The sequence below is a fragment of the Mytilus trossulus genome, chromosome 1 (genome assembly GCF_036588685.1).
Source record: "Mytilus trossulus isolate FHL-02 chromosome 1, PNRI_Mtr1.1.1.hap1, whole genome shotgun sequence".
Taxonomy (NCBI): Eukaryota; Metazoa; Mollusca; class Bivalvia; order Mytilida; family Mytilidae; genus Mytilus; species Mytilus trossulus.
In genome coordinates this window covers 55225778-55369956 of record NC_086373.1, presented here as the reverse complement: position 1 = coordinate 55369956, position 144179 = coordinate 55225778, and the positions used below count along the sequence as shown (strand labels likewise).

Here is a 144179-nt window from a genome sequence, read left to right as displayed (position 1 = left end):
TCTCGAACTATGAACAACAAATTTATTTATTTTAGTAAAAACATATTTCCGTAATCCATGTTCTGTTTTCAACAAAATTATTATATTTACCTGTGAACTTTTTGTTTTTATTAATTATAGTTAATTAATAATAATAAGACGCGCGTTTCGTCTACATAACGCATCAGTGACGCTCAAATCAAAAATATTTATAAACCCAAACAAGTACAAAGCTGACGTCATGTTGACGTCATGTTGACCAAGGTAATTATAGTTGTCTTTCTAATACTGTTTTATATTCCCCTTTGTTTTTCTTTTATTAATATTGTTTTTATCGTGTCATAGATAAAATTTATTTGTTCAGTGTATGTTAACTCGTTTTTGGTTATGTGTCTTTTGATTGAGTTGAAACATTTCAGTTGATATTTAATAGTCCGTCTTTCTATGTTACGATGTAACATTAAGGTTAGAGTAATGTTGGCGCCTGATAAAACGTGTTGACCCGCTGCATTTCCTTGCACCTGTCCTTTGTCAGGAACATATTTTTCAGTGCTTTTGGTTTATTGGTGTGGCTCACGTGCTTCTCGTTTCTCGATTTTTATATAGATTATACCTGTTTGAAGGGTTTTAAACTAGTCATGTGGGGGCTCTTTATAGCTTGCTGCTCTATGTGAGCAAGGGCACCGTGTTAAAAGCAATACTTTGATCTAAAATAGTTTACTTTTTTACAACATGTGACTTGAATCAAAAGTTGTCTCATTGGCACTCATACCAAGTAAATAAGCAACGTATGCCTGTGCCAAGTAAGGAAAATGACAGTTGTTGTCCATTCGTTTGATTTGTTTTGTAATTTGATTTAGACATGTGACTAGGGACTTTCTATTGAATAGTCCTCAGAGTTCAGCATTTTTGTGATTTTACTTTTAATTGTCACATGGTCGTTAATTTGTTATATTTCTCATAAAAATAATAATTGATTCAAAACGAATTAAATATAAATCAGCTTCTAATTTTATTATGTTTACTTCTGAAAATAAAGTATCACTTATAAGTATGTGCTAATACCTTATTTATTACCTATGGATCTATGAGGCAAGGTGACCTGTCCACGAGGATGGTCGGTAGCTTATCGATGACTGCCAAAGAACTTCTTCGTACCTTATATTTTGTAGGTCAAATGCGAAACACTTTTTGAAAATTTTACCGCTTGTTGTACGACTGCATTTTTGTTTTGTCCAAATATATATAACTAGACAAGTATTTAGGCATAACCATGATAACGGTGTCGTAATCATTGAAGACCTGTTGGTGACCTTCTGCTGTTGTTTTTTTTATTTGGTCGGATTGATGTCTCTTTGACACATCCCCCATGTCCATTCTTAATTTTATAACCATGATAACGGTGTCGTAATCATATGATTTTTTTATTTGTACCAGTTCGTGTAATAAAACATCTAGGATGAACTGTTACGACCTCAGTGTTTTGATAAATGTTTGATACGGATTTCAAAGAAAATACTTAATTCTGTTCATCAGTTACATCACGAATAGTTACAATGAAATTATGATTTCAGCTTTGTACTGGTGACCTGTCTATATTTGCTATGGTATTATCATGTTTATTTTTTTACTTACGAATATGGATTGTCACTTTGGTATCTTCTTTTTTGCCACAAGATATGCTCGAAACAAAATGATTGGGAATTCAATTGATTCAAAATTAGAGATAGGGGCATAAAAACTAAACAACACAACTATGACAATCCTACATAAGTATCTTATAACTAGGGAACCTGCAATCGACAATTAACTTAAGGTCTTCAATCAAATATATAGAATGTTTTTAATAATTTGTAAGAGTGTAATTTTATTATGTTTTTTCAAAATATAATAAAAAGTATTGGTCAGCAGACTGTTTTAATGCTACAGAATGTGCAATAGTTTGTATAGATTACGCATGGAAAATTCAATGGTTTTTTTTGTAAAAAGAAAACTACGTCATAGACTTTAAAGATAAAATGTAAGAATATAGCTCATATAACATGTCTTCAGATGGAAAAAAAAATTGGTCACCGTATTTGTTTTCTTGATTAAGATTAAGGTTGTTAATTTTCCCACAATATATTATAATAAATACTTTATTCGTGTTATTTCCCCTACTATCTGAGTTATATCCCCGTATGTGGCAGAGTTTAAAAAAATATGTTTTTTATAGAAAATACAGCCGTAAATATGACAACACAAAATTTTCTATACTACATTGTAACACGAAAAGTCTTACACACGAATTACACCCTACTTTCAAAATTTGCACATTTCATTAAAGATCTAAACCTATTGTTATATTATATGCTACTCCAAAATTCAAGATGGAGGTAGACACCCCAGTTACATTGAAGAACTTAATGCCATTTTTGTGCAAGAGATATTACCTATTACCATGGTTAATTTAATAACTTACCACCAAGTACATCAACTTTAATTTCCTTTATGATTTTATATCTAGCAGTACTGCAAGTATAAATTTATTTATTTTTATATAATATAAAAAAGAAAATGTGGTATGATTGCCAATGAGACATCTATCCATAAAAGACCAAAATGACAGACATTAACAACTATAGGTCACCGTACGGCCTTCAACAATGAGCAAAGCCAAATTTATGTTTACAAACGATCATATAAAAATGTATTTCAAACCGTCACTAAGAGCAAATCACAAAGGTCTTCAAGTATATGAACACATCTTTTCAATCGAATCTCACATATATAATGCATCTCTTAATTATATTTAGCAATAAAAGAACAAGAAATGTGTGGTATAAAAAAAACTAGTTTAGATTGTACAGATTATTTTTGCATTTGCATAATTCATATATATGCACAAAGATTCTTCCTCTTAATTTGGAAATGCAAATGCATTCGTTAAGTCCCTTTGTATGTCAAGTTATATCAATGATAACATTTTTTTGAAATTCAACAACTTCACATGACGTCACACATATTGAAATGCAAAAACATTCTTGCTTTGAAATCTGTTATGTGAGACCATGAACAATTAAAAAAGTCATAATATTTTATGCTTCTGAGACTAAAATAGCAATCATAAAGAGTTCTTGACTAATTTGAGAAAGACTATGCAATGCCACATTATGAATGTTGGCAGGTTTATATGTATAGGACCATACATTTTCTTCTCAGTATAGAAAAAAATATTCTACGGAGGCAGAATGCGGTCATGAAAGAAAAGAATATGTTAGCCTCTCAAGATACTATGGCGTTCCTCATGATTCTATGTTGTTCCCAAAAGAAAGTTATCTCGTTCCCGCAAGATGCTATGCCGTTCCTTCAAGCAGAACAAATAAAATAGAAGCAATGTCAGCTACTTTTTAAAGCCGATTGCATCGAGTGTGTAGCTTAAGTTTAATATCTTTGGTTATCTTGCTTGGTAGCTGAACTATGAAGTCATTATTAGGTTAGTTAAACTACCCTCCTTTCGAAGTATCCTAGTCCTACAGCACATAGAATGGTTATCTGTCGAACAAGTATACTCTTAGAGGAGGATAGTTTACCTAATCTAATAATGACTTCATGGTTCAGGTAGAAAACAAGCTAACCAAAGATATTACATTAAGTTACACACTCAATGCATTCGGCAGAAATTCATTTTTTAATATCATGGTTGGCTAACTTCCTCCTTGTCTCTTTAAATATATGGAATATCTTAAAGAAGTTCTTACATAATTACTGAGGTTAACTTTTGAAATCTTGACTATAAGTTTCATAATCTAAACTGAAATTGTTTTTCTCTTCAAATAGAAGCTATCGCTGCTCTATAACTGTATTGTCGTATCACTCTATTGCTGGTTCCTCTTCAAGTGCCAATTGTGAAATATTTCCTCAAATGCAGAAATTTCTTGACTATAAAAATGAATTACCTTAAGAACTGCTGCTGTGCATTTGTAAATGTAGGTACCGTCATATCTCCAGTCACGGAATACCAGTCTGAACAATCAAACCCGGTTGCATTTGGTAATAAACAAAACCATCGCATTCCATAATTTAATGATGTAAAGTCACAGATGCTGTTAGTTATGTTTGTTAGTGTGTGTATCCCACATGAACCTTTACCAATTTCTCCACGTGCATTCTTAAAAATCCCTTTAACAGCCCTCAACATTCCATTTCTATGTATGTAGTTTACATACAGTCCAATAGATTCTTTTGAAAATGACAATGAAATTTTGATGTGCGGAGATCCTCTCCATAATGCTTTTATCACTCCGATATACGTACCATTACCATGATCTACTATATACCCCGCTGAACCTGCGCCTTTCCCTTTCTCAGACATCCAAACTTTTAGAAAGTCACCACTTTCAGTTACAACGTCACCATTTTTATTATGGAGGATTATTCTAAGTGTTATAATATCACCAGTAGTAAACGTAGCTGATTTATTGTTGATTATTTCCACTGTAGATTTCGGCAAATAAGCAAGAGATTTTCCAAAATCTAGGCCTTTATACTTTATGTATTTTTCATAATACTTGAAATCAGTAGCAGTAAACGTTTCGACCTCATTTGTGTATCCAGGGCACAAAATCTGCCATCTACAATAATCAAACGATATATGAATATATACAAAGAGAGTAATAAATACATGTACTTATTTCAAACATCAAAGTTTTCTTTTGTCCAACCTCTTCTCTCACTTTTGAATTAATCAGCAAATCTTGCCAGATTCCGCTAGGCTACCCTTTATTTATCCAGAATTTGAAGCAATACGTAGTCCATCTGACAATAAACCCATGATAAAAGGATCGACGGTTTGGCTTTGGATATTCGTGAGCCATGTCCGATTGCAATATGAAAAAACATGTTCATTTCGATGACTTACATTGTTGAACGTTAGGTGAAAAATAACAGTTATGAACCGGTGTTCAAAATCGTTCGATTGAGAGAATAAAGGGCTAGCTAAACCTCCTGCTTTAAGACAATGTTAAATTAAAAAGTATCGTTTAAATGACAAGAATACGTGACACGTTCTCTTTGGATTAAAATGCGACAAAACTTATTGACAGATATGTACGGGACTAGTTGCGTGTAATATTTGACCCTTATCAAACACACACGGTTTTCCAGTGGTTGTCAGAATCCCTTTGTCCAAATGACTTAGCAAAAGCTAGCTACTGCATTTAATATTACTTCGTGTGTGTTCTCAATGTCCTGGAAATAGTTTCTCCTAGTCAACGAAACTGTGTGAATGTGTGAGGAAAAATAAGGACAAAATCCGCTCCGTTTTTATTTGTATTATAAAAAATTTGGAGAAGTAGAGGTATGACTGCCATGAGACAACTATCCACAAAGTTCAATAGAAATTTGGTGTAAGTAATTATACATATCGGGAAAAGGTGCATTTGTCGGCTGTTTATTATTATTTAGACTGGTTTAGATTGAAAACGAGTTCATGAACCACTCTTTTTTTAAATGACGCTAGGCCTGAATACACATGAAGATTATTTGCATCAATTTTTACGAAAAGCCAATGATTATTTTGTTTTAATTAGATATGTACACAGCAACAAATATCTTTTTTATTTCTTAAATCATGAAATTTGATAAAAAAATAATTATTTGAAAAGAAATGATATTGAAATTTGTGTATATCCTTTGAAACAAAACAAAAGTTATATGTCTTCTCGAAGAACAAAATGTCAAAAAACTCGGAATTGTCAGCATATTTAATGTCTGATATGATCCCATTTATCTTTAACGTTTAGCACCGGAAGGTATCTCTCCTTTACATATTTGAATTGACTAGGTAAACTAAAAGCTTGTGTGCAAATTTTGTTAAAAAAAAAACAACCATGAGATCAAAATTGTATTGTATGCCATTTCAAAATAGTCAAAGTAACAAATGACCTTGTACAATGCCAAAATACAGACATTGCCAAATTATAGTGAATAAATATATAGCAAATTGAATGCTAATCAGTATGGTTCATGTGGTATTACTTAACTGATACCAAAATCATAATACTGATCATAAAGTAAGGCAACAGTTGGGTTGGATGCAATATTAATGACGAAAATGTTTTTGGGGAAGATTTTGAAAAATACATGTATTAGTATTTGGATATATATATAAACGAGTCTAAATTGAAAACTACGTTCAAACCTATGATTGCGTTGGATAAAAACCGCAATTTATATACGTGTGAATGTAAAACAAATTTCATTGTAGAAGGGTCTAAAAACAGCACAAACAACATTTTCCAAAAGACCTAAAAAGTGAAAAAGTAAATTTAAACAAAACGCATTTGACTAACAGGTCGAACAACTGATGTTCTTTAACCATGCTGACTGCCATTGGCGATTGCCAAATAAAATTGATCACAAGATGTAACAAAATGGATCTTAATATAAATTTAATGCTAAACAGAAAACAGTTTTTAACCTGTGGCTACGATGTTATGTCACAAACATACGGTGTCAATACTTCTTAGTACACCAGATCCGGATTTCGACAATAAATGTCTCTACAGTGATGTTAGGGTTTGACACGGTATTTGGAAGGCCATATAAAAAGTACCCTCATTTTTTAAAAAAATACCCTCATTTTTAGATAATCTCTTGAATTTAAAGAGTCAATATAGGATGAACGGATCATATAAACCGGAGGGAAAATATGATACAAGCCCAAACGAAAAAATATAAACGAGTCTAAATTGAAAACTACGTTCAAACCTATGATTGCGTTGGATAAAAACCGAAATTTTTATACGTGTTAATGTAAAACAAATTTCGTTGTAGATATATAACATTGTACATGAAGCTACATGTATTCCTATGATAAAACTTGACTAGTAGTCGCAAATTAGCACCAAAGGGGCACATGACGGGAAGAATTCATAAGTTTAGAGTTCAACAATTATTATACGTACCCGAACAATTTTGTCGATGTAAGGTAAAATATTGTGACAGCAAAAATCAATGACCAAAACACAAGTTTCTTATTTGATTTAAATGTCGTACTGAACCTGAAAAATATTGTTTTCATCTTCATTAATTTTATCTGATCAGAGACGATTTGAAATAGAAAATGACAGTTTCGACTCAAAATTATGTTCTTTAGAACACACCCGCGAAATTGCGGACATAAAGAGCGTGGTTGAGAGTACAACGTATATAAACTGTTGTAGGATGAATGTTTGTAATAGATTTTATGGCTTGTTAATATATGGAAAGGTATAAAAGTGAATCGGTACTTGGTGATAGAACATTTTTTTTAGCCCTCTTCCTTTTTTTCAAAGTTCGTTATTTTCTGATTTCTGTTTTTCTGTATACTATGAAAATACAGATTCTATAAGAAGTGTATTTGCTATTCACTATCTCTTCCAAGTTAATCCTAGGTAATATAGTAGTTATATCAGTGACAACCGCGAATATTGATGGTAAATGTAAAATAGCAAATACACCTTGCTCATAGTATATTACAAAAAAGCGAAAATAATTGGATTGTATCAAAGTACTAATGAAAATAATTTGTAGTTTTTTAAACAGTCCTAAACCGAAGTCTTGTCCTTAATTCAAAGTCCTTCCGATGATGGAAACAATATTCGGACGACATTATTTTCGTTTATCTCTCAAATTAACTCAAATTGAATAATCATAAACTAGAATGACAAATGCGACTATGGATGGTAACTATAGGACACAGTGGCATGATTATTAATTTATTGTGGAAGGACGATAAACGACAAACAAAGTTAGGTCTTCTAATTCAAAAGTAAAGTTTTTTGCAGATCTACAACTTTTAAACAACGATACTAATTGAGCTGAAAAATGTATTAGATACACATTTGCATTCAATGGTGTTTTATGGCTGAAAATGCATGTGTTTTTCTTCGGTAAAAACATCAATACGAGACCATGGAGACGTACATCTAGAGTGACATCCTGTATTGAGTCTTAGAAATCAACTTTCATTTTTTTAATTATATAAACTAAACGAATTATTTAACATTAAATATTAAATAATTTACCGGCTTTATTTCCAATTTCAGATGTTTTTGCAAAAGGGAAACAACAACTCGAGTAAAGACGACCTGTCAGACCTATCAGATCAATAGTAAAGCATGAAGCCTTGTGAAGGATTAGTCTGACAATTATTTTTACTTCGTATGTGCATCACGCAAAAAAAATAAGACATCTTACGAAGGGAAAAGTATGCTTCTTGCATACGATATGCAATAAGAGGAACACAACCTCTTACAAATTACAAAGTGTACTCTCAGCATACAGTATGTCTTGGCAGGGAAACAGTCACTTACGAACGATAGAGCGGGATCCCTGCATACAGTATGGATTGACAGAGAAACAATCTCTTACAACGACAAAGTGAGATCCCTGCATACAGTATGGATTGACAGAGAAACAGCCTCTTACAAACTACAAAGTGGAATCCCTGCATACGGTTTGCATTGGCAGAGAAACAGTCTCTTACAAACGACAAAGTGGGATGTCAGTATACAGTATGCCTTGGCAGGGAAACAGTCTCTTACGAACGATAGAGCGGGATCCCTGCATACAGTATGGATTGACAGAGAAACAGCCTCTTACAAACGACAAAGTGAGATGTCTGTATACAGTATGCATTGACAGAGAAACAATCTCTTACAAACGACAAAGTGAGATGTCTGTATACAGTATGCATTGACAGAGAAACAATCTCTTACAAACGACAAAGTGAGATGTCTGTATACAGTATGGATTGACAGAGAAACAGCCTCTTACAAACGACAAAGTGGGATGTCAGTATACAGTATGCATTGACAGAGAAACAATCTCTTACAAACGACAAAGTGAGATGTCAGTATACAGTATGCATTGACAGAGAAACAGCCTCTTACAAACAAAAAAGTGGGATGTCAGTATACAGTATGCATTGACAGAGAAACAATCTCTTACAAACGACAAAGTGAGATCCCTGCATACAGTATGCATTGACAGAGAAACAGTCTCATAAAAACAACAAAATGAGATGTCTGTATACAGTATGCATTGGCAGAGAAACAGTATTAACTGTTCAAAATTTTAGTGATTTGAACAAAGAAAACTATCGGAAAATGGAGGTAAAAAAAGATATTTGTTTTTATTCTAAATTTTTGAGAGCGAAAAAAGGGTTCGATCGAACACTAAGAAAAACAAACGTTTTATATTTAATAATTGTGTGAAGAAGGTACATTTACAAATATCTTCCTCTGGTGGTACTTTCTTATTAAAACGTCCAACGATTGATCCGACGGAATGTTACTTCTGAGGAATGGTAAGTTGAGAATTGTATAGTTGTTATCGTCACGTGTGTCAGAAATCCGTATGCTAGTTTGACGTAGTCCATCTATGTCTGTATTAAGATAAAGATCCAGATATGAAGCAAGCCTTCTTGTTTTGTTGATTATCTAAATGTTTACTTTTAGCTACCTATAAAACCATTTTTATTCCACCCATTTCTTTGGAACGCCTGTACAAAGTGATGATTATGACTATTGTTTCGTTCTACAGCTGGTTGATATAATAGAGTGTTGGATTCGATCAGGTTTTATGGATTTTTCTCTTTTTTTCAATTTGGAGTTTGGTATGTCTGTTAATTCTTTTTGTTTTTAAAGTTTGGTATTACTATAAATTATCACTTCTGTTATCGTACTATGAACGACAAATGTATTTTCATTTACCTTTACATTACTCTATTTGGCGGTATTTTGTTCAAGGTTATGGCTGTTGCATCTAACCCCAATAAATGACTGCAATTGTTTTGTATTTGCATTATGTCATATATCAATTGTTTTCGTTCAGTGTACGTTCCCTTGTGTTAATATGTCTTTTGATTGATAATCTATACTGTGACTTTCTCTGTTTGGATGTTACGCTATTATTTTGGATAAGGGTGAAGATTGGTACCTATTTCACCTCAGATTCAAATGGTTGTCCGCTTACATATCATGAATTTGATTTTATTTAAAGATATGATAAACATATCATGCATCGAAAAATCCTTATCGCATGCTGTATGACATGTATTAATCTGTTTGTCATATATTTGTAAAAAAAAATCACATTATATGTAAAAAGTAAAATCACAAAAATACTGGACTTCAAGGAAAATTCAAAAAGGAAAGTTCACAATCAAATGGCGAAATCAAAAGTTAAAACACATCAAACGAATGGATAACAACTGTTATATTCCTGACTTGGTACATGCATTTTCTTATGTAGAACATGGTGGACATTTATTTAAGAATTGAATGCTTCTTTTTGTAACTTCATTGGGGTATAAAAACGTTGACCGAAGTAAATTGTGTATGAAGCTCTTCATTCTGAAAATGTTCGCACGGTCAACGCTTTTACACCCATATGACGTTACAAATACAAGCATTCAATGCCTATAATTACATTTTTGTTTAGCTAGGATTATGGAAACACGATCAAGTTTTAATTTCATTTACCTGTGCACTTTATTGTGGGACGACGTGTCATCATGAATGATAAATTTTATTGTGTAATGTAATTGCTTGAGGAATAAGAATGCATTGTAGCCAATCAGAATAACGTACTAGTATTATAATGAAACATACTTCTAATGTAATTATTTGATTCTAAGGTGAGGTCTGGGAGATTTTATAAATAAATATTATGGCCCCCATTTAGATTAAAATGAATAATCTTATAATAGAGTTATCCCACAAGAAAAATAAATAATCTGGACCAATATACATTTTTTTGTAATCATTTACAAACGTTAAGGTACATGTATTGATAATAATAAGAAAATCCGGAAAATAAGTATTGTCAGTTGCTGTTTTGTGGGATATAATATGCAGTGAACGTTCCTTTCTCTTTTTTTCGCACATAGATAATAGTTGCGCCGAAGAGAAAACCTCTATAAATAATGCTCTTCGTGTGTAGGAATAGTTTGGTTCTAAAGATAGAATAAACTAAAAAATACACAATTATCCTTTCTATTTGCATACATAATAGTAACTGTTTCAAAAAAAAGAATTCAGCTTATAATTTTGAACTATTCTAAAATTGGCTACATAAACAAATACTTATGATTAATTTCATTAAATGTCGTCCCATAAGCATTTCGACTGTAGCAAAAAAACTAATATAATTTTTTTATATAGCACCCCGGAATGAACATCCAGAGGGTGAAGAATCAAGAATATTATCTTTCGGGACAAATAGTGGGAGCGGAGATGGAAATGGGATTATTTTAACAACATTTTGTCTCATATTAAACAGTAGTTACATTGACAATCCATGTCAGTTTCTATATCCTTTAGAATGATTTACTCCGTTTTAGTTTGTTACCAGTTCTTATTTTTTGCTTAATCGATTAATAGCAATTGAACAGCGGTATACAACTGTTACTAACATTTAATCAACAAATAAGGTACTGCAAGCACAGAACTCTATTTCACCATTATCTTACCTTTCGTATAAAACAGGCATTTGGGTTAACGATGATACATTTCCTTTTTTAGAGAACGCAACGCGTTTTTCTTTTTATTAAGTAGTGCAGTGAATTTATGACACGTTCTGTATTAATTGCTGTCTAATCAGCATGTATCCTACACAGTAAACGAATATAAACAATTTGACGTATATACATCAAATAAAACTGTTTTATTATAATAAGTTATATAATAGCATATAGGATGATAGTCTGTTAGTTAAAAATATTAACAAATATATGACAGCACTTCATTTATCATTGGTTTTCTTAAATCGTAAGACGGAGCATATCTCATTATCTGCAAAAAACAATAACCCGGCCAAAGAGCAGAAAACAGCTAAATCCATCAACGGGTTGTCAACACAGCGGTTAAATACCGCGCACGAAGGCGTGCTTCAGTTGACGCTTACGCAAAAGTGTTAAAGTCAAGTAAGAGCATATAGCGTCTGAAAAATGGTAGATTGACTATGATAGATCCAAAATTGTAACGTTTGTCAGAGATCTTTAGTTTATTTGACGTCTTCCAAAGTTTAAAACATTTCATTTCCTAAACATGTAAAATTGATGACTTACAAGTGATCCAACTTGTGTTTAGAGGTAATTAACTAAATATGAAGAGTACATAATACAGAACTCACTTTAGTTCATAATGAAAATAAAATATCAATATTATTTAAGGAAATTTTGTTATCTTACGTCATGTTGTTCTTTTGAGTCTGCTTTCAAACTGAAAAAAGTTAAATATACTCATCATAAATACAAGGATTGAAATTTTGTCTTTCCGCTAGAAAAGCGTTTTGTCTGCAAAAGAATACCTTTGGGAATAAAAACTCCTCAAGCACTGGTATCAACCTAGTGGTTTTAAATAACTTCATCATAGATACAAGGGTTGACAATTTATTTTTGCGCCAGCCAAGCGTTTCATCTGCAAAAGAATACCTTTGGGGAATAAAAACTCCACATGCAGTGGCATCAACCTAGTGGTTGTGATTAACTTCATCATAGATACCAGGATTGACATTTTTTTATTTTCGCCAGATGCGTATTGTAAACAGTAGATTTTTAATTATGACCATATCAATGATAATTCATACTAATATACCCTAAACGAATAAATGACAAGCAGATACACTGAAATTGAAATCATTAGAAAATATCACAATAATGTAAACTATCTTAAATAGAAAATAAATAACGAAGTAAGAAATGTTGAACTTACAAATACACAAGTTAATTATTCGTATTAAAATATCAAAGTTGTTTTATGAATAGATAAAAATCGATTCGAAAATTATTTGGGAGCAGGAATTTCAAATGTTGAGAAATGTACATCGAATATTGATAAAGCAAAAGATTTTCGTTACCGTGTAAGGTCAAAATCGATCATACCCGCTTGGTTAGTACCTATATCCAGTGTACTGATGATACACGGTAATGTATAACTTGATCCTTGGTTATGTGTACCGCTCCTCTTTTTTTGCCACTTGAAAAAAATCTAGAATATCTGACCACCGTTTCTAAGAAAAAAAACTTTCATGATAGCATTTAATTGTGATTGTTCGTGCAATAAATCAAAAAGCTACGGATAAAAACATTCGATATGTAAAAGTAAAATTTGTATTAATAGCCAATCTGTATCTTCTGTTCCCGTGGAGGTAGGCATTTTGAAATTACGACTGGTTCGATAATTTGTCAACGAAGTATTGAACTTCAAAATTTATTTTACTACAAAACGATATTTAATTATAAATGACATTATGATAATGCTGTATAAAAATTAAATCAAACATTTATCATATTAAGGAGGTAGACCTAGGTTAAGGGAAATAACTCTTAAAATCATCATTACGTTTGTGTCAACCATTTTCAAAAATATATTATAAGCTTCTAGGTTACATAGATTATTTTCAATCTGTTTCAGGTAAATGCTTAAAATACATTGATGAACTCGACTTTTACAAACGCATAACTGATTTAAAGAGTTATCTCCCTGAACCAAGGTCTACCCCCTTAAATGCACATCTCATACCAATAGTGTACAAACTGTTACATAAGTTTGAAACATACTTATTGGATCTATTTATTTATTATCAGAATAGAATCGTATTTCTTTAATAAAAGAAGTAGTCATGCTTTCAGTTTGTTTATTTATTTTGGTGAGTTTTGGTATTTGAACCCTTTTTATGTCGATGGTCAGTTGAGGTCACTTTGGTCATTTTCATTGGGTCATTATAATCACTCGTATGCCTGAGAAGGGAACTCTCTTCGTTCTTTAAACATATTCTTTTCGAATGTATTCAACATGAACATGAATACATTATACAGACATTTTAAGTTATTCACAATCTATCATATATATTCTGATATCCATTTGAAGCTTTATACTCATATACTGAGATAGTCCAGATGTACCATCTGATATGGGTTTTTTTCTTTCGATTTTGACTTTTTTATGCCATTTTGACAGGAAGGCTTCAAAGCCAAAAAAAAACATAAAATAGCCATACTGGACATCATACTTCTACTGCGACTAATTGATAAAACAGCAACCTGAATAGTTTTTCTCTCATTAAACTAGAATGATATTAATCAGAAGGAGGATTTCATGTACATTCTTTGTACATTCTGTGTATTTGTGTGTTTGGTGGGTTTTTTTTTTGGCATTTTGGAGGCACAATAAATATAATGTGATAAATTAGGTTAAATTTTTAACCTACATATTATATTGCTAATTGTGTCTTTTTATCAAGTCAATTATATGGTTGTTGATTGAATGTCTTCACTTTAGTCACTGGTTGTGTTTATTGTGTATTTCACTCAATAGGTCCGAGACCACAATTGTCGTCCCTTGATTTTCGTTGTTCGTCCCTTGATTTTTTTTCGTTGGGAGAATTTTACAAGAAAGTAGTGATTTGGTCCAGCTGAAAAAGGTTAAAAATTAGCACTTCGGAAGCTGTCAAAAGATTTCAAGACACCCTAAACACAAAAATGTCCATATTTTGAGTTAGAGGCGATGAAGGTTTCTATAATTTTGATATAATTTGTCCCAAAAGTGGTACAACACACTGTAAAGATTTCATGGAGAAAGCGCAGGTGGGATTTTTTAAATTTTCATTGATGTTCTAAAAGAAATGCACTACGAATTAATTGTGTTCTCGGACCAATAGCAATCAATATGAGACACTTTTTAAAATAAAATAAATGTATTATTTATAGTAATTATATTTATTAATAATCCTTACTTTATATTCAGGTTTAATGATTAATGTTAACTTTGATTCCATCCCATGAAGAGATTAAATTGTTTTGACCTTCGCCTCCCATTGTGAGGTAAGCTTGAATACTATAAGGTTTTAAATGTTTTGCTATTAATGCATATTTAAGTATTGTTTTTTCTAAATTGCTTTGCTTTTGCTTAACATATGTAATTAGGGCCCCGCCTAAAAGGCAGTTCGCCCTATATTGATCAGTCTGTCCGTCCGTCCGTAACACTTTAACTTTGTGTCCGCTCCATATCTAGAGAACCATTATGATTTCATACTTTATACTTTACATGTTTATTAACCACCACCAGAAGCGGTGTCATGATGTATGTACAACTTCCTAGGTCAAGGTAAAAAAAACTTTGGTTTCAGTTGACAACCCTGTGTCCTGTGGTGAAGATCGTGTCCGCTCTATATCTTGAGAACCGTTATGATTTCAAAGTTTATACTTGACATCCATTTTAACCAACACCAAAGGGTGTGTCATGATGTATGTACAACTTCCTGGGTCAAAGGTCAAGGTAAAAAAACTTTGGTTTCAGTTGACAACCCAGTGTCCTGTGGCGAAGATCGTGTCCGCTCTATATCTTGAGAACCGTTATGATTTCAAAGTTTATACTTGACATCCATTTTAACCAACACCAGAGGGTGTGTCATGATGTATGTACAACTTCCTGGGTCAAAGGTCAAGGTCAAAAACTTTGGTTTCAGTTGACAACCCTATGTCCTGTGATGAAGATCGTGTCCGCTCCATATCTAGATAACCGTTATGAATTTATACTTAAAACTTAACATTTTTGTTAACCAACACCAGAGGGTGTGTCATGATGTATGTACGACTTCCTAGGTCAAAGGTCTGTCTCTCTGTTGGTCTGTCTATCGCTAACAAATTTGATCCACACTATATTTTGAGAGGACAGCTGTTATTATTTCATACTTTATACCTGACAAACATTTTCAACTTAACATATATATTAACCAACATCAGAGAATGTGTCATAATGTATGCATCCTAGGTCAAAGGTCAGTCCATCGTTCTGTCCATCCGTTCGTTGTTCTTGACAAATTGTGTTGGCTCTACTTCTCGAGAACCGTTAATATTTCATACTTTATACTTGACCGTCAGAAGTCACCTTAGAGTAGTCAACAATGAGTTCACATCATGCAGTCATATCACTAATATACTATGAAAGTAAGTTGAGAATATTCATTAGTTTTAACTTAAAATCTTAGAATTAAATCACACATGAGACTATGTAATAACTTCAAATAATGCTTCATATCAGATTATCCAAACAACTTATTTTCCCCACGTTATTGACAGTGGGGCCCACAGAGATGGCTCCCATCTCAACGGTATCTAGTTTATTTTATTTCGAATATAATCTTGTTTGTACCAACTATATTAATCCTTGTTTGTACATTATTATATCTTCAAGACATATTTTAAATAAATGACAAGTGTGGACACAAATCAGTGTGGGCAGACGGACCAAATACTTGTCCATGTAAAAGTTATCTCCCCAAACACTGTTTTTTTTTTGTTATTTCTAATACTTTGCAACCTTTTAAGAAACCGACAAATTTATTTTACCAAAGACGGACGGTCCCCAGTGTTGGCAGAATGTTTGAATGATTGACGATTTACGATTTTTTTTCCAATTTATTAAAAAAAAATAAGGAGCATATAAACGTGTAACATGTGGTCAAATAAATAATACTATACTACAACACCCCCGTAGTATCGCGTGTCTGTGACTGAATTAAAGAATATAACTATGCGTATACCTTATGTTGGTATTGGTATTATCATCTGATAAAGTCATGCCGATTATAAGATGCACAGTTTTCTACGCTTTCAACATGTTTTTGTTTGAACCCGTCGACCTGGAACTTATCAATTATTGGTACTATCAATTTTATTTGGAAAACAAAAGGGCCTGGAAAGGAGTATTTTTTAATCAACAGCATTGTCCTTTATGAGTTATAAATAAAGTTGAATTCTTTGATTCGCTGTTTTATGTCATTCTGGCTAATAAATTGAAAACTGTACATGCTGTACCGATACGCCTTATTGTAAGTCCAGATTTTTATTATTCGTATACACCTTATCGCTAATCCCGGCTGACCCGGCCGCTTAAACTTTTGACGCACACAACAATCACTTTTCCATTGTGGCGTCAGATATTTAGCCTTAAGACGTCAAAATTTTACGGGAACTTGTGTAATTTCCATTAATGGCGGACAAATAGCGATAAGATGCATTGTCATCTTAGAAAGTCATACTGATTAAAATACTAAAATCCGGAGCAATGTGACAATGATAAAATTTAGTAGTGTCAACCTTGTGTGTCAACCCTGTGATTACGACCCGAGTATATAGCAAAATCCTAAATACAGCGTTTGGTGGTGCGCCTGTCAGATGCGGAACGTACTGATAAGGTAATAGGTAACAGGTGAATATACTATTGGTATCGGTATCGGATTCGACCCGGAACTTCTTAATTATTGGCAATATTAATTATGTGGAAAACAAAAGGGTATGTAGAGGTATAATTTTTAATCAACAACATTGTACTTTAATAGTTATATATAAAGTTGAATTCTTTGATTCATCGTGTTTACGTGATGACGGTTGACAAATTGGACCTCGTTATTTTAGTAATTTAGACTAGAATAGACTAGAACTTTTCTGATAAGTGTTTTGTGACATTTTGCCTTAAAGTGAATTTATTTTCGATTTTCTTTATGACTCGTTTTATGATGACCTGCCCATGCATTTTTAAGTGTTGTTCTACTCGTTTCATATGTATATGTTCTTTTGTTCATTTTTTGGTTTTTACATTGCAATCTGATGTCAGCTTTAATAGAATGATTTTCGAGTGATAAGTAGCTATGTAAAGAAAGATTGTTAATTTGTTGTGGGTGAATATTTAGTAACTACTGCAGCATTTATAACAAAAGAGCGTAAACACGTGTAGCTCAGATGCAGTTTGAAAAAATCATTCGGTAGTCTCGAGCAATTAGTTAACGAAAACGATACAGAAAGTACATGCAAGTGTTTGCTGTCAGTATTTAATTTAAAACGACCATCAATAGCTATGATTAATAGGTTTTGGACTATTAACCGGTCTTTGTACGAGAAAATGTTTGTCTCAAAAAAAAAAATACATATCAATTTAAAGGTTTTTTTAACTTTTAACATGAGAGTAGTATTTTTCAACTTATTCCGTGTAATTAATAAATTTATTCGTATATATTGCTTTTAAAGAAAAAAACATACTGAGGCAAAATAAATTTAATTTTTTAAATAACGCAAAAAACAGTTGTAAATATTTTATTTTAATGATATCAATTGAAGAATAAATTTTATTTGTTGGTTAGTTTGTAAAGAAAAATATTTTTGTCAAAAACCTTTCACATAATGAAATTATACACGCTTACCATTACGCGTCATTTAATTTGGTGGCTGGAGCTGGGATCCAAATTATTCCTGTAAAAGTTTTTATCCACATTGATCATCTCAAGACTAATATCTAAATTGTCTCAAAGTGACAATTTATTTGCCCATTGGCGAATTGTTTGATTTTGATCAAATCGTAATTGTAAAATTTAAGGAACGATTTCAAACAACCAGCGAATCCCTTACGGAATCAGGTCATCGTCAAACTCGACATACAATATGGCCGCGTTGGACATAGGTGAATAGGTTCGAAAGGACGAGGTTATTTCGACAGATTATTAGAGATCGCAAGTCAGATAGAAAAGAAAACATTAATTATGATGAGCTTAAAACGAAAGAGATTTCATTATGGATGCAAAAATTGATGAAACTGAAAATATTTGTCTTTTAAGATCTGAGGTCATAAAATTACAAACTATTGGGAAAAAGGTTAAGGTTTCTTCTTTAAGCTTATCAATTGGATTCTAAACAAATGCAGCATTTTGATTCCGAAATTGCTGATCTGAAACAAACAATCGGAATAATATCGGAAATTATGGTTTGGAAGTAATCGATAAACTTAAGCTTGTTCTAAGTAGCTCTGTAAAAATTATATATTAAAATGTTAACTTTTGGGAACAGTAATAATACTTAAGTGTTACGTTTTCCCTGATTGAAACCGTCATCGAGTCTGGGGACCTCGGTCGCTGAATGGCCTAAGTAGTTACTACTTTAACTACTAGCCAGTCAACACTAAAGTTTTGAGTTTGAATCCCGCTCGTGCGGGTGTACTTGACTCCAATCTTAATTGACTGAAATTGTCAGTTTTACTATCAAAGGTCCAGCTTCTTCCACCAATAAAACCTGGCCGTCACGAAATAGCCGAAAAAGCAATGCTTAAAAGTGGCGTTAAAACACCAAAAATCAAAATCGAATCATTGAGTCTAAAAACGTTAACATAGATAGTTTATGCTTTCAGCATAGTAATTTATACGTAATAATTTCTCTTAAAATAATCAGCTGTTTTAAATAAAAATGCTTGTTAATATAATGACTTAAGTGAGTGAAATATATCGACTGGATTATTCGGGTTATGAAGCACCTATGCCTTGTATATTGGACAAAATGACACAAAATGTCTCACCAAAGTCATTTGATGTCTTACCTAAATGTAAATGAATGGTGTTAAAATATATTTTTATCTGACTGTTGTATAGTTTTTCTTGACATTTTTTCTCTTGAATTGAAGTATGTAAGTACATATTCCCATGTGCAAAAAAAAATATTGATCCCCTACTCTGCTTTTATAAAAATTATTGAACCCCTCCTTTTTCACATACAGAAAAAAAGATTGGTCCCTCCTGTATTCTGACAAGGCTCTCCCTCTTTCCATGATAAAACAAATGATTAATCCCCTATTTCATTGGTATCGATTTTTTTAATTAAGTTAATTTGTAAGTTAATTTGTAAAGAGTATATAATAAAATCAAAGCCACTTACCATTACATGTAATATATCATTTGGTGGCTAGCGCTAGGATCCTTGCGTTGAGGAAGTTTGTGTCTACTTGATCATCTAATGAAAACATATGCAAACTGTCTGAAAGTGACAATTTATCTGCCTATTGGCAAATTATTTAATTTTACCCTAATAGGTATGTAAATATCAAATCAAACCTGTCGAGTCCACATTTAGAAATAAATAAGTTTGAGGCAAAAAGTATTTACATTAGCAGAAGAGATCAACGATCGATAGATATCACATGTAATACCTTGCTTGATTGAAATTTATAATATTGTCCATGCATGTATAAGCCAAATAATTAACGCCATTATGCCTTTCGACGATGAAACAAAAACAAATATGCAAGGTATTGAAGGGATAATGTGCAGACAAAACTAAGTCGTGTGAACTTAATTATAACAAGAACTTATGAAACAGTCATTATTTATCAGCTGAGGTGTCGGTGTATTTTATTGGGGAGGGGAGGGGGGTCATTACCACTAATATCACACAGCCGCGGGGTGACATCAAAAACTTTATTTTACTGGGGGAGGGGGTCATAAAATGAAAGTTTGTATGTCTGTCAAGTATATGAATTATAAAATGTAAACTTTTTGAAACAGTAAAAATACATTATTTTCTAGGAAGGATCTATTGTATGTCCCTCTCTTTAATGCTGCGAAAACTTAAGTGTTACGTTTTCCCTTATTGACACCGTCATTGAGTCTGGGGACCTCGGTCACTGAGTGGTCTAAGTAGTTACTACTTTTACTACTAGCCAGTCAACACTGAAGATTTGAGTTCGAATCCCGCTCGTGCTGGTGTACTTGACTCCAATCTTGATTGACTAGTATTGTAAGTTTAACTATCAAAGGTCTAGCTTCTTCCACCAATAAAGCCTGGCCGTCACGAAATAGCCGAAAAGCGATGCTTAAAAGTGGCGTTAAAACACCAAAAATCAAGATCAAATCATTGAGTCTATAATCGTTAACATAGATAGTTTATGCTTTCAGCATAGTAATTTTTACTTAATAATTGCTCTTAAAATAATCAGCTGTTTTAAATAAAAATGCTTGTTAATATAGTGACTGAAGTGAGTGAAATATATCGACTGGATTATTCGGGTTATGAAATACCCATGCCTTGTATATTCGACAAAATGACACAAAATGGCTGCATCCTATATCACCAAAGTCATTTTATGTCTTACTTAAATGTATATGAATGGTGGTAAAATATATTTTTATTTGACTGTTTTATAGTTTTTCTTGACATTTTTTATCTTGAATTGAAGTATGTAAGTACATATTCCAATATGCAAAAAAAAATATTGAACCCCTCCTTTTTCATATACAGAAAGAAAGATTGATCCCTCCTGTATTTTGACCAGCCTCTCCTCCTTTCATGATAAAAAAAATGATTAGTCCCATATTTCATTGGTATCGATTTTTAGAATTAAGATAATTTGTTAGATAATTTGTAAAGAGTATATAATAAAATCAAAGCCACTTACCATTACATGTAATATATAATTTGGTGGATAGCGCTATGATCCTTCATTGAGGAAGTCTGTGTCTACTTGATCACCTTCAAAGTATATTCAAAGTGTCTCAACATGACAATCTATCTGCCTATTGGCAAATTGTTTAATTTTACCGTAATGGATCAAACCTGTCGTGTCCACATTTAGAAATAAATAAGTTTTGGGCAAAAAGTATTAACATTAGCAGAAGAAATCAACGGTCTTTCGACGATGAAACAAAAACAAAAATGCAAGGTATTTAAGGAATAATGTGCAGACAAAACTAAGTCGTGTGAACTTAATTATAACAAGAACTTATTAAACAGTCATTATTCATCAGCTGAGGTGTCGGTGTATTTTATTGGGGATGGGAGGGGGGTCATTACCACTAATATCACACAGCCGCGGGGTGACATCAAAAACTTTATTTTACTGGGGGAGGGGGGTCATAAAATGAAAGTTTGTATGTCTGTCAAGTATGTGAATTGTTTACGATATTGAAGAAAGCGTGCAATTTCTGTCACTTTTTAACCTTTGGTAATGCAGCACCAGCTGGATGCCCAATCTCACAAGGATAGTGAATCTGATCACTCATCTCTTATGGTTCATTATCTATGGGATGTGAAAATTTACAACCCAACTTAAAGTGATAAAATCATGATATTTCTGGGGATAGATGTAGGACTATATAAGCTGTGTATATTCCAAAATCATTTGTAAATAGCTAAAATTCATTTATTAAATTAATACAAAGATATATAGAAAAATAATATTTAATGTTTCAATTAAGGGTCTTCAATTTTGCTGGGCAGCATGGCATTCGCACACACAAAACCATACATGGAAGTTTTAATAACAAAAAAATGGTTATGAAACTCAACCCTAGACTTCCCTATGTGATATGTAACTTTGTGATACAATTTCAAAGATATCCATACACTTACACATAGGTTATTTTCCGGAAACTACAAAATGCTTCTTTTTGACCCCTTTTTAACAACTAATTCTTTAACTGATGGTATCATGACCCCAAAAATTAGTCTTTGTTAGATCTTTTAATATATATTTCTGAAATATTTCTCAAAAATGTGTGCAACAGGTCAAGTTCAAGTTTTCTACAAAAAAAAATACACATCCTCAAATTTCTTATCATTCCAAAATTTGCTAGTCCAACTTAAACACAATATCGTGGTCTTAAAACACAAACATAGAAGTTGTAATAATATAGAATGGTATTGAGATCAACATATTAATGATATGGTACGTGTTATTATCGTATACATGCATATTTCATGTTTCTTCCCATTCGATTTTTATAATCTTTAAAGTGAAAAAAATCATTGTTATGCCCCACCTACGATAGTAGAGGGGCATATGTGTTCTGGTATGTGCGTCCGTTCGTCCGTTTGTTCGTCCGTCCGTCCGTTCGTTCGTCCGTCTGTCCCGCTTCAGGTTAAAGTTTTTGGTCAAATTGTTTTTGATGAAACTGAAGTCTAATCAACTTGAAACTTAGTACATATGTTCCTTATGGTATGATCTTTCTAATTTTAAAGACAAATTAAACTTTTGATCCCAATTTCACGGTCCACTGAACATAGAAAATGAAAGTGCGAGTTTCAGGTTAAAGTTTTTGGTCAAGGTAGTTTTCGATGAAGTTGAAGTCCAATCAACTTGAAACTTCGTACTAATATTCCCTATGATATGATCTTTATAATTTTTTACAAAACCATACATGGAAGTTTTAATAACAAAAAAATGGTTATAAAACTCAACCCTAGACTTCCCTATGTGATATGTAACTTTGTGATACAATTTCAAAGATATCCATACACTTACACATAGGGGCATATGTGTTCTGGTCTGTGCGTCCGTTCCTCCGTTTGTTCGTCCGTCCGTCCGTTCGTTCGTCCGTCTGTCCCGCTTCAGGTTAAAGTTTTTGGTCAAATTGTTTTTGATGAAACTGAAGTCTAATCAACTTGAAACTTAGTACATATGTTCCTTATGATATGATCTTTCTAATTTTAAAAACAAATTAAACTTTTGACCCCAATTTCTCGGTCCACTGAACATAGAAAATGAAAGTGCGAGTTTCAGGTTAAAGTTTTTGGTCAAGGTAGTTTTCGGTGAAGTTGAAGTCCAATCAACTTGAAACTTCGTACTAATGTTCCCTATGATATGATCTTTATAATTTTAATGCCTAGTTATATTTTTTACCCATTTTCACGGTCCATTGAACTTAATTTTTTTTTTATCTTTTTTGTGTTTTGACGTTTTATATTTATAATTGTCCAGGACCTGTTTACAAAACTTTGAATTTTTCGAAAAACTAAGGATGTTCTTGTCCCAGAAATAGATTACCTTAGCCGTATTTGACACAACTCTTTGGAATTTTGGATCCTTAATGCTCTTCAACTTTGTACTTGTTTGGCTTTAAAACTATTTTGATATGAGCCTCACTGATGAGTCTTATATAGACGAAATGCGAGTCTGGTGTACTATAAAGCACCGCATTTAGGCTTTTTAGTGGTGGTAAGTTTTTATTGGTGGAGGATGCCGGAGTACACGGAGAAAACAACCGACCTCCGATAGGAAACTGACAATCCTAGTCAACTAAGATTGCAGTCGAGTGCACCCGCACGAGCGGTGTTCGAACTCACAACCTCAGTGTTGACTGGCTTATTACTGTAGTAACAATTTAGACCACTCGACCACCGAGGCTCAAAGTCCCTTGAAATAAAGTACAGATGTTTCACACGATTTTTTTCACGCTGGTGAATGCTGTTTTCTAAAAGTCCCTTCTATTTTTATAAAAACAAAATGTCTGTCTACTGCTTCAAGTTAGTACTTAAAAGTTTAAGAACATGTTGGTTTTTTTTAGGCATGTGCTTATAACATAAACATGATAAATGCAAAGATGTTATTTTCTTACTTGTATTTGTACCCATTTAGATAAAAAAAAATATTGGTCAACTTGTTTGTAAATAAATGTCTTGAGTGTGACGTGTGCTCATGTAAAAATGATATATACCTACCTTTAGAGTGAGTGTATTAAATAACATTTCTAGGACAATGCCGTGTTCGTTGCTGTTTTTCAAGTATAACTAGATTTACAGTATCCTTCTAGCCGGTTGAATATGTTGTACTGTAAAATACTTGTGATTGTTCCAGTAATGGTTTTTTTTTATTTCCCTAATTCGTTGACAATTTACCTATCTGCACTCATTGTATAGACAAATTAAATTAACATATGGTAGTCGTCGATCTCAGAATATGTTTGGATGAATTTCAGGGTCATAACCTTTATCAGCTAACCGAATTAATCAAATATGATAATGGGTGTTACTGAAAAAAAAAAGTAAAATCACAAAAATACTGAACTCAGAGGAAAATCAATTTGGAAAGTCCATAATCACATGGCAAAATCAAAAAACAAAACGCATCAAAAACGAATGGACAAGAACTGTCATATTCCTGACTTGGTACAGGCATTTTCAAATGTAGAAAATGGTGGATTAAACCTGGTTCTATAGCGCTAACCCTCTCACTTTAATAACAGTCTCATCAAATTCCGTTACATTTACATGATGCGTTAAATAAACAGTCACAATCAATAAAATAGTCAAAATATGGGAACTGAAATTGACAACTTTGTGAAATATTGAAGGCACTGGAAGGGGATTTTCGTTAAATTAACTTTTATTTTTTAATTTATAAGAGAAACAGATTCTTGCATAGTTACTCGTGGATTATCGGATTTATTCAAATCGATAGTTAAAATATAAATTTCAAAAACAAAATGATATCTCGATTGAAAAATTAGATAATCCATTGGTATAAGTGTAAGAATCTACATTTATTAAACGTTAAACTGTGGATTCATTTACTTTCGTTGGTACAAATTTTCGTGGGTTACGAGTTCGTGGATATCTAATTTCGTGGTTTTGTCGAAGTCGGCATATAAGCCTATAGAACATTTGTTATTCGTTGAACATGTAATTTCGTGGTTCATATGTACCCACAAAAGCTACGAAAATTGGTATCCAACGAATAATAATGAATCCACAATAGCTTGTTTGTTAAATGTTGACGATTTATAAAAAGAAATGAAAAACAAAGCAGCCTTTCAATCATCAATATCCTACCGAAAAAGAAAAGAATAATCCTACAGTTGTTCCCTTGATGTACTGTTTTAAGATTTATCTGCTCAAGAAACAAATATCATTATGTTTATTAGTTTAACATTTAAATGGAATTGACTTTATTTAAAAAACAGTATTCCTTGATATATCATTGTTTACCACCTTATATTTCAGGTATCGCGGCCGTATTGTATTATATTGTATGTATTATATTATTGTTTAAGGGAAATATTGATGGGACAGGGTTCGTTCTCACTGGTTGACCAGTGGGGGGGGGGTACTTTGAAATGATTCCATCTTTAGTTTGACCTGTGTATCGCTTGTCCCTTTTGCTCACCTGTTTTATTCGATCACCTTACGGGTCTATATTGTAACCAGGGTACGTTCCCACTAAGGGTTATTCTTGATAAGCCCATATCTCCCCTTTTCCCTCGACAGTTGAAATATGACATTTTTCATCCATTCGTTTGATGTGTTTGAGCTTTTGATTTTGCCAGTTAATTAGGGGCTTTCCGTTTTGAACATATCTCGGAATTCAGTATTTATTGTGCTTTTCCTTCTGAGCAACAAATCAAAACTAACAATTGTTCAGTATTAGTTTCAAGATGATGTGTGCATCCACTGAAACTGACATTTTCTCGCCACGATGAAACAACACACAATGATGTATAAAAACCTGAATAAGTAAGTCCTAGTTTATTGCCAAAATGGACATAAAAAGAATACTTTGTATAACTTTGATTTGTTTTAAATCCGAATATTTTGAATTAGCATGTCTTTAGGTGCAATGTATGTTACAAAACGTGTACAATTGGCAATATTTGGTATACATTGCAATGTTTCTGCCAGGGTAACATTTTTATTTTATTAATTAGATACAATTGTTTAATTTCATATAGCATATTGGAGATTAGTTTATCAGTTAACAAATATAGGAAAACAGTTCATGTACCATTTGAAAGACTATATCCTTGGTTGGATGCATTTCATCATTTTCAGAAGCAACTGTGATATCCCATTGATTTAAATAAACAACTTTATGTTTGATATCGTCAAAAATCTGGAATAACAATTTATCATGCAAATATCTGACCAAATCATATGGAACAACTTCATCATTCTTAATTTTGTGTGGACCTTTAATGAATATCTTAGCGCTAGGCACACGATCCAATAGTTCAATAATGGCATCTTTAGCGTTCCTTACATGATCTTCATAAACTGATACTGGAACAAAGCCCATATGTATATACCAGTGCAGAACAACGATCGGGTTTTTAGAACGTATGACCTTGAGGTGAAATCTTGCAGGTTTAAATACTTCTATTGTCATATTAGGTGAATAAGTGAAAAATGGGAACTCATGCGGAGCCCATTTTACAGTAATGTTGTCCCTCTTATTCGTACTGAAAGCGTTGATTGTTCGATGATAACCTCGTAGATTACGTATAGTCGGTTTGACAGAGTATGAAAGATTTAAAATCTCAGTTAGTTCCACAAACCATTGTCGCTGTGTAGAATCTCCAACCATATAAATCTCTCTGTTTTTAAGACAAGATATACACTTATTACTGTGTTCAACTTTGTTTAGGCATAAAAGATTATGCCATGTTCTATTATAAAAGTATCCCATCGGGGACGAACTGTTCCATGTGACTGAAGGGTTTACTTCTCTGCATAAAAACTTTGGCGGACATATGGTTTTATCTACAATAAACAAAAACGCGAATCTATATTCAGAAAGCGTAGATATTATATATATAAGCCAATATAACTAAAGGCAACAGTAGTTTACCGCTGTTCAAAACTCATAAATCCATGGACAAAAAACAAAATCGGGGTAACAAACTAAAACCAAGGGAAACGCATTAAATATAAGAGGAGAACAACGAAACAACACCGAAACGCAACACACACAGAAACGGACCAAGCATCAGACAAAATCCCACGAGAATAACAAATATAACATCTAAACCAAACACATGAATTTGGGATAAACAAGTTCCGTTACACGTCTTTTTTTAATATCTCAAAAATAAGAGAAAATAACAACGAACAACGAGAAACGAACAATAATATAACAATGGCCATCTTCCTGACTTGGTACAGGACATTTTTAAAGGGGAATAAAAATGGTGGGTTGAACCTTTCAAGAATCATAAAATTTTGAAAATGGCCAATCTGAATCACAAAGACAAAACACCTTAGCTTTTTTACTTGTGTGTATTACTTGAAACTAATAGAAACATGTTTTCAATTTCTCACACTCTGATAAGTATTATTAAGAACAGCAGCATACATATCTTCAAGTGGTAATTACAACAGCCAATGTATACGAAAAAACAATTATTCGGGTGAAAGGTTATGGTAGGATAAAACCCGGTTGATTTTGGGGTCAATAAGTCAAATGTTAAAACCACTACAGCTACAACAATTGGACAAATTGTTTCTAGACGGTTTATCTTGGTTTTTTTTGTATACTTATTTTAAGCATTTTTAGATTGATGTTGAGGTGCCTCACATTCTTATTTAGAAGAAATTCACACATCTAATAACATGGGCATTTTAAAAGTCAGAATCTGAATATATATGCCTAAACTGTTTAAGGTTACTTTTTAGTAGCAATAAACAAAAAAATATGTCAATTGGACATGTTTTGATACTATATATGCCCTTGAATTTTTACTAGATAACATTTTTGTTCTCTTTGGAGATTCCGTAGGTCGTCAGGTTATCGGAATTCCAATGGGGACTTACTGTGCACCACTTATTGCGGACCTGTTTTTTGTGTTGCTATGAGTTACAATTTATGACAAAAATCAGCAAAGACCCATCGAAACAACATCTGATAAACAAATTAATAAAACTTTTAGATATTTGGATGATATTTTGGCTCTCAATAATATCGACTTCAGTATGTAAACTAAAGAAATATGTCCTTTTAAACTTATTTTAAATAAAGATAATACTAACAATGACCACTGCCTTTTCCTCGATCTGGATATCTATATCACTAACGGAAAGCTTAATACTAAAATTTACGATGAAAGAGATGATTTTTCATTTACTATCGGTAATTATCCATTTTTATATGGTGACGTTCCCCTGTCACCATCTTACGGTGTTTATATATCTCAGCTTGTACGATTCGCTCGTGAATGTAACAATGTTTTAGATTTTTTACGAGAGAAATTTATGTATTTCTGATTTTTTTTTAGAACAGAGTTTTTAATATCACAAACTATTCAAATCATTTAATAAATTGTATCATCGGTATAGGACATCATTCGTAAATATAGCTCAACATGCATACTTCTTATACGTTCAGGTATTTCACATCTATTTTTTTTTATGGAAATATTCTTTACAAAGCAAATAAATGTCAGCATTCATTTCAGAAGCTATCAAAACCTGTAAATAGACTTATTAAGAAGGGATATAGTTACGATACTGTTGTCAGGTCATTAAAGATTGCATATTGTGGCGTTAATATTGATTCACTCATAGGGTCTTTGCATCGGAACTAAACATATGTATTCAAAAATCAGTTGTTGGCATGACATGGGTTATGTTCTTCTCATATATGTTATGATGGTATGATACTAAATCCCTATGATGAAATCATAATCTTTCAATCAGTTTAATTGAAGTCTGGGGCTGGCATATTAGTTAACTGCTAGTAGTCTGTTGTTATTTATGTATTATTGTCATTGTGTTTATTTTCTTTGGTTACATCTTCTGACATCAGACTCGGACTTCTCTTGAACTGAATTTTAACTGTGCGTATTGTTATGCGTTTACTTTTCTAAATTGGCTAGAGGTATAGGGGGAGGGTTGAGATCTCATAAACAGGTTTAACCCCGCCGCATTTCTGCGCCTGTCTCAAGTCAGGAGCCTCGGGCCTTTGTTAGTTTTGTATTATTTTAATTTTAGTTTCTTGTGTACAATTTGGAAATTAGTATGGCGTTCATTATCACTGAACTAGTACATATTTGTTTAGAGGCCATCTAAGGACACCTCCGGGTGCGGGAATTTCTCGCTACATTGAAGACCTGTTGGTGACCTTCTGCTGTTGTATTTTCTATGGTCGGGTTGTTGTCCCTTTGACACATTCCCCATTTCCATTCTCAATTTTAATTGATATATTCAACTTTACGCGAATCATTAAACAAATCAGAATATCGAATACTGATTTAATTCTGGTTTAAGTAACCCATTAATAAGCATGAGATAAACACTGCTTTTATTGTTTATAAAATAACTTACCACCGTATACATCGACTTTAATATCCTTGATGATTTTATTACTGGTAGAACTGCAAGTAAAAATAAATTTAGATTTTATGTTTGAAAAAAAAACTGTCGCAACTTTTCTACTCAAAATGTGTTGTCAATGAGATATTCTTGTCTTTATTCATTCATTAAGAAATAATTCATGGGAGCTTGAATTATTGTGATTTTACCATGGGTTGGCAAATGTCGGCATAAAGGGACAACCCGTGGTAAAATCACGACATATTCAAGCCCCAATGAATTATTTCGATTCTAATAGGACAAATACGGCAATTATTTTGGGTGGCCGCTCTAGGTGGAGGCAAATATTTGCCGTTTTCAAAATTAGACGCACTTTCAAATTGGCGTAATAGAACGGGGCAAACTAAATTAGTGACATTCTCAAACTGTTCACCATAAAGTATTAATATAGTGTTGGATGAATTTAAATGATAATTTACTATTTGTCTAATATGTTTTTAAAAAAAATGGCTTATATCACATTTATACCACATTTTAGCATCGTTTGTTTACGTTTCCTTGTTGTGATGATTTCGGTTTCACAAGCGTGTATTTTCCCGTAAAATGCTTATATTCTTACGTCATCGTTCTATGACGTCGGTCAATTAATTCATAAAAAGAATATGACGCGGTAGTACGATCGGAACAGCCCTGGCAATAAATTCATATTTTACCACGGGTGTGTACTCAAAGCGTTGGAAGGACGTCATGTTACACAGTTACTTTTGCATAGGTACTATTTCTGTACTAAAAATTTGTAGTACTGGAAATTTACTTTTAATATTTAGTACTATTGTATTACTACAAAATGATGGTGATATTTAGGTACCTGTATTTTACTGTCTTGCATTGGTACTTGAAATTTAGGTACTACAAATGTTTGGTTACACCCGTTACATTTTTAGCATTTTGTAAGATTTATGTATTTCAAATCTCTTAAAGTTAGGATTTTCGAACACATAATCTTGTATTATTTCTGTACAAAAATATTTAGTGCAAAGTAAGTACTGTAAAATACAAGTACCTAATTATCACCATAATTTTAAAGTAAAAAAATTAGTACGAAATATTAAAAGTAAATTTCCAGTACTGCATAATTTGAGTACAGGAAAAGTTAATTTGCAAAAGTAGCTGTGTGGAACCTTGGGTATTGTATGGTTTTTGATATATCATATAAGGCAAATAATCACGTTGCATTACATATATTTTGCCTTTTTTACAAAACATTTTGTATCTTTGTATATTAAACTGCACAACAGTAAAATTCCTTTACGGAAATCGTTAAAGACATCAGAATAAAATTTAGCCAATATGTTAGTTATGCAAATAATTAACGTTTAAATAATAACCACACTTAATATGTTCAGACCAATCAAAACTTATAAAATCTATACATATAACAAAATAAATGTAACAGGATCATGCTCAACCAGAGACCAAAGCAGATGGATAAAAGCGACACCTATTTAGCTATAAGTATATATATCCTTACAGGATTAGCAAACCAATACAATATCGTTTACTTGATAAGGCCTTTACATGTCAAAAACTGATATGATTAAAGGAAAAAATCAACCGTCTGCTTTATTTAAAACATAATTAATGAAAAACAAATATAGTTGACACAATAACCAACGACACCTAGTGAATTCCAAGATCCATACTTTAGACATGAACAAATTCAATTATAGTAGACACGTTTTAGTTTAGTTTAAACATATTTATTTATAGTGGATTGGGAAACAAGTTTTGCAACTTATATTAATCCCTTTCCACTTTGCGGGTGCGAGTGCTGCCTTGTAGCGGCATTAGCCTACTCTTTTTCGAAATCTACAAGGGTGTCTTTAACGTGCAAGAGATGTGGCTCTCTCTTAACACGGGTCAGCCATTTATCGTCCCCTTCCGACGGACTATCATCGTTTCCTCAAGACCAAACTCGCAAATGGTGTCAAGGGAGAGCCGAAAATTGAGTTCCTGAAATTTTCATCCCAAACGGGAATCGAACCAGGAACCTTTGTGTTAAGAGTCCGATGCACTAACCACTACACCACGGCTCACGTGTGTCAGCTCTTAGTCATATCATAACATGAGACAGCTATGAAACAGTACAACTGTGACAAATTGCAGCCATTTAGTTATAATTTTTTTTAATGAGAATGGAAATAGGGAATGAGTCAAAGAGACAACAACCCCACTAAAGAGCAGATAACAGCCGAAAGCCACCAATGGGTCCTCAATGCATGATTTTATGTTAGGGCTTAATTTAACTAACACCAGGCTATATAGTCAAGCAGACCTTTAATATGACCTACTGAAATCTTACCGGTCAGTTTCAAATCAGTCGACACACGGTCATTAAGTAAACCACACAATTGTGCTGAGATTAGAGTAAGTAAAAAAAATAGCAGTTGAGTAATATTGACAGTTCAGGACATGAATATACCAGGGTTTATTATATTAAACAACACTCAGGGGTTTTGGTGTGCGTACGTAGTAAATACCATCGACTGGTCGGTGATATATGGTGTCAAAGATACACATAGTTTGATTGTTAATATGGTAGTAACTCGATGTTTGCTAATATCAATAACAACGCCTTGAGCTGGTGAAATTATTCAAAAGATATATACAAAAAAGTCCGTTAAAATATATGCCAAATGAATCGAGAATGTTTGTGCACGGTATTTTGCAGTTTAAAGTCGTAATTACTCGTTGAAGTATGCACTGCATAATATGATACAGTTTTCTTTTCGTCAATTTAGAATCAACCACAAATATGTGCAAATAGGTATTTTCCATCCGTTTAATATTAAAAGAAATCTAAGGGGAACAATCCAAATTTATGCTACAGTACATGCAATGTTCAACATTACCGGAAAGTGTTATACCAGAAAAGAAAAAGTCTAATAGAATAAAAAGTGCTACAACAGTAGTTAATGTTTACTAAGACATGAGGACTTGTGGTTTAAAGAAAAGATGTATCATTTAAACAATTGCAGTTGGAGTGAGTTTACAATTCATAATTGAAATAATTACAGCCTACAAACCTGCCTCACCTATGCACACTTTCCGGTAATGTTGAACATTGCATGTACTGTAGCAAAAATTTGGATTATTATAATACTTAAATAAACATCTTTGAATATAAGTAAGATACGACTACGATAATTTAGTTTATGGAAATGAAGATCAATGATGTATCGAAATAGATCCTTTAAAAAAAACAATTAGATATAACGATAACTACCTTAAGAGGAGCTTCTGTGTCTCGGACAGTTTCGATGTGATATTGTTACGGTCATCTGCTTCCGTATCTCCTTCTATTCTAAACCAGTCGGTACATGTAAACCCGGGTGTATATGGTAATGAACAAAACCATCGCATTCCATAATTAAATGATGTAAAGTCACAGAGATCATGGTTTGTCAGTGTGTGAATCCCACATATACCTTTACCAGTTTCACCACGAGCATTCTTAAAAAATCCAAATATAGGCCGCAACATTCCATTCCTATGTATATGGTTTACAAATAGTCCAATGGATTCTTTCGGAAAGGCCAATTTTATTGTGATATTCGGAGATCCGCTCCATAATGCTTTTATCACTCCCATATATGTACCATTACCATGATCTACTACATACCCCGCTGAACCTGCGCCTTTCCCTTTCTCAGACATCCAAATGTTTATAAATTCACCACCACCAGTTAAAACGTCACCTTTTTCATTGTGGAGAATTATTTTAAGTGTTATTATATCACCAGTAGTAAATGTAGCTGATGTATTGTTTATTATTTCTACTGTAGACTTTGGCAAATAAACCAGAGATTTACCGAATTCGATGCTGGTAAAGTTCATATATTTTTTATAATACTTGAAGTCAGTAGTTGTAAAAGTTCCAATTTCTTTTTTGTATCCAAAAAACGCAATCTGGCATCTGAAATTGTAAAACTTATATATATCAATCTATATATAGAGATATTTTTACTTGAGGCTATCAAGAGCTCATGTGACTCACCTGCTTCTACTGTGGTTTTGGAAATCCTTTAAAACAACTGATGTTTAAATCATATTGAATTAGAATAAGATACCCTTGTAATGAGTAAAGCCAAGTTTGGTTTAATTTTTTTAGACCAGTAGTTCAACTAAAAGCAAGTCATCCTTTAGCAGTCATACAATAGTAACTGAAGACACCTTATCATTATTTAAATGATTTTTCAAGTTGTAACCATTTGAAATTATTTTTCCCATGTACTGCTGTAGTAAACTAGGGTTATTTAAAACAAACAAAAACATGATGTGGTATGATTGTCAATGAGATAACTAAAGGTCATAGTACGGTCTTCAACAACGAAAAGAACCCATACCGCATAGTCAGCTATAAAAGGCCACGAAATGACAATGTAAGACAATTCAAACGAGAAAACTAAAGGCCTTATATATATATAAAAATATAATAATAATAAAAAATGTTCTTTTTTATACATGATGGCCATGTTGGTTAGATGGACCAACTCAAATGATCTATTTTTAAATCCAAATACACTATTTAAATTTTAACTCAGTTTAAATTTTAGGGCGGTTAGATGTTTACCTGATAAACACTAAAAAAAACTGTCAGATTTGCTCTAAATGCTTTGGTTTCAAAGATATGTTTCAAAAACTGCATTTCACCCCTTTTAAGTTTGGTTAAATTTTGCCATGTAGTTTCAGAAAAGATTTTTGTAAAAGATAACAGACGACGAACGCCAAGTGATGCCACAAAAAAAATTAAATTGCATTTTCAGCATTATGATGAATTGAGGAAATTTATATTATGAATTCTACTTGGCAGCACAAAAGTCTAAATTTTCACTACCAGTGGTTTGTTTACAATTCGGATTTCAGATATGTTTCAGATGTAATGTTACGCGTTTACGAAGTGTCATGTCTGTCTGTCCAAGATTTTGAGTGGATTGAGTCTCCAAAACAGATTTTATGAGAAAATTTCCTTGAAATAGGACTCTACCATGAACATTTAGTTGATAGAACAAGCCATTTTTAGAGCTTTTCCTCCTTATTTTTTATATTCTGCTATGATAGAACATTTACCTAGCAAATACTTGACTAAAGATATAATTATAAATATATGAAATTATTTGTAATGCTGTAACAACAAGTTATGCACTAAAAGAGAAGCCTTATATATCCCTCTCTGGAACGCGGCGTTAATTTAATTTTTACGTAAGGACTTATTGAAACCTCCTTGGAGACTTTTATATAGATTGTTCATTCTGCTTGAATACTTCAATTACTCATTTCTTATGACATTTCTATCATAAGTGAGTGAAAGTTATCCCATTTTTGGTTTATTGGTCTAAATTTATTGGAAATTTGGAGGAAATGAGAGGTATAAATTGACCAAAAGAGACCTTATGAAGAAGACAAAAAGGTCCATTAGTGTTATTTATCTTCATAACACCATCTTATGTATCATATTCAACTGTTTGTAGGCAGATGAGATAAATATTTGATCAGTTATTGGTCCACACTATATTCTGTCTTGATGGTGCTTGGTTTGGCTTTGTCGAAGAAATTTTGCTCGCATCGCTGTCGATGTCGTCTTTCATTTTACTAGACTATTTCTCAAACTGTTGAACTGATTATGACAAAACTTGACAGAAATGCTTGAAATAACCAGTATTACAAAGGAAAAAAGTGTCATTCAATTTATTAAACAATAGTGTCTTCTTTAAACATCATAACTCATCTTTTTTTTCCATATAAATGCAAAATAGCATCGAAAAGGGGCGCTTGTGTAGGAATGAGTATCTATAAGAATTTAACGTTTACAATACGTACCCGAACAATTTTGTAGTTACGAGGTGAAGTGTTAGGACTGCAAATAACAAAGACCACAATACAAGTTTCTTATTCAATTTGAATAAAGTGCACCTTCTAAAAAAAATAATTCGATCAACTTGATATAGTGTGAGACGATATGAAATAATAAAATAAAATTTTGATCAAAATGAATGTCGCTTGTAAAACAAACTTCGAATACACATTAACATTTAAATAAACATATCATAGATATCAGGATTAATAATGTAGTTCCAATCAACCGTTCTCGAAAAAAAATCGAATTCAAAAAGTCAAAAAGTCAAATCAAATACATGTACAAACATGAAAAGCAAATATGAGACTGAACGGTAAATTATTTCTTTAAATCCTATTTTTCTTTGTTCGGTCAATTCGCTGGATATTTGATAGATTAATAGAAGTTTGAAAACAAAAATGTAAGAGACAACATTTGTTTACCTAGGTTCAAATCTTTGAAATCGAGTAAATTAGCAAAATGAAAATACCGAAAAATATACAAAAAAACAATCAAGATAAAAACTAAAACGAAAAGAATCGCCGGTCCTCTAACGGAGAGACCGAGACGAATTGCGTCCAATACATATCATCTCCTGCTATGCACGAAAAAACACGCATGCAAGTCTACTATCAAAATATCCAAACAGGAATAAGAACCCAATCGGTAAATGTACAGATCAGACGATGCCATGTATAATGGCACGTGAAATTCTAAGACAGCAAAATATGTCAATTGTGAATAGAGACACAGGTAAATCGTGCCGGTCAAATAAATTGTGAGGGTAGTGTCGACTTCAGGCATAGCAAAACAAGCACAGAAAGAGCTTATAACGTTTGAGAAATGGGAAGTTGACTATGGTAGAGCTGAAGTTTTGACGTTTGTCATAGTTGCTTTCGCTTGTTTGACGTCATCCATGGATCAAAACATTGTATTTCTTAAATATCCAAAATGATGGGACAGAAGTGAATCAAACTTGTGGAATTGTCTCTTCAATGAGGTATTTATCCATGTCTACCTCCGGAAAAAGTAGCCTCTACAATGTTTGGCAAAACAAAATGGAAAATTGTCTTTAAGAATGTGGCTAGTGACGGACAAATTCCGGATTGTTATGGTTTCTCAGTTGGTTATTCAATGTTTTTGAGAACGGATATTGAATGGATGAATACATTAATCTGACTATTTCAGAACTAAAATAAGTTGGAGGATATTTCATTGGCCAGCATCTAAAAACACAGATTATAATTAGAGAATATAAAGGGTAGATTGGGTGGTAAAATATAAGAAAAGAAAAGAAATGAGAAAAGAGGTCATGACCTAAATGATAAGACTATAGAATAAAGAGCTCATTTTAGTACTTCGTAATGACAAATGAAAATCAATACTATTTTTAAAAAAATTATCTTACGTCATGTTGTTCTTTTGGGTCTGCATTACAAACTGAAAAAAAATGAAATATACTCTTAACGTATAAACGGCATGCATTATAACTGAAATTAACTTTATTTGAAAATACCACAAAAGACGTCGACGAAGAGGATTATCATATACAGAGTGTAACTAACAGTAAGAAATGTAAAACTTGCAAATAAGACTAGAACTTTTCTGATGTGCATTTTGTGACAAATTGCTTTATAGTGTATTTATATTTTCGATTTTTCTTCTGACTCGTTTGATGCTGTCCAACCCGTTTTTAAGTGGTTTTATACTCGTTTTATAAGTATATTTTATTGTATACAATGTTGTTTTACATTTTTGTACATTGCGATCCGATATCGGCTATCTAAGCATAATTTTCGAGTGATTAGTAGCTATATAAAGAAAGATTGTTATTTTGTCATTGTTAAAAATTGGTAACTACTGTATTAGTAGTAGCTGCTGTACAGGACCTCCTCTAGATCTGACCTAATAAAGATACAGACATCGCTGTTGGAACCATCAAAGCCGACATCAATTCAAAAAACAATTGAAGTCAGCGTCGACAAGGCATATAAGAAAACCCAGAAATCCACAGACAGGTGACCATTATATGCTTTCTATCCAGTAATTGAAACACACTATAGAATTTTGATTCAATGACCACACAATAAATCTTATTTACAAAATACAACAAAACACAGATGGAGACAAGAAATGTAAATGATGCATACATGTCAGTTAAAACTGATAGTACCATAGAAATTGGACCCAGTGGTAATTCTGATTAAAGAAAATTGACCCCAGTGACAATTCTGATTAATAAAATTAGCCCCACGTTCTGATATAGAATGATAGAAATTGGCCCAAGAGACCATGCTGGTAGTATGATGGCCGACGGAAGACAATTACAATCAAAGCCAAGGAGTAAACAAAGACTCACAAAACCAAAGAACGTTTACATCAACAGTTATAAATAATAATTAAGAAACAACACGAACTCCACCTAAAACCGGGAGTGAAATCAGGTGTACCGGAAGGGTAAGCATTTCCTGCACCGTATACGGCACCTGTTGTGTTATTTCTTTGTTCGGTTCGGTAATGATGGAAGGTTATTATTTCTGAAGAAGAATATCAGATATGATTTCTGACACACTTTTGTCATAATGACCAATCAGCTCATGATGGCGACCGTAAAATTTCTTGAGTGATGACCTTAATTTGATTGAGCCCTGTCTTAGCAACTTTTGAGAAAACAGTATTCCTCGTTCAACAAAATCAATGTACTGTGAGCTACCTCTAGAGTAACGTATCGATTGAGACACATATACTCCATATGCTGGTGCCGCTGGGATGTAGCTGCACAGAAATGGAAAGTTGACAATAGGAAAATTAAATCTCGCGTTTACAGGAGCCTGTAAATTCAGTGGTTTTCGTTTGTTTATGTGTAACATATTTGTTTTTCGTTAATTTTTTACATACATCAGGCCGTTAGTTTTCTCGTTTGAATTGTTATACATTGTTTTATCGGGCCTATTATAGCTGACTATGCGGTATGGGCTTTGCTCATTGTTGAAGGCCGTACAGTGACCTATAATTGTTAATGTCTGTGTTATTTTGGTCTTTTGTGGATAGTTGTCTCGTTGGCAATCACACCACATCTTCTTTTTTATATTTGTCATATTTTTTTGTATTCAACCTACCATCAGTTGTCATTTCGAGAAAAGGTCTAAATATGAAGCAGATTTATCTGTGTCGGTATTATCTTTAATTTCAAGTTCACAGAACAAAGCCGTATATCTAATCAAGAAAACGAAACGGAATTTATCTGAAATTGCTGAAGGGGTGAAGGGGAATTTTTCTTTACACCAATTCATCCGTATGGTCGTGTTTCAACTGATCTTTGAAATATTTCAAATTTTATATTCAATCTAGAGAAATTTGGTACCGCATTGGAACAGCTGTAGGAATTTTGTTAAAGGATATTTGTCGATAAATCAAATTGAACCTGTTTGAAACACATATTTAATCACATTAACAGGTTATGAGTTTGACATTTTCTACGTAAAGCAGTTAGATAAAGGCAACAATCAGTTAAAAAGATTTCAAAAAGTGGTGGTCTTTTTCTTTCATGTATTAAAATACCAAAATAGCAAGATTCAAAGGCAACGATGTTGTGCGATTTCCACTGACAAAATTCACTCAAGTGATCAAACAAATTATATATAACTGTTTTTGTATTGTGTAAATAAGGTTTATTGTATTGCCATTGAAAAACAATAATTATAGAGTGTATTGATGTTTTTATATCAAAATTAATATACAAGTTATGAGTGTATTTAAGTCAAATGTTGTACAAATTGTAATCTGCACAAGCACTTTGTGTACAAAGTAGAAAAACAAATTATAATTTGTTTAATAATTTTGTACAAATTTAATTTGTACAAAACTTGACTTAAATACACTCACAATTTGTGCATTAATTTTGTTATAAAAAAGCATCAATACACTCTATACCTATTTTTTTATTGTCGAATATTTTTTTACAAGTTATAGTTTGTAGAAAATGATAACTCATACACAACATATTTCAAAGAATTTCGTATTACATTAATAAATTTATTCATAATATATTTTTTTTTAAAGATAATACATACTGAGACAAAATAAGTTAAGTTTATTTTTAACACTAAAAGCAGTTGTACATACTTCATTTCATTGGTATCAATTTTAGAATAAAAATAGTTTGTAAAGAGAACACTTCTAAATGTGCACAAACTATTATTGTACATAAGAAAATTAAATCCGCTTACCATTACGTGTTATATAATTTGGTGGATCCAAATTGTGAATTTTATACATTCCTTGAGAAAATTTGTTTACAAGTTGATCACATAATATCCAAACTGTCGCAGCGTGACAATTTATCTGCCTATTGGCAAATTGTTTAATTTTGTCTTAATCGTACATGTAAATGTTATATACATCTCGTTGTGTTTTTTCAACTTGTTGAGATCAACGATCGATAGCGTTACATGCAATACCTTGTTTGATTGAAATTTATAATATTTCGGAATAAGGCCTTTTGACGATGATTCAAAAAGAAATATACAACGTATCGACGGAATAATGTACAGAAAATTTATACAAGGAATATTGTACAGAAAAAACGTATGTTTGTCCAAACGATCAAGGTCCACGTTTAAAAGATATTTATACCAATAACTGATTCGAAGTTGTGATCAAAAGGGCCCTAATGTCCACATATGGAGATAGTAAAAAGGTGATTTGCAAACATACTCACCAAATTGTCATCATTGATTGAGATTCACTTACTTTTAATAGGTATAAATATATATTTCTATAACTATATGAACACTAATTGTCCTACAACCTGTTGATAGATAGAAGAAGATGTGGTGTGAGTGCCAATGAGACAACTCTCCATCCAAATAATTTATAAAGGTAACCCATTACAGGTCAATGTACGGCCTTCAACACGGAGCCTTGGCTCACACCGAACAACAAGCTATAAAGGGCCCCAAAATTACTAGTGTAAAACCATTTAAATGGGAAACCAACGGTCTAATCTATATAAAAAAACGAGAAACGAGAAACAAGTATAATACACATAAACAAACGAGAACTCGAGAACTACCGACATCAGATTCCTGACTTAGGACAGGTTCAAACATTTGCAGCGGGATTAAACGTTTTAATGGTACAAAACCTTCTCCCTTTGATGCTTATATTTCAACATTGAACAAGACCATATTTTATTTTCAAACTGCGTATGAAATCGTCTAACTAAATCTGTAGGAATAGTTATCAAAAGTACCAGGATTATAATTTTATACGCCAGACGCGCGTTTTCTCTACATCAGACTCATCAGTTACGCTCAGATCAAAGTAGCTATAAAGCCAAATAAGTACAAAGTTGAAGAGCATTTAGGACTAAAAACTCCTAAAAGTTGTGCCAAATACGGTTAAATAAACTCATCATATATTCCAGGACTAAATTTAGTATATATACTAGTACTAAGGAAGTTTTATTATTGATATTTCAGTTTTGGAAGCCGTGGTTGATTTATTAGTTGAACTTGGCTTCAAACTAGTTTTCAGGAACTAAGAGTACTCTAGATCCGGAACCCCGTGGAATTGTTTTGTGAGATTGTTGTCTATCATATATGTTCGTCTTCTGCTTATGGTTTATAGCATAATGGTGTCAGACCACCTATTCAAAAACCAAATCTATTCATCAAAGGTTTTCAATTTTCACAGCTGTGAAGTTACGATAAGTTTAACTTCACGGAAACCAAAATATGTTTAAATCATACATGTATCACCTTTCTACATGCCAATTTTCAACCTGTGTTTAGAGTCTTGTAACGAAGTACTACCGTTCGGAAGCTACGAACTGCTTAAAAACCTCTGGTTTTCTGGAAATCTTAATTTAGTATACAATGGAGAGCATTAGACCTCATTTTACAGTGCAAATCCGTATACAAGTTCAATTAAGGCACAACTGCAGCATAAAACGCCTAAAAGGTCACAATTTGGTTTGTCAATTTCGTGTATTTCAAACGCCTTAATGCCACCAAGGACCTATAACTAACATATACGTCCTTGATGCCACATAAATCATTTTTTTTTATATAAAAGAACATAATACACTCCAAAGTAAGACAAGTGTGGACATTTTTTCATAAGATGTTTTTGTGCGATTTTCACACCTAAAAGCTGGAGGAAAACCTTGTACGCTATCTAGGATCCAAAGGGTTTTGTAATCAAAAGATTCCTATTTCGATACAGAATTCATTAATATAAAAACTTTTTTTTTTATCGTGGCTGGTGGCAAAGGTTAATTATGTCAAAAACAATTAAAATAATGGAAAAGAAATACCAAAATTGACCTTAAAATCCAAAAAAATTTTATTTAATGGGTTGTAACTTCATAAACTTAAAGGAAGGTGCACAGCAAATATACTTACTAATATTGTCATAAGTATTTTTATGTGAAATTTAATTTTGTTTGATTTCTTAAAACATCAAATATTTAGGGCCAAATTTTACCTACCGTGAACCTTTTCCTGTTTGCACCAAATAGTATACAAATATTTCTCTTTCACCAACAATTTCATTTCGTTAGATATGTGGGTAAAATTGAGTAAACAATGACATCAAAAACAATATTTTTGACAGAGAAAGGCTACTTTTATATACGTTCTGAAATTTGAGTGGTTTAATCGGTAGTCTGACACTTATAAAAGAAGGCCAATAGTTGCATCTGTTGAATTATTTCCATTGGGTTTTGTTGCATTCACCTACGAAATATGTTATGTCTATTTTTGAAGACCATACGATGACTTTAAATAGTTTATATCAACGTGCTTTGATATTTGTAAGACAGTTGTGTCATTTCGGCAATTTTACCACATCTTTTTATGTTTATCTCGTTTTATCCTCGGATTTTATTTGTTTTGAAACTTAAAAATATATTGTCTTTGAACTGAGCACGTCAATCAATCGTATAAATCAAATACTGTACATTCATTTATTGTCAAGGGTACCATATTTTTCTTGTATTTAGGAATACTTATATCATTTTGTATTGGATTCGCATTTTTTTTAATTAATTGGTTGGCAAAGAACTTCCAGTAAATGCAAATATTCACAGATTCATTCTTTGTGTCGTTATTATATGATTTAAAATGCCATACATGGATATGATGATCTTAATCGACAGTTTCAACATCTTTGTTCATGTTTCTCAATAATCGTTATAATATCAAAACGCTGTTTCTTCACTGCAACGTCACGTGGTGTTTTGTTATTCATACTATATAGCCTTGTGTCAGCGCCACATTTCAACAATAAATGGACTATATCTGTATGGCCGTTCTCGCAAGCACAGTGAAGCGGAGTGTAAAGCGCCTTTGACTGAATGTTAACGTCGGCTCCGCCAGATAAAAGAGCACGTGCAACATGCAGGTATCCATCGTAGCATACTCTGTGTAAACATGCAACTCCAAAGTGATCTTTCATGTTCACTGACGCTCCTTTTTGAATAAGAATATTTACAATATGATGAAGGCCTTTCTTTGTAGCACAAAACAATGGTGTCCAACCTTGAGTTGTATACTGATTTATATTAGCGCCGTACTGTATTAAAAGATTAACTATTTCGATGTTGTTTTTTCCGCATGCAAGGTGTAAAGGCGACCAATTTGTGTTTGATGTCAAACGAAGAGTCTTCTCTCGTTTGATTAGCATTCTTATTATATCATTTCCATTGCCATCAAAAACAACATTTGGCCAGCCAGCAGTGGTGGCAACATTAGATTTAGCACCCTTTTGTAAGAGAATAGTAACTAAATCAAGGTCTATGTTCCAACAGGCGTAATGCAAAACAGTACCAAAGTCAGCATGTTCTTTATTAACATCAGCTCCGCGAGAAAGAAGTAAACGCGTAATATCCCTGTTTTTCGTAACACATGAGATTAACAAAGGCGTAAAACCGCTGTTATCAGTTGCATTTGTGTTGATCTTGTGATTTAAAACCATATGCACGCAATCAATAGATTCACTGTAGCATGCACCATGTAAAACATCATTTGTAGGGTCTTGCCCATCTAAAAAGAATTTGAGGAGAATTTCGTTACCTGTTCTAGCTGCCCAATATTGTACTGACAATCCTTTATCATCAATGCACCTGATGAACTTCAAATACTTCGATCTAGTTACTGATGAAAGATATGTACACCAAAATGTTGTGAATCCAATATTACGTAAGGATTGGCTTTGAAATGTAGTGCCCAACTGACCACTGAGGACATCATCCGTTAGTCTTTTAGCAAGCGTTTGAAAGTATGGTTCCCTTACTACAACCATTGTCTCATCATTCCGCAAGCCATCGGTATTGCATGTGGAATAGACAGTAACTCTTTGCTGGATAAAACAGTGAGTAGCATTTTTAAGAACGAATTCAATATCTTCACCAGCCAAAACAACACCAACCGTTTCAGAAATTGACTCATGCACGAATCTGTATTGACCATTATCATATACGACATAAATTCCTAGCATATGTTCAATGCCGTTTCTAAAATCTTCTATTCGTGTTACTTTTGGTAACTTTCTTATTTGTTTAATGCTTTCGGTAGCTTCATATATCCTATTATTGTTTGTTTTAGTGCAACAAAGGTATTTCATCCATGGAAGAAATGATGAAAGTGCTTCAGACTTCTCATAATAATCACTATGCATTAGATGACAGTCTAAACATCCATCAAAAAGCATTAAAAAAACAAGACTTGAGAAAGCAATATTGTTTGTTTTTGAAAGAATAATTATTTCTTCTTTCAGCTGATTAATTGGATTTTCAAAAAATGCGGCACCTTGATTACGAAATTGCTGATCTGATGCAAACAATCGGCATGATATCGGAAATCGTGGTGTGGATGTGGTTGAAATTAAGGACTCGATATTTATATCAATTTCATTATTTAAATGACTCTTCAAAATCTGGACTCGTTCACTAGAAGTCAAACATCGGCATGGGTCATTGATATCAACAGAAGGTCCAAACAAAACAAGTTTTGTAATAAGATCTAGCGAATCCCGATAAATTGAGCGTCGAATAGTTGCGATAATATACGTATGCGTTTTGTCGATACAGCCGCGTAACAGATCTTGCAATTTTAGCCAGGATTCAACTTTCTGTGGGACCAATTGCGATTTTCCAAAGCAGTCATCAACGAAAAATATCTGTTTAGATGTTGGGGTCCATTTTGATTGCCATTCATGGGGTGAATCCACTAAATGAAACTGGAAGCCTTTGATTAACGATTTGAGGATAATATGCCATGCACTGAAGGTTTTTCCTTCTCCTGGATCTCCAACGATCAACACAGATCCGTTACGTAATAATTGGTTTTCAATATCCAGAAAAGCACGTGTTTCAACAAAACAACAGTCCTCCTTGGCCCTGAACTCAATGATCAGTTTTAGCTGTTCTGAAAAGAGAAAAACATTTTTGATAGGGATGTTGAATTCGATTTTTCGAAAACTAGGAAACGGGAAAAAATATAATAACCTTGGCTCTATAGTAGTATATTTAAAACAAAAACATAAAGGATGCATGCGTATTTACCAGGGATTTGTGTGTGTTACAGAGGGTAATACCTAACTAAAATGTTTACATTCGTAGAGAAAAATTAATAAGGAATCAAATGATGCATCGATTTTCTACTTAAAATGAATTTAATGATATTTTGAGACAAAAACTGCTGCTCAAAGTCTGAGTCGACAATTTTCATGAGCGCTCTGGGGTTTCTCGGTTCAACAAGTCACCAATTTAAAAGAACCAAAGAACCGTAAGACGTAAGAGCCATCTCGGACTATAAATGCGTTAACACTGACAACTAGTGTGTTTCTTATGTTTAATCTACAACGTTAAATTATTATGTGTAAGAAAGCGATAAACATGATAACGAATTGGGGGACATGTCTTAAGTCTTACATTTGGTAATGTACATATTCATAAACAATTGGTACATTTCAATTTTCTCTCATTTATTGTAAAAACAAGTACTAAAATTTAAACAGCGGTTTGTTGATAAATAACTAGCAAGGTAGGATATGGAGACTGCAGCAACTCCAACTTTATAATCAAGGTTCTACTAAAAGGTTTGAAATCATCCCTTCGAAAACTTTCCGGACGCTTCATAAGTTGGTTTGTCATTATTTAATATCTGTTGCACAGATGACGACGGATACATGTATGTTCCAATTGGCCTCTTCATAAATATATTTTTAAATGGCTTAAATGTTGTTTCAAAACCAATTTTATTTGTTCCATATATATACAGGGCATATTTTTTGTTTGTTTTGTTCTTAAATGCCTTTTCGTATTCCTTGGGAATTACTGTATTTACTAAAATGTTGAATTATATCAAGGATGTATATCTATCAAATATACGTCCTTGCATTTAAGATCTGATATAGACAAGCTTCCTTGTTCCGAGTCTACAAAAATATATATGACCTATTATGTAACCTCTAAATTGATATGTGGAAAATGTTAAACAATATCAAGGACGTATATCTATCAAATATACGTCCTTGCATGTAAGATCTGATATAGACAAGTTTCCTTATTCCGAGTCTACAACAATATATATGAACTATTATGTAACCTCTAAATTGATATGTGAAACAGTTGCTTCCTTGTGCTAAAACAACTATACTGAGTATCCATAAATATGCAATACTTACATAAAAATATATATGGGGTTTAATGAAGTTAAAAGACCATGCGCAGTTATCTTTTTAAACTTCAGGATAATATCTAAAATACCTTGTAGCCAAAGTTTATCGAATGAACTTCAAGTCTTCCTATACCCACACAACAATTTTCAGCACACAAAAAAATGTATCAAAAAAGGGACGAAAGATACCAAATGGACAGTCAAACTCGTAAATCTAAAACAAACTGACAACGCCATGGCTAAAAATGAAAAAGACAAACAGACAAACAATAGTACACATGACTAAAAGATAGACAAACAAATATATCTTACCTCCTTTACATTTCTAGGAACATGATTGGTTAAAGCAATCGCGTGGAAACCGTGTATATTCCATATTAGGTTAGTAGGCGTTTATATAAATTGTTATGTTGAAAAAAAAATTATAATACCATGCGGTAAAGGAGTCAAAAGAAAAGAAATAATAAAATTAATCTACCTTGCTCATCAGGCTTAGCCATAGACGTCACAATGTTCATAATGTTTGCAACTGATTCTAAAATGAAAACATAACTTATATTTACATCTCTATACACTCTTGTTATATTCTTGTAACATTAAAATATTGATGCATATATCTATCCTGAAAAATGTAATCTATAGATATGTGATATCGTATGATATAAATATATATAGATTGCAGTCGCGTCATGACAACTGTGATAATTGTTTTCGTTTATACTGCGAGTTACCATATTTTACATAAGAAAAGGTTGTGTACCAAGTCAGGAATATGACAGTTGTTATTCACTCGTTTGATTTGTTTGGTGTTTTGACTTTGCCATTTCAAATTCCTCAGAGTTCAATTTTTGTTATTTTACTTTTTACATTTCTACGTGGCTTTAAGTTTCATATTGAAAAATACGATTGATATTTCAGAAAATGTAATAACAATCTGAAATATATTACCTTCTACAGCGTCTAGTCGTTTTGAACCTTCCGACACCCAATCCGAAAATCTCCTCATGTAGTCTTCATCACTGTCAGGGTCCAATGACAAATACCTCAGGCGATATATTATTTGTTCATACCTATGTCCGCCAAGAGAAATTAATGCTTGAGATAACACAAGCCAATTCTCTTCAAATATATGTTCCTGTAAGCATGCACGTAGGACGTGACCGTATATATCATTTCTGATTTGTCTTATTTTCTCGATGTTTGCACTAATACTGTTATCCAAGGGATCTACTTTATTTCCCCAGCCGTTCATTGGTGGTTCCATGTTACACGTCTCCCGAAGTAAAGTATAGAGTAAGGAAATGTCAAAATCGTTAGACAACGGTTTACCATTGTCAGGGTATAGTTTCTTCTTTTGGTATCCACGTAGATTTGGTTTTTTCTTCAGTTTAGCTTCGTGCTTGGACAAAAAATTGGCTAGATCTGCTGGAGGAGCAAAGTTGTCGAATACATATCGAAATACATCTGTTCCTACATCCAACAAAAGACGACACAGTCTAGCATAGTTCGAAGATTCTTTTGTCGTAGAATATATATTATCACTCATGTTATCCCCCTACAACGTTACAGGATACACCATGCTAAAATAAACTGGAGTTATATTTACAATGATTTTATATTTTATTACTTTTACCTGTGGATAGTAAATTTGTTTTCGATTACATTTATAATGTTGAATTCCAAACAAGTAAATATATTAAGGCAAGGTTATCAAACTTCCTTTTAAGAGATCATACACATACTAAATTATGAGCGTCAGTACATTTACTGTTGCTAGGAAGTGCTGGTTAATAATTTTAAAATAGTTTTGATGGCCAATTGGTGAAATGTGTACTTTTATAGCAGGTAATGAAAGCCAGGTGATTATTCAAAATGAGGTTTCTCGATATGATGAAACTGTTACTTACAATTCAAAATCTGTTTCAAGTAAAATCATCTTTCTTTTTTATATTGAGTTCTTCAATTGATTTTTATATTGTGTTCTCATGTTGTGGTAATAAACCAATGTCTCATGTCTGTCCTATTTGGTTTTGGTAAATTGGTTTGTGATATAAATAAGCAGTTAGTTTTCTCTATTGAATTGTTTTGTATTTGGTGTGCCGGGGCCCATTATTGCCGACTATATGGTATTAGTTATCGAACTGTCTACATCCACTTCATTGGTGGATAGTTTTCTCTGATTCACTATCATACCATATCTCCTTACTATATATCAAGAGTTGTTCCCTAAATTTATAAAGTGTTACTACGATCATTCACTAGGACAGGTTTGATATTGATACTGGTAGACTGATTGTTTCTAAGGATATCATCACAGTAGTCCGTACTTCAGTGCTGACATAATTTATACCATATATTGTTACTAAAATAAATTACTCAAGAGAGTTCCCACTCTTTCATGCAAAGTTGACTTTAGCTGAATTTAGCTCATCGTTTTTTAAATTCCTTTTAATTATACATGCATATCCCATCATGATTCTGCATATTTATACTTCCTTGTCATTCAAAATGTTAACGTTGTTATTTTTTTTTACGAACACTGGGTCAATACCTCTGCTGGTGGTTTTTATGTTCCCAAGGTGATAATCAGCTCATAGGTCTGTGATTCGGTACTTTCATGATTTATAACATAGTTTTTCTTAAATGTCCTGTTGTTTATATAAAGTAATTACCGAATAAGGTAAAGTTACAACTACCCCATTGAAAGTTGACCTTAGCTGTGGCAATTCTTTGTGTCCTTTTTGTTTATATAGGGCTTACGTTTCTATTAATTCATTCAGGGATTACAAACCCAATATTCTTATTTATATCAACCGGTGATTACAATCAAAATGGAACTTTACATTTTTTTGCAATCCAAAAAACTAACCAGGAAATTTGACAAACACAAGGAAATTGATTGTTTATTACAAATGCTTTGTAAACCTTCGCTGTATTTGGCAATACTTTTAGGAATTTTGGTCCTCAATGCTCTTAAACTTCGTACTTTATTTTGCCTTTTTAACTTTTTTTGGATTCGAGCATCACTGATGAGTCTTTTTTTGACGAAACGCGCGTCTGGCGTATACTATATTTAGTCCTGGTTTCTATGATGAGTTTATTTACAACCACATGGGTCGATGCCACTGCTGGTGGATATTTATATCCCCGAGGGTATCACAAGCCCAGTAGTCAGCACTTTTTGTGCTGACATGAATTGTCATTGATATTGTTATATTTATAAATTTACTGTTTACAAATTTTTGATTTTTTGAAATACTAAGGCTTTTCTACCTCAGGCATAGATAAACCTTAGCTGTATTTGGCAATACTTTTAGGAATTTTGGTCCTCAATGCTCTTCAACTTCGTACTTTATTTGGCCTTTTTAACTGTTTTGAGATTCTCGAGTCACTGATGAGTCTTTTGCAGACGAAACGCGCGTCTGGCGTATACTTAATTTAGTCCTGGTATCTATGATGAGTTTATTTGTATTCTCGACTTGTTGCCTCAATAATCTTTTTTGTCCTTTTTTCCTCTCTGCACCGGAGATCACCCCCAGTTAGGTCCGAGACCACAATTATTTCGTAGTGCATTTCTTTTAGACAGTAAATGAAAATTTTTAAAAATCCCACCGCGCTTTCTCAAAGAAACTTTTACAGTGTGTTGTACTACTTTTGGGACAAATTATATCAAAATTATAGAAAACTTCATCGACTCGAACTCAAAATATGGACAATTTTATGTTTAGGGCGTCTTGAAATCTTTTGACAACTTCCGAAGTGCTAATTTTCAACCTTTTCAGCTGGACCACATCACTACTTTCCTTTAAAATTCTGGACCCAAATTTTTTTACAGTGTAATTTCACCCCCCTACTTGCAATTTAAGGCATTAAACATGGAGAAATAAATTTGGAAGGGTTATAAAAATTAATGGCAAGTAACCCACTGTCAACACTAGAGACTATATTCATGAACAACGAAAATCAAGGAACGATAATTGTGGTCTAGGACCTAATATTTGGTAGGGTTCGTGTTGCTTAGTCTTTAGTTTTCTTTATTGTGTCTTCTGTACTATTATGTGTCTGTTTGTCTTTTTATTTTTAGCCATGGTTTTTCACAATTTACTTTCAATTTACTACCTTGACTGTCCCTCTGGTATCTTTCGTCCCTCTCTTAAATTAATTTATATATTTCTTAAATGACTAGTTTTATTTTAGGCAAAACCCTATTACTGAATACTGAATATTACTGAACTCCAAAACAAAAAGATTTTATTTTTCTCACAAATTACATTTAACAATTGTGTATAGTATGATGGTAATACATGTTTACTCTATACAAGGTCAAATAAATACATTCCATAATGACCTTGACCAGGACACAATAACCTCTGATACAACTGTCAAGGTCATTCACTTATCTTGACCATTTGAAGTCAAAATGTATTTCTATATATATGTTTATATATATATATTATATGATATATACAAATGAGCAATCAATTAATTGAAGCACAAAATGAATTTGGCTTTTATGGCACAAATTAAATCTAAAACTTAAGGATAAACTAAAACTTGAGTAAAACAATTGTGAATAGCTTTTTGTTAAAATAAAAAAAAGCATACATTGAAGTTGTTTATATCTGATGTGAATTGAGAATCAAATATATATATATATACAGTAGTATCTGTGTATAAATATTTATCTCTTGTGTGACTATCATCATCCTTTGAATATAAGGTATGGTCAATTACTCCTTATTTATTTAACACAAGGGTCTACCATAATTGCTTTCAATCTTTTAATTAAATTTACAGTATCACAGCTTATTTGTAATGTGATCTACAAAGTTTGAGCAATTTTATATAGTTTTCATATTTCTGAACGTTATCAATTTTTACTGCCTTAATAACTAAACAAAAGACAATTTTCCTAATTCAAAAAATATGATAAACATGATAAAGTGATACTGTTTTGGTCAAAACAAAAATAAAAAAATATGGAAAGAAATTTATTGTCTTTTTAAAAAATGTTTAAATTTTATAAACTTGACAAAACAGTTTACCTCAAAAATAATAAATCCAGAAACATCAATTGTGTTTTTGAGTGGTGTTTTAAATTGTTAAGTGCTCAATAACATTTTTTTGTTGACTATAGTTGTTAATGTTTGTGTCATTTTGATCTTTTTGTGGATAGTTGTCTCATTGGCAATCATACCAAATCTTCTTTTTTTATATTGGCAAAATCTTTCAATAAATGTTATTGACAATTACATTCCAAGTCACTATATGTATTATGAACTTTCTGATTATGATCCAATGATTGAAATAAATACAGGGGAAATTGACCATACCACTTCAACATTTCATTACATATTATATACATATATTTCTATTCTAATCTATTCTTAATCTGTTTCATTCACAAAATGTATCCCCATTTGGATGAAAAACCTGTTTTTAGTTGCAGATTGTATATATGTTGATAATCTGTTTCATTCAGAAAATGTATCCCCATTTGGATGAAAAACATGTTTTTAGTTGCAGATTGTATATATGTTGATATCTATAAGCCATCAATCATCTCATAGGTATCTACTACAAATACTGTATTTATATATTTCATTCATTTTGAAAATCCATCTTATAAAATTAAGGAAAATAATATAAAATAAATTTTGGACTTTGCAAATATGTTTTGAGAAAAGATACATAAAAGTGTACTCATTTTAAACTTTTCAAAACAAGTTATAAACAGCGAACTCATTGAGTAATTACTGAGTAAAAGCCTGTACCTAAGAATAGCACTGCTAACTAAGTGAAAGTGTTAGTACTTAAATTAGTCTACACAAGAAAATGATACCAATACAAATGCAACGTGAGGTGACAATTTATCTACAATGATGACCATTATATATATCGAAGAGGCACACACTGTTGGCTATCTGACGGCAATTCTTTTACAATAAATGGGGAAGGAGAAAGGGACTTCAAACAAAAATCCTCAAAAAATGTTTCTTTTTGTAATCTTGCATACATCAAATGGACTCATAACCACAAACGACCCATGCCCTGTTTCTAAAATATAGAATTGCCATTACTATCCCTCCACATTCATTTTAATAGACTGTTTTATATAAAAATTCAAGTAGAATTTGAATAGCTTATTTCTAAGTTCACATCAGCATATTATAACATGTAATTGCACAAATGAAAATCAAACAATATATTCAAACCCCTAAATAGATTGACAATTTCATACAAATTGTAGTGTTATGAGGTTGTTTCCCTTTCATTATATACTGACTGCAATTAATTGTGAGACCCTCATTATATACAATAATATATAAACCTTTATCAGAAAATATAGTGGCACATTGTCTACAAATATATATTTCTGTGATGCAACAGACAAGAAAATTTGTCAAAGTTAAATTGTGCATCTATGACACATTGGCAATCATACAGCTTCTAATTTTTTTTTTTTTTACAGAAATGAAATATATATTTGTGTACAAGGTTTTTATATAAATATGATAAAGGCTAGTTTTATTAAATAGAATTAGTTTAACCCTTTCCTCTATGTACCATAAGTTTGTTTAAGGTGTTATGAATGTTTTTCATACTTTTTTTTAGAAATGGGAAAATGAATCTTGTATTAACTAAATGAGATCATGTTTAGGGGAGAGTCAGAACACCTAATGGAAACAAATTAGTAAAACACTACAATATATAATTTATGATGTTTTTCTTCTTCTAGTTCAGACATTTAAAATAAACAATAAAAGTCTTTATCACATATATATATACGAACAATAAAATAAAGGAACTTTGTGATTACACCGGGCTTTGGTATCCTATTGTTACAGGAAATATTCATATAAGGAATAGAAGTTATCTTGAAATTTGTTACTTTTAAACTTATACCTTAAAATACAATCATTATATCAGCCATTTTAAATTAATATGCTGAAACACAATTATTTTTTTTCAAATTAGTTGAAAAATTGTACTTTTTCAATTAACTTCTTATTTTATACTGTTAAAAAAATCCTCTGTACATTTTTTTAAATACACATTATTTTCAATGATTCCAAGTTTTTTATATAGCTTACATTAAAAAGGCTTTACAATCATAAAAAACTCCGTTTTTGAAATTATAAATAAATGTTTAGTAGTAATCAAGATAGGTGGCCTACTTTCATGACTTTAAGAACATACAATTGTTTTTCAATTATAATATAAATCTAAATTAGAAATTCATTAACTTCAGTGATAAGAATGCAAGTAATAATTGTAAAAGATGAATATATATATATGTGTATGTATGTATGAATGTATGAAAATATGTTTCAGCAATCGTTATTGGAAATCTCCTGAGAGGGGTACCTGATTAACTTTAATAAAGCTTTAACTTGAAAGTAACATTTGATTTTTCATAATGATAATAGACCTCATTAAGGCTGCACCAAACCATGCAGAACTTATTTTTAAAACATAACTGGGATTTAATGTAATATTATTTAAATAATTTAGAAATTTACATGCATTTTCAACTTAATAAAATTTAATGACTGGTCTTTTCTTTGAAATCTAATATTAGATGGTTATTTGTGCTATTCCAGATCTCATTTTACAGATTGTTGGAATGAGAGAGAGAGAGAGATGTTAGTCGAGGGATGTTGTTTATTCTGTAATCTTAAAACTTGTAATACAACTATAAAAACAAAAATCATTTTAAATGTGTTTATTTCAGATACTCATGATTTAAGGCCAAATAAAAAATGATGATTGAGGTTTTCATTAATATCCACTGATTTTATCCTGAACTGAGTTTTTCTTTTTATCAACCATAAAAAATGTGATCTTTAAATTAATTTAAAATTAATACATATACTTTTGTTAATACAACTTCTTGCATCAAATTATCCCTAAATTTTCTATAAGAAATCAAATTCAAATCTCTTAAAAACTTTAATAAGGGTTTGTTTTTCTCTCTGCCAAATATTTGATTACCAGAATTAAAAACATTACCTTCTGTGTAGATAGTTAAAATTAATTTTCATGATTTCAATAAACTCATTCCTTACATTAGTTCTTAAGATTTCAATAAAGTCAGTATTTACATATCGTCTAGTCATATCTGTATGACCAAACCTGGGACCTAGCTGCCAACAAAAAATGGCCTCTCACATTTTTTCCTTCCAACAATCCCTTTCAAGCTGACATGAAATTGCTATTTACAATTGTCTTATATATACTTTTTAGTTCTATTTTACACTCCAATAATTATATATTTTGTATATACTCATTACATTAAATTTATCTAATATTTTCTTAAAAAATATTTAAATATCACAGAAATAGTTCAGATTAAAAGAACACCATGCCTCTATAATGTATAATGAATAAGTTGGAAAAGAGTAAAAGTAAAGCAAATGAAATCTGGGTAAGTATATTAAGAACTCAATTTTTAAAATCTCTGCATTAAAATCTTTATAACTTAATAGTATTCCTCTTTCAAAAAAAAAGAAGGGAAAAAAGAAAATATATGTGTTTAGAAAAATAACAATCAAATTATTTGTGTACCTATTGTGATGTCTAGATCCTGAAACAAACTAGGGGGACTGGATGAGGTTTAAAGAATAGAGGATATAAAATTACTGTGAAAAATTGGTAATAAGATAATGAATACAGAAATATACAGAATAAAGAAACCATGTAATAACAAAAAAATGATGCTCATAAAAATTTCAGAGAATAAGCATTGATTTTAAAAATAAAGAAAAACAGCAAAAAAATAGAATAAATAATACAGAAATAAAGGACGCCCCATCCAGACCCCTTATAATGGACTCACAGACTACTGAGTTAAAACCTACTGATGTTGGAACACATTCAAAAATATAACAAGCACTAAAACATAGTAAAAAAACAGTTCTTTCTATTCTTTCCTCACCATAATGTTTTAACCTTTTTTTACCTATATACATGTAAATCATTCATGCAAGAAAAACAAACATTGCACTAACAAATCAAACTTTTCAAAAACAAATACACTTGTTATTTAACACACTAATTTTATCATTAATACACAGCAACATTATTTCATGTTAATATATTACAATTATATTTCTATATAAATCTGTATATTTAGGTAAAACATTCTTTAACAAATGATGGATGTAACGCATAACAATTTCATCCTTCTCATGTGAATTGGAAAATTGTCCTTTTAACATAAAACTGCTATAACTGTGAAAAAATCATACCATAGTAATTTTATTTTTATGATGTAGTCATAACATTTGATCACAAATTATTTCCACAAAAACACTTCATACATTGTCATAAACAATGTGAGGTCTCGTACATTGTCATAGAACAATGTGAGGTCTCATTAAACTAACAAAATGATAAAATTTGATAAAATTCTGACATCAAAATTTTAAGAACTGCAAATTTTTTAAGGATTGTACACCATAAAAATCAAATCTTCCTTATTCTGAAATTATTTTCATGACAAAATGTTAAGGGAGTTTGCTTCTCAGTTTCAAAGTAATTAACTTTTCAAAACACTAGTTTATACAGATAGGGGATTAATAAAGAAATCCAAAGAGCAAAAAAATATATAGGTCACCTAATTGTTTTCAAGATATTAGCCATTGAAATTTTGGCGGGAAAATATTCTCTCTTCATTTTTCTTAGCTTTATCATTGACAAGTTGAAGATCTCAAAAACTGTTAAAAAGTAATTAAAATTTTATAATAAAATTGAGAATGGAAATGGGGAATGTGTCAAAGAGACAACAACCCGACCAAAATAAAAAATAACAGCAGAAGGTCACCAACAGGTCTTCAATGTAGCCAGAAATTCCCGCACTTTTACAGATGGCTTATCATTATACATGTAAAAGATTTATAAAAAGAAAATTAGGCGTCACCGGGCAAAATTTTTCAAGGCATTTCAAATGGATAAAACCAGAGGATTCCGAAAAACTGACAATAAATCTAAAACAAGCCAGCTTCCTTAAGTGTGGGGGGCAATTAAATCAGAAATTAAATTAAAAAAAACAATAAAGGACAGCATCTATTACTGTAAAACCTATTACATCTTTACTTTAAAAACAAAGTTATCGAAAGTGTTTTACAATAATTACTGCAATTTAAATCTGACCGTCCAATATGCCGGTACTTAAGACAAATTAACAGCATTGAATTACTAGACAAAACAGAACTACTTGACTTGACTTTTTACTTATATCAAGCTGTATCGAATGAGTTTGTTTACAGATAAATAACAATTTTCCAATACACATAAGAATCAATACAATTAGAAATATCATCATAAACATTATTTAGGCACTGAGGTGATACAGTATGATTTCACAGCTGAGAAAAAAAATTAAAACAGAGAACAAGGTAGAAATGCTGGTTATAATGTCAGTTTTCCAAGACAAATCTGCATCTCCTACCGCTCAAAAATAATGTCATTAGACAAAAGGTCCATGTTGTGGTATTGGAACCTCTAAAATTCATTCAGACTGAAAATTTATTTCATGTTCCATAGAAAAAAACAGAGCAATTTTGGCTCAATTATGTAAAGCTTTTTTCAAGAAGTTGCAGTTAAAAAAAACCAAAGTGACACTGATGACCACTACACAAGATGACAAGAGAATGTACAATGTGTCAATTCAGCTTTGAAGGGTAAACAATGATTTTCAATAATTTAAAAAATTCTATAAAAATAACATTACTGCAAGTACTATACACCTTATCAATAAGGTAACATATTAATGTATTTTGTTGATTTATAAAGTTAATAAATGATATGGCATATTTAAATAAGATTGTTAATCAATCCCAAAATTACTATTCCTTAGTCACAGGTGTCCAGCTATTCATACAACCTTTAACATCAGACTGACCAGCAGTAGTAGTAACATGATTTCAGGACAACCACTGTTAGGGTCAAACGTCATACTCATATGTAAACCGAGTAGTGGTTCCGAAACTGAAAATTCAACATAAGAACAACAGTCCACAAAACACAGTCAATGACTATTTTGTTACAGATGCAATTTGATCATAGGACACCTTTAACCAATTGTCATTTTTACTTTTATTTATCAGTGGTATATACAAATATATATATATGAGATCGCTGCAAAATATTTGTACAAATTTTATCAATAAAACTGCCCTTAAACTGTTAATCAACCCATGTGTTTCTGTAATTTTGTAGCTGTTAAACAAACATTAGTGACAGTGACCTATTTACAAATGTTATATGAATTTAGGTGACAGTGATCATCTTTTTTTTTTTACTTTACAAATGTTTGGTTAACAAAGTTACACTGTATTGTACATCAAATGTCCTCCTTAAACAATTGTTCATAAAGTTAACACATAACAGACACACAAACAATGTTAATCCAATAAGTACAATTTTTGTGTCAAATATTAGCACTATAATAATGCACTTTTTACGCTCCTCCTTAAAAACTCCCCATTTTACACATTATACTGTTGCCGAATATCAATCCAACATTTAGTATAGAATCTAAATTGTTTTCATGTAGTACATAGTTCTACGCACTTTATAAATGCGTAGACAAAATTATAGCACTAGTTTCTAATAAATATATAATATTCACTGCATTATTCCAGTTCACTTTCCAGAAATACTTCTTTGTGTAACTCTGGAAACAAGCTAATTGTTTCAGGAGAGTTCATTTTCATATTGTTCAACATCTTAGCATGTTTAGCATTGATTCCTCTGAATATTGGAATCCTTTTCATCAGCTCTATAAATAAACTGTCATAATCTGAAAGCACAGGAAAACAAAAGTTTATATTGAAGTTTGCAATACGCAGCAATCTTTCATATGATATTGCATTACTCAATTGTGCTGAAATAAACTGATATTTACAATCGAAAAAAAAGCACAGTTAAAATTGTTGTATGCAAGGTGTGTTTTGAATATGTTTTTATGCCTTAGCCAGTCTTCAAATGTAAGAAGAAAAGATGATGTTATGTCAAAATAATCAAAGGTTTACAAAGATTTGAAGAAGTGTGTAACAACCATATTGAAAACTTAATTTAAAAGACTACTAGGCATTTTACTAATTTTGGGATTGCCCCAAAATGAAATATTACTGGTGGCATAAGATGGTTGATATCATGACAAATAATCCTTCCATAATTTTTTGCTTCACCAAATATCTATTTTATTAAAGTAGTTTGTTACTTTATTTGAACTTTGTTGGATAGTTGTCTTATTGACAATCATACCACATCTCCTTATTTCTATATACATACACTAGATTTATAGTTTTTAAATTAAATTCAGTTGAATCAAGCTGAATTCTGGTGCTACCACAGTCAAATTTTCGAATTCATATTTCAACTTTTACTACTTGGTTATCGTGGTTATATGTTACATTCTTGAATAAATAACTGAAAAAAGGATTAAACATCCTAACAATCTTGACTATGCGGTATGGGCTTTGCTCATTGTTGAAGGTCGTACGATGACCTATAGTTGTTAATGTTTGTGTCATTTTGGTCTTTTGTGGATAGTTGTCTCATTGGCAATCATACCACATCTTCTTTTTTATATTAGTAACTTTGTATAATTTCTGTTTGATTTAACTTACCACTATGATTTTTCTTGATCAGTACATACAAAGCCTGCATTAACAGCAACTGTAACTTCATTATAGCTACTGAGTTTATAATACTTTTTCGATCTAAAAATAAACAATACATGTAAGTATATACTTTTTTCTTTTTTTTGAGTAAAACATGGGAACTATCAACAACAAAGATTTCTAGGTTTACAACATTATCTTATAATACATTGGAAACTATTTTGAGTATTTTTCCAACATAAGTTATCAATAAATGTTTGAATTATCTCCCTTATACTAGAAAATTATATTTTTCAAAATGTGTATTTATAAATTTATGCATTTTTCTTGAATCATTATTTACATATATCTGCCATTTATTTTCTATGTAAAAGAAGGATATATATGAACTTCATTGGGTTTTTTTTCTTTTTTATTCTTTTAATATTTTCAAAAAATAATAAGAATTTATCAAGAAAATGGTGATTTGATTTTTGATGTTTTAAGCACCACTTTTGGGCTATTTCATTGCGGTCAGTTTGTATTGGTGGAGGAAGGTGGATTGCCTGGAGAAAACCATGACCTTCTAGTGAATTAAGATTGGAGTCTAGTGCACCCACACGAGCAGGGTTCTAACTCACAACCTCAGTGCTGACTGGCTAGTGATTACAGTAGTAACTACTTAGACCACTCGGCCACCGAGGCCCCCTCAAGAAAGTGTTGTTGTTATTTGATTCATATAACATGATATAGCAAAAATAGAGTTCTGTATTTTGTGTTACCTGGACAAATGATAAGTGTCGCTGTGAAGATCCCTATTTCTCCATCTGTTAACTGTAAAGGATTGAAGGCTTTGGCTACTTTAAAGAACTCCACCAGAAATGTCCCCATTGGCATTCCAAGAACAACTGCCCTGTAAGCAGAAAAATAGTACATAGTAAAATGTTTTCATACTTTATTTATATTATTTAACTTATTTTCAATGACATTACAAAAAAAATATGCCACTTTCAAAAACCTACAACTATGGGAAATGATTGACCCTTAATTTGCATGTATCACAACAGTATCTTTTGAATGGATTTTAAGGATTTCCAACCAGTTTTTTTTTTAATCAAACCTAATGTACATTTTTAGAGTTTTTTTATATATCTGTCATTTTATTTAGTCAACCATGTGTAAGGTTTACAAAATTTCAGCAAGCCACTACTATGTCAATTTGAGACGGACTTCATTATACTTTTACTGTTATGGTCAGCTGTGAATTATTGATTTGTTGCTTTATATGACCACTAACTGGACAACATGTTGGGCAGCGTATTTGAATTCAGAATTGTTGTTATCTTTGTAATATTTATTTATTTGCTTGTTTCAAACTGTTAGTGAGTTGTGATTTCAGCTGCTGAATCCCAATTGTTGTCACAATAACCCCTATTATTGTCTGTTTTGGTTGCTCACCTTATTTTATTAATATATAAATAGAACTATAAAGAAATGTCATACATGTTGGAGATTTTATATAGAGTGAACTGGGTATTAGAAAATAAAACTAAAAACAAAAACAAAAACAAAAAAACAAGGAAAAAAACAAGGAAACTGCTAATTGGAAAGTCCATTATCATATGACAAAATCTAAAGATCAAACACATCAAATGAATGGAAAACAACCCTCATGTACCCACCACTTCTATGTCGGTCCCAAATCAGGAAGTTGTTTTTTTATTTATTCTGTTGATTGATAATGTTTACGACATTTCATAAACTTCCCCTTTTTCAATATATACTGATAGACTTTGGTGTTTTTGTTATACTTTTCTAAAGAAATTACTGAATGAAAAAAAAAATCAATCTTGGTATTGAAATCTAAACAGTACTAATCTTGCTAATTACAATACTGTTATAATTAGAGGTTGCATATCAAATGAATTTTAAAGAAACGTCAACACAGCATGTGTAATATTGCTTGAACATAACTCAGATTGATAAATTTTGAGGTAGGTTTCACTATGTTCAAAACAAAAACAATAATAACTCAGAGAAAACATGACTGCCATAATTTGAGAAATAGACATCATACTGAGATAAGTATTGTGGGAGGATATTTATATGTGGCAGGACTTTGATTAATGACAAAGATATCTTATTTCTTAATAGAAAAATATTGATCAACATCTTAATACATTGGATTGTGCATTTTCATCAAGGTTTCTTGGAAGTAAATATTACTTGGTTAATATTTATTGATAATATAACATTTTATGCATCAATTGCTATACCGTACGTCTAAATTATTGGGTCACACATATGTGTCAACATGATATTTCTTGCAGTGTCATTTTTATTATGGTATTATTATTTTGTTCAATTTGTAAAGTTTCATTTCAACTTATTTCAATATCATTACAGCAAAGCCATCAACTTCAATAAAATAAATACTTATTTTCCCTTATAATTAATAAATCCCTTATAAAAATGTACTAAAAAAGAATTAACATTTAACACAAATACAATCTTTGCATTAATGGTTATATGAACTTATATTTGGATTATATAATTATCATTTAACATTGTACTTCACAATCAGTGAAGTAAATTTTCAATAAAAAACATAAATAGAAGGAGATGTGGGTTTATTCATTAATGTGACATGAACCCATCAACACATAAATTATACCTATCTAGTGATGAACATACTCTTCATAATGTGAAAAGTGTCTATACCATAGACTGTGGATTCATTATTATTCCTTGGACCTGTTTTTGTTGATTTTGTGAGAACACTCATGACCAGTGATAAAAAGGATATGTTTCCAAATGTTTTGTTATAAAAAATAAGTAGTTAGTTAAAAAAGATATAAATCCAAAAAATAATGTAAATTCAGAATGTGCACTTATTTTCAAATTGTTGGAAAGTTGAAAAAAAATAATAATGAGCGAAATTAATGATTGGGATTTTATGATGTCGTTTAAAATACTATCAGATTTTAAAATGAAATTCTTATTATTGTGAAACAAATCCCATCACAATTTTCACAGCAATAATTTAAACATCACATAATATCGGACTCTAGTAATCCTTTTCCTTTAACATACTTTGGACATTTCATTTTCATATCTGGGTCGAACATCTCCTCTTTCTCTGTGTCCACTAAGTTACACATTCTGACCAGCATCACTTCAAATGACCCTTGCTTTATCAAATTGATCTGGTCCTCCTGACAGATCTCATTGAAACCTGAAAAATACAAAACACAGTAAATCAAATGACACTTGCTTTATCAAATTGATCTGGTCCTCCTGACAGATCTCATTGAAACCTGAAAAAATACAAAACACAGTAAATCAAATGACCCTTGCTTTATCAAATTGATCTCGTCCTCCTGACAGATCTCATTGAAACCTGAAAAATACAAAACAGTAAATCAAAACCTTGTATAACTAAACAAGAGGCTCCATTGAGTACTCATCAAAATTGGATTCATATAAAAATTAAAATTTAAAAAATGTCTACATCTTGATGCTGATCCTTCCACTAAACTCCTTTGTCACAAGTTCTGATAAGAACTGCAATTCATATTCAAACATTGATAATTAAGGTCTCTATTAATATTTGATGTTAGGAAAAAAAACTGCAATTGTCAGTTTAACTATGGAACATGAAGTGTTTCTGCATCTGGAGAATCTAGAATAATGAATTTGATACCATTCCCGTTTTATCAAACATAACTGCTCTATTTCAGTACATATGATTTTTAGAACAAGAGTAAAGATAAAATGATTATGTATTAGAAATACTTCTATGGCACCTCATATATGGGTGGCCTTAAAACTGACCATTTGTTCAAGTCAGGAAGTAGCCATTAGCGAAACAAACATTTAAAAGGTGATAATTTCCATTTTTTTAGGAACCTTAAACTTTAATCTAAAATGAAAGGTTTCACCTTTTTTTTTTTTAACTTGATCAAAATTTTACATAAAATGTGAATCAAATGTATTGACATTTACTTAGATGGAGAGTTGTCTCATTTGCACTCATACCACATCTTCTTTTATCTATCTAATGGCCTTTGCAAGACATTTTTTTCAATCTACACCTGCCCACACAGCCTTCTACAGCTGAACAAAACATCCTAAGATCCCTGTCCACTAATAAATCATATTTGTGTTGCTGCATAGAAATGACTATTGATTTCTATCACAGGTATTGTTTCTCATTATTTACACATTATGGTTTTAATATTAAATACTCAGCATGTTCAACTATATTTATAATAAAAGGTAATAATAAAACTTAGTGCCAATTAAGCTACTGAGGAACATCTGTTTAATTAAAAAAAAAACTGTAGAACATGTGTAAAGTCAAGGGTTTATGAGGAACCTATATGTAAAGAGTAAAGGTAACTGAGGAACCTATATGTCAAGTCAAGGGTAACTGAAAAACCTATATGTCAAGCCAAGGGTAACTGAGGAACTTATATGTCAAGCCAAGGGTAACTGAGGAACTTATGTCAAGCCAAGGGTAACTGAGGAACTTATATGTCAAGTCAAGAATAACTGAGGAACCTATATGTCAAGTCAAGAGTAACTGAGGAATATGTGTTAAGTCTGAAATGGTTATCAATGAATGAATCTTAATTCATAAGTAACTTCATGTTAAAAAAAATATATATAAACAAAAGGTAACTGAGGAATATATGTTGACTCAAAGGTAACTGTGGTACATGTACATATATCAAATTAGAGGTAACCAAAGAAAATATGTGAAGTCAAATGTTACCTAAAAGTAACTTATTTGAACACATGTAATTTAAAGGTTATAATGGAACATATATTCCAACCTAAAGGTCACACTAGACATATGAAAAATTAAAACAGTCAAGTTAAAATTGTTAAACACCAATGTGTTATTTTGTTTGTATTTTGCACAATGCCTCATAATATTCATCAGTTGTTGAAAATTCAGAAGACAAATGACCTTTTCTGTAGAGTTCATTGAAACAGTTTATCTAATGAAATCATTTTATATCCAAATTGTTTTGAAGAAAATGAATGAAGAAATATGTGGTGAATGATATCAATAGAAAATGATAATTTATATATTTGTCTTTGATCATGTAGTAGAACATGGTCATGTATTCTTTTTATAATATGTCATGTCTATTTCTGTTTGTATCTGACAACATCTGTCAACAAAAACAGAAAAAAAGTGGATTGAAAATAGGTTTATTTTTCAATAAACATGATGTATTAATTTTAAAATCGCAATTTCATGTTTTAGTATATATTTGTGTGTAAGGTGCACTTAAACTTGAAGCAATATCAAAGGTCAACTGAAAGTCCTGAAATGCTGGCTGACTTGATAACAACTATTCACCACAAAAATACATCTAACTGGTAGATTAAAATTCACTTTTCAAGATAAATTATTTGCACTTGAATTGACAAATAGTAAAAAACATAAATCTATGCAGCTGTTTGTAAACATAGCCATCCAATTCTTAAGCAACCCCTGACAATATATAATAAAGATGATAAAAAATACATAGTAGACACACCCTATAACAAGTGTAATGTGCCCTTTCAATAATAATATATAATGTTACAATATCAGGAGAAGATTTATGATCAATGATTATATACAAAACAATATCATAGTCTGACTTCAATCACAATAAATTAACTGTTCTATGAAAAAGAAAGGTGAAAGATCCCAAAGGGACACTTCATTCGAACTCATAATTCGAAAATAAACTGACACCCCCAAGGCTATAAAAGAAAAAGACAAAAACAGTACACAAATCACAGCATAGAAATCCAGACTGAACAACATGATAATAAATTTACGTGTTTTTTATTTTTTAGATACCACTGTACATGCACTCAAAGTACTTAAATCCTGATTTTCTTTCTTCATGATATAATGCTCATGATCAAAGACTAATATTTGAGAGCCAAAGATGTATAAGAAATGAAACAGTTGAAGTGCTATATATAATCAACTAGAGGGTCTCAAGAGCCTGTGTCATTCACCTTGATCTATGCACATATTAAACAATGGACACAGATAAATTCATGACAAAATTGTGTTTTGGTGACCATGATGAAAAAATTGACTACATGTATATAGCAATAACTCCTTAATGGGTGAACTGACAATTTAAGTCATGTTGACGTATTTGTAGATCTTACTTTGATGAACATTATTGCTGTTTACAGTTTATCGGACAGCAACCCAATAACAAGTTGTCCGATTTGTCAGGGCAGATAGATCTTGACCTATAGACAATTTTTCCCATGTCAGATTTGCTTTAAATGCTTTGGTTTCAGAGTTATAAGCCAAAATATACATTTAACCCCTATTTTCTATTCTTAGCCATGGTGGCCATCTTAGTTGGTTGGCAGGGTAACACCACACATTTTTTTAAACTAGATAACCCAATGATGATTGTGGACAAGTTTGGTTAAATTTGGCCCAGTAGTTTCAGAGGAGAAAATTTTTGTAAAAGTTAACAGACAACGAACGACGGACGCCCGACGACAGACGACTGTGATGCCAAGTGATGAGAAAAGGGACCAAAGATATAGGAAAATCCAACAAAGATCAACCATGGCCTGAGGAAGAACTACTATGAAATTTTATATAAATTTTTGACCCATGAATACATTAAGCAGATATTTTAAATTCCCATTGCGAAAATTTTATACTTGTCCCACTTGCATAACTATATATTTATTGAACAATACTAACTTAACATATATATCATTGTTGTATATATACATGATATATATTGATGTAAATATTACCATGCCATGGTTACTTACCTGGTATCTTCTTACAAAACTTGACAACCATAGTTATTTCTGGTACCATGTTCTGTACAAACTGTTCCCACATCTTTGATGGGTCAATCTTCATTTTACTGAAGTCAGGCTGTAATGAATGAAGATTAATCAAATTACTCTGATGTTGATATGAGGTGAAACAAAAATTATATTAAACACCGGGTTTCAACAAAACATGAAAAAATGCTGATTTTTTTCAAATATCTTCACCAAACATTGTCAAAGGGCAATAACTAAAAAGAAGAAATCCCCATTGAAATGGCAATGATTGTCCACAAAAAGGGGGGAGGGTCAACATCAGGACCCTGAAAATTTATATTGGGCATCTAGTCTTTTAACATTCATGACATTCTTTTACCTGATCAAAACCATTTTTACCAGTCTTTTGCCAATGTCAACAAACATGGGTAAGCTTAAACTTGAGTCAAACCCAGTCACACAGTCAGGAATGTTCCAAGTGGTTGTCTTGTATTGAGATTATGCTGTTGATGCCCAGGTATTTGTTATTTGAGTTCATTCACAATTTTTTTTATTGTTTTGAGCCATTCAGACATTGACATTATAAGTAAGTATCCTGTGGATTGTTTACGATCATTCAGTAGACATTAGTATTAAAATAAGGAGAAATAGTATGATTGTCAGGGAGAGAATAGCCACCTGAGATCAACAAAGATGTAAACAACTATAGGTCATTGAATGACCTTTAACAAAGAGCAAAACCCATAACACATAGTCAACATAAATAAGGCTCAAATATTACAAAAATGTCAAAAATTTCAAAAGAGAAAACAAACAGCCTGGTTTTAGTGATCTGCAACAGTTACTGATTTTATAACCATAAATGATATAGATGGGATACCTTCGTAAAAATTATTAAAATCTGTCTAAAAGTGGAGGTGCACACAGGCCGGTAGCCAGGAATTTCCAAAGGGGAGTTCGTTGGACTCACAAACTCGACTTTAACAGTCACAATTTGAACAGAACATTGACTTTAACAGTGCTTATTTGTTTTCAAGGGGGGAGTTCGTCCGAACCCCCCGAACCCCCCTGGCTACGGGTATGTGCACATATTAAATCTTTTGCAAAAGCCCTGTGCATATATATTAATGTCAATGAAAACAGTTAATAAGGATGACATAAACTACTGAGGTTCCCTTTTTTGTTAATGGTCACTCTCTTATTTGGTTTGTTAATGGTCCAATGGACCAACAAAGAAGAGTGGTTACTAAATCTACCCTTACCATTGGCTATATACATATTTATGCTGGTCAAAACCAAAGATGCTAAGTGGTAGATAGAATCAATGAATGCATAAAAGGAAAATCTCTAAAATAAAAAAATAATGGGAAATTTCCCTTCAATCCACAAGAAGTTTGTGGACATTATCATGATAATAGCATACTGGATTAACAATGTCTTTAACATTAATGGAAGTGTAAAGTATTTGCACAGTCACAGTGTACTCTAGTAAACAAGATGACTATGATTGTCAGCAGCACTCTGTATTATGTAAGCTTGTTATCCATTCACATAATATATTATTGATCTCAGACAGTGCAAACAAATTTCCAAGTATTCGAGCACTAACCCTCTTGTACTAAGTCATATAGATAACAACTTTTATTACAACCTATGATCTTAATTGATGTGGTAAAGATGAGTTTTTTTTATGATAAAAACATTTTTCTAATGACTTTGGAACATGGAAAAAGTCAATATTTGAAGTAAGTAATTGTAAGAAATTTGTAAGCATTTTTTTATGGGCTATAAATTTATATGGGAAAAAGAAATGATACTACACAAACTTTTTGGAAAGTGTTCAATAATTTATAGAACATTCTTAAAATAAACTAAGAACCTTCCCTAAGCATGCTGAAGAATTTCTGTTATCCCAGTACTTTTTGTGAGAAATTTCATCAAAACACAATAATTTTAGGCTTTCCTGTGAATTCTTTTTCAAAACCCTGTACCTTTCCTGATAAAGGAGTAGGTCCGTTAAGACCCCTATTTGGCCCCAAAATATAGGAGTTTTACAAAATTGTTGAAATGTAAACTTTAAGTTATTAATTGGACAGCAGAATGCTTCTGCTACATAAATATGGGCTGTTTTTGACAATACAATAGACATATATATCAAAAACTAGCACCATTCAGTCATGCTAAATTAGTGAAATCTTCACAAATCCAGCATTTTAGTTAAATTTTAGATGGTTTTCATGTAAAACGAAAGTGGCTGCATTCGTGTTCATCCTTAATATTGAAATGAAAGTTATATTTTGTGATAATACATATTAACATATAAAGGTTGAGGATGAACACGGATGCTGCCACTTTCATGTTTGACAAAAACCATCTGAAAAGTGACATTTTTCGGCATTATAATTTGGTAGATTTTTCATATTTGAGCTGATCAACTCAGATCGTTTTTAATGACTAAATCAGTTAAAATCTTTCACATAAACTAATTAATTTAAATCAAATAGACACTCAAGTGTTTAAAAAGTGGTCAAAATCTTTTGTCAGATGAACCTGAAATTTGAGGCCAAAATCAGTCCTTACCGGACTCGCTTAACTCCTTTACTTCAAAACCAAGTACCTCTCCTAATAAATTTCATCAAAACCCAGTCACAGTAAGCTCTCCTAATAAATTTCTTCAAAACCTGAGTACCTTTCATGAGAAGTTACTTCAAACCCCAATATGTTTCATGAGAAATACTTCAAAACCCAGTACCATTCCTGAAAAAAATACTTCAAAACCCAGTCTTGCCAGTACCTTTCCTGAAAAAATACTTCAAAACCCAGTCTTGCCAGTACCTTTCCTGTAAAAAATACTTCAAAACCCAGTCTTGCCAGTACCTTTCCTGAAAAATTTCTTCAAAATATTTCCTTCAGATATTTCTTTAAAACCTTTCATGAGAAATCTCTTTCATTTGCAAAATAACAATGTCATCAATTATATAAAATAACCATGATTACAAACATAAGATTAAAGTTTCAAACAGTACAACAATGAACAAAAGTAACTATTGCACTTCAAATGAAACAGGCTTCAATAGATGTTTATGAATGATCTTTCAGGTGCCAAATAAACAATAGAAAAATGAAAAGGTGAAGGTTATTGGTTATGAAATGTCCATTTAAAGAAAACAAACATGACTGTATGGAGGCCATTTATCTTCAAGGTTGTAAATGTATAAATAATCTAAAGGGAAAATAATCTTCTTATCGTTTCTCTCAGTGCAATCAAGGCATTTAATAGGAAATGAAAATTTGAAACGAAAAAATATGGTATGTTCAATAAACATGATAAAAGAGTGATTACATTTTTCTGTTTGTAACGTATTGAATCAAGCTGTAATCAATAGAAAACTAATCGGGTATCATATAATTTTGCAATCTCAATTGGAGTATCAACAGTTTTCACTGTTATTTATGAAAAACGATGAAAAACACAAATTAATTTCAATCTTTGAACTAATCTTATGATTATGAAATCAATGTAAGGATTAGATCAGTTAGAATTAACAAAATACTTCACAAAAAGTTAAGTAGTACTAAGGTATAGAACTTTTGTTTGCCGTGCATAACAAACATAGAATGTGTCCATGGGTCATAGAAGGCAGATTATGCTCCCGCTGGAATTGCATACAACATGTACAAAGTAATTAAGGGCATTTACCCTCAGCCGTTTTAAAATACAATTGAAAATTGTAACTTGACCAGCTCATAAATTTTAATAATTTTTTTGTTATTTAAATAAACATGATCAAAATATGTTGAAAATAAAAACTTAAATTGTAGGTTTTTTTTTTATATTTTAACTAACTTGATATTATATATAGCTATTCAAATGATAGTTGATACAATATTGTATCTCACTGCTGCAACAAGATTGTGACAAGTCAGCAATGTTAAAAGTGCAAGTGTAAAAATGTAAATGACTTGCCTAAGAACTATGGAAGTCTCTGTAACTTGGAATTGTATCAGGTGGTACATTGATGGTAGTGTGATTATAGTAATTGTTATTCTTATAGAATTCAGACAACTCAATCAATAGTCAGTGACACAACTTCTGCTGTTGTGTTATCTATATATCTGGATATATATATTTCTTTAGGTTTCTGAAAACTGAAGGAGGAGTTCACTCACTTATTGTTACACTTTTGGTCAATTTTGTTTAAAAGGAATTAAGTTAATGTTCAAAAGTATTGAAAAAAAGAAAATAATGCTTTTGACATAACATGATAACCATGATAATAAATGCACAATTATTTAAAATTTCTTGAAAATTTTCATGATGTCTGTTGAAAACTTTAGAAGGAGTCGGATCATCATTATACAACATACAAATGTAGGTACCAGAGGCCGATTTAAATGGAAGGGGGGGGGTTAATTTGGTTGCTTATATAGTGAATCACTGAAGTGTGACTGGAGCGGGCCTATTAGGCAGTCAGTAGGTCCCCATTTATAAAAATTTCTGGATCCGCCACTGGGTACATGTTCCAAATTTACCAGCCAACTTATCATGAACAGCCAAAATATCACCTTAAGTACTAAAAGCTAATTTGGAAACCCTAGCTACCAAAGAAACATCAAGACATGCAAGATGGGAATTTCACTTTCAAATAATGTTTAATAGATCTGAAAACTTCTCTGTTGGTCTAAATTTTTAAGGTATCATATGATTATATTGTACCACCATGTTTTTGTTTTAGACATGTATATCAGCCATGTTCATGAGGTGAGTTGATGGAACAACATATAATTCATAAACTGTAACCATGACATCCTAAGGATAAGACTGAGAAGTCTGGTTTTACTTGGTTTCGATAGTTTAACTGAGACTTTGAATGAATATGTGTGGATTTACATAAATGGGACAACACCACAACATATATTAAAACAAATAAGATTGCTATACGTACACCAGAGTGAAAAGTCCCTTGAACCTGTGCAAAGGAGGAATAAAAGTGGGTGTACTGTAATAATTTATTGATAAAGTGTATTTTGAGTTGATTGATGTTATTCTATAGGCAGAACAAAGATGTCATTGTCGTACGTCATAATGATTGTATAATGGCAATGGTCAATTACACAAGATGGCAAACAAATTGTACAAAGTATGAGTGCTTCAGTCAAATTGATCTAAAAAAGGTCAATTCCCATAACTCTGTGAAAAATATTCAGAACAAAAAGGTGTTACAAATAATTTGCAATATGGACATTATGGTCAAGAACATATATATATTTTAAGAGAAGATTGCATTATAAATGTATGAGAGTTTTCATTTCAAATGGTTTCAGAGGAGTTATGTTGAAAATGTAAGATTCACTTATGTATAATATTATAAAAGTTCCATAACTCTTTATAAATTGTCAAATCAAGTAAGGCATTTCATTATACATATATATCAAAACTGCATTTGTCAATCTAAAAAATATTATTCAATGGAAACTTATAAACAATAGGTAAAAAATTCTTGCATCCTTAACTGTACCATGCATACAATCATTTGTTAAACAGCACTAGGATACAATGGCCTCATCCACATGTGCAAGTATGAACATGATCAGGCCATTACTGAACAAAAAAAGACTCAGCAAATAAGAACTAGCATACAACTTACCAGCATGTTCTGTGCCTTTAACTTTTCTAGCCTCATGTTGGCCTCTCGTACATTTTGGTATGTTGGTTTACATGTTTTGAAGTGTGCATTGACCACCTCTTCTGTAACTTGATCCAGTAGGTTTTTTCGAATATCAGATGGTCTCTTGACCACCTCTGCCATGATTTTGTTTATATCAATTGAGAATGTATTGTCATCATACATTTCCTCTACGTGCGTAGGGCTGTCCATTCCTTCATCTCTTTGTTCTGTATACATAATCGGATGCTCACTGATAATATGCTGGTCTGGACTGAATCGGTCAACATAATCACTTTCAAATCTTGATTCCTGTATATCAGGCAAACTATTTTGATTAAAAACATCAACATCTAAATCTTGAGGGCAAAAGTCCATGACCGGGTTATGGGATCCTGATTTCGCACAAGACCTTATTTCATCTGTTGGCTCCGCCTTTATTTCTATGGGAGAATAATTAGCAGAATGAGGAATGCGCATGCCCATCATAAGTGGGTCTATATTCAACGATGTTTTACAGTCTTCCATGATATTTTCACCATCAATTAACTGGTGTTGATTATCCTGAGGAGGCGATGAACTTTTATTACTTGACGGACTACTTAGACTGGAATACCCAGAATCGTTACCTTGTCTTTGTCCTGGTAGCTTAACTGTACCGTTACTTGTATTGTTTTGGTTATTATGATTTCTCTGATGCTCTCTAAAGCTTACTTGTGCCGCACTCAAGAAAGCTTCCATCATCTCTGGCTTAAGTGAGCCACTCTGTTGTAATATTCCCTGCAGTTCAGCCATGCGTAGCTTATTTAAGTCTTGAGAGGAGGGATATGGAGCAATTGGTAAATTTGTAGTAGGCTTAGAGTCCCGACTTCCTGGGTCCTTCATTCTCTTTGGCCTTCTACCAAGTCTTGAAGCTGAAATAAATAAGAAAACCTTATGACCTGGATAAAGAAATTTTGTGAACATGTATTTCTATACGAGTGATTAAGACAAAATAACATAAATTTAATATCTAGCAAACAGAACAAAAGTATTATGCTATTATACTACATTTGGCAAAATATTGTTCTTCATGGGCAATAACTCAGTAGATCATTGCTATCTATATATATTATAGGTTTTTTTTAAATGTTCATCAATTACTTCCATTGTATCCTTATATGTACATTGTACGTAGGTCATGGTGACCTACTTTTCATTTAAGAAATAATTCATGGGGGCTTGAATATATCGTAATTTTACCACGGGCTGGCCCTTTATGACAAATATTTTACCCTGAGCGATAGCGAGGGGTAAAATATCGGCATAAAGGGACAACCCGTGGTAAAATCTAGATATATTCAAGCCCCCATGAATTATTTCGATTCTAATAGGACAAATACGGCATTTTTTTTTTATCGAAGCGCTCTAGATGGAGGCCATTATTTGCCGTTCCCATGAATTAACGCACTTTTAGATTGGCGTAAAAGAACGGAGCAAACAGAATAAGTGACATGCTCAAACTATTCACAAAACATATTTAGATAGATTTGGATGAATTTTAATGATATTCTTACTTATATGTTTTCTATGTATATGAAAAAAATGGGCTTATACCACAATTTAGCATCGTTTGTTTACGTTTCCTTGTTGTGATGATTTTCGGTATCATAAGCGTGTATTTTTCCCGTAAAATGCTTAAATTATAACGTCATCATTCTATGACGTCGGGTACTTCATTCATAAAAAAAACATATGACGTGGGAGTACGATCGGAACAGCCAATCCAATATATTCATATTTTACCACGGGTGTGTACTCAAAGCGTTTGAAGGACGTCATGTTAGAATGTAAGATATACCACAATAATATTCACAAACTGTAGGTTAACAATGTAAATATAGGAATTAATAGATGTGGTATGATTGCCAATGAGGGCCATATGAAATAGAACAGAGAAGGTTGATATAGCTCACTATTTGTTTTTTATGTTTAATGTTGGCATCAAAAGTCTACATTTCCATCATCTTCAAAAAATTATGTGTACGGGTATGTTGATGAGATTTTTTAAAATCCTAACAATGTGAACTTAATTGTGATTGATCTACCAGTATATACAATGAGGGAGAATAGTGGAAGTTCTATTCAAAAATGTCATACACACATTTTCCAATTTTTAGACTTAACAAGGTTTACACATGAAGTTAGTTTTGAAATGGATGTCTAAACATGTATTTTAAACTTGTTGTTAAAGTTGTCCTTCAGAGTTTGTTGTATCAAATGAAAGAACTAATTACCTCACAATGCCACAGCCAGAGGGAGAACATACCAACCTTATAATATATACATAGATAAAATGGGCTATGAAGATCAAAGATATAGAAAAAGATAGGAATCTATATAATAATAAGCAGCTAGGATGAACAAAATACCATTGTTTTCAAAATGATGATATTTATAAACTAATTCATCACTTATGATTTCTATCGTCATGCACTTTTGTTAATACTGTTAAGAGATACCTGATGAGAAAGGTTTTTTTATAAATTGCATTTAAAAATGTATTCGAAATTAACTGAAAGTAGATCTGTATATCATGTATATATATATGCTCTAAAACTGTTTCCTGTAATGGGTCGAAGTTAAACATGTATTCAATACGTTTTTTCATGTTTTTGTGTAAATATTTCTTTATAATGACATAATAAAGTATAAATATATAATTGTGTACGTGGTTATTCAGCCATACAATAATCTATAAATGAAAAGTCACTACGACACTATTACTAAGCTTTTTCTACCAATAAATTTTCCGTTTTTTTAAAGATTTTATTCAAGACCAGTGAATCATAGAATATTACAAAATTTATTATCAAACTTTTTTTCTATATTCAATATCATACAGATGCTTAGTTAATATGCAGTTTTAATAATGTATGATTCAGTTAAAAAAAAAAGACTCAGTATTTAACTGTTTAAGATATTTAGAATTTCTTTGTCAAGAATATCATATTGATTATTGAGGTGTTTTGTACAACAGGAAGCACATAAATAATATGATATTTTTAAACTTCAAAGCTGCTTAAATATGAGTTCTTTAAAGGACTGATTCCTTCTGTTTAAATGCATTATTTGTTTACATAGCTCCTACATGGCAATTCTAGAGAAGTAGATTTAACAAGGATCAACATCAATATCATCACAATTACAATTCTCCAATTAGTACTTGACAAACCTATAGTTATGTTTGAAGAGACTCTAGGGTGCTAATAGGAATCATTATGTGAAATCATGTTACTAGTAGATGACTGGTTAATGATATAGACAATTTCTACATACACTATACTGTACATGACATATGAGCAAAAATATCTTGACATTATAAATATATGACCCCAAATCTTTCAATTAATATTTCCATATATTTGTGCAAAAATATCTTGACATTACAAATATATGACCCAAATCTTTCAATACATGCAACTACTGTGACCTTAACCTTCAAAACATTATCTTCAGTACAGATTATAACACCATGTACATGTACACTATATCAAATTAAAATATTTTATATCTGAAATACATGTACACAATGTAAATTGTCCTGTGCCTTAATATTAAGCATGTGCTACAGTTGTTTTATATTGTAAAAATTATTGGGTTTATTTTCAAGTTTTGAAGAATTTCTAACTGCTCAAATGTATACAATACCAACTGAAGGCATAAAGGACAGGAACTTGAAAAAAAAATTAGTCAGGTCTAGGGTTTAATGTAAAATAGGCCATTAGTTTTCTCAATTGAATTGCTTCATATTTTGTTATGTCTGGGCCTAATAAAGCCCACTGTATAAATGGTACCAGATTTCCTCATTGTTGAAAGTTATATGGTTGCCTAACGTGAGGGTACCCAAATTGCACCGAGTACCCAAATTGCACCTATTTAGAAAAAAATAGCAATAAAAGTCTTATAAGATTTCCTAGAGACTAAACAAGTTGTATTTTTATGATTTGATACTATGCCCGTCTTTCAACATAGGTAAACATATTTAGTTATACACAAAACATTCACAGTATTTATAAAAACAGATGGACTGTTTACTGAAAAAAACAAAATGTACGAAAACGTTACCATGCAATGTCATCAAAACGTCATCTTTTTAAAATTGGCAAATACAATATATTATAAGTAACCATTTCGTAAAATATGAATAGTAAGCATGGACAAATATCCAATTGTTCAAAATATTTGAAGAAATTAAACAAAAGCTCGGTTATTAGACTTTTGATGATGTAAATTTAAGCATGGATGCAATTTGGGTACTGATCCTCATTACAGAATCATGGATAGTTTGGGGGTTGATTCAAACCCATTTTTTAATGACTCAATATGGACTAAAAATTAAATTGGTGTACCTATATGACAAAGAAGGATAGGGCTACAAAATAAACACAGTATGGACATTTTTTTCCTGATCATAAAAAAACGTAGGTGAAAAAACTGTCAAAATACTAATAGGTGCAATTTGGGTACCGTCACGTTATAATACATTCATCCACTTCATTTGAACTTTGGTAGATAGTTGTCTCATTAGCAATTATACTCCATCTCCTTCTTGTTTTATCATACTATTTACAATATATATATATACACTACAGCTCAGGTGGATTTTGATTTGTCCACCCGTCCACAGTGGAATTGGGCATGAGGTGGGCAATATTTCTAGCTTGTCCACTCTGCCCACCCATAGGAGTGGGCATGCAATTTCTTTTGTTTAATCAAAAGACTGGCAAGTACAGTCAATTTATAAAAATCATTTGTAATCACTATTATTTCAAAAAAAGAGATTATATAGCTAGGGTTGGCACGGCGTGGGGCACGGGTGGGATGCCCACGGTGGCCTGGTGGAAAAACAAAATCCACCCAGACTGTTGTGTATTGATACAGTTGAATGGTCTATTAAAGTTAAGGCTGTACATGTGTTAAGCCTAACATTTACAATATATATCATTTTCTTATGTATACTAGTGACACACCATTGACTTTTATTTCAAATGTTACTGAAATGGTTTTCTATAACATTTTGTACTAATCCTTATGTGTAATTTATTACATGTTAATGTGTTGTCCTGAGCACAAATTGCCATCCTGAACTACTACTTATCAATGACCTATTACGTAATGTAAGTAAAATTTATGTCCTGAATCAGATCAGGTTAATGATATATCCAGTCATGTTCACCTAGCAGTAAATGACTTCTCTGCACCAAAGGGTGAAGGGCAACCAATGCATGAATTTTGACTAACATATTTGAATATGGTAATATATACAACAGTGACATGCAAAAGGGTCAAACTCCAAGATCAAACCTGCCAAAAATGAAGAGACATACATATAGACCAGCAGTTTGACTTAGCCAAGAAGCATAATTAAGAGGGGGGATGGGAGGGGATTCTCAGGACGCCTATTCCCTTATCTAATGGAGATACACATATAAATTCATATATTTTAACAGATCACATGTAGGCAAATGAGGGACCCCCACCCCTTTTTCCAAAATCCTAGAGCTGCACCTGTAGCCAGGGGACTCTTAAACACTTGGTCCATATTACCTCCATCTGGCTCTCATTGTTTATCATAGTTATGTCAAACTTCTATGGGATATACTTTGGGTTGTTGTTTAGTTTAATTTTACTCCCTAGTTCAGAAAATATGGGGAAAATAAAAAAATCACTGAGAAAGGAAGAAAATAGATCAATAACAGATAAGATTTGGTGTATTTCATTAAATTCATTTACTGTGGATTCATTATTATTCGTTGATACCAATTTTCGTGGATTTTGTGGGCACAGTCAAACCACAAAATTAAATATTCAACGAATGATAATTTTTCTATAGGTTTGTATGCAGACTTCAGCAAAACCACGAAATTTAATATCCACGAATATGCAAGTTTTTCTTAATCCACGAAAATTGGTACCCACGAAAATAAATGAATCCACAGTACACCAAGATATTATTTTAAATGCGAAAGGATAGATTTCAATCATTTAGAAGAGGGGTCTAGTGTCAATTGACCTTATGTCATGCATGTTTTGGAAAAGCATGATAAATACAAGATAGCCAATTTTATTTAATGATCAACATCTTGGAGTAATTCAAGATGTTTCACCAGTACAAAATGGCATCTTGCCATGAGGGTTAAAGTTCTGAAATGATAAATACTAATCCTTAAATTCTTTTGACTAAAATAATTCCAACATTTCTATCTTTAACTGTATTGATAGGTTTCAAGAGAAATTATTATTTCATTTTTATTTGCCACTATTTTTACCTAACAACCCAGTCTATTATGTAATAATTGCATCCCCGGGGAGGTCGCTATCCTGTCTACAATCATAAATATGGGTCCTGTGTCTTTCTGATATCCACAATTGAACCATTATAAGAAATTAAAAAATCAAGAATACAATTATCTTCTTTCATTCGTCATGTAAATATTTTTTTAAAGAATATCAATTTCACATGCCCTCAAAAATGCAAGGTAAGATGATAAATTCTACCCTTCCTATTATCAAATAAATTTCCTCAAGGCTAAAACATGTGACCCGACTACCATACCATTACTATTCATAAGCTATTACAATCTGCACTGTAATGTAAACATAAAACTAAGGTCAGCTCACCTAGCTTTTAACCAATCAGATTCAAGCTCACCTAGTTTCCAACGAATCAACTACTTTTTGTATATTTAGACTAATGTCCCTAGTACAGGGCATTCTCCTTGTTGATATTTTAATAAACACAAACAATATCTGACAGTAGTTAAATTTTTTTTTTTTCCTTCTGTATTTATAATATTAAGTTTAACAAATTTAAAATTGTCCAACTTCAAAATGTTATTTCATAGTTTAAGAATTGTACTTTTATTGGTAATAAGATTCTATTTTCGTCGGTGTATATTTTATTAATTAATCTAGTCTACAATATGAGATAAAGTATCAATAAAATTGATCTATAGTATATTAAGGGTAAATGAGATTTTGTGAATTTACAGATTATGTACAGAGATAATTATACTGTCAATATAATTATTCAACAGGGGTTAAATGAAGTGGCCTATTCAGACACAACTGAAGTTCTTTTCTCCTTTCATTATTATGATTCCACTTCTATACCTATAAGGTCCCCCCTTCAAGCTTAACTTGAATGGATTTGGAGGAGCGTGTTTCATCAGGAGCTTCTTATACAGTTAATGCATCCACTTTTAACAGGTCCCATAAGCCATCAGTTTTAGGTAAAAAAAAGTGGTATATTCAAACACAAGCACTTCTTTCCTTCTTTCATTAATTTTACAATCCTCTCAGTAAAAAGGTCCCATCTACACAAGGATGGACTTAAAGGGTTACACCTTATGGAGTACCATATATGGTTAATGCATTAGACTTTTTACAGGAGTCCCTTCATTAATTTTCCACTCTATGAGCTAGTCACAGCTACACAGGGGATGTATTTAGAGGGGGGCCTAATCGAGCTTCATTCAAGTTTATTGACTTATCAATGGTCCCTATCCAAACATTGACTAGTTTTAGGCCCCCCTTCTCTTTTAAAATCCTGGATCCACATCTGCTCCATATCTTTTTCTCAATTAGATCTGATCATCTGATTATGCGATTTCTGAGAAGTAATCCTCAGTATTATTAATGCCAATACACCTGCCACTTTAATCAATATAATAATGAGATGTGGTATGATGATAATTAGCAGATGTGGTATGATTTCAAAGACCAAAGATGATAACAATAAATACCATGTTACAGTCCCATATACATTTAAAGTGAATTTTTTTTATTGTTTTTTGTCACACCCCACTTCTGAACATTATGTGTATCTATTTACACTGACATCAAAAAGCATGGTAAGGAGTCGGGAGCCAGTAGTTCAGAGGAAGTTGATTATCCATGTCTGTCATATTTATTTTTAATAAATTGTTTTGTTATAAAGTACAGTAAGCCATTGTCTAAATTGCTTCATGTCACTGAGGTATTAATAGCCTTCTAGATGCAGTATGGGTTTTTCTCATTGTTGAGGGTAGTACTGTCACCTATAATTGCTTTCATCCACTTCATTTGAACTTTGGTGGATAGCTGTGTCATTGGCAATGATATACCACATCTCATAAATTTTATATGGTTAATTTATTATTCTTTATCTATTGATATGTTAGCTGAACAGCTGCTTTTCATAAATCTCACAAATTATCAATAGTTTCCCTAAAAGGTTAAAAGATATTTATATAGGATTTGGTAAATTTCACTGTAAAGAGGTTTAAAAAAGGCATATATTCATGTGCATAGACCACAGTGATGGTAAACAACAAAATGCATCTGATAAAAACAAAATGTACAAGACAAATACACAAGCTAAAATCTAATCAAAATACTTTTATCAAATTTGACATTGGTCAGAATTTATCTTTCAGTCTGGATCTGGATGTAATATTTTCACCTAACTTTCATCACATTTATAACTTTTATAATACTAAAGCAAAGGTCTAATTATACCTTATAAATATGGACTTTGGGTGATTAAATATCTAAAATACTTATTTTTTTATATAAAATAATAACTGAGATCTGCAATAATACAGGCCATTTCATTTATGCAGACCATGCAAGGGCATAAAAGCCAGTCATGGTCCTTAAAAATTAGGCATGAGATCAATCTATTATACACTATAAACACATTTGAAAATCCAAAGAAAAGGGAGCTGGTTACATTAACTAATTTTTTTTACATTGAATTCAAATTATTCCCATTTAAAATAGAATACTAGATACAAAAGTTTTCTTGTACCTCAAACAAATCAATACCTGTATTATTTAGGTAAAATCTGCAATTCATATTTCAATAAATAATATTACAATGTATTGAATGTTTTCAAGGTAACATTGAGTTCAATATTACATTTTTATTGTTCCTGGGTACAAACTTTTAACACTGAGGTCATATAAAAGAAGTTTTTTTCTCTTCTTTCTAAATACATAAATGGAGTTCAATCCTGGTCACATCAATAAAACATTTACTGCCAAACGAGGTTTATTTTATGTACAAAATTTTATGTACAAAATAAAATAAATGGGGGAATGTGTCCCTGGGACACAGATGATGCCCCCACTTGCATAAAATGTCATAAAGGAACATAAATCAAGATCAGTAATAATGGTGCTTCCCAAATTTGTTCCTGATTGAGTTTTGTGGTAATAAGCATTTTGTATAAGTTGCATAACATTTGGTTGAGGATAAGCTTAGGCAAGAGAACAGAAATGAAAAAATTCAGCAATTGGCTTCATTCAACATGTTCAAATAGACCTGGTTTTATAGCTTGTTTAACCTCCCACTTGTATGAAATGTTTTGAAAAAAATGTGTCAGGCCTGTGACTGCACTGGTCAGTTTATTATATAGACTAGGTTAAGGTGGATGTCAGCTGCATCACTTAATTTCTGTAATACATTACATAATTATAACTGTTCAACTGAACCTTTTTTCATGTTAAGAATGCCATATGCTTCATTTCCCTAGACCCGCTTACAACAAACCACTTTTCCAGTAGACAATACTAGCCACAAAGCTTTGTGAACAGATAAATACACTGCTTACCTTCCCTTGACATGCCAACAGCGAAACATTTCTTGAGTCGACAGTACTGACAGCTATTGCGTGTAAATGGTGTTATCTCACACTTCTCCTCATTTGAGCATTTGTGTGTCATTCCTTGGGTTATACATCTTCTGAAGAATCCCTACAAATACATCAAATAATAACAAAATAAATACAAGCTATTTATTTTAAGTTTTCTCTTTTCAATTGTTTTACAGTTGTCATTTCAGGGCCTTTAATAGCTGACTTTGTGTTATGGGTTTTGCTCATTGTTGAAGGCATGGTGACCTCTAGTTGTTAATTTCTGTGTGGTTTGTTTTTGAAGAGCTCTTTTATTGGAAATAATACCACATCTTCTTTTTTATATAGGTTATGAGGTTATGGTATTCTATAGAAATTCTATTTGTTACAATATTTAGCTATAGGTGTACTAATTTGTGCAGAAAAACATAAACAAAAACAAAGCATGTAAAGTTTTGAGACAATTATGTCATTTTTCAATATTGACTTTGATAACAAGATATTATATCTGGATGAACACTGAACTTGACCCTTATATGTACATTGTGAAGTGTCAAGTATTATGACTTTCAAAATATTAAGTACGTGCAGTTTCTATCAGAACAACTAAGGCAGGCTTAAATATTTTTCAGGGCCTTTTAAAGCCTACTATACAGTATGGGCTTTTCTCATTGTTGAATGGTTACCTATATTTGCTTTCATTCAACATGTATTCAAGAGTGGGTAGTTGTGGATAGTAATGTCACCTGGGCAATCATACCCCATGTTCTTATTTTTATACATGTAGTATATCTATATGAATAAGGGGTGATCAATGATATTTTTTGCTTAATTTGAAACTGGCACTAGTTTGGTAATAATTAAAGCCAAATCTGGTATAGTCAATTTGTTCCCATGCATCTACTGTGAATTCAAATTTATCAATGTAAATCTTCAAAAAAAGTATAAATTCAAGATTGAGAAATATGGTTCTTTCACTTATTGCTTGAATAACTTCAAGAGCTAGAAATACCTTCTATAAATTTCTATTCTTATTTTGATTTTTAATGTGTGAATTTCAATAATCTTAATCATTCTGATGAACATAAATGCTATCTTTGAAGCTGGTTAAATTGGTGCTTATTGAAGGTGTTAGAAAAGCTTGCTTTCAGCTTCAAAATTGACCTTTTGCATTAATAAAACAGCATTTAATGAAGACTGCATGTTAACGGTTAATTAACATTTACTGTTCACAGCTTTCATAATCTTGGTATCTAAGAACTTTACAGAAATATTATCAAAACCCATTGAAGACCCATTGTATCAAGACAATCCTTTCTATTTCTTCACAACTTTTTTTTTTAAACTTGGCATTTTAGAACTTCATCTAATGAGCTAAGGCACAGTCCCCCAATGTGTCTTTTATTGAAGACTGTATGTTGAGCTCTAGATTTCTTTAAACTTATCTGTGTGGTTTGGTTGCTTTTTCATGTCTTTTTTTCAATACAAAATTGCATGTTGACAACAAATAAACAAACATATGACCAATTGCTGTACTTATATGCCTTTATACAGCTTTGATCATAGGGCATTTGATGAGTGGCATAACACTTAACCTTGGTGTGTTTATCATGAAAACGAAATCATATTGAACATGCATGAAATATTTGCCACTGGACATTAACCAACTAACAGTCCATCAATGATAAAACTCAGGGATTCTATAAAAGAAATCTATATTAAGATCAAAGTTTCATTCATCTTTTCATATTCTTTGATCATGTATGAGCATGATGAGTTGATGACCATATCATATTTGATTCCATCTAGAGTGATGACTACGGTTTTCAAACATAAAACATCAATTTTTAATTCTCCACTTATTTTAAGGTTAAGTTATGCATTTCTTTTAATGGCCCTTAAGTGCTAGTTTTATTCATAAACATACAATAAATGACAATATCCATTACTCTCATCCTAGCTGAACTTAAATTGTTGCAATAAAATTCACTAATTATTTTTTCCCCAACAGGATATTTACAAGTAGCTTAAATGTAAAAACAATTCTTCCTATGAAAGAATATGATATTTTTATGCATTATTTTCTTGTCATTAAATCTTCTGTTTTATACCTTTTGGACATTTTCGCAAATGATTAATGAACTATAAACATATAAAACTGAAGTCAATCAGAAATTTACTATTCAATTTATCCTCATTGAAAACTATGGCAGCTTTGCAAAATAACAACAAGTACTGGTAGTTACATACATTAACATGCTTAGCATACTCCTACTCATTATATACATGTATATACACAGTATAAGTATCAACAAACAGTTGGTAGTTTCCAACAGTTAAGTGCTCACATGTATGAACCCAGTCAAGCTTCTAGCCAAATATAAAGTCAGTCTGGAGTACCGGTAATGGAGAAATATGTGATAAAAACAATATTTTTAAGTTCTTTTAACATTTATTATGACAACATACTGAAAAAGTCAAAGTAATTTTCATAGGAAATGAAATAGGTGTCTGATATAAGCTTAAATTCTAACAAACACTCAAGTTTCTGACATAAGCTCAATATTTTTTACTTAAGCTTAAATTTCTCACATCTCACACAATGTCACAACTTATCATGCTAAGCTGCATACCAAATTTAAAGTTAATCTGTTGGGTAAAACCTGAGAAATGTGTGATAAAAATTTGTGTTGGAACAAAGTAGAGGCAGAGGGTCAAAAAGGTTATAGACATAAATTTTTTGAAACCATGTTTTCTGTCTGTTATTCCACAATTGTAATAAATAAACATATGAAATAACATTCTGAACTCGCCTTTTCAGAATCTAAAGATCTATGGGTAATCTCATTGTTCCTACACCAAAATGAAAATAGCGTTACATCACTGGATGGTTTACCAATCTTGAGAACATTTTCAACCAATCAAAACGTTTTAGAGTACGCTTTTGAAAATTTTACCCAGAAAGCATTAAAGTTCTGAAATGGTGAATTGACAGCATATTTGTGATCATGTGGACTGTGGAATGTATATTTATTGACAAGGCAAACAATTCCTACCTTGCATCCTTCACATGAATCCACTCCATAGTGGAATCCAGAGGATTCGTCTCCACACACTTTACAATGTGGCGATTTGGCCCCATTTTTACCAGTGAACATTGCAGATATAGTTGTATTTGTTGATGACAGGGCCGTAGTTGGGGACTTTACCGTGTTGATTGTCAGAGCTGATACTTGAGAAGTACATGATAAAGGCTGCTGGTTTATATATGATGGACAGGTCAGATCAACGTCCGAGGGTGATTGTTCTTCTCTTAGACCGTTCAGATCAGCACACGGAGACAAGTCACTGCAATGACAGAAAATATATACATCAATTTAAATCAGAAATCAGCTACGTTTTTTAAAGGTTTCTTCATTGTCTGGTCTTCAATGTACTTCAAAGAAAATCAATAGAATGTTTCTAAAAGTATATAGTTTTTATATATGTAAAACTAATTATCATGATGTTCAAATGTAATTATATGTAACTTATATATTTCATTTTTGTATTTAAAATAATGATTAACTATAGTATAGACAATATGATTCCACGACTTCAAATATGTATCATTTCATACATTTCATCAAGAACATTTGTACAATAGCAATTTTAGCATACCAATTCATCTTGCTGAAGTTGTAGTACATGTAGTATATATATCTGGATAATACATGTACATGTATGTCTTATTCAAACTCATTCGCACTCATGCCACATCTTCTTATATCTATTATCTCCATCCATAATGATCTTGACCATTAAATGTCAAATTTTATTGAAACTGAAGATTGGCTTTGAATTACAAATATAATTGGTATTTCCTTTGATATTTAATAGTTATCCCACAAGGATGTGGTATGTCAGTGTCAGATCACCCCGATTTCTGGAGGCCAGAGGGTGATCTAACACTGACACACCAAGTCTGAGTGGGATAACTATTTTACATCCCAGCTCTTTAAGATTGGACAAAAAAAAAATTTACAATTCATAAAATCTAGTTTAGAACGCCACACAACCATTATAATATACTTTATATATTACTATATGATCTATACACTTTATGACCTCCAAACACCATGAGTAGATATCAAACAATGTCAACTCGCCCCACATGCCTATCCGCCCACACTATATCGCCACTTTAAAAAAACATCGCCCCACTCTTGTTCACTGACTCGCCTAACTTTTGAAAAAGTGTATAATCAAATTGAACAATCCGGTGAGTCTGACAACTCACTTATTAACGAAAAAAGATTAAACCCCACTGAATAAAGGTCTGCCAACTCGCCCCACTTTTAAAAATATCTTGCTTCCTTTAAGTATGTTAAATTATTGTGATTTCGTATCCAGTCCTCCTGGTATAGTGGTATGTGTCGTGGCTTAATATGCTAAAGGTCTCGAGTTCGAATCCCAGCATATACACTGGATTATTTTTCGTGAATTATGATAGAAAGTCTTTTCCGTATAATTAATTATAAGTTTTATAGTGGATTTGACTTATAGTCAATACAAAAGAAAAACAATTGTTGTGAGCTACTTCTCATTACTAAAATGACTTACAAACATCCTCTCTCTTAACATGCTCAATTTTGACTGGGAAAGATTTTTTTTTTATGTCCCCTCCCACATCCAGGAAACAAAGTTTTTATTAAAGACTATCAAAGTGACGATTCAGATTGAAGTCAACTGTTAAAGATTTAAGACCCAAATAAACTTCCCCAGAGACATCATGGTTACTGTCATGACAGGATTATTGTATGATATATATTTTAGCTGAGATCAATGCAACACCTTAGCATTGTATTTGGAGGACATAAATGAAGTTAGAACACCTCCCCCCTTTTTTTTGGGATGATCAATGTATTTGAAAGGGGACATATGACTCTTAATCCTGAGTTGAGAACCTACCTTTTTTAAAATGGCTGGTCCCCCTCCCCTGGGATCTTTTAAAAATTGTACAATATGACATGTATGTATGATATTGTTTTCAAGCTGGTATTTGGAAAGGAGCTCTGCAAGCAGTACAAATGATTTAGAAGTTATCACTAATTACTTAGAACTGAGACAATGCAATGCAATACAATAATACAATTTTTATACTTATATGTGGTATACAAATAAAGAAAACATGTTTTGTAGCTTACAGGGAGTAGAGGATGGAGATATAAGAAAATAAGTGACACAGAGTACAATACAGCTTAATACCAAATTGTTATGACCTTCTGAGAAAAAAGTGAAGAAAATGTTCCTTGTGGATTATTTAAGGAATGACTTTAATATTTTTTCTGTCTATGAATAAATAACATAAAAATGTGGTGCACACTGAATAACGCATGTAGCAGGTTATTTACAGTGTGCATCACATTTTTTATGTTATTTCATCATAGACAGAAAAAATATTACACATCTCCAGAAGAGACATTAGGAGCAAATAATGTACACAATGACTTCTAGATAGTATAGCTTTAAACAACACCAGTTTAACACCAAAGTGTGGCTTTTTCATCAAGTTGAAATACAAGGTCAAACTTGGTAAAAGTGAACCTTGTCCTTTATATTTTTTTGTTTTGATCTGACAGGAATAAAATATCCCAAAACATTTTTCAACAGTTCTAAAATTGGATAAAAAAAATTATCGGTTTCAAACACACAAAATCTTCAAAGTATAAATTATAAAAAATAAAATCAGTACCCTGTGGCACATGTGTTTATCATCTAGATTTTCTTTTCAGGTGCAAAGATGAAGGTACACCAATTACTCCATTAAAGCCTAAATGTCTTCCGTCATAGCTTTGGTATGAACATAGGAAAAAACATCCTTTCATCACAAAAGCAAGATGTCGGCACATATTACCATTAAATGTATTTTACAACTACATACCGGTACATTTATTATGTCACAGTATGTTATGTGTAGTCTACCATAATAACAATATTAAGATACACATCTATGACCCATAGTTCTTTGATATTTAATGTTTATGTCAAGGTTAAATCCCACTTCAAGTCACACTGGTATATAAAAACATTTCCCCAACAACTTTAACCTTTTATCTAGGCCACATCAAGTTAATCTGTTCAATGAACACAATGAGTGTTCCAAAACCAAGGTTCTAACCAGAACTGCAGGGGTGGATCCAGCTGTTTCTTAAAAGGGGGGTTCAAACCCAGGCAAAAGGGGAAATTATGTAAAAAGAAGTGATAAAAAGTAGAGCACTAGTACTGTAAGGTTTTCAAGAGGATTACAGGAAATCATCTCAGAAGTTGATGACTGATAATCATGATTATTATATATTCAAAGTTTGTCAAGTATTTATTATTGTTTATTATTTATTAATATGATCAAATCAGCTCTTTACTAAAATCAATAATATAAAAAAAGAAGGGATATGGTATGATTGCCAAAGGCTTTGAGAGACAACTATCCACCAGAGTTTAAAAGAAGTGGATGTAAGTAATTATATGAAACTGAACGGCCTTGAACAATGACAAAACCCCATACTTCAAAGTCGGCTTTAAAAGTATACAGCTCGACTCTCTTCCAGTTGCGTTTACTACCTCTCATTAAACTTTCGTGGTACTTTTATGCACAAGATTATTTTTTTTCCATTTTAGTTCAGAATTTAAAACATAATGACATAAAAAATGAAAACATTTTATGATTTGAAAAGGGAAAATTTCAAAGCCTGTCTCTGTGACATTTTTGGTTAAAATCAATGTTTCATTTCATGAACTAAAACCTTCACATTTTGAGTAAGAATAGTTAAATTCTGTTAAAGGTATGTATTTGCTGAAAAAAAATGTTAATGCGTTAGCAATAAACTAGGAGCTTATAGACAGGAAATGAAAAAGATCATTAATTGACAAATATGCAGGGTGAGAAAAGTAAACAGCCAGAATTAGTAGTGCTTTTGCTAATTAATATTCATAATATATAAATGATAATTGTACCACTTGATTATAGTTTGAACAAGACTGGCTTGATATTGTTAAAATCTTTAAAACACAGATATTATAAGTTGCCCGTCACAGAGTCCTTGTTTATAATCATTCTGATATTTCCGTAAAGTTGTCAGGCGGTCAAAATCAAAACAATGAACGCGAATTAAGTGAATTTTTCGTGTTCTCGTGAGTTTATTCTTCTTAAAATATTGGAATTTTAACTTTACGTCATTTGTACGTGGGAACCTAGAGTTTAACGACTACACATACAAGGTTTGGACTTGCTTATTCTTTGGACATCCAAGTTTCACGTTTCACCCCAGCAACTTATTTTTCTAATGAATTTGTTAGCCAATTTTTAACACGAAGTTTGCAAATTTGACGTTTCAGCCATTTTAGCCTGTATGATATACTGCAATGTTAAAAGCCTCTCGCTTTGATTTTCAAAATAGCTCTGGAACCTTGATTTTTGCAACGACAGTCATTATGTTTTGTTTAAATGGTGTATATTGTTGTGTATATTTATTTTCTGCCCCGGCAACCTGTCTATCACTTAATTTAAAGTTAAAATAGACATTTTTTCAAAAATCACTATCATTTGAATATAATTTCCATGACCCGTATCCAATTTTATTAGTATTATATTCAAATGAGCAAAGTGGCGTTGATTTCTGGATGTGAGTTAATGACAAAAAGTGGCCAGAATTACAACTTCTCTATCCAAAAATCAAAGGGAGATAAACAGAAAATTTTTCCAACATTTCACTTTTTGCACTTGCTTATTAACCAACTGACTGGTACATACATGTATCATTAAATATCATGTATACTATGCTTGAATGCTTAGTACTTACAAATAATAATTACTAACATACATTGTTGAACCAAAATATTGTTCAATTTTGTATTAAATCATCAAACTGATGGAAATCTAAAACATGAATTTGTCATAAATGAAATTCAAATGCAAATCAATTCCCTACAGTCTTTAAAAATGTTCCTATTTGTTTTGGGTTGTTTTGATTACATGTATTACATCATAACTATTTAAACATTTGGACCTGATCTGTTAAATATGGAAAAGCACATTCAATACACTGAGGGATCAACTTGTGTAGGAGTATACATGTACATGTACAATATACACACAACTTTTAAAAGGCACATAAAACTTCTTTATTTTAATGTCTAAATTTAAGTGAATGTAAAAAAAAAAAAGTTTTATTTTATTTTTGAAAAGTGATTTACCCTTTCAAACTATGTACTTAACAAAAAAATTGTTCTTTTAAAGTTTTTAATGGCCTAATATGTATGTAAAAAAAGATAGTTAAAATGGCATTTATTGTGGGTTTTAAATGCACTTTAATGTAATCAATTCAATACTATAACAAAACAAACATGACATGTAAAAAGTTATTTGTTTATGTCAAATCATATTAATTACAACTGAATTATTTATAGTTTTCCCTGTAGGACTTATCACTTCCTTAGATTTGATTTGGTAAAAAATACACGATATTTAACCTTTAAATCTGGATTTCTTAAACTCTAAGAGTCCACTCAAAAACCTGATAACACATGCATCTAGTAAAGGCATGATCAGTTTATTAATATTGCTGGAAAAAAATCATATGAAGGTTCTGTTATTTTCCACTAAGAATTAGAGGGTACGAATCCACGGTCAAATTCCAATTAGGCAATAAAATAAGATTCCTAATTAAGAGACAACAAGTCTCAGGCAAGAGGGGCAGCTGAGGCCCGGGTCAACATAAAATGACTAAGGAAAAAAGTTTTATTATCTTCATTTTCATTCCAAATACTTCCATCTATTAGCATTATAACTTAAGGAAGAAATTTAAAAGTTATGTTAATTTAAAATTCTGGTATCTTACAGGGATCTAGGCGTCAAATTTCTTAAAGGCAAGGTACAAAGAATATGACTTTTTATTTTCAATAATTATGGCTGTGTTATGGTTATATTAAGTAGGTAAATGCTACCATAAATTGAAATAATGACATTTAAAAAGGGGGGGTCAATTTTCAATGTAAAGGGTTGTATATATAGCTTTTTCCCATAGCACCGAAAAGTGTTGTGACGTAATCCAATCAATACATACAATGCCTGATAAAAATGATTTAGATCATTGCAAAATAGCAATACTTAAGTTCAATGTCCTAAATAGCCAGTGTAACATACATATATATATTTAGCTGTAAATATTGATTTTGGCTATAGTATTACCTTAGGGGTGACTGGTCACTGGATAAATCCATAACAGTGAAACAATTCAGTATCTCTCTAGATACCTGAAATGAAAATTAATACAAATTATATATAAATGTATTATAATTTCATCAGTCATTTATTTCAACATTTGACTAACTTTCATTGATCATGTTCATACCATGAATACAAACATATAAACAGGTATGTCAAAATTTTGCACGTCTCAAATAAGCCTTTGTGGAGAGTTGTCTCATTGGCAATCATACCACATCTTCTTTTTTATATCTATATGGACCAAAGCATAAACTGATACTGGTAGCTAGTGTCCAGTATTGATAATTCAATTTCTCTAGCATTAAATGACATCACTATACATGTTATGTATAAATAAGAAGATGTGGTATGTTTGCAAATGAAACAGGTCAGGTAATTATGATGGCCTGCAACATTGAACAACAATGCAAAAGCCATATTCTATATTTATATAGAGAGTTATAAAAGACCATGGTATGATAAAATATGATTTTTTTTATGAAAACAAAGAGATATATATTAAAACCAGGTGCTCCACAGAGCGCAGCTTTATACGACTGCAGAGGTCAAACCCTGAACAGTTGGGGCTAGTATGGACACAACATTCAAGCTTGATACAGCTCTGAATTTGGAATGTGATAAAATTTTTGACATAATATATGAATTTCTGACACAAAACAAATGTCAAAATTTTAAAATCTATTGCGTAATATTGTGTAATTAAAGATTTCTTCTTCAATCTTTTCAAAAATTTGGAATTTGAGAAATTTTGGGAAAAAAATGAAAACTGCTACCACCCCCCTTTTTTTTGCAATTAGTCCAAAACCTGACAATTCTTTTTAAATAATTTACAAGTAGTGTAAGGAAGGTAAATCAGAATATAACCAACATTGTATGTTTAATGTTTTTGAATTGCCTCACTTACACTGCTTTTAAATTATCTTAATTGTCCAGAAAAACCTAGTTTTCCCCCTTTTTTGGCTCTTTTGCCCCTAATTCCCCAAAAAATTGAGCAAAAACCAACAGAGTCAATACTTACCATCCCTTCATGGTATGGAAACTTGTGGTATAATTTCAAAGAGATTCATACACTTAAACACAAGTAATTGTTTGAAAACTACAAAAATGCTTCTTAGAGACCCCCAATTCCAACACTAATGGAACCATAATCCCTAAAATCAATTCAAACCTTCATTTAATGCTATTAAACCTTCTGGTAAAAATTTATAGAGATCCATTCCCTTAAACAAAAGTTATTGTCTGGAAACTAAATGCGTCTTCGGACGACAACGCAGACATTGACGCAGACGACATGATACCAATTATACGACACATATGAAAATAAGAAGAAGGGGTATGCAAGCCAATAAAACAAATCTCCATCAAAGTTCTAATGAAGTGGATGTTAGGCAACTGTACGGCCTTCAACAATACTATATAATACTCATGCTACTTTTTGCAATCTCTGACGTAACGAGACTAAGAAGAATGTACATTAAAAAAAATGTTCACATTAATTTTAAGAATAGCTAGACATTCTAAAATGTATTCTGAATTAAGTAATGAATTAAGTCTTTAATGAATTCATTCCCTTATGTAGGAAATACAGTAATTTACACTAAGTATCGTGACTATTTACAATGTAAGAATAAGTTCTCACACATATAGTTTTAGAATATTACAATGTGATCTTGGCATTCAGACAGATTTTAATGTTCTGAAATGGTTTGTTTTTTTACATCTTTCATAAGAAATAAACATTAATCATAAAAAACAAAGAAAAATGTATATATATATAACATGGATAAAATGCACTTTTTTAACATCTTGTTTTCAAAGATTAACACCCACTAGCTCTCCTATTATTTTTTTTCAGAATTGGTATTATATGGAGATATACATGATTGAGGCAAACTTTAATTAAAGAACAGAAATGAAAAAAAATCAACATTTTTTCCTTTTGTAAAATAGAGACATAACTCTAGAAAATAAGAGTGACGCCACACAAATTCAAACTTGATCTAAATTTTATGGAAATAAGTAGTGTGTTTTTAAGTTTCATAACATTTGGTTTAGGCAAACTAAAGTTAGAGAAGGGAAATCAATTTCCGACCTTAAGGACAGACAGACAGATAGATTGACAAGGGTATACTTTAAAGCCCCCCTCAGCTACATGTATGGTAGGAAACTCCATAATTTCTTGCAATAAAAAATCAGGAGATGTTTAACCTTAAACCAAGGTACACAACTCTATCTTGTATGAGGTTTATTCCCTTTAATGGAAATTTCAATCAATTTAGTAGAGCAATCATTTTCGTTTATCATTCTGATCAATTATCAAACAGTGGAACATGTGCATATTTATAAACTATAAACCCTAAACTCAATATCAGGGGTATCAGATTCTGATGGGAATGAAATCAAAGGAAAATCTGTCTACCTACAGCAGGGATAATAATAAGAATAGCATCCTCTATATGATATATAACAAGTGAAACATTCTTTATACATGTTATATATATAGGTTATAAAAAGGTAAATGGTCTTATTCAAGTTTCTTGGCAGAAAACACTGATATGTATGGACACAATTAACTCCACTCTAACGTAAAATATCAACTGATCCAGATAAAAGACAAATATGAAATCAATGTAATATAAACATAAATATTACACTATGTACTCTTGCTATCTGTATGCAAGCAAGATAAAAATAAAAGCAGCCAAACTATAAACATAACCTTGTATCCAAGTCTCGGAAAACATCTGTTTATTTCTATAGCTATATATATATATATATATATATACTAATAAAAGGTGAATGACCTCTTGATAGTTTTTTTTCAGCTGAGTGTATATCATGTTTATATCTATATGAAATTAAACTTCCCACACTTTTATATAAATGAAAGTTTGCAGAGGTTTTACAGCAATTAAAGTCCCAATAAATACAAAATTACTAATTACATAAAAATGCATGTAGTTGAGTGCATTTCAGTTAAATAAGGACCAAAAGTATCTTTATCGTTCATGGATGACAATTTATGTATATAAAAGACATGAAAAAAAATTTTTTCCTTCCTACATGTACCAATCTGATAGTCAAGTCCTTTCCAACTCATTTCAATAACTTGTTCTATGTTATTTTATTATGACGTTATCCAAGATTAGGGGAGAGTTGAGTGCTCAAAATCATGTTTAATCATTCTGTAGTGTATACATGTGTACCTGTCCTAAGCTTGGACTGAAAGTGAGTGGTTGTCACTAGTTGCTGTCTGTTTTTTCATTTATTCTTATGTAAAACAGGCCGTTAGCTTTTTCAACTGAGTTGTTTCCCATTTTTTCAGGCCAGAGCCTTTTATAGCTGGCTTTGTATGGTAAGGGTTTCGCTCATTGCCAAAGGCTGTACAGGGTTGTGGGCCTTTGCAGAAAATTATCTTTTTGAAAATCATTCTAAATAGATCAAGACTTACATGACTGAATTAAATCTAGTAACATAATGTAATTTCATCAAAAAAGAAAAGATTTGTAATTTTCAATAAGATTGTTTATTGAATTAGATATTTTGAGTTTTAACATTATTGTTTACAAATTATAATAGTTGAAAAGGCATTGACTTCGTTGTTCTTTCAATTACCATTGATTACTATACAATTTGCAAAGACATTTTTGTCCCATTTTCTCAGCAACTCAAAACCATAGCTTCTTGGAATATAATTCACTAGCACCAAGCTCGGTACTTGGTATATATAAAGCTTAACACTATATATATATATATGAATTGACAAAGTTTCAGATCCATCATTTGGGTTTTTATTTTAAATGTCAAAAAAAGTCTTAATTGTGTATCAATTGATAAATCAATCAAATGATATATATATATGATCCTGTAGTATATAAAAAAAAACATGATCTTTTGAGCAGGTTATTGAATAAAATCACACAAAATATGCCTACAAATGTATATATAATGTATATAAATCCTAAGGGCATGAAGGGAAACAGAATCAACTAATGTCATGACCGATTTTTTTGTAATACAATATTTTTCCACCCTCTACAATTAAGTTTTAAATTTCTATAAAAATAACTGTCTGGAGAGAACAAATACTGTATCACACTAAATGCAGTGGTAAAATCTATTTTCAAATTCTGGCCGATTTATACTTTTCCCAATTGATTGATTTTATTTTTTTTAAATCAACATACAGTTTGACCTGAGTTCTTCATAAGTCATGTGAGCAGAAATGCAATTATTACGTAAAATAATATGTTGATTTTCTAGACACTTTATATATATATATAATATTGAATTCCAATTGAACATTCTATGAATCTATTCTATTAAAAAACTTCTATTTCTTGTTACATAATTATCATTTTTGCAAAGATTTGATAATATTTCTCTGTCTTTATTTAGTTAATCAACCAAAAAAAAAAATCTTAACTCCATTACCAATATTCATCATCATATGATCATGATCATCAAAATCACGAAGATCTGTTATAAAGTCGTTTTTTACATCACCAATCTATGTATACATGTGACTTATCCTGTTTACAGAATGACTTAATCACTGCGGTCTTTAATTTCATTAAAATCACAATTACCCTATCTTAATGTCATACAACTAATTATATATTTGCTATTTTCGCACACAATGAGCAGTCATAAAGACATAACAGAAAATTGATTATTGATTCCCTCCTAACAGAGATATCTGATCTGAAATGACAGGAAAACACTGGTCTCAATGGCCATTTAAATAGGTTGTGTAAAATCTTATATAACTTCTCTGGTCAGAAGAATAACTCTTTCTTGAAACATTGTTCTTGAGACTACAAAACCAATGTCAGAAGCCAGATAAAGACAAAAGTCTGTATCTCAACGGATAGTCATGATAGATTTCTTTAAATTACATACATGATTAAATTTAAAATCAAAGCCTAAATCAATGAAAAAATCACATAAGTTCCAATGAAGATACAGTAGGGACAATTAGGTCTAAAATAAGGAAGTTCAGGAGTATAACCTGATGAAGTTCAGAAGTCTAAACTAGGGAAGTTCAGGAGTATAACCTAAGGAAGTTCAGAAGTCTGAAATAAGGAAGTTCAGGAGTATAACCTGAGAAAGTTCAGGAGTATAACCTGAGGAAGTTCAGGAGTATAACCTAACAAAGTTCGGGAGTATAACCTAAGGAAGTTCAGGAGTATAACCTACGGAAGTTCAGGAGTATAACCTGAGGAAGTTCAGGAGTATAACCTGAGGAAGTTCAGGAGTATAACCTGAGGAAGTTCGGGAGTATAACCTAAGGAAGTTCAGGATAATAACCTAAGGAAGTTCAGGAGTATAACCCTAGAAAGTTCAGAAGTATAACCCTAGAAAGTTCAGGAGTATAACCCTAGAAAGTTCAGGAGTATAACCGGAGGAAATTCAGGAGTGTAACCTAAGGAAGTTCAGGAGTATAACCTGATGAAGTTCAGGAGTATAACCTGATGAAGTTCAGAAGTCTAAAATAGGGAAGTTCAGGAGTATAACCTGAGGAAGTTCAGAAGTCTAAAATAAGGAAGTTCAGGAGTATAACCTGAGGAAGTTCAGGAGTAAAACCTAATGAAGTTCAGGAGTATAACCTGAGGAAGTTCGGGAGTATAACCTAAGGAAGTTCAGGAGTATAACCTAAGGAAGTTCAGAAGTATAACCTGAGGAAGTTCAGGAGTATAACCTGAGGAAGTTCAGGAGTATAACCTGAGGAAGTTCAGGAGTATAACCTGAGGAAGTTCGGGAGTATAACCTAAGGAAGTTCAGGAGTATAACCTGAGGAAGTTCAGGTGTATAACCCTAGAAAGTTCAGAAGTATAACCCTAGAAAGTTCAGGAGTATAACCCTAAAAAGTTCAGGAGTATAACCTGAGGAAGTTCAGGAGTATAACCTAAGGAAGTTCAGGAGTATAACCTAAGGAAGTTCAGAAGTATAACCTGAGGAAGTTCAGGAGTATAACCTGAGGAAGTTCAGGAGTATAACCTGAGGAAGTTCAGGAGTATAACCTGAGGAAGTTCGGGAGTATAACATAAGGAAGTTCAGGAGTATAACCTAAGGAAGTTCAGGTGTATAACCCTAGAAAGTTCAGAAGTATAACCCTAGAAAGTTCAGGAGTATAACCCTAAAAAGTTCAGGAGTATAACCTGAGGAAGTTCAGGAGTATAACCTAAGGAAGTTCAGGAGTATAACCTAAGGAAGTTCAGAAGTATAACCTGAGGAAGTTCAGGAGTATAACCTGAGGAAGTTCAGGAGTATAACCTGAGGAAGTTCAGGAGTATAACCTGAGGAAGTTCGGGAGTATAACATAAGGAAGTTCAGGAGTATAACCTAAGGAAGTTCAGGTGTATAACCCTAGAAAGTTCAGAAGTATAACCCTAGAAAGTTCAGGAGTATAACCCTAAAAAGTTCAGGAGTATAACCTGAGGAAGTTCAGGAGTTTAACCTAAGGAGGTTCAGGAGTATTACCTAAGGAAGTTCAGGAGTATAAGCTGAGGAAGTTCAGGAGTATAACCTAAGGAAGTTCAGGAGTATAACCTAAGAAAGTTCAGAAGTATAACCTAAGGAAGTTCAGGAGTATAACCTAAGAACCTAAGAAAGTTCAGCAGTAACTTAGAAAGTTCAGGAGTATAACCCTAGAAAGTTCAGGAGTTATCCGAATATAACCTAAAGAAGTTCAGGAGTATTACCTAAGGAAGTTTAGCTGTATAACCTTAGAAAGTTCAGAAGTATAACCCTAGAAAGTTCAGGAGTATATAACCTAAATAAAGTTCAGGAGTAAAAACTAAGATGTTCAGTAGTATAACCAGATTACCCTAAGGAAGTTCAGGGGTACACATGTATATTAAATCTGAGGCGTATAACCTCAGGATATTCAGGAGTATAAAGTAAGAAGGTTCAGGAGTATAACCTTAGGAAGTTCAGGAGTATAACCTGAGACTGGGTGAGGAATTTCAGGAGTATTACCTTCAGAAGTTCAGGAGTATAACCAGGGCAATTTCAGGAGTATAACTAAGAAAGGTTCAGTAGTATAACCATGATAACCCTGAGGAACTTCAGTTGTATACCCAATAGACAAGTTCAGGAGTATAATCTGAGGAAGTTTAGGAATAAAACCTAAGGATGTTCAGGTGAGGAGTATAACCTGAGGAGTTCATGAGTATAATCAGAAGTATAAACTTTAGAAGTTCATGAGTACAATGTATAACCTAAGGAAGTTCAGGGATGATTAGTTATATAGCTAACTATGTTACCCTCTTAAAATAAAGAATTGTTGTTGTTGACCAACTAATAGGGGTTTAATTCAATATAAGGAGAGGAGAAATCTACCTCATATCACATGTACCTTAAGTTATTTTCATTCTGTACAAACTTCTGTGCTATACTTGTCTTTTAACCTTTCAAAGTAAGAGTAAAAGTTTGATTAGTGAGTGTTAAACAACATGACTGTACTATACACATACACATGTAAGTTGGTTGATTTTCAAAAATTTATCAAAGTCCAAACCCCGAAATAACAGCAAAAATTAGCCGAGTGGAATGAAACTTAAAACTTGAACTTTATCTGTAACTCATCATGGAAAACTTACATTCCATAGATCAGCCCAATATCTGAAGCGGTTTTGAAAAACAGTCTGTATAATGGTTTGTTGCGGAATTACAGAATAACTGAATTACGGAATTTTGGACATGGGTAAAATGTTTCTGACCACTTAGTGGCAGGGCCATAAAAAGAAATCATCTGTATAATTGGTATTCACTCTTGGTCCTAGAAAAATTTGGTGGTCCTATAATTAAACTTTTCACTGTATCTCAAAATCAATTTATGATTATTGCTAAATAATGTACTTTATACACACTTCTTAGTTATATTATAAATCATATTATAAGTTATATTATTATAATCTTAAGATCTGCATATTTTTTGGTGATGATTCAAAAAAAAATTTTAAGAGTTACCAAGTTTTTTGTTAAAAAAAAAGTGTGCCATATCCCAGAAACTATTTATGATAATGGCATAAAACTTCTCTCCAAAAGACGAAGGGCGCAGCTATTTATTAATGTATGTTATACTTAAGTACAAGTATAAGTTTTGGATGGTTTGGTTGAATACCATTGTATGTTTAAATTTTTGGTCTGTCATCATTCATGTCTTTATAAACGGGTAGCAAATTTTCAAATATAATTAATTACAGTTCCTAATTACTGTTCCAGCCAGGAATTGAACCTTGGTCGCCTGAAATAGTAAGGCACCTCTCTACCATTTGAGCAAAATGAGTATTCCACTATCAAAGATATTGGGAATCATAACTATACTCCTCAAGTCACAATACTGTAAAGATGATATCTTCATCACTACCTAATGTACCTCCTATACATGTATTGTTATGAAGGTATCATTTTTTTCACTGCGAGTTTTTTGTATGGCGCCAATTTTGTAATCAGAGAGCATGATGTGCCTTCCAAAATTAATTATTGTATAATGTACATGTACATGTACCAGCTGGAATTGGAACTAAGAACCACTGGTGTACATATAGTAAGCCACCACTCTACATGCACAAACTAAACTTAAGCAATATTCTTCTTGTCCAGCTAATGAAGAGCAGTAATAAATCTACTATGTTTAGGGAAGCATAGTGTGGTCTCTGCATTGTTAATTCATACATGTATGTATGCTTTTACATATTTAATTAAATCTAAGTCTCATGCATTATAAATACATTTTGTAATAGCATGACTAGAAACAGCAATCCATAGTTTTGCAAGTTCCTGTGGCAAAAACTGATTCAAGTTCCTGTGTACTATCTCTAGACATTGTCAAGCTCATTCAACCAATCAATATTAGATAGGACAGTAACTACTGTGTGAATGGTCAAAAATACTTTTGTTCAATGCTACATGTATCCGGGATTTTTTCCCTTTCTGTTTTTATAAAGTTTATTTTGGTTTAGTTGATTGCAATATTTTGCGTCTTCATCATGTTCATGAAGCTAAGTCCTTTCATGACCAACTACCATGGTGTACTCTAGACTATCTAAAATTGTTGCAAACAGTTATTCATAGATATTTGATTTTGTTATCATTATTATCAGTGTAGGACAGTTGGCTGGCCGGAATTTTTTTTTTGAGTCAGTTAAAAAATAACTTCACAGGCCCAAAATGCCAATTGGTAGCCCAATTATTTTACCCAAATTTTTTTCCGTGTTGAGTCATAAAAAATGAAACTAGAGGCTCTTTAGAGCCTGTGTCGCTCACCTTGGTCTATGTTAATATTAAACATTGTACACAGATGGATTCATGACAAAATTGTGTTTTGGTGATGGTGATGTGTTTCTAGATCTTACTTTACTAAACATTTTTGCTGCTTACAATTATGTCTATCTATAACAGTAATTTCTGTGGAAAATATTGGTGAAAATCTACAAATTTTGTGAAAATTATTAAAAATTTACAATGAAGGGCAATAACTCCTTAGGGGGTCAATTGACTATATTGGTTATGTTGACTTATTTTTAGTTCTTACTTTGCTGTACATTATTGCTGTTTACAGTTTATCACTATCTATAATAATATTCAAGATAATAACAAAAAAAACAGCAAAATTTCCTCAAAATTACCAATTCAGGGGCAGCAGCCTAACAACCGATGATCCAATTCATCTGTAAATTCCAGGGCAGATAGATCTTGACCTGATCAACAATTTTACGTCGTGTCAGATTTACTCTTAATGCTTTGGTTTTTGAGTTATAAGCCAAAAACTGCATTTTACCCCTATGTTCTATTTTTAGATGTGGCGGCCATCTTGGTTGGTTGGCGGGGTCATCGGACACAATTTTCAAACTAGATACCCCAATGATGATTGTGGCCAAGTTTCAATTAATTTGGCCCAGTAGTTTCAGAGGAGAAGATTTTTACTAAAAGATTACTAAGATTTACGAAAAATGGTTAAAAATTGGCTATAAAGGGCAATAACTTCTAAAGTGGTCAACTGACCATTTTGGTCATGTTGACTTATTTGTAGATCTTACTTTGCTGAACATTATTGCTGTTTACAGTTTATCTCTATCTAAAATAATATTCAAGATAATAACCAAAAACAACAAAATTTCCTTAAAATTACCAATTCAGGGGCAGCAACCTAACAACGGAATGTCAGATTCATCTGAAAATTTCAGGGCAGATAGATCTTAACCTGATTAACAATTTTATCCCACGTCAGATTTGCTCTAAATGCTTTGGTTTTTGAGTTATAAGCCAAAAACTGCATTTTACCCCTATGTTCTATTTTTAGCCATGGCGGCCATCTTGGTTGGTTGGCGGGGTCACCGGACACAATTTCTGAACTAGATACCCCAATGATGATTGTGGCCAAGTTTGGTTAAATTTGGCCCAGTAGTTTCAGAGGAGAAGATTTTTGTAAAAGTTAACGCCGGACGCAGGACGACGACGGACGCCAAGTGATGAGAAAAGCTCACTTGGCCCTTTGGGCCAGGTGAGCTAAAAAAAACACATGAAACCTCACTGTCTAGTGCCTATATATGTATATTTATAATATAGATCAATATAGGGTCCATGAGAGTAGTCAGAAGTGAAGTTCCATTACCGGTTTCGGTTGCATAGTGATGTAGTGCTCATTATTGAAGATTTTGTTGTTGCGTTTAAAATTAAACATGTACAGTTTGCTGCGAATTGATATATTAAAATTAGTACTGAGAATTTCTGCGATATTCTATCCAGTCAGTCATTTCAAAGTTTGTATTTTAGTACAAAATGTCAGTGCAAAACAAAATCAAAAGACATTTTGTAAACGCAATATTTTCTTATCACTTGTTTCTGTCCTTGGGGGTTCCGTGAAAATATTTTTACAGCTTCTCATTTGTATCCGTGATTGGAGTTCTTTTCATAATTCCCTTGTACTTGTTTGGTTTAGTTGGTTTTCCGAGATTTTACTGTCAATGACTGTCGTTATCTTTTATAAAACACAATTTGTTTAGCGATCACCATTGCCAGTAAAGCCTTATTTGATCCACTAAACAAGCAATATCATGCACGACATGTTTGTCATCAGCCATGTTAATATTCTATTGCACTTATTCTTCTTATATATATATATGTATATCCTTCCAATTATGGAACACCTCCTCAACTTGTACGTTTCAACGATGTGACCAGAGGATATCTGAAAATGATTGTTCCAAAGTTGGGGTGTTTTATCTATAGGAGTAATTATGATTTTGAGAATAATAATGCACTCGCCCAATGATTTATTTTTGGGTCAGTAACTATCTATCTTTTTACAGTTTCTAATTGCCCAAGCAAGGTTTTGGTCGCATTTGGCGATCAGGCGACCCGCTGTGTCCTACACTGAATTATCTTGCCATGATCAATTGATGAAAGCATCAATACATACATGTAGATGTACTTGGCAGAACATCTTGTTTTTCTCTTAATAGTAAAATAAAACATTTATGTACATGTATGTATGTCCTTTTTTTATGTGTCCTTTTTTTATGTGATACTATCTTTCAGGTTCTTTATTCACAATATTTTCTTTTTTCACTTCATCTGTTCATTAATGTAATTTTGTAAATTCTATATTCTTTGAGCAGTTGGTTAATGCTCATTTCTTTAAAAGCAATTGGCCATGTACTGAGGGTAGGAATGCCTTTTACCATCAGACGTCAAACGGTCATTTTTGGCTACCACTTGTGTAAACCTGTTTAAGATTTTACTGTTATTTGTCCAAATACCCTTATCTTGATTCATCCCCTGAATCAATTAATTTTTTTAACTATATTTTTAGAGAAAAAAATAACGTGATTTGTCAAAATCAGTCAATATTTTTATTGTAAAAAAAATTGTACATTTTATTGTTATACACCATTTTTTATTTTTACTGTTACATGTATTCGCCATGAAGATACATGTACATTATGTACCCCCACTAGGTGCAGAGGTTGTTTTAGAGACTAAGATAGCCATTTCCTTAAAAAAAATATCTGAATTTTTTGCTTCATGTACATAGATATAGGAAGATGTGGTGTGAGTGCCAATGAGACAACTCTCCATCCAAATAACAATTTAAAAAGTAAACCATTATAGGTTAAAGTACGGCCTGCAACACGGAGCCTTGACTCAAACTGAACAACAAGCTATAAAGGGCCCCAAAATTACTAGTGTAAAACCATTCAAACGGGAAAACCAAGGTCTAATCTATATAAACAAAACGAGAAACGAGAAACACATACATATTACATAAACAAACGACAACTGCTGTACATGTTTGCTACAAAAGTTTTTTCAGCACTAGCCAGTTCTAAAACCTACTTAATGTCTTAGCTATTGAATAATATACTCTTCGTTGTGTGAACCTGAATCAGGGCAAACAAACCCAGATTCCGAAATTAGTCTCAGACAAGAACTGTATGGTTGGTATGTAAGAGGGTAGTAATGGGGGTACCTTCATGATGTGTAACAGTAAAAATTCTTGCCAATTACGTTTACGGTAATTTTTTGTGCATGATGATAAAATGTACACTTTCCAAATTAAACGATAAAAAAATCAGCTGAATTTGACGATTCAAGCTACAGAAAAAAAACTAAAATAACCGTTCAGGGAACATCACCACATGTAGGTGTATGTACAGTCATATCATGCTACATGTACGTGTATCACATGTGTATACATTTATAAACAATAAACTGTTCGAAGTTGACAGCGGGTAGAATATAATGAGATAATTTGAAATTCTTACTCTGTGATTATAATATTGAAACAGTAGTCATTTCAAAGAAATAATTAAACAGCTTCAGATGTAATAGTTATACAAAAAAAATAGATAAATCAACTGTGAAAATCGTCAAGTTGAAAAACAACAACGTGTTGTAGTTCTTATTTTGTGTGATTCACAACAACTAGATGTACATTCGATGTGAAACCTATATTGTCTTAAGCAGAATTACTGAATGTTACTGAATGTCAGAGGATCTTTTGTTGTCAGTACAAGCTGTTTGAGATATAATGTGTAATTTTACCTGCAAACTTTGATGTCATACCATTTTGTGCCTTACATCCGGGCAACATGTTTTCATGACCTGAAACAAGGTCACGGTCAATACACAATGCACAGCGTGATTGTAGCGAATGTCACCACTAAGTATTCTGTTCTTAACTTAAAAAAATCCGAGTTTTTTCACACTTAAATTCCACTTTTTCGCAATAAGTTCATTGTAAATCAATCATACTGATACAACACACATTCCATAAATTTCACAAGATTGTAGTGCGATCACTGTATTCGTAGTCATCACAGAATTGTCGTTCGTTATTAATAATCTAATCTTGCCGTTGGGCCAATTTTAGTTCTTCGTGTTCTATCAGAGATATATATTATAATAGTTATCAAAGGTACCAGGATTATTAGCAGTTGAAAAAATATATAATTACAGCTGGGAATATATATGTTTGTTCCTGATTACAGTAACTAAATAAGATAGCATTAAAATTTAATTGGATATTTTTATCTGAACTGAGGGGCACCTGCTTCAAGCAAGGATTTGTATAACTCAATCCTTGCTACGAGTTATAAAAAAAACTAAAGTAATGATTTTTGTTTTGTTCAACCATTGATGAAAGTGAAATAGTGGGCATAAATAATAATTAGCTTTCAGCAGCCAGTATGGTTCAATTTTGTCAAATAAAGCTAGGGAAAAAATTATGATAAATTATGATTCACTGCAAGGTGACTTGCAAGTGAATAATTCGACATCATTGAATCCGTATTCATGTGAACTTCAATTAAATCCCTTAGCAAGACACGTATAACGTACCCATTGTGCAATCTCAGGGAGAATAATGTCGAAAGTAAAATAAAGGTAAATCAATTGGCTGACTGAATGATGGTGTCTTCCTTCTAATACCACTTTTAAGAATTACTTTCAAAGTTCTGATATTCCTACATACAAATAACAATAGATGTTTTGATAAATAATTTATTTTAATTACAATCAAGGTTAATTAAAAGTTCATCTAAGATTTACCTGCATTATTTTTTTTAAAGAATAAATATTTCTTGCACTGTTTAACGGTATATATTATCTTAAAAAATAAATACACTGTTTACTTATAAATTTACCTTAAATAAAGTTAAATTCAGAAAAACAGAAATATTACAAAATCATTGAATTTTAAATCTGAAAATTATCATACGAACACATTGAATGATGATAGATAATATTCAGTCAAACAAACTTTCCCCATCTTGTAAAGATTTACATATAACAAGCGCAAGAAGAACCTACCAGTTTTACCAAAAAACGTTTATGAAAACTTTAGCCTACCACTATCTTCCCTGACTATAAATTCGCCATCCGAAATGCAGCATATCATGTATTTCCCAACATTAATGCCGACCACTGTTTGTTCCACTAAACATATATTGCATCTGAAGAAAAATACACAAGACAAGGGATCTAGGTTCCATACAAGAAAGACAACACGTGCATCAACTAGAACGCCGTGCCGCTCAGTGTCATCAACATTTCCTGCTCCTGAGGTAGAAAAAATGTGGTATAATGAACTAACCAACATAAATCAGATTGGTACTAACATCAACTACATGCCCCTTTACAGTTGCTTAGTCTTTAGTTTTCTATGTTGTGTCTTCTGTACCATTATTTGTCTGTGTGTCTTTTTTTATTTTTAATCATGGCGTTGTCAGTTTATTTTCAATCTATACATGACTTTTACTGCCCCTCTGGTATCTTTGTCCCTCTTTTACAGATTATGTAACAAAATACTAATGGGACCATTATACAATACAGGGATAGGACTATACACACTCTAGAGGGATAATAATTCAAGCTGGAGAAACATGTCTAGCACCCACGTACAAACATCTTTAAACTCATTAAACTTCTGAAACATGAGGAAGATATTTCCTGACCATTATCCAGTGTGCAACCGTTAAGAAGAGAGTGGACCTAAAACGAAAGTATGTCGAAATCAACAACAGATTAGAAAAGCTTATGGATATATACCGTAACCAGGTAGTCATAATAGTACATATAAAAAAGAAGATGTGGTACGATTGCCAATGAGATAACTGTCCCCAAAAGACCAAAATGACACAGACATTAACAACTATAATTTTGTACGGCCTTCAACAATGATCAAAGCCCATACCGCATAGTCAGCTATAAAAGGCCCCGATAAGACAATGTAAAACGATTCAAACGAGAAAGCTAACGGTAAAGTTTTGTGATGCAGACTCCCACCTTATTTACGATGAACAGATCAATTACCTTTGATAGACTATTAATATACAGTGAATTTCTAATGTGTGACTTTATCATTGCTGTTAACTTGTATTATTTGTTTCATTGTATAATGCTTGCTTGACTCTACTGTTGAATTTGTATTATTTTAAAGAAATAAAAAAAAAATTATAATTATACCTGTTTCCATTTTTCTCATATTTATTTAAACTAAAAGCACATACACAATTGACCTATTACCTATATATATATATATATAAAAAAACACTTGTCAATTAAAAGTTAATTCAAAAATGATATAACCATCTTTACTAATGCAGTATAATCTTTTGGTTGCACAGGTTTTCCCACATGATATTTTAACTTTTCTTACTAGATTTATAAAAAGTGGGACTGATAGGAGGAATGAACCTACTGAATCAGATCCATAAAAAAATATCTCTAATACAGGTAAAAACGACAATAAACATATATTTTTGATCTATTATAATATGAAATTAAACATAAACTTTAGAAATCAGCTCTTTTAAAACATTCAACCCTTAGCTGATATATCTATAGAACATATTTTATTTGGAACAGACGAAATTACTGTTGAGCAAAACACAATCCTTTTCAGCAATGTACATAGTTATATACGCCATACAAAAAGATTCATTGATTAAAATATTGTTGTATCTTAAAATGTACTCCAACTGTTATACTGTTTAAACATAATATGAATTGTATATATTTTTCATATTGTACTGAAATATTTAATTGCTGTCATCTTGAAATTTTGTATATTGTACTTATATGAAGAGGATTATCTTAAGTTGTTATAACTTGTATCCAATCCTATTGTATATTTAGACAATAAAATATGTTTAAACTTAAAACTTAAACTGAATTGTGTATTAAATAAGATGATAGATATCCTACCAAACTTTTATCTCATTTACTTGTTAAATAGATATGTTGTTTATTAGAAAACATGTCTTATTAACTACATATCAGATAAATTATTTATTATATGTATTCATTATGAAGATATTTCGTGAACTTCATAAGATATCTGTTCAACTTCATAAAATATCATGAAATTGAAAAAAACAAATATAAGCGGCTTACCATACATAAATGGTGACATTGGGCGTGTTCAGAATGTTACATTGTTTTTGATTTTTTTTTCAATATCCACCAGAGTTAACTCGAATAATTAAAGCGCCCCCTTACGGTCATTGTCCTCTATTCCGTAAATCCTTAATTACAACAAAATAACGAATCTACATTATATAGTGGGCACCTTACAAGATGTACAATGTAAAATAAAAAAAAATAAAAAATAAAGGAATTTGAAAACTTTCATTATTAAATTTGTCAACATCGATGTTGTTGCGCATTGGTCATATACAATGTACCTTAATACGTTTTTTCATTTTTCTTTATATAGGGAAATCTTGTAGAGTTCTTTCAAAACAAGATAAAAAAAAATTTGATTGAAACTAATATTCATGCGCATTGTAAAATATTAAATCATAATTGATTTTTTCCATAAGCTTTGCAATTTTTTTCTTAAATTGATAAAAAAAATTTTGATCCAATTAAATATTTATTCAATTTAGTTAACTTTTTACCCGGGAGTTAGTAGTTTAATCTAAAGTACAAACCTGTTTCTGCTGTTACGGTTTTCCTTGGGAACTATAGAACTGACCGGAGAGTTAAAAATTAGCTATGAAGCGAAAGGTCACTGTTATACTTCCTATTTCATAGTTTTTATTATATATAATATTTATATCTTTGAACATCAAAATACGTCATATGGTTACAGTATTTATAGAAAGAAAACAAAGGGCTTGTAAAAAGGTGTTAATCAAAACGACTATCTGAAGTCCAGTTTTTATTAGTTCATCAACAGCTACTGTATGCACCTAAAAAAAACAAAGGAACAATAAAATTAAGGAATCTGATGTTCAGTAGTTGTCGTTTGTTGATGTGGTTCATAAGTGTTTCTCGTTTCTCATTGTTCTTTATATAAATTATACCGTTGGTTTTCCCGTTTGAATGGGTTTACACTAGTAATTCTGGGGCCCTTTAAAGCTTGGTGTTTGGTTCGAGTCAAAGCTCCGCGTTAAATACCGTACTTTGACCTATAATGGTATATTTTTATAGATTGTGACTTGAATGGAGAGTTGTCTCATTGTCAATCATACCACATCTTCTTATATTAATATAAACGTGTGTACATCAGTCAATGAATAAAGGCAAAATTATTATTAATTCATACATAGGATAATCATTACAGATTTTAACCATACTACTAGGCAAATAAAGAAATCAACAACCACTAAATTTACGATATTACGTAGATACAAGAAGATGTGATATGAGTGCCAATAAGACAACTCTCCATTCTAGTTATACAATTTATAAAAGTTGAAATTGAGAATGGAAATGGGGAATGTGTCAAAGAGACAACAACCTGACCAAATAAAAAAACAACAGCAGAAGGTCACCAACAGGTCTTCAATGTAGCGAGAAATTCCCGCACCCGGAGGCGTCCTTCGGCTGGCCCCTAAACAAATATGTACTAGTTCAGTGATAATGAACGCCATATACTAATTTCCAAATTGTACACAAGAAACTAAAATTAAAATAATACAAGACTAACAAAGGACATGCGAGGCTCCTGACTTGGGACAGGCGCAAAAATGCGGCGGGGTTAAACATGTTTGTGAGATCTCAACCCTCCCCCTATACCTCTAACCAATGTAGAAAAGTAAGCGCATAACAATACGCACATTAAAAATCAGTTGAAGAAGTCCGAGTCTGATGTCAGAAGATGCAACCAAAGAAAATGAACAAAATGACAATAATACATAAATAACAACAGACTAGTAGCAGTTAACTGACATGCCAGCTCCAGACTTCAATTAAACTGACTGAAAGATTATGATTTCATCATACATATAAACATCAGGCACAATCCTTCCCGTTAGGGGTTTAGTATCATACCATCATAACATATATGAAAAGAACATAACCCGTGTCATGCCAACAACTGTTTTTAGAATAAATGTGTTTAGTTCCGATGCAAAGACATTATCAGTGACTCAATATTAACGCCAAAATATGCAATCTTTAATGACTTGACAACAGTATCGTAATTATATCCCTTCTTATATTAAGTCTATTCAAAGGATTTGTTAGTTTCTGAGGTGAATACTGACACCTAAATACTATAGATCCAAGAACGGCCGTCAACACGGAGCCTTGGCTCACACCAAATATCAAGATATAGAATGACTACTGTAAAAAATATTCAAATTGGGAAACCAATGGTCTAATCTATATAGAAAACGGAAAACGAGAAACACTTATGAACCACATCAACAAACGGCAACCACTGAATATCAGGTTTCTGACTTATAGGTCAGGTGCAAAGCAGCGGGTTTAAACGTTTTCATAGGCGCCAAACTTCACCCAAACCTGAAACAATAGTGTAACACCACATGATAGAAAGACAGTGGCACACTATAAAATATCAATTGCAATGGCAATCATATTAAGACAAATTAACAAAAACAAGTGAACATACTTCAAACGAATATTGATCTATGACACAATGTAAATACAAAATTGATAAAACAAGGGGTTTAGATGCTATACAATATCAGACAACCATAACCTTGGACGAAAAACCGCCAAAGAATTAAGATAACGTACAAAGCTAAATAAAAATGGTTTTGTAGTAAGGTATACAATGGAGTACGGAAATGTATATTACAAAACAAACAATTTTGCTGTTCAACGTACGAAACAGAAGTGAAAATTAATCGTCATACCAAACACTTACCAAAGGTGGAAAATGTTGAAAATAGCTGGACGAGATAACTAAAAAGTTACACAGTAAATAACAAAAATGAATTATCAATTGTATCACCAGGTCAAATTAACACGAAAGTACGATTTGAGAGTACCCAAAGTTACCGAAAGCTTGATAAAAGTCAAAAATAATTTATAATCAAATCATGCACCAGAGACTAAAATTCTACGGATTTAGTGTTTAAACGTCTTAAGCATGTAGTTGATACATTTTAATACTATAGAAATATTTCTACAGGTATATAACTTATTTCCCATTTGATATTCTTACCGTTGAAAACGACATCGAAATTTATTAACCTTATCCTAAGAATAATGAAGTAAGTATTAAAGGAAGTAATTATCTTTTTTTAAATAAAGTGTGGACGTTGTTTTTCGTTTTATGTGTGTACATAAATAAGGCCGTTAGTTTTCTCGTTTGATTCGTTTAACATAATTTCGGGGCCTTTTATATATCTGACTGTGCGGTATGGACTTTGCTCACAACCGAAGGCCGTGCGGTGATCTATAGTTGTTAATTTCTGTGTCATTTAGTCTCTTGTGGCGAGTTGTCTCATAAGCAATCATACCACATCTCTTTTTTGATATTGGACTATATCATCAAATGATAATTACAAATGAACATATACATACATGTGTTTACGAAATAGAACGATAAACAACAATACATTGAACGTACCAATCATCATCGCTGATACAACGGCTGAGTTATATGAGTACACGTACCATAGAGACACACGTAACACTTCGCTCATGCACCTTGGTGGCTATAAGACGCATTTAACTTACAGTTGTTGTTAGGTACTCCCTTCGAGGTCCGCGTTCATAGAATCAAGAGTGGGTGGCTACAAAGTAAAAGTTGGAAGGAATTAAACTTGCCAACATAGTCAACAAACAAAAAGATCTTATCAAAATCAAAATGGCGCGAAAGATACAAGAGGGACAGTCAAACTCATAAATCGAAAATAAACTCACAACAACATGGCTACAATAAGAAGACAAACAGACAAATAACACAACATAGAAAACTAAAGACTAAGCAACACCAACCCTATCAAAAACAGGGGTGATCTCAGTTGCTCCGGTAGGCAGATATTGATCCTGCTCCACATGTGGCACCTGTCGTGTTCCAGAATTTTGTTGACAAAATATTTAAACTCTCATCAAATGCCTTCGGGCTCGAGCCGACCGTGTGAGGGCATACCAGCCAGTTAAGGTCGTTATAAAGTTATAACCAACAGTTAGTTTGGTAAAAGTTGTCATTTATGTGTTACATATTTGTTTTTTTTTAAATAAATAAGGCCGGTAGTTTTCTCGTTTTAATTGTTTTACATTCATCTTATCGGGGCCTTTTATAGCTGACTATTTTTGAAGGCCGTACGGTGACCTATATTTGTTAATTTCTGTGTCATTTCGGTCTTCTGTGGATAGTTGTCTCATTTGCAATCATACCACATCTTCTTTTATATATCCTAGATATATAGATAGGAAGTGACATTTTGTTCGGTACAAGTTGTCCAGACAGGGCTGTGCAAGGTTTTACTTTTACAACTTCATTATTGCAGTGACTGAGTGTAAATTGTTAATGAACTATCATGTCTTATTGTTGCCCTTGACCTGTTGTTCCGACAGTTATAGACATGTACATTTCAATAAGATTTCTTACAAAAGTTTTCATCAGTTCAAATTTGTTTCATACATTAGTTTTCTATTAGGTTTCATTCATTTAGGTTTTAGCCAAGTTTCAGGCGTATGGCTTACTGTTTGGTGTGAGCCAAGGCTCCGCGTTGAAGGCCGTACATTGACCTTTAAAGGTTTACTTTTTTTTAAATTGTTATTTGGATGGAGAGTTGTCTCATTGGCACTCACACCACATCTTCCTACTATTTATATATGGTTACAACTCGATGTTTGCTGATTTCAACAGTGGCGGATCCAGAAATTTTCATAAGTGGGGGCCCACTGACTGACCTAAGAGGGGGTCCGCTCCAGTCACGCTACAATGTTTCCCTATATAAGCAACCAAATTTTTTCCCAAAAAGGGGCCCGAAAAATTTCAGATTTTAAGTTTTGGATTGATGGGGCTTTATTCATAAACAAGAGGCTCTCAAGAGCCTGAATCGCTCACCTTAATTTTTTTGGTTAAATCTCTCATCAATGATTATTTTGGCTTTTCAATTTATTTAAATGTTCTTTGAACCGTCCTATTTTCTTCAAAAGCAAAAAAAATAAAATTTTCTCCTATGTTCTATTTTAGCCATAGGAGCTATGTTTCTTGACATACAAGAAAATGAAATATAAAATTTAAACTAGATACTCTGAAACTCATTTAGCGTAAGTTTGGCTGAAATTGATACAGCAGTTTCAAAGGAGAAGATTTTTTTAAAGTAAGTCAACATAATGAACAAATTGTGAAAAAAAAGTCTTTAAAGGGCAATAACTCATTAAGGGGTCAATTGACAATTTTGGTCAAATTGACTTATTTGTAGATCTAACTTTGCTAACATTTTTGCTGTTAACAGTTTATCTGTATCTATAATAATATTCAAGATAATAACCAAAAACTGCAAAATTTCTTTAAAATCATCAATTCAGGGGCATTATACCTGAAAAACCAGTTACCCAATTCGGCTGAAAATTTCAGGACAGGTAGACCTTGACCTAATAAGTACTTTAACTTCTTGTCTTATTTGCTTTAAATGCTTGAGTTTTTGAGATATAAGCCAAAAACTGCATTTTACCCTGTGTTCTATTTTTAGGCATGACGGCCATGTTTTTTAACAAAATAAAAAATAAAGCACAAACTTTATTTTATACACCCTACTGATCATTCAGTTGAAGTTTGGTTGAATTTGGTTGAGTAGTTTTAGAGGAGAAGATTTTTTAAAGTTAGCAAATATGATGAACAAATTGTGAAAAATTGTCATTAAAGGACAATAACCCCTTAAGGGGTCAATTGACAATTTTGGTCATATTAACTTATTTGTAGATCTTAATTTGCTGATAATTTTTGCTGTTTACAATTTATCTTTATCTATAATAATATTCAAGATAACGACCAAAAACTGCAAAATTTCCTTAAAATTACCAATTAAGTGGCAGCAACCCAACAATGGACTGTTTGATTCATCTGAAAATTTCAGGGCTGATAGATATTACCCTAATGAACATTTTCACCCCATGACAGATTTACTCTTAAAGCTTTCGTTTTTGAGATATAAGCCAAAAACTGCATTTGACCCCTATGTTCTATTTTAAGTAACGGCGGCCATGTTTTATGACGGATCAAAAATCGAAGCACAAACTTTGTGCAGGATAATCTAAGGAACAATCATGCTAAGTTTCATCCAAATCAATTCAGTAGTTTCAGAGGAGAAGATTTTTTAAAGTTAGCAAATATGATGAACAAATTGTGAAAAATTGTCATTAAAGGACAATAACCCCTTAAGGGGTCAATTGACAGTTTTGTACATATTCACTTATTTGTAGATCTTACTATGCTGATCCTTTTTGCTGTTTACAGTTTATCTTTATCTATAATAATATTCAAGATAATGACCAAAAACTGCAAAATTTCCTTAAAATTACCAATTAAGTGGCAGCAACCCAACAATGGGTTGTTTGATTCATCTGAAAATTTTCGGGCTGATAGATCTTGACCGAATGATCATTTTCACCCCATGTCAGATTTGCTCTAAATGCTTTCGTTTTTTTTTATATAAGCCAAAAACTGCATTTGACCCTTTTGTTCTATTTTAAGTAACGGCGGCCATGTTTTTTGACGGATTAAAAATCGAAGCACACACTTTGTGCAGGATAATCTAAGGAACAATCATGCTAAGTTTCATTCACATCCTTTAAGGAGTTTCAGAGGAGAAGATGTTTGAAAAATTGTTAACGACGACAGACGACGACGACGACGACGACGACGACAACGACGGACGCCAAGTGATGAGAAGAGCTCACATTGCCTTTTAGGCCAGGTGAGCTAAAAAAGGTGGTCCGTCGTCCACACTTCGGACAATAACTCAAAAACACTTTCACCAATTTCCATGAAACTTTGGTGAATTGTTTATATCTATTGATTTAAGCTCCCTTTCAATTTTTAAAAATTTCAGATTTTAAGTTTTGGATTGATGGGGCTTTATTCATAAAAAAAAAGGGGGATTTTTTTACACTTCGGACAATAACTCAAAAAGGCTTTCACCAATGTCCATGAAACTTTGGTGAATCGTTTATATCTATTGATGTAAGCTCCCTTTCAATTTTTATAAATTTCAGATTTTACATTTCCGTGTTATGAATTTTAAAAGAGCAACGGGCGTATCATGCGCTAAAGCGCAGCCATTTATTAAAATTTCCTCGGAGTTCAGTATTTTTGTGTTTTTACTTTTTAGCCATTTGTCATGGACATTCCAACAAGAAACCAGTAAGCTAAAAATCTACTTTTCTGTCTCCCGAAGAAGTTCATATAAGAAGTTAGCCTCATATAGCTATCATACAAAAGAAGATGGAAAGAAAGCTTTACAAAATAAATGTAAAAAGCACAAAAAAGAACAAATTGATGAAACATCGATAAAAATACATCGGTTACTTTGCCTACAAGTTTATGCAGGTGGACACAGGGAACCGGGGACAATTTGTAAGAACGGTTAAAACATTTTTCGAAAATAATCCTGAGGCAAATAAGACTGTTTTAGAGGAATATGTATATTATTAGAGTAGAGCATTAATTCTTCCATCCGATGTCTCATTGCAGATAACAATGTATTTGTATTTTTTTTATATATAAATACAATGTTATTGTCATTGTAACTGTCAATTTGTTATGTAAACTCAATTCGGGGACGTGAAATCCGAGGTTCAATGTCCCAGATACTTTGCGCCCTCTGGACGTACAGAAAACATAATGTCAGTCAAAGTGCTTCTTGCTAAGGCAAAATTACTTCCGGACCTATTTTGGCTATTTTCATTACCAGCATCAGTCTAAAATCATATTTGGCAGTTGTTTTACCTCAATATGTATACAAATAGGAAATGAACATGTTAGTAACACAAGGACAAATCAAATCGGACGCGTGGATAATTTGAAACAGCTAAAGCATTCAAAAAATTTTAAATTCATTGTTTGATTATAATGCATTATTTACTCGTTTAAACGCAACATTAACGAAAACTTTATTGAAACTCAGTCTTTTATCCAGGATACAATTTATTAAAATTTTGGATCCTCAGTGCTTTTCAATATTATACCTTATTTTACCATTTTGACTTTTTCCGGATTAGAGCGTCAATGTATACGAAATGCTTTTCTGGCGTTCAAATTTATGACCTGGTATGCTAATATCTATGCTTTTTATCTAAATTATCTTGGGTTTTTCTCTTACAGGATTTTTTTTTTATTTGCAATAAGGGTTTATTTCTTACAGTCGTTTGCTTTTATTGATTAATTGTTAGTCTGCGGCTCTTGTGAAGAAATGTACATTGTATGTTTATGTGGATTACCCATGTTAGGCGAATGACTTTAACCATAGAATAAAATTTTTAATGCACCCACCTAAAACACGGCTAAATTATATTTCATTTGAAAGCTACACATCTGTACTATCTGTTTTGCCTGGTCGTAAAACAATCGTACGGTTCAATTTCCGTCAAATCAAGATCAAAGGTCAAGGACTAATAAGTGAAAAATTTCTAAGATTTCAGCTTAATTGCATAATATGACTACTTTTATATACTAAATTCACATATGAAAACAATTTAAACTTTTAGCAGAGAGACTAACAGTCTTTAATCAAATGCATTTTAACTATTTAAAGCTTGCGTTTGATAGATAGCACATGTTTTTTGAAATTCGAGTAAAAGTTAACAAAATGTGTGAAACCTCAATTTTTCTTTCTGATGCATCTGCTTTTCACTTAAAACTAAGTAAAACCTTTAATAACTATCAAAGAAGTTTTTGACATCATAAATTTCCTAAAACTATGCCTACTTCTAATCAAACAGCTAAACATAACAACTCATACAGTTGCCCAAAATACCGCCATCTGCGAAAATACATCTTTTAAGCATTTCTTCCTATTCATGAACATTGTATGTGGTTAATATACAATTTAAATCAACAAAATGTGCGAATTATACTATAGCTTGAAATAAAGGGGACTAAAATTGCAATCTGCATTGAAACTACCAGACTGAAATAATTTAAACATCTTTCGACTTTTCTAATTGTTTGATTTGTAGCTTCAATATAAATATTGATGTAGTGAAAAGACTACATTTTATGTGGACCATTAAAAAGAAATTAAAAAATAATATGATGAAAATTGAAATTTCAAAGATTAAAAAAACCCAGTAAACACATTATAAAACTTGACTTCTTGATTGCGTAAGTTGCGTTGTTCATAGTTTAAATGCATTAATTCATCAATTAAAAAAATGCGGCGGCGTTAAACATGTATATGAGATCTCAACCCTCCCCTATACCTCTAGCCAATGTAGAAAAGTAAACGCATAACAATACGCACATTAAAATTCAGTTCAAGAGAAGACCGAGTCTGATGTCAGAAGATGTAACCAAAGAAAATAAACAATGAAGATATTAAATAAAAGCAAATATAGTATACCGCTATTCAAAAGTCACCAAGTAACTGATACAAATCCGGGTGCCAAACCAAAATCGAGGGAAACGCATCAACTATACGAGGACCACAACGGAATAAAAGGAACATTGAACTGTTACAACTACAAACGCCAACATACAAAGGAACAGATTATTCGATACCAACTCCAATATGCCTGACTTGGTACAGGACATTTGAAGAAAAATGGTGGTTTGAACATGGTTTAAACCAGAGTTCAAATGCAAAGTTGAAATCATCCCCTTAAAATTTTATGGAATTTCTACGAGTTGGTTGGCAATCATAAAATATCTGTTTCGCCAGATGACGACTGATAAGTTCCAATCGACATAATAAGATACCGTCATCTCTGCCTTGAATGTCACCTACCGAATACGACTTGGCACCGAGTTAGGAATTACATGAGCCACAAGACGGGTGTCACGTGTGGAACATGATCTGCTTACCCTTTGGGAGCCCCTGAGTCTACCCAAATTTGTTATGGGGGTATGTGTTACTCAATTTGTAGTTTTATATTTTGTGTTTTGTATACTGTTGCTTGCCTACGATTCAGATGCAAATTGAACATTGTAAACATGATTACAAAAAGTAAATAAGTTTGACTTCGTAAAAACATATTTTTACCTCAATAAGCTCATATATATTCTTTTCGAACTTTTAATATCACTTCTTTTATTATGGAAACTCATTCTCCTCCCTGATATTGACAATTAGCGATGTGCTATCTCAACATAGAATTAAAAAATGATCGTTTTTTTGCGGATGGCAACTTTTTGGTCAACTGCAAACATCTTCAATAGAAGGCTGTTCTATGAAGAAGAAAAAAAATGCATATGTGTATAGATATATTTGTTTTGGATATTTTAGTAAGGTTGAAGAATTCAAAGTAGACAAAAGACAGTATTTGTTTGCACAACCACTTTTTAATATGTTTTATTGTCTATTAATTTAAAAGGTAGATAAGATGTATACTGTGAAGATATTTTCAATGAATAGAACCAAAAATACTTTTTGTGAAGTAGCAAAGAACATTTGTTACAACTATAATAATAGTTTAATGTATTCAGATATTTAAACAAATGTATTTTATTAGTTAATTTCACTGAATATTCTCTCTGTGTGTTTAGATAGATTGGCAATACATATGTAGACAACACATTTGAGTAAAGAAAAGTAAGCGAATGCATTATTTCGACTGATTTTGGCAGATGAACTTCAGTTACTATGTATGTTGGAGTTTGGTTTTCAGTGTTTCTTTTTTTTCGTAATTTTCCTCTTATGATGACGAGTTTTAGTTTGTTACCCGGATTTGATTTTGACTTATCGCATTGTGATTTTTGAACAGCGGTATTTGAAAATGCCTGCACCAAGTCAGGAATATGACAGTTCTTGTCCATTCGTTTTTGATGCGTTTTGTTTTTTGATTTTGCCATGTGATTATGGACTTTCCAAATTGATTTTCCTCTGAGTTCAGTATTTTTGTGATTTTACTTTTTACTGTCAGCTCTTTTCAACAAATTGCAAATATTTGTGTTCGTTCGAATCAATTTTTCATCTTAGCGGATTAAGGAAAAATAACTCAAATAGTAAACCTTTTATAACGTAATGTTGAAGAATTTTTCGTTTTATACTTGAGGGAAGGAAACACGTTCGATGACACCATTTGTCTTTATCATAAACCTCTTCTCATGTTTGATTTCAAAACTCTATCTCATAAACCTCTCTTCTCATGTTAGATTTCAAAACTCTATCTCAAAAACCTCTCTTCTCATGTTAGATTTCAAAACTCTATCTCATAAACCTGTCTTCTCATGTTTGATTTCAAAACTCTATCTCATAAACCTCTCTTCTCATGTTTGATTTCAAAACTCTATCTCATAAACCTATCGTCTCATGTTTGATTTCAAAACTCTATCTCATGAACCTATCGTCTCATGTTTGATTATATAGAGAATAATACATGGCAAAATCCGTATCATATGTCGTATCATCCCGAGACATCAATATCAGCCCGAGGGCCTTTAGGCCAGAGGGATGATATTGGTCGAGGGTGATGCGGCATGTGATACGGATTTTGCCATGTATTATACGCTTTATCATATATTTCAACAGAAGAGTATTATAGTATATGAACTGTTTTTATAGTTGCATTGAGTGTGCCAAAAAATATGTTGTAAAAACTTGATGTTCGTGACGTCACATACAATATGAAAACTTGATGTACGTGACGTTACATACCAAACAATGACGTCATTCCAAAAAATTACCTAAGCAAAAAAAAACCCTAAAAAACTGACTTTAGTTAAAAAAAAAAAAAAAAAAAAAAAAAGGTATGCGATACGGGTTTTACCATGCGATACGGGGTATGCGATACGGGTTTAGCCATGCGATACGGGGTATGCGATACAGGGTAGATGATACAGACTGGAAAAAAGAACCTTTATTAGATATACAAAATAGCTGTATTTTGTACTAAATATATGATAAAAAACTCTATCTCATAAACCTGTCGTCTCATGTTTGATTTCAAAACTCTATCTCATAAACCTAGCTTCCATATTTGATTGCAATACTCTATCTCATATAAAGATTTCTTTCTTTTCACAAACGAGTGTTGTTTTTTTTCATGAATAATCCTTGCAAATTGAACAAATTTCATGACTTGAAATATCATGGTGCACATGGTTATTATTATATTTAAAAAAAAACATCATGGTAAAATCTACATTTTGGCAAGGAAATCCATACCGATGATCCACCTGAAACGTCCAAAGCAGAAAATAATTATTTTTTTCAAGTTGTTAATGCAATTTTTAATTTACTTTTGTATGCATTATATTTTTCAAAGTGATAAGTTGTGAAAATAACATACGCATATGATTCATTAATTTAGACTAACAAATTATCACATATCTTAGACGTGGGTGCATTATATGTGCGCTTAGTTGAAAACAGAATATCTAGCACACCTATCATTTCAAAATAGTCAGTGGACACGACTGATTCAAATCGTTATCTTTCCGTCAGTTTTGCATTTGTCGAGCAGCAGATACAAATACAGTATGGACGTAACGTGCGTTGTCAGAACGATTTCTATTTTATTTTAGATTAACATAGCAATAATGCATTAGCGGTCAGCTTGAAAAAATAATATTTCAAAAATCTTAACTACCTTGTCAAAACAAAAACAAAAAGGTTTTTTTTTAACATTTTAACCAGCTGTAGCCTATATCAAATAAGCATGGTTAAAATGGTTAAAAATTCATTCCACGTATTCTTTTTTATATGGTTAGATAATCGAAAATAGATTTTTGTAGTATTGTGATGTGACTATCTGTCCGTCTGTTACACGATTAAAACACATTTGCGAATATTGTAGACGTCGCGTTTCAAGATAGACCTTCCCTACTGTAATACTTGTTATACATACTAGTATATTATTGATAGTAATAATTGTTGTCGCCCCGAATGACATCAGACCTTGTCTTTTAGACCCTTTGTAGATGATACTTTTCTCCGTTACCCAACATGACCTATACTTGAAATAACGCCCATTGCAAGAAGCTGAAACTGCTCACCACTGCCGGAGTATTAACGTTGATTCCACTTTTACGGGGTTCTTTGTTTTTCTCTTATTACATGAACTTGAGAGAAATTTTACTGTTTTTCTTGTTCGCGGATTTTTTTTTTTGTTTCTTGGTTGTTTTGTTTTATGTTGATCGCTTTTCCGTTCTCATCCAGTTAAATCATGCATCCTTATGTGTTTTTTTTTATTTGACCTCTACCAATAATATCGGAATTAAGTCTTTTTGATCCAATTAAACTAGTTAAAAAAAACATCGCCTATATATGTTATGCGACTTCCCAAACCGTAAAATACCCGTATAGCGGGTTATTTTCGATATTTTAATCGAAAAAGGTATACGAATAATTTTGACGGTTTTATTTTGGCGCATTTAAAAGTGTTATCAATACCTTTACATGTACACATTAAATTGGCGAAATTTATTTTGGCGATATTGTTCTATCTGTGAAAATAAGCGAGAATGTCGTCCCTCGAAAATAACCCGCTTTACTGTATATCGGGCAATGTTATATTCTCTTTTCACGATATCATTGTCAGTTTAAAATATAATGATGCGGCCTTATATTTGATGTCTTTCTTTTTGTAAGGGATATTCAGATATCACTGCTTGTTGATGATTCCGCGACAGTGTCATATAAGGCTGAATATATGATTGTCTGTTTTTTTCTGTGTTGCATGTGTTGTATGTGCACACGTGTTCCATGTGTTCCATGTGTATCATTCGCAACATGTCTATTATCTGGGTTTTTGTCCGCTACATTGTTGAAGTAACTGTGGTTAAAATTGAGCGTAACATTGGTGAACTACGAAACTGTAAGTACATGACGGAGGCATCCATGGTCCAAATAAAATAATATACATATCGTCAATAGACCAAAACTAACATCAATATGCTGCGCTCGTCAATGAACATAAAACAATGTTTAATTTAACGTTATTTTCTATTTCCCCAGTTTTACATATGATTGATTGATTATTAGTAGTGCGACGTCAAGTAGCAAATATTTCAATCATATTCAGGATGACAACGAGAAGTTCTACATACATGTATATCAAAACGAATAACATTTAGATATAGGAAGATGTGGTGTGAGTGCCAATGAACATTTAGTATGACGTTTGAGATGAGCACATGTTGAAAAGGTCTTGTATACGTTGCACTTGAAGGATGAAATCTAAAATGATATCATGTTCTCATGCAAAAAGTGTGAAAAATCACGTGTAATAACTAATTGATAAACTTTATTAAAATACTATGTCCGTGAAGAAGAAAAACTACAATTCCGATAAAAAGACCAACTTACGTCAAGATATGAGGCAGACTTGATTGTATCTTTTGTATCCTTATCTCTAATTCGATGTGTTAGATGCGATCAACATAGTCACCAAATGTTAAATTAATTAGTGAGGGAACATCATCTATAAAGTAAAAAGTAAAGTTAAAGTATATTGCTAAGTAGTACTATGCATGAGGTCAGCCTCATAAGAATTAAGGAACAATTCGGCAAGAAAAGGGACACAATTGTTTTCCATTGGAATTTCGATAGTTTGTTGAAAACCACGTCCTCGAAACGTAACAAATATGAATGATGAAACGTGTTATGATGTCAGGTGCCCAAGAATAGCGAAAATGAAAGAAATACCAGGTCCTTAAGCTTGAGAGTTATAAACCCTGATGTGATAGCAAATTCCCTTTAACAATGAAAACCTGGTGTGGTACAAGATGTCAATGAATGATGCAACACGAAGTGATTTCAAATACCGTGTGAGACGAAAACTAAGTTAATACCAATTGTCCACGAAGGGTGAAACCAAGAGTGATACCGGAAGTCATTGAAGGATAAGACTACAACTTGATGATGTCATTGGAATTGAAAGGGATAGTATTTAATACGTTGTTTGCAACACTTCTCATTAGGACAGGATGTAAAACCAGAATAAAACCATATTCGTAATAAGCTTGAGCACACGTGATAAGGATCATATTCCATGCTGCCACACGTTTTACATGTCATAGAACTGTTTTCAATACCACGATTAAATGGGTAATACAGTATATTATTTTTAACGAACATACTTTCTTTAGAAAATAATAATGTGCCAGTAAACATTGGTGATTTAAAATAAGATTATATGTTTGATTTTCAGTGATTTTTGTTTCGTTGTTTTCCCCTTATAGATTTAGTTTTAGTTTTAAAGTTTTAGTTTGTTACCCGAATTTACTTTTGATTAATCGCATGGTGACAATTGAACAGCGGTATATTACTGTCAGCTCTTTTCATCAAATTTCGAATACTTGTGTTCGCTCGAATCAATTTTTCATCTTAGCCGATTAAGGAAAGATAACTCAAATAGTAAACCTTTTTTAACGCAATGTTAAAGAATTTTTCGTTTTTTACTTGAGGGAAGAAAACACGTTCGATGACACCATTTGTCATTATCATAAACCTCTCTTCTCATGTTAGATTTCAAAACTCTATCTCATAAACCTCTCTTCTCATGTTAGATTTCAAAACTCTATCTCATAAACCTGTCTTCTCATGTTAGATTTCAAAACTCTATATCATAAACCTGTCTTCTCATGTTAGATTTCAAAACTCTATCTCATAAACCTCTCTTCTCATGTTAGATTTCAAAACTCTATCTCATAAACCTGTCTTCTCATGTTAGATTTCAAAACTCTATCTCATAAACCTCTCTTCTCATGTTAGATTTCAAAACTCTATCTCATAAACCTGTCTTCTCATGTTAGATTTCAAAACTCTATCTCATAAACCTGTCTTTTCATGTTTGATTTCAAAACTCTATCTCATAAACCTGTCTTTTCATGTTTGATTTCAAAACTCTATCTCATAAACCTATCTTCCATGTTTGATTTCAAAACTCTATCTCATAAACCTGTCTTCTCATGTTTGATTTCAAAACTCTATCTCATAAACCTGTCGTCTCATGTTTGATTTCAAAACTCTATCTCATAAACCTATCTTTCATGTTTGATTTCAAAACTCTATCTCATAAACCTGTCTTCTCATGTTTGATTTCAAAACTCTATCTCATAAACCTATCGTCTCATGTTTGATTTCAAAACTCTATCTCATAAACCTATCGTCTCATGTTTGATTTCAAAACTCTATCTCATAAACCTGTTTTCTTATGTTTGATTTCAAAACTCTATCTCATAAACCTGTCTTCTCATGTTTGATTTCAAAACTCTATCTCATAAACCTATCGTCTCATGTTTGATTTCAAAACTCTATCTCATAAACCTATCGTCTCATTTTTGATTTCAAAACTCTATCTCATAAACCTATCGTCTTATGTTTGATTTCAATACTCTATCTCATAAACCTATCGTCTCATGTTTGATTTCAATACTCTATCTCATATATAGATTTCTTTCTTTTCACAAACGAGTGTTGGTTTTTTTCATGAATAATCTTTGAACAAATTTTCATGACTTGAAATATCATGGTGCACATGGTTATTATTATATTTTTAAAAAATATCATGGTAAAATCTAGATTTTGGCAAGGATAAGACATTTCACCTGAGGAAATCTATACCAATGATCCACCTGAAACGTCCAAAGCAGAAAATAATTATTTTTTTCAAGTTGGTAATGCAATTTTTAATATACTTTTGTATGCATTATATTTTTCAAAGTGATAAGTTGTGAAAATAACATACGCATATGATTCATTAATTTAGACTGACAAATTATCACATATCTTAGACGTGGTCGCAGTATATGTGCGCTTAGTTGAAAACAGAATATCTAGCACTAATATTTTTCAAAATAGTCAGTTGACACGACTGATTCAACTCGTTATCTTTCCGTCAGTTTTGCATTTGTGGTGCAACAGATACAGATACGCCAGTATGGACGTAACGCGCATTGTCAGAACGATTTCTATTTTATTTTAGATTAACATAGCTATAATGCGTTAGCGGTCAGCTTGAAAAAAAATAATATTTCATTAAGCTTAACTATCTTGTCAAAACAAAAACAAAAAGGTTTTTTTAAACATTTTAACCAGCTGTAGCCTTTATCAAATAAGCATGGTTAAAATGGTTAAAAATTCATTCCACGTATTCTTGTTTATATGGTTAGATAATCGAAAATAGATTTTTGTAGTATTGTAATGTGACTATCTGTCCGTCTGTTACACGACTAAAACACATTTGCGAATATAGTAGACGTCGCGTTTCACGATAGACCTTCCCTACTGTTATACTTGTTATACATACTAGTATATCATTGACAGTAATAATTGTTTTCGTCCCGAATGACATCAGACCTTGTCCTTTAGACCCTTTGTAGATGATACTTTTCTCCGTTACCCAACATGGCCTATACTTGAAAAAGCGCCCATTGCAAGAAGCTGAAACTGCTCACCACTGCCGGAGTACTTACGTTGATTCCACTTTTACGGGGTCCTTGTTTTCCTCTTATTACATGAAAGCATGGTTAAAATGGTTAAAAATTCATTCCACGTATTCTTGTTTATATGGTTAGATAATCGAAAATAGATTTTTGTAGTATTGTAATGTGACTATCTGTCCGTCTGTTACACGACTAAAACACATTTGCGAATATAGTAGACGTCGCGTTTCACGATAGACCTTCCCTACTGTTATACTTGTTATACATACTAGTATATCATTGACAGTAATAATTGTTTTCGTCCCGAATGACATCAGACCTTGTCCTTTAGACCCTTTGTAGATGATACTTTTCTCCGTTACCCAACATGGCCTATACTTGAAAAAGCGCCCATTGCAAGAAGCTGAAACTGCTCACCACTGCCGGAGTACTTACGTTGATTCCACTTTTACGGGGTCCTTGTTTTCCTCTTATTACATGAAATTGAGAGAAATTGACTCTTTTTCTTGTTCACGGATTTGTTTTTTGTTTCCTGGTATTTATCTTTTTATTGATCTACGCATCGCCTTTCCGTTCTCATCCAGTTTTATCGTGCGTCCTTATGTTTTTTTTCCTTTTACCTCTGCCAATGATATCGGAAGTCTTTTTGATCCAATTAAATTAGTTAAAAAACATCGCCTATAAATGTTATGAGTCTTTTTAAACCTTTAAAATACCCGGAGAGAGGGTTATTTTCGCTATTTTCAGTGAAAAAGTTATTTGAAATATTTTGGCGGTTATTATTTTGGCGCATTTAAAAGTGTTATCAATACCTTTACATGTACACTTTTTAAATTTATTTTGGCGATATTGTTCTGTCGGTGAAAATAAGCAAAAATGTCGCCCCTCGAAAATAAGGCGCTTTACTGTATATCGGGCAATGTTAAATTCTCTCTTCCCGATATTATTATCAGTTTAAAATGTAATGATGCGGCCTCATATTTGATCTCTTTTCTTTTGTAAGGGACATTCATATATCACTGCTTGTTGATGATTCCGCAACAGTGTCACATTTTTGAAGTTCCTGTGGTTTAAATTTATCGTAACATTGGTGAACTACGAAAATGTAAGTACATTAACGGAGGCATCCATGGCCCAATAAAAATAACATACATATGCTGCGCTCGTCCATAGACCAAAACTAACATAAATATGCGCTGCCCTCGCCAATAGAACAAAACTAACATGAATATGCTGCGGTCGTCAATAGACCAAAACTAACATGAATATGATGCGCTCGCCAATGAACATAAAACAATGTTTATTTTAACGTTAACTTCTATTTTTCAGTTTTACATATGATTGATTGATTGTTATAGTGGTGCGACGTCAAGTAGCAAATATTTCAATCATATTCAGGATATGAACGAGAAGTTCTACATATGTCAAAACGAATAACATTTATTATGACGTTTGAGACGAACACTTGTTGAAAAGGTCTTGTATAGGTTGCACTTGAAGGATGAAATCTAAAATGATATCATGTTCTCATGCAAGACGTGTGAAACATCACGTGTAATAACTAATTGATAAACTTTATTAAAATACTGTTTCCGTGAAGAAGAGGTGTACACGATACACAGTGTCCGAGCGTGAAGGTTACTTAATTGATAGTTTCCGATACGGTTGAAACCTGTAGTAAAACTTGGAAATTATATGCTCATGAAGGGGGAAACCTGCAGTAAATTCGATTGAATGATTGAAATTAAATTAAATCAGTAACCTTCAAGTAATAGTAGGTGCCCGTAAAAATGATACCTTCAGTATCTTGAAAGGTTATACTTAAAACGATACAATTGGGTAAGTCCCTTAGTCATATCAGATGCCGGTGAAAGGGGTAACTTAAAGATATCAGTTGCCCCTAGAGTGTGGAACCTTGGACAAAAGAGGGTCGACAGATACCAGAGGGACATTCAAACTCAGGGATTGAGAATAAAGTTACAACTTCATTGATAAAAAAGCAAACAGATAACTAATAGTACAAAACGTTGAAAACTAAAGACTAAGCAGTACTAACACCAACGATAAATGGGAGTTATCTCAGGTACTCCGGAACAGTAAACAAAACCTGCTCCATATGTGGCTCCCGTCGCGTTGTACATGTTATTACGAATCCGGTAAATAGACTAAATTACGTCAAGATATGAGGCAGACTTAATTGTATTTGTTGTATCCTTTATCTCTAATTCGATGTGTTAGATGCGATCAACTAGTCATCAAATTTCGAATTATTTAAGGTGAAGGAACATCAACTATATAGCTAAAAGTAAAGTTAAAGTATATTGCTAAGAAGTATTATGCATGAGGTCAGCCTCATAAGAATTAAGGAACAATTCGGCAAGAAACGGGACACAATTGTTTCCCATGGGAGTTTCGATAGTTTGTTGAAATACACGTCCTCGAAACGTAGCAAATATGAAAGATGAAACGTGGTATGATGTCAGGTGCCCAAGAATGGCGAAATGAAAGAAATACCAGGTCCTTAAGCTTGAGAGTAATAATACCTGATGTGATAGCAAATGCCCCTACACAATGAACACCTGAAGCGATACAAGATGTCAACGAATGATGCAACGCGAAGTGATTTCAGATACCGCGTGGGACAAGACTGAGTTAATACCAATTGTCCACGAAGGGTGAAACCAAGAGTGATACCGGAAGTCATTGAAAGATAAGACTACAACTTGATGATGTCATTGGAATTGAAAGGGATATTATTTTTAATACATTGCATGCAGCACTTCTAATTAGGACAGGTTATAAAACCAGGATAAAACCATATTCGTAATAGGCACACGTGATAAGGATCATATTCCATGCTGCCACACGTTTTACATGTCAAAGAACTGTTTTCATGAATGTGTAATACAGTATATTGTTTTTAACTAACATCCTTTCTTTGGAAAATGATAATGTGCCAGTAAAAATTGGTATTTTAACATAAGATTATATGTAACACAATATGAATTGTGAAAAAAGTAAAATCACAAAAATACTGAACTCCAAGGAAAATTCAATCGGAAAGTCCCTAATCACATGGCAAAATAAAATGATAAAAACACATCAAACGAATGTACAACAAGTGTCATATTCCTGACTTGGTACAGACATTTTCAAATATAGAAAATGGTGGATTGAACCTGGTTTTATAGCGCTCAACCTCTCACTTTTACGTTGTCTCATCAAACTCGAAGATGAAATGTAAGCTCGAAAAAAACTGATATTAAACCAAACAAATATCGAATTTTCACTAAGCGTGTTCTTTTTTCGTCAGTTGTACGACAGCACATAAGGATACTGAATAATACATGTCGTTGCGCAGATTGCATACGTAGTGATTACCAAAATGCAGTTATTTTGTGAATGCCAAAGAAAAATATATAAATTTGACAAGATTGTGCATGTATAATACAAAACACTAAATCAAAAGTATTCGCTTTTGAATCATCCCAACTATAAAAAAAACTTTAAAGAAATGTGGTAGTTAGTGTTATTTATTAGAAATAATTGATGCAACCTATACTTTATTGTAGTTTTAACATGGGTAGGCATTATATTTGTGATTATTTTTGCCCAATCGAAAGTGAAGGTTAAAATAACACGAATATAATGCCTACCCATGTTAAAACTACAATAAAGTATAGCTTGCATCAATTATTTCGATTCTGAATAGGACATTTATGATAATTTCTGATAAGTCCGATAAGTATACGTGTAAAAGCGTGAACCATGAACCTCCTTTTTTGTTTGTAAAGAAGTAAACGGAGTAAACGGAGCCACCATGAATGGTTGTCGTTTGTAGGTGAAATATGTCAATTTCGGATACAACACATTACAGTCATAATAAATGAGTTAGTAACATCATGTGCACCATTTAAGAGTTTGAAAGTATTTGAAAGTTTAGGAAATATACAATATATTGAGTGCATCATAATTTAATAAAATTCATTATTCTGCAGAAGCCAATATACGCATGTGCCAACAAATTTTATAGGATTTAGAGCATGGGTTTGTTCATATAGCGAAAGAAGCACGTCATATTAGAATCTGCACCTTCAATATCAAGCTGATGTATAACATATGAATTTAGTAAATGAATGATAGTCTGAACATATGCATAAGATTTCACTAATGTTCCTAACGTGAGATAGTTACTTATAGGAAGAAAGACAACTCTGACATCTTAAAAGATAATTGTCATCTTTGAGCTTTACGAATATAATTCTTATACGACAGTGGTAACGGTAGTCTAAAAAGTGTGAAAGCCAAAAAAAAACCCAAACAAATGCAAACAAAAAAATATTTTCAAGTTTGAATTTTAAACCAGTTTAAATATGAAACTATGTATATAAAACGTTACGAAATATTGCGCTTATTCTAACAAATACCAGAGACATTCGTACAACTGTATACCATTTTATTTTTTACACGTCAAAGATTTAATCCCATACTTAATTTACATCATCAAGAAATGGAAATTATATTTCATCAACAAAAAAGTTAAATGAATTTTATATATAACTGAATACACATCAATTATTAATATTCTATTATAACGGTACGAGATAATCAAGGCGATACGTCATCTTTTATCTTCATGGGTTTTAAAGTGTATGTATGCAGGAACATATATATTGTTATACTGTTCCCAGATTATGTGAGATGAATCTTCATTGTTTACGTTGTTTGTATTTGAGATATACAGAAGGACAACCGGATGTGCCCTTTTGGCCGAAATGAAATTCTGCGGATGTCAGTGGACCTACGACGAAAATTAAACTATTTTGTGTCGAACGACATCAAATGAAAAATGTATTTGTTTTCATACATTGACGGCAAAATGCCGATGGTAAATACTTTAAAATGTAAGCAAATTTATAAGAGAAAAATATGTGAGTTTACATATCATTTTCATTTTCAAACATTAAAATAAAAGGAAATCTTGTTTTTAAATATCTGAACATAGAATTTCGGATTTTGATATTTTGATGATTTTTCGAAATTGAAGAAGGTGCCATATATTTTTCACCAATTGAAATACAAATGTAACTATATGAAAATAATAATAATAATAATAATAATAATAATTTATTTTATTAAAGTGTCACATTCTTGTCTACAGATTTTTATACAGATTATATAATATACATTGCACAATAATATAATAAGACAAAAACCCAGCATAGAAAGGATTATGAGACACTATATATACAAATATATATCTATTTTAATTAAAATTTTAACAAAAACAAATTGAAAAACAAAGTAAAATGTTAAAAATGTTTAAAATTATCCAGATATTTTACTTATATATGTCTAAGATTTTCTATTCAATATGGTCTACTTAATACAAAAATACCGCGAAAAGGGATAAAACAAAATACTGCCATCAAAGAATTAATAACTACTATAAGCATTATGTTATTTCTTTTTTATATCTATTTTAAATTCAAGATAATAGGTTAAATCTTAAAAAAAATGATGAGGTCGTTATTTAGGACAAAAACTCGTCGGAAAAAAAGATTTCCACAAACAATAGCTAAAATGAGATAATTATTTTTAAATGTAAGACTATTATATAATCAATATGCATGTATATCATATTCCATGGGATGTTTGTTATTTAAATGTTTATTAGTAACATAAAGCTCAGATCATATTCCATGGGATGTTTGTTATTTAAATGTTTATTAGTAACATAAAGCTCAGATCCTTATTACGTCTTTCGTTGAAGGCGGACATTTTTTAATGGAAGTTTTAAATGGAACGGCCATAAACGACGTCAAACAGGTATTTATTTAAAAGAAAAACTACCTTATTCTTGCATCGTGGATATAAAGCAATATGTTTTCTTTACGTCGATTTGCAAATATTGTATGCATGTTCTGGTCGAGAACAAATAAAAATAAATACAATGTGTAGGTTTTGGACTACAACTGTAAAATGGTTTATTGGAAGGTACATATACATGTATGTAGCAATGCATCACTCCACCTTTGGACACACCAAAAAGTTCTTGCGAGGATACTTTGCATGCAGTGTGGCCGAATTATATTTCCGATACAGGCATTCGAATGTGAATAAGTCACCATTCTTACCGGACGTGTCTTGGCATTTATACATAACCTACAACCAAAACAGAAACCTAAATTTGGCAAGTGTTTTAGCTGATTGCTGAAATGAGACAAAGAGAAGAACTCCATTTCCTTAGCTGTATTTGGCAAAAATTTTAGGAATTTTGGTCCTCAATGCTCTTCAACTTCGTACTTTATTTGGCATTTTTAACTTTTTGGGATTCGAGCTTCACGGATGAGTCTTTTGTAGACGAAACGCGAGTCTGGCGTATATAAAAAAATTGGGTCCTGGTATCTATGATGAGTTTATTTTATACCTCAGACATCCTTGGTGTACCTTTTGTTTGCACAGTTTATTACTTTTATGTTACGATCAAATGCATACATGTATGCCTAATCTCAAGACTTGTACTTTTTTGAGTAATTATGAATAAGTATAAATATTTATTATAATATAACACATTTTGAAATACAATTGTTTGCTTTATGTCTTGTAGTATGATCTAAATAATAAGGAAGAAATGCTAAATAACTTTTTTTAAGATTTAAAAAGTAGTATTTTTTTCCCAAGGAATATGACAGCTGTTTTCCATTTGTTTAGTAGTTTGAGTAGACAATAGTCTACCGTTTGTTACTCATCCAACTGAACAAATGAAAAACAACTGTCATATTCCTTGGGTAGAAAATACTAGTTTTCTTTTAAATCCAAATTTATGAAACAGTTGAGTTATAATTTTGACCATATCAATAATAACTTGGATTATTCATTAACCTTGAATGTGTCTTCCTAATAGGATTGTCCTCACGATCCGATACTAGATCTTATACGATCCTTCCGCAGTAATCATTGCTCACGTCGTTTTTTTCCCCGACGTAGTCTTTGTGCACTTTGAACTTAAGGACGCTTCACTATGGCAACAGACTACGCATGCTCGAAAATCCTTTCTGTGATTGGACAAAATGCTGTCATGGTGGGTGATTTGGTTGTGTTTGAAAAAACGTCTCGAAAATTATATCGTGATTGAAAGCAAATGAAAAACTAAATATTTGAACTAGATCTTACAAAGATTTATATTTTTATTAAAATAATTATTTCCCTAATAGCTCTTGGCATCCATGACAGCTGTTTATTCGGGACAATAATAATTTTTAATGTAAACTTTGTTGTACGAACGTACATGACTTTTAGAATGCACCTACGTATGTGAGTTTAAAGATACTACTTATACTATCAATAGTTTCTAGCTTTGTTAACCATGTATTAAATTTAATGTTAACAGTATAGCAAATGTATATTTGTTTCTTTTTATTTACACTAGATGTTTTGACAAATAAAATTTTTAGGTGTCATCACAATATTCTTATAAATATATTATTGCCTTAATGTAACCAGACTTAGTAAAGAATTTCTTGTAGTTACATTCAGATGGAGGTTTTGTTAAAGAGTTCCTGCATCATTAAGTCATTGTGCTTCTTAAGGTTACCGAAATTATAGTTTTAAACATTTACTCAAATTTAAATACGTCGGATATCTTTTTTAAAGATAGTTCTTGTTTTCGATATACCGAATAACAGCCGTGGTTTCGGTTATATTTTCATGATTTTGTTTTGAATATAACCATTAGCAGCATGCATGGCCTTCAAGATAAATAATTTAAATGTTTATATGTTTAGATCATGGCATCAACTGAACCTACATCATGTGGACCTTGTAAAAAAATAGGAGAAACTATTTCAGCAGACCTCTGGTGTTATAACTGTGATGAAGGATTTTGCTCAACATGTTCCAACCATCACAAAAGATTCAATGGAACACAGGATCACAAAACCATCGATGTTAAAAGTCATAAACCATCAATCCGACAAAACTATACAGAATGTGACAAACATGGAAAACAGCTTCATTCGTACTGCCCAAATCATTTAGTACCTTGCTGTGAAGAATGTATTTCCAGTAGACATTCTAAATGTTGTGGAATAAAAACATTAGCTAGTGTAGTGGAGAGAACTAAAATTGAAAAAATGAAAGCATCTGTAGAACGTGCAGAGCAAGATATCAATGATGCCTCAAATATGTATGAACAAATATTGAATATGAAATTAAAAAACGTCAAAACAGGTGAAGACCAGTATTTAGGTATTGAGAAATCAATTGAAGATATTCGAAAGGAAATAAATAAACATTTAGACAAACTAAAGGAGAAAATATGTCGAGATGCAGAAACTATTTGGAATCAGGAAAAATCAGCAGCCACAGATTTCATTTCTGAAGTTGAAGGAAGAACGAAAAGCTTGAAGGAAATTAAAGCCAATTTGCCAACAGTCATGTCACATGCCTCAAAACTCCAATCCTTTTTATGTATACATCAGATTGAACAACAAGTCTATAAATGTCTACGATATATTGAAGACTGGGAAACAGATGAGAGGGTTAGAGAATTTGATATCAAACTGGCGCAAAATAGTAAAATAGAAAATATTCTAAGCAAATTAAAATCATTAGAAAGCTTAGGGGAAGTAATAGTTACTAGAAAAGAACTCTCACATAACGGGAGAAGAAGCATGACAATGGCAGGATACATTTCATCACAGTTCATTATTGAAAAATTGACCATGCATATTTGGAGAAAGGTAGAGACAAAAAAAAAGAGGAAAATTAGTGACATGATTTGTCTGATGGACGGAAGAGTTATAGTAGTTGAGCAGCATCGCAATGTCAACCTACATGTAGTTTCTTCAGATGGTAAAAGCAAACCGTTATTAATACCTGACAACGCTTACAGTATCTCCCAGATCAACTTGGACACTATTGCAATATCTTATCCGAGTGAAAAAATCATTAAGATCTTCAATATGGAGAATGAAAAAGTTATTAACGTTATTCCATTAAACAAGGATTGCTGGGGATTATCGTTCGCCAATAATTCTCTTGCTGTAGGTTTGAGTAAAGATGAAATCCTTATTATAGACTTGGCAGGAGATGTCCTTAAGTCATTACAAGTTCAGAGCGAATCAAACCTCTGTAACCTTGTTAACTGCGATGACAGAATAATATATAGTGATTATGAAGGTCATGCCATATACTGTATTGATGTTTCAGGTAAAACGATCTGGCAATATAAACAGGATTTAAGAGGACCACAAGGACTTTGTACCGATAAGTTTGGTAACATTCTTGTAGCAGACGGGGTATCGAATAAAATAATAGTGGTAGCAAGAGATGGACAGGGAAGTAAAGAACTAGTTGGTGAAGAGGATATTATACTGAGGGATCCTAGGTGTATTTGTTTTAAACATAATGTCAGCTCAGGATTTATTTGTGATAACTTTGGCAAATACTTTGCAGAGTTCAACTTATCTTATGGATAAGATACATACAAGCCTTGGTTCTTAACCAGTAGGAATATTTTGGAATGTATTCTAATATTGTATGAGTGTTTACATTGGAACATACAATTATCAGTTAATATTGTTTTGTGTGTTTCTCTTATATTTCATCATACATCTTACTTTCCTAAATATCTTTCATTTGAGATCAATTTTTAATCATTTTGAATAACTTCTATTTCTTTCAATTGTAAATTAAAAAAAAACACCAAAGGATTCAAATCGATACTTAAGGACAATAAGTCGATTAACAAATCAGATTAATTTTGATCATCTGTGGATTTTATTTTGTTGATAATTTTACTGATAATTTTTTTTCTCTTTTTTTTTATGCTTACGTATCATAAAGTTTTGGTTATACACAAACTTCGAACATATATTTTTCTTGGAACATTAGTGAAATAGGTTTGATGATAAGCCTATATATGGTTCTAAATTTCTTTTAATGTAAATTAGGCACACCACATTTGTACTTACACATGTACCATGCGCAATAAGATGTTCCACAAGTCGAGCCGGATCTGCTTTCCCCACAGTAAAGTACCCAAGACCATGTTTTGTTTTTGGTGTTGTTCGTGGCTCTTAGAATATATTTGGATTTCTATGAATTGTTTGGGCTTATTTTTTTTGACGTTTCTTTTTCTTTTCATCATTTTGATATTTTTTCTTTGACTTGAGGATTTAGGCTGTCCATTTGGCATCTTAAACCTCCAATCTAAAAGATTAAAAGAAATAAAGTTTTATATTTTTTTTTATTAAAAAAAATGATGGAAATAATTGACACTAAAGACTCATTCTAGAGGTACAATGTATAGGGGAGGGGTTAGATCTTACAACACTAAGACGCATTTTCCGCGTGTCCCAAGTCAGGAGCATCTTGCCTGTGTTAGTCTTGTTGTTTTTTTTTATTATTTTAGTTCATCTATATGTTTTGTAGTTTGGTGTGACCTGCATTCCACTGAACAAATACACCATTTGTTCAGGGGCCAGCTGAAGCACGCCTCCGGCTGCAAGATTGTCTTGCTGGGTTAAAGACCCATCGGGGATATTCGGCTGTTTTCTATCCGTTGGTAGTGTTGGTGTCTTTTAAAAGATTTTCCTAAGTATAATTTTCCCCAGTTCAGTTTATAAAGCACTATTTTCCTTTATAAAGCACTGGGGCGATACCGCTGCTGGTTGGTTGACTAAGAGTTCCGAATTGAATCATCAGCTTATCAGTCAATACTTCGGTACTTTCTGTAACAGTTTATTAATCTTGAAAGGAATACGAAACTAGAGTTGCGACTCCCTCAATGTAGTGGAATTGTATGCGACTTACATACAAGTGAGAGGTTTAGCTAGTTATAAAACCAGGTTTAATCTACCGTTTTCTACAAAAAATGCCTATACCAAGCCAGGAATATAACAGTTGTTATCCATTCGTTCGATAATTTGAGCTTTTGATTTTGCCATTTGATTACAGACTTTCCTTATTGAATTTTTTATGGAGTTCTGTTTTTTTGTTATTTGACATTTTTCAGACAAAGTTTACAGTAGATTTGCTGTTTTCTTTTTGTCCTTTAAACTTTCTTTGGTCATATAGTTCTTCGTGTGGTTTTGGTCTTTCTACATTCTAGGGTTCGGACTTTCTACATTCTAGACTTTCAAAAATTTGACTCTTAGCGTTCCTGTTCGATGAATATATTCCCAGAAAATAATCTTTGAATGCATACAATTTATATAGTATATCTTTAATTTTCATAGCACTTGGAAGATACCGCTGCTGCTGATTTCATACAGTGTGCACTATACAATGCAATACAATTTTGAATTGTTCCAACTTAAAGGGACCATCAAGAGCATTAATAAAAATATGATTGACGTAAACATTATAAAGTGATTAAAGAAACATAAACTAATAGTTCAAATGTAGGAGGAAAGGGTCAGTGGTTAAGAGGAGAACATTTAACCTGCTGTGCTAAACAGTTATTTCAGGCACTTGAGCGATAAAACCCACGAGCAAACTGGCGGAGCATAGACAGAGCAAATACACAGTTACCTTTAAATTTATACAGTATTCTCTTATATTAATAGAATAAGACTATTATTGTCGTCGACTTGTCTCCGTCAACAATTAGAGTTATCTTCCATACACCGCTACGCATATGTTATTAATGTCGGAGTTCCACTTATCATACACTTTTAGCAACATAGATCCAGCCTACTATCATATACTAGAATAGTAAATACAAGACTAAATATAATCTGACTTTAAATACAGAGCAACATTTGCGGACGAGCAAACGGTACGACGAACGAACTGACGCACAGACCAGAAAGCATAATGGCCATAAACGAAGCATAAAAACAAAAATACAGAAATACAAACCTGTGCAGAAGAGGAACCTTCCACAAATGATATGACCAATATATAATTAAACGATGATGTGACTTGATTACAAATGCGACAACTATCCACCATAGACCAAAGACGTACACGATAGTAGCTATATAGCTCACTTCTACAATGCGCAGAGCTAATGCAGTAAAGTAATAAATGTATATATGTAACAAGAAATGAAAATTGAGAAAACCTTTCAAACGAGAAAACCAATGTCTTGATTTATCTACATAGTAATAAATGCGGCTTTTTGGACAAACAAAAGAAAAACAAGACTCTTAGGGAATTTATTGTAACAGAGCCTCATTTACAGATCCAAAATGAACTTCATGTATATAAATATACTATTTAAAACACAGTTGTTGGCATGACACGGGTTATGTTATTCTCATATATTTTATGACAGTATAATACTAATATACCTACCGGGAGGGATTGTGCCTGATATTCATATGGTGAAGACATAATTTGAATCAGTTTGATTGAGGTATGGACCTGGCATGTCAGTTAACGGCTAGTAGTCTGTTGTTATTTATGTATTATTGTCATTTTGTATATTTCCTTTTGATACATCTTCTGACATCGGACTCGGACTTCTCTTGAACTGAATTTTAATGTGCGTATTGTTATGCGTTTACTTTTCTACATTGGCTAGAAGTATAGGGGAGGGTTGAGACAAACATGTTTAACCCCGCCGCAGTTTTGCACCTGTTCCATGTTAGGAGCCTCTGGCCTTTGTTAGTCTTGTACGATTTTTAATTTTAGTTTCTTGTGTATAATTCGGAGTTTAGTATGACGTCCATTATCATTGTACTAGTATACATATGTTTAAGGGGCCAGCTGAAGGACATTTACGGATGTGGGAGTTCCTCGCTACATTGAAGACCAAATGCTGGCCTTTGGCTGTTGTATGCTCTGTGGTCGGGTTGTTGTGGCTTTGACACATTCCTCATTTCCTCTTTCAATTTTATCATCATAGATACAAGGATTACATTTTGTATTTACGCAAGAAGCGCGTTTTGTCAACATAAGACTCATCAGCGACGCTCAAATCCAAAAAAATAAAAATAGCAAAATAAAGATCAATAAAGTATTAGAAGTTGAAGCTGTAGTTGTTGTGGTTATAGTTACAGCTCCTTCCCTGCATCTTTTTTTTTTTTTTTTTGTCTAAAGACATTTCTTTTCGGATAAAAATATGCTTTTTGTAAATCATTTGATTGACAATAATAAAGGATCAAAGATAAAGACTCCTTATGTTTCATGTTATCTTGGCTCAAGAGCAGTAATATGCAGTTGGTGTTTTAAATTGCCAATATAGCGGATAGTAATACATGTAACTCTCTCTATCGAATAACGATAGAAGAGGTCAAAGTCTTGAGTAAACGTTATTGGCAGGAATATTTGAACATTCTATGTATATTCAGATGGTTGTGTGAAAAAATAATGTCGAGGACTAATTCTTCGTAGAAATTTAAAATTTGTTTTTCAACTAACAAATGTAAAGATTTCAATCAAAACTCAAAATTAAAAAAAAATAAAGCTCTTTTAAGGAATGATAATATTTGCAAGTCCCAAGTATAAGATACACAAATGAGGTGTTCGCCCGATTGCATGGGTGAATCTCTTTTACACCATGTTAGCATATTTGGGTCAAAACTGATAGCGCTTAGGCTGGGGAGTCGTCTAGCAATTCATTTCATATTAAAGTGTAAGGCATCCAAATATAATTTGTAATGGCATTATATAGCGTTAATGTAGAGAACATACTTACTTAACACGCGTAGTACTTTAGTTGATGGAAAAACATCAGTCTTGTGAGTGTTTTTATCTTGTATAATTATGATTGAATTTAAAATGTCAATGTTTTGTGTACTTTTATAAATACCAGCCGGTAAATTTTGTTTTGATGGACTTTTCGTCTGATGTCTGCCTTTTGGGACTCATAATTGTATATTGTGGTATTACTTTCACATTCACGTCAAATTGTCTTTATAGCTGTGCTTCCCCTGCTTTTTATTCTTTCTCCGTGACAGAAACTAAAAGTGCATGTATCAAAGTTATACGTAAATATTAATATCAAAATTAAAACATTTGTGTAAAACAAAAACAACGTTGTAGAACTTTTAATGTTCGAAAATAAGTTTTGCATTTATTTTAAGTAGATTGAATAGAAAAAGAAACATTTGATTTTCAGCAAAATAAGCTAATTTGTTTTAATTTGAGGTGCATTTTACAATTCTTTAAGTATAACATAGAGCAATTAGATAAAAGAATTCTATAGTAAAGTAATGAAAGACACCGGCATGACAAAATGTGACGTCCTTTGAAAGAAAAAAAACCCAACAACAACAGTTTCCGTTTTCTTTTTATGTTGTTCAACGTCTGTTCTTTTCTGATAACTATTGAAAGTTACAGTTGCAAATTTTGTTTGCTATATTGTTAATCTAAATTTCTATACATGGCAATTTATCGAAACAGGATTATTGCTAAATTTTAAGCATTAAGTTGATTTGTTCCTTGAATATTTATATGTCTTTGACTATCTTTCAGAATTAATCATCCATATGACATCCGAAAAAATTGAAAACAACACGTTAAATAATTTCTTCCGTCCGAAGAGCTTTTCTGGATATACCTTTATCAGGAACGTTCAAAACCAAACATATGAAATCCGAAGGTGAATAAGTACCGAAAATCGTTGAAGAGCTATATGTCAAAACTATTTACATAAATAGCCAAATTCATCTAAAGCCAACTTTGCCTTAGGGAGTTGAAACCTTAGTTTCATAATAATTTCAAAATTAGTAAAAGATTAGTAAAGATTGTTAAATCATATTAGTACCAAAGCACTGACTACTGAGCTGACGATACCCTCGGGAACTGATAGTCCACCAGCAGGGTTTAAATAGAACAGAGAGAAAAAAGTTAAAACACACTATCTAGTTATTTAAGACATCATAAAAGTGCAAACATTGAAGATCCCCGCCGGTTCTTGATACTTTAGACTTTGTCACCAAAGTTTGTTTTGAATGTGTTCTGTCTCATAATTACATCTGATTTTTAAAAATAATAACGTACTTTTACAATATTTAATATATAACTACATTAATAAGTAAAAGTAACGAACAGTTATGAAATTGACGCCATGTAAATTATCAATTATGTTACCACATGGAGCAAGGTCGGTTATGCTATTTGTAATGTAAGGCGTACTATTATAAGGATTGATTTAATTTGCCCTGATTAGTTTCAAATATCAAACAAGTCCCAATGGGTTTGGAAATAGAATACAGATTAATTATTTAACACTAAATAATATATAGCAACTAAAGACAGCCTTGGAATATATCTTTATAAGTATATACAATCTTCAACAGGCTGAATAATTGTAAAAGTGCAAGCGACATTATTTTGAAATGCGTAAAATCTAAGATGAAAATGGAATATGATTGTATCATGTTGGATGTATCCGTCCGTTTAAAACGAGCACTGCGAATATTTCCAGCACATCGAAAAATGTTATTGATAATTGACTCACCCTGTCATAAAACACTTAGGAGACAGTAAAACTTAAAAAAAGAAAAAAAAAGAAAAGAAAATATACATAAAAAGAACAGAAAAGAACAGGGGTATGAATACTTTTGTTGTATTAGTAAAACATTATAGCACACCATTATTTTTATACTTTATTTAATTTGCCTATTTTTATTTTCTACTACATTGTTTTTTTCTTATTATTCTCCATTTTGAAAATCTTATTCCGTCCCACAGAACTAGCAGCTAACATATTTAAACTACTATCAAAATCCAGGTTCTGAAACTAAATCCTACGTAATGGCAGGTATGATATCAGAGGCAGGCGTACGCAAAGTGACAGGACAGAAAGTCACAAATGTGATAGGACAAAACGTTGAAGGACAAAGAGTTACAGGGCAGAAAGTTACAAATGTAATAGGACAAAACGTCGAAGGACAAAGAGTCACAGGACAGAAAATCACAAATGTGGTAGGACAAAACGTCGCAGGACAACGAGTCATAGGGTAAAAAGCCACAGCATAGTTAATATTAATTCGTTTGATATGTTTGAGCTTTTCAAACTGATTTTGCCATTTGATTACGGACTTTCGTTTATGAATTTTCCTAGGAGTTCCGTATTTTTATATTTTTGCAATTTTTCAGACAAAGTTTACAGTAGATGGATTTGCTGTTATCTTCTTGTCCTTTATACTTTTTTTGGTCAAATATTTCTTCATTTGTTTTCGTTTTTTTCTACATCATGCGTCACATGTTTGACTCACAGCGTTCCTGTTCGATGAACAATTCCCAGAAAAGCGCTTTGGATGCAAACAATTTATAAATAGGTAAAGGAAGATGTGGAATGAGTGCCAATGAGACAACCCTTCCTCCAACTAACAATTTATAAAAGTAAAACCATCATAGTTTGACATTTTAAGCCGAACAAATTTATCAATTTTACATAACTTAAACTATTGTATGCTGGTTCATATTCTGGACGCCAATCTTTGCTCCTTTATTATATAATTCCCTAACAAAACAATTATGAGTATATATTTGTTTAGGGGCCAGCTGAAGGACGCCTCCGGGTGCGGGAATTTCTCGCTACATTGAAAACCTGTTGGTGACCTTCTGCTGTTGTTTTATTATTAGGTCGGGTTGTTGTCTCTTTGACACATTCCCCATTTCCATTCTCAATTTTATAGGTCAAGTTAAAGTATAAAGTACATTTCTAATTTTGTAGATACCGCTGCTGGCTACCGTATAAGAAAAAATAAAAAAACCATTTTACTTCATTTCCCAAAAAGTTAAGCTGCTGTCCTATTAAAACAGTTTATTTCAAGCACTTGGCCCAGAAAATTCATAGCATAGACATGACTAATAACGTTTATTGGATATTCTCATATATTAATAAGATAAGACTATTTGTTTCTTTAACTTGTCTCGTCATCAATAAGAGTTATCTCCCATACACCGTTACACATACGTTATTGACGTCCAAGTTCAATTTATCTTCAAATACTACTTATCATATACACTTTTGGCAACATTAGAGTACACGTGATACAGTAAAACTGTGTATGTTTATCCCCTTTTCCCTCGATTTTGACATCACCACAAAGACTGATCACTGGATTTCCGACTGACATGTGCAATACTGCAGGTACAACAATTGGAGAAAGAATTGTTCGAATCAAAGTTCACAGCCGAGTTCAATTGTGTTGTTCAAACTTCAGTTTGTTTTCTGTGTTGTGTGTTGTGGAATGTATGTATTTCTTCTTCTTTCGAATAATGGTCTGTAAATTGCAACTAATTCTGTTCTCTCTTTTGTCAAATATTCAATTCATATGGCAAACATAAACAAATTACATCTAGACAGTCGCACCAACAATTTCTAGTAAGTAAACGCATATAAGAAAGTTAAAACTCAGATCCAGCCTAATATCATACTAGAATAGTAAATACAAGACTAAATATAATCTGACTGAATACAGAACAAAATTTATTGGTTTTATGATAGTAATTTATCTTGTATTTCAGCCTTCTCTTTCAAATGAAGACAATATATATCGTAACAAGAATGTGTCTCTAGTACACGGATGCCTCGGGCCATCCGCACTATCAGTTTCTATGTTCAGGGGACCGTGAAAATGGGGGTAAAAACTCTAATTTGGCATTACAATTAGAAATATCATCATAGGGAACGGACATGTGTACTAAATTTCAAGCTGATTGGCCTTCAAATTCATCAAAAACTACCTCGACAAAAAGGTTTTACATGCAGCGGGACAGACGGACGAACGATTGAACGGACGCGCAAACCGAAAACATAATGCTTATAAATGGGGTATAAAAACAAAAATACAGAAATACAAATTTAAACCTGTGCAGTAGAGATATAGAGACACCAATGTAATGATCAATATTAGAAAAACGAAGATTTTACTTGATTGCCAATGAGACAATTACGTAAACCTAAGACGTAGACGATAGCAATGATATAGGTCTTCATACAATCTTCTACAATGCGCAAAGCTACATTTGTCATACCGTATAGTATTTATCAATGAAAGATTACTAGAATAAAAATTATAATGTTTCATGAAGTTCAAATATGGGTTTCGGAAACAAGTTTTGAAAAACTTAAAATATCGTATCGTATAGTTATAATAATATATGTAGCAAGACATGAAAAATGAGAAAATCTTTCAAATGAGAAAACCAATCATGTCTTAATTTATCTGCAAAACATAATAATAATAAATGCACTTTTAAAAAAAAATCCAAAAAACTACCAATATATCGGATATTCATAGCTCTCTCACTTAGAGGCCAAAGTCTTGTAAAAGTTGTTGGCAAGAATATTTGAACATTCTATTTACTACATTTAGATGATTGCAAGGAAGAAACTCTTCGTAGGAGTTAAATTTGTTTTTAAACTAACAAATGTCCAGATTTCAATAAAATATAAAAAAAAATAAAAAAAAATATTTGAATAGAAATGATTCTATTTGTAGATCCAAATTTAAGATACACACATGAGGGCAGGACATTTAATTTTTAGTCCGATTGCAGGCATGAAATATATTTACATCATATGATACAATGTACATGTAGTATGATAAACTGATATAGCTTTCATCGGTTTAGGAAGGACAATCTTCTAGCAATTCAATTCATTATAGAGTGCAAGACATCAAATTATACTAAATGGCATTATACCGTTGATATATCATGTATAATTACTTTGTAAAAGTAGCATTTTGGTTGATACAATAATCATCAGTTGTGTAAATGTTTTCATCTTCCATTAAGTCAGAATAAGTCCGCAAAATGTATTCAATTCACCAATAATAATGATTAAATTTAAAATGTCAATGTGTTGTGTACTTTTATAAAATACCAGCCGGTATATGTTGTTTTGATGAACTTGTCGTCTGATGTCTGCCTTTTGGGACTTATAATTGTATGTTGTGGTATTACTTTCACATCCACGTCATTTTTTCTTTATAGCCGTGCTTCCCCTGTATTGTATCCCTTCTCTGCGACGGAAACTAAAAGTGCATGTATTAATACTACACGCAAACATTCATATCAAAATTAAACAACATTGTAGGACTTTTGATGTTTGAAATAAGTTTTGCATTTATTTTAAGTAGACGGAATAGATATAGAAACACTTGATTTTCAGCAAAACAAGCTACTTATAATGATTTGGTTTTGATTTGAGGGGCATTTTACAATTCTTTGACTATAACATAAAGCAATCAGATTTTTGTGTGCACTGCCAGCGTCTTGATGATATAGCATCATAACAACAAGATACACCCAAGGGGTCAACATACGTACGGGTCCTCATTGATATGTACCGATTATCAGGTTATCTGCATGTTGATATCGTAAAATATCAGCTGCGAGACATAATATGAAGCTTTTTGTCGAGTGAGCGTAGCGAACGAGTTCACAAAGCCTTCATATAATGTCAAGCAGCTGATATTTTACAATATCAATATGCAGATAATCTGATAATCGATTTATCGGGCTATATTTGCGTGTTTCAGAAGTGTTTTCTTTGTTTCACCAGCACACAAAAGATGACTTGATAAGTTCGGGTAAAGTTATTAACGTCGGTTCAAACATTATGACGTCGCTGATATGTCCGGGTTCAACGTATTTGACGTCACAAAGACATGATATGGATTAATATTAAGAGCTGAACAGAGTGATATAGACAGTGGGACGACCGAAAAACCAGTTTTCACGATATATGACAGACTCTATATTAGATACGTATAAATTTTTAAAAAAATGCTTAAGATAACAATACAAAAATACGACGATGTTGTATGTTCGTTAACAAATTATCCCCAAGAGACTGTGAAGTTGTGAATATAGTTTCCCGTATACGACCCATGCCAGTTTGCAGAACCCGAATTGTATAGTAGAGTAATAATTTATAAAAGGCATTGGCATTATGAAATGTGAAGCAGTTCAACAGAGAGAGAAACAAATGTATGATTTATGCACAAATGAGAAAAAAGAATCCAAGGACAATGAAACAGGCCCATACAATATTTGCCGGCGGGGTTAAACATTTTTGTGCACATTTCACCCCTTTTTAACCTTAAACAACTTATAAACATCAGTTTAAAAATTCTTACCTTATCAGATCTACATGAAGCTAAAAACAACTATAGAATTAGAAAAAAAGACACTCAGAGTACTCGTAGTTCCCTTACAATTTCCCAAGGCCAAATTAACCTAATTTGTCCGACTCAAATATCAAT

At 32.1% G+C, this 144179-nt stretch overlaps 5 protein-coding genes across 6 annotated transcripts in view; 1 reads left to right on the top strand and 4 right to left on the bottom strand.

Moving 5' to 3' along the window:
- The window catches only part of LOC134708715 (NXPE family member 1-like), a 14530-nt gene extending 2308 nt beyond the window's left edge, over positions 1-12222 (bottom strand). Inside the window, exons 1-4 of the mRNA XM_063569313.1 lie at positions 12197-12222; positions 6927-7022; positions 3918-4592; positions 2441-2490 (exon numbers count right to left, since the gene is read on the bottom strand). Coding sequence (XP_063425383.1) covers positions 2441-2490; positions 3918-4592; positions 6927-7022; positions 12197-12201 — 826 coding nt within the window. The 5' untranslated portion in view covers positions 12202-12222. The remainder of the gene's footprint in view (positions 1-2440; positions 2491-3917; positions 4593-6926; positions 7023-12196) is intronic.
- A 13991-nt stretch (positions 12223-26213) lies between these two features.
- LOC134708698 (NXPE family member 2-like) lies at positions 26214-39867 on the bottom strand. Its single transcript, XM_063569312.1, has 6 exons — positions 39749-39867; positions 36928-36959; positions 35504-35599; positions 32910-33599; positions 29636-29685; positions 26214-27076 (listed from the first exon to the last, which is right to left on the bottom strand). The coding sequence occupies exons 2-6, from the start codon at positions 36930-36932 to the stop codon at positions 26292-26294; spliced, it is 1626 nt and encodes a 541-aa protein (XP_063425382.1). The 5' UTR covers positions 36933-36959; positions 39749-39867; the 3' UTR covers positions 26214-26291.
- Positions 39868-42181: 2314 nt separating this feature from the next.
- On the bottom strand, positions 42182-47772 carry LOC134727655 (uncharacterized). The gene is made up of 3 exons (XM_063592040.1): positions 47153-47772; positions 46683-46739; positions 42182-44950 (listed from the first exon to the last, which is right to left on the bottom strand). The coding sequence occupies exons 1-3, from the start codon at positions 47748-47750 to the stop codon at positions 42684-42686; spliced, it is 2922 nt and encodes a 973-aa protein (XP_063448110.1). The 5' UTR covers positions 47751-47772; the 3' UTR covers positions 42182-42683.
- A 4041-nt stretch (positions 47773-51813) lies between these two features.
- LOC134727640 (uncharacterized) lies at positions 51814-103550 on the bottom strand. 2 transcript variants are annotated; one of them, XM_063592029.1, is made up of 11 exons: positions 103281-103550; positions 97588-97639; positions 90189-90253; positions 84019-84310; positions 80942-81083; positions 71286-72217; positions 65638-65746; positions 61909-62050; positions 59598-59728; positions 58843-58935; positions 51814-58010 (listed from the first exon to the last, which is right to left on the bottom strand). In XM_063592029.1, the coding sequence occupies exons 3-11, from the start codon at positions 90218-90220 to the stop codon at positions 57844-57846; spliced, it is 2040 nt and encodes a 679-aa protein (XP_063448099.1). In that variant the 5' UTR covers positions 90221-90253; positions 97588-97639; positions 103281-103550; the 3' UTR covers positions 51814-57843. The 2 variants fall into 2 exon arrangements, with proteins under 2 accessions (XP_063448099.1, XP_063448093.1); XM_063592023.1 differs by lacking the exon at positions 97588-97639 and having other exon boundaries at positions 103281-103548.
- Positions 103551-129713: 26163 nt separating this feature from the next.
- Positions 129714-133576, top strand: LOC134727629 (uncharacterized). Its single transcript, XM_063592014.1, has 2 exons — positions 129714-129825; positions 131784-133576. Exons 1-2 carry the CDS (start codon positions 129784-129786, stop codon positions 133476-133478), a joined length of 1737 nt encoding a protein of 578 aa, XP_063448084.1. The 5' UTR covers positions 129714-129783; the 3' UTR covers positions 133479-133576.
- Positions 133577-144179: the final 10603 nt, after the last annotated feature.

Bases quoted from the DNA above. Each gene is read 5' to 3' on its own strand.
- LOC134708698 (XM_063569312.1), bottom strand. The intron at 33,600-35,503 runs GTACGTATTGTA...TTACAATTTCAG, and splicing joins GTAACTACAAAATTGTTCGG to ATGCCAGATTGCGTTTTTTG. The intron at 29,686-32,909 runs GTAGTTATCGTT...TTTTACTTGCAG, and splicing joins ACACAGAAGCTCCTCTTAAG to TTCTACCAGTAATAAAATCA.
- LOC134727655 (XM_063592040.1), bottom strand. From the start codon at position 47,750: ATGAGTGATAATATATATTCTACGACAAAAGAATCTTCGAACTATGCT. The intron at 46,740-47,152 runs GTAATATATTTC...TTTTCATTTTAG, and splicing joins ACGACTAGACGCTGTAGAAG to AATCAGTTGCAAACATTATG. The intron at 44,951-46,682 runs GTAGATTAATTT...TTCTCTTTTCAG, and splicing joins GGCTAAGCCTGATGAGCAAG to AACAGCTAAAACTGATCATT.
- LOC134727640 (XM_063592029.1), bottom strand. From the start codon at position 90,220: ATGGATTTATCCAGTGACCAGTCACCCCTAAG. The intron at 59,729-61,908 runs GTATGTTAAAGG...TTCTGCTTACAG, and splicing joins ATGAAAATGAAATGTCCAAA to GGCAGTTGTTCTTGGAATGC. The intron at 58,011-58,842 runs GTAAGTTAAATC...CTGTGCTTTCAG, and splicing joins GATCAAGAAAAATCATAGTG to ATTATGACAGTTTATTTATA.
- LOC134727629 (XM_063592014.1), top strand. From the start codon at position 129,784: ATGGAAGTTTTAAATGGAACGGCCATAAACGACGTCAAACAG. The intron at 129,826-131,783 runs GTATTTATTTAA...TTATATGTTTAG, and splicing joins CCATAAACGACGTCAAACAG to ATCATGGCATCAACTGAACC.